The sequence below is a fragment of the Adiantum capillus-veneris genome, chromosome 13 (genome assembly GCF_014529385.1).
Source record: "Adiantum capillus-veneris isolate H3 chromosome 13, ASM1452938v2, whole genome shotgun sequence".
NCBI lineage: Eukaryota > Viridiplantae > Streptophyta > Polypodiopsida > Polypodiales > Pteridaceae > Adiantum > Adiantum capillus-veneris.
Window position 1 is genome coordinate 112,222,986 of NC_140943.1, and position 144,179 is coordinate 112,367,164.

At 43.0% G+C, this 144,179-nt stretch overlaps 2 protein-coding genes across 6 annotated transcripts; one reads left to right on the forward strand and one right to left on the reverse strand.

Annotated features, from left to right (window-relative positions):
• The first annotated feature begins 33,647 nt into the window (after window positions 1-33,647).
• Window positions 33,648-115,761, forward strand: LOC147444665 (uncharacterized). 5 transcript variants are annotated; one of them, XM_086527200.1, is made up of 3 exons: window positions 33,648-33,978; window positions 34,096-34,154; window positions 115,041-115,761. In XM_086527200.1, exons 1-3 carry the CDS (start codon window positions 33,829-33,831, stop codon window positions 115,129-115,131), a joined length of 300 nt encoding a protein of 99 aa, XP_086383326.1. In that variant the 5' UTR covers window positions 33,648-33,828; the 3' UTR covers window positions 115,132-115,761. The 5 variants fall into 5 exon arrangements, 4 of the variants coding, with proteins under 4 accessions (XP_086383326.1, XP_086383327.1, XP_086383325.1 ...); XM_086527201.1 differs by lacking the exon at window positions 115,041-115,761 and adding an exon at window positions 111,182-111,311; XM_086527199.1 differs by lacking the exon at window positions 115,041-115,761 and adding an exon at window positions 54,205-54,474.
• LOC147444666 (uncharacterized) lies at window positions 108,974-111,633 on the reverse strand. The gene is made up of 3 exons (XM_086527197.1): window positions 111,445-111,633; window positions 111,174-111,358; window positions 108,974-109,266 (listed from the first exon to the last, which is right to left on the reverse strand). Exons 1-3 carry the CDS (start codon window positions 111,631-111,633, stop codon window positions 108,993-108,995), a joined length of 648 nt encoding a protein of 215 aa, XP_086383323.1. The 3' UTR covers window positions 108,974-108,992.
• Window positions 115,762-144,179: the final 28,418 nt, after the last annotated feature.

Here is a 144,179-nt window from a genome sequence, read left to right on the forward strand (position 1 = left end):
ACATTATCATTCAATTGGAATCCTTTCCAATTGCTATCATATTTCCATTCAATTGGAGTCCTTTCCAATTGCTACTCTACTATCAAATGCTATACTCTTATTTACCTATCCTCAATTGGAAATCAACAATCATTATATCTATTTTATGGTAATTTCTCTACATTACAAAGTAATGAAGGTCTCACCGCTCGATTACATAATTGATTGTGTTGACTGCATGCACAATTCTTCATCAATGTAACCTAAATATTTGCATGAATTAGCTAAGCATATTCAAGAATTGTCCAACTAAAATGATGGATTGTTCTTGCAAGTATATATAAGTGATTAATCATGAGATTAGTGCATAAATGGATGGTGTGAATGAGTATTGTCTATTAGACCTTACATAAAATTTCTTACCTACCATAAGCATAAATCATTGGAATAGAAGTGTAAGTATAGATGAAATTAACATTCCATCAACCTTATTATCAAATTGATTTTTGCACAATTAGTTTTACACATTTAGAGACAAGATGGCCCCAAAAAGGACCCTTGTTAGCAAGACTCACAATGATGAGGCTGGCACTAGTCGAGAAGCTGATAAAGGAAAAGAATTGCCTTGGAGGATGTGCCACCAAACTCTCTAGGCAATGGTCCTACATTAGACAAGGTCGAAATTAATTTTGTTAAGTATTTGCATTCATTGCATAGACGATAGAGTAGAATAAGGGAAAACAATCTCTATGGATCATAAAACCATCACAAACTACAGCATATGTTTTATATAATTTTCTTTGAAAAGTGAAAGATTGTTTGGAAAGTAATTTGTTTGCTCGTAGAAAAGAAATGTTTGCCTAGTAGAAGAACTCTCGAACCTTCTTCATTAAAAATCCTATACTGATATAGTGAAAACTCCCTTTGATATCCGGGGAGGAGAGCTTAGCGGAGTGAACGCTTAAGCAGAGCATATGGTTGCACACATCTTGCGGGTTGGTGCTCGGAATGCAAGATAGTACTTCCGGGTTGTTGCCCAGATTGCAAGTTAGTCACTGCGGGTTGGTGCCCAGATTGCATGACAATTTAGTTGTATGGGCAACTAAAGACACCGAGAGAAATAAACTCTCGCCAAGAGGAGTGAACTCTTGGGGTTGGGATATTTTAATGAAGAAGGATCGTATGTTGTTTTTCTTCTAGAAGGATTGTCTTGGTACCGATTTGAAATTGGTTGAAGGACTATCTTAATGAACTTGTGATGGAAACCCAAAAAAGGAACCTTGTGTATGAACAATCATGTGGTAGTAATTAGAAAACAAGCATAACAAAGTGTGAGTGTGGGGTGGAAAGTGGGGAGTGGCTCGGGTTGCCAGTCAAGGATGGGTGGTCTCGATTAGTCGAGAAACTCTCCTCTCCCTCTTGTAAAAGAGCGAATTAGAGACTCATTGTGCCAAGAGTCGAGAATTCCAATTGTACGTGCCTCTGAAAGTTATTGGGAAAAAGGCAAATTAGGGTTTCTCTCTCTCGGAAGGTGAGAATTAGGAACGTCATAGTATTGTAACAGTTCACGCTTTCCCTGCGAGACAGGGCTAGGAATCCTTTTTAATGGTTCGGACTCAAGTTACTCGGTGATGAGAGCCTGTCCATTAGAATCTTGTCTATATTAACTATGTTTTCTCAATCGAATAGGGCCTAGCGACCTGTAAGGTGCCCTCCTGTTACCAAAGGTTATGGTATCGGGGAGAGGACCTCACAGCTTTCTTAGATCTGGAGAGGCCTTAGATGTTGTATGTGGGGACCAGCCAGATGGTGTTAAACTAGAAATCCGTGCGTTATCATAATCAGATAGTTTGCTAGCTTCCACCACATTCAAGTTGAATCTAAGCATTGGATAGGGTTTCGGGATGGTGCCTGATGAATGATGACAAATCCATAAACCCGGTTGTAAAGGACTTAACCACTACAGATCTTAGGTATCTGGGATACAGGTAGACATATTATTGGGCACCAAACCGACCTACCAGTCTATGAAAGGTATGCGTAAGCAAATCACAAAAATGTTGATACAGATGCAGAGTGCCAGGGGAGTTCTGGATTTAAGAATCAAAAGCTTATTGGAGATGACTAGCAATCGAGGGTCCAAGACCAGGATGACTCTCAGTGAGCAGGAGAAGCACTTGAAAAGTTTATTTCATCTCGTTCGGATCTCCAAAAAGATGATGCCGTAGCAAGAAAACCAGATGATCATGAATTTTTTGGAGTTTGTTTGTGATTCCTCAACACTTCTCTATGCCATTCCAGCTAAACAAGTAGAGTTACCTCACTTCTTTCCAACACTATATCCACCTCACACTGAGCCAGCAAATCAACAAAGATATATTCACATAGCAGATGGGCTCAGGGTTTGGTATGAGGAAGTTGTAGGAGGCGTTGAAGAATACGATGGCTACTGAGCTTATTGCCAATTTACAAAGTTTCAACTCTTAATAGGGCAATGGAAAGTACAAATTAGAAGAGAACTAGCTTCTATAGCTAGTGGTCAAAGCCTCCAAAATCCCACAAAAAAAAAGCTAATAAGGTCAATTTGTATTTGATGCGAGCCTCGAATAAAATCTCAACCAATCTATGAAAGATATGCGTCAGAAATGGTTGAGATTTTATTCGAGGCTCGCATCAAATGCAGCCAATCATTGCCTCGAGGGTGGATGTACACTGCATCATACTACCATAAGCTGGCAAGGGCCAGGCTGATAAGAGGCAAATGCACCCTGTACGACCCCAATACCAAGACGTGGAATCCATTAACGCCCTATGAGTTGGAAATAAAGACATCATGGAAAGAGAAACTAGAGCAAGAGGCCCTATTCAGGCTGATTCAGAAGGACAATGCGGCTCCAAGTGCTCCTAAACCCTTCAAAGTGCTTCACAAACCTCCCAGAAAGAAGTCACCTGACAAGAAGAAAGTCATATGGATAGATAATGGGTAAAACCACAATGCTACTGAAAATTTGGAATTTATACCAAAATTCAAGAAAGGGGAGGAGAAATGTAGAAGGTGGGACTAATAGAGGTGGTTGTAGCCCTATGGGCGGTTTCATTAACCAATAGAAGGATCTCTTTCTCGGAAAAAAAATGTAGAAGGTGGGAATAGCCCTTAGCAGACAGCTCGCAGGGGTGATTACACCAGAGGCTTCTAGAAGCAGTAATCCAGAGATAGTTACCATGGTAACTGATAGTACATAGTCAATCATACACCAATTGAAGGCTATAAATAGGACCCACTATTCCATTTTGAGTCTCCAACTCTTTCTTCCTGCTTACTCTGAGTTGTAATCCAAAGTCCAATACTTGTATCTTGAGCCATTGGCTAATATATTATGTATCCTCATTCAGTACTAGTTCCTCAATTGTACTCTTATATCATCTGAATAATAAAACTCCAATTCCAGTGTCTTTATAATTCCAGTTTCAGTTTTCTTTTCCATTATTTTGTCACTTTTCCAATCTTGTCTTCCAGTGCACTGAAGTTTGATCTAAAGTCTAAGTCTAAACTGATTAACTCTAACTACCAATCTTGAATAGCTATTTGAACACATTCAGCTCATTCCACACACGAGGGAGTTTTATTCGTTTTTCTGCAAGGCTATGTTGGAGAGAGTAGGGAAAATTTTGTCTTCTTGTCTCATGAAGCTCCATGCAATCCTCAGCTAAGAAAAATATCTCCATGCTCTTCTCAAGGCTCATCATCTTCTCTTTCTCTCCCACACAAGTCTCTATAGTTATGGATGCTCAAGTTTATACATAATTAACTATGCAGGTTACTACTTCTTAATGCTTACACATCTTCTTTCCAACCGGTTTCATCTCTTCAATTTGTGTAGTTAAAAGTGAAATTAGCTAGTTGTACTGATCAGAAGCTCTTCTAAAAGAGAAGAATTTATTAATACAAAGTCCTTTTGGAGGGGTTTTGGCTCCAAAATGTCCGGCACTCAATTGGTGTCAAATTCTTCTTCTCTCTCTTCTCTTCTCTCTCTCTCTCTCTCTCTCTCTCTCGCAGTTTTGGTACATGTATGTGATGTGTGACTGAATCTAAGTTAATGCATGCTTTTCAATTCTCATGCTCAATGTTACACAATTGATTGATTAATCTAGTGAATCTATAAATTTTGCTGCACTTTAATCTCAATTCTCTGACATTGGTATCAAAGCATATCTATGTTATCTCTTTCTTTTTGAAGAAAGGGTGGTTCTAGGATTGAGCATGACGGGTTGAACATTTTAATTAACCATTGTAAGTGAGTATTGAAATCTATTAACCCCTATATTTTGCAACCTGAACACCATGGGAGCTATCATATTAATAGTGGACCTTTACGGGGGTTACTGTTGGTTTTATCACTATTGAGCGTACAGAAAGCTCAAAAGGATTTTGTTAGCTTCAAGGCGGGATATGTTATGACCCTTCTCTCTACCTTGATTAATCAAAAGATTTTAAATCAAAACTTTGTAAGATAAAAGAGATTTTGCTTGATTCACAAAGGGGAATAGTTGCAATTGTTCACACAAAATAGCTATATTTCATTGTTTCACAAAGCACCATCACTATGCCTGAACGCAATCAAGAAGAGGAGAGAGTGATTGACTTCACCGCTTTGGATTTGTACAATGATGTTGCAACTACTGTTGGAATTTGGGCAGTTGAATTTTTTGCGTGCACGTTACAAGAAGCTATGGAAATTCCTACTTTGTAGGCTATAGTCCAAATATAGTTGCAAACAAGGATTCTCCTGTGAAGTCTCATGAAGAGACTTCAAAAAGAGGAAATTCTATCGAGTAGAAGAAGCACTCATCTGTTATATGAGAAGACCTCAATGTGAGGCAAAGGAAAAGAAGAGATACAAAGACACAAGAGAGAAATCTCATGTAACTAAAGAAGATAGTCATGTGTCATCTGATGAAGATATACATCCAATGAGTTGTCAAAGAATTCCCTCAGCACTGCCTCCCTTTTGGGGCAGAAGATCTTCAAGCTCTCTGTTAACCCTCACGGACACCCTATCACCTTCGACGGATGCATATTATTTATTTGATTGAGCCATGGACCAGGTTTGTCGGTCCAATAGGTGTGTAGGTGATCGCCGATGAGAGATGCACCACTTATCTTATTTTTACAGCAGTTTTACAATGATCTGCCACTATGGGCACCCATGTGTGAATGGGCCAAACTCTTATAAAAGGTCCATTTGACCTAAAAATCCTTATTCTCTGAGGTGTAAGCTAAGAAGTACTCTTGCTCCATCTATGTCTCCTTCTCCTCGTGTATGTGTGTGTGTATGCTAGAGATAGAGAGAGAGAGAGAGAGTGTGTGATCGAGCATTGCGACGACATTGGTTGTGGCGAGGCGGTAGAGCGCGGCATCGACGGCAGCTCCTTCTTCTTTGCAGCACAGGAACCTTCACGATGAAAGCATTGAGAGGTGAGTGACACACCATTGTTCTTTGAGCTTGCTAGGACTCTCTAGCTGTGTGTTTGCAGCCTTTCGAGGCTTGCACACATTGCACAAGCAAGTTCCCAGCCTTTGACACGTACGACAAAGCGTACATTTTTGGCACCACTGCTGGGGACAGCCTTGCATTAAGCTTGAGGAGCACTCATCGCTACCTCTGGAAGCTTTTCTTCCATCTGTTTTCTGTTTTTTGTTGAGTTCTTTGAGAACTGCTAAGTGACTGTAAAGGGCAGATAAGTAGGTTTTTGACAGATTCTGTTAGAAACTCTAAGCTCTGTTACTGCTGCATTGTATTGGTTTTTGTTAGTTTTGCAAGATTTGCATTGTGCAGGTGTTAGTAGAGTTGTTAGTGAGTGTAGATGGTGAGAAGTAGAGTAAACAATGAGCAGCAGAGTTGACCGTGTGTGAGTGTGCAATTCTGTCTTAGACAGTTAATTAGCTGTTAATTTGTTGTTAATTAGTTGCAAGGAGGTTAGACAGAGCTCCTAGGAGCTAATGTGTGCATGTGGGATCTCGGCATCCACGCGACCACATTATCCTCAGAAAGAAAAATATATATTTAAAAAGAACGCTCAGGATATTTGAAACTAAAAAGAAATTCGGAAATTAAAATTAAAAAATATTATGCTAAAAGGAAGGGATCAGGATCTTTTTCCAAGCCCAAGCTCAGGCCTTAGTCCTCAGTCTAATGATATACTATTCACACTACCTTATATATAGAGACTAGGATCTCAAGTGGAGGGAGGTCATGTGGGACAAGTTCCTCAAGTCCTCCACCATCCCCTACACACTCACCCTTTGGACTTACTAATTCTAGCCCTCTCCCCACCTAGGAAAAGACTAGTTTTAGGATTCCGAGGGCTGTTTGTAATCGAATCGGAGACTGTAAAGCACGGCCCGTCCCTCTAGCCAAGACGCTTGTTTTGAGATATCATACACCATATTCCATGGCTCGGTTAAAAAAAAAGGGATCAAAAATACCATAAAATTTGGGTTGTAAACACCTAAAAAGCTAGGTGAGCGACCTTCACGGGCACTCACCAACACCTCTAGAGTGTTGATGTCACATGCACTTACGCTTTGGTCATGTGCTAGAGGACAAGCACATTGAGAGTGTCTCTGGTTATGCAGGCACTCATTATTCCTCTACCTTAGTCACTAGGCCCTCAGTGGGAACCCAAGGTAGTACCACTCAGGACCCACATATTGCGTCTAGTGACTCTTCCTCTGACTACGACGTCATGGAGGGTTACCCAATGCCTAATCCTGATAGCTCAAGCCAAGATATGCATACCATGAGCCCACAGTCTAGGCCGAGTGTGCTTAGCCGCTTGAAGGAAACCTTTAGTAGAGCCACTCGCTCCGAACATGGAGCTAATGATGTAAATGAGGGGGTGGGAAAGTAAATTCGCCATTCATGACCAACGTAGACCCAATGCTCCTGGAGAGTGTGCACGTGAATACTCTATTCACTAGACCCCCTGACTCTTCAGAGTTATTCTCCTTCGAGGTTATATTACCTGATGGTAGCTAGGAGTACAAACTACAAACAAAAACTCTAATCGACCTATACACAGGTCACACGTAGTTGGTTAGATGTCCTACAATCCACAACAGGTGCTACTAGTGTAGAGGATTAACAACAAAGAGTTTGTAAGGTCATCCATATGGTTATTGAGCTAGAGAGACAGAACAAGGGGATCCACATGCCTTCAACGGGTCTCATGAGATTCTTGGATACAGGGAAGGCTAAACAACCAACCTTATCGCATAGGAGACTCCCTCAGTAAGTCCGATGGATCCTCCATATGTTGTTTCGTCAGGGGTCTCAGTGCAATCTGAGCCCACAAGTGATAGCTTTACTTTTCCAAGTCTAGCTCATCTTTCCCTTGATGACACCATGGCTACCATGCCTACCCCAATGATGGGCATGCCAAGAAACACGCCATGGACCTCATTTGTTAGTAAAGCACTGCTACACGGTAGCTCAATGCCTGCAACAGTACCTACAAGTGTGTACCAATTGTACACACCTATGGATCCTCGTACTCATGTAGCTCCTACCCCTCCCATTGTTTCAACAACCTATGCTCCACAACCACAACACCCAAGCTCTTATTTCAATGGGACCATACCGGCTAGCATTAGCATGTCACATCCGACATCTGCTATGCCTAGGGCTACACATATGAACTTTGGACCACCACATGGCACAACACTGTATCAAACTTGGAACCCAAGGGTTTCCTATGTGCCAAGCCCAATGCTAATACCTACTCCACATGGAGTCTCTAGAGCGCCTTTGCCCATGTGCCTGCTCACTTAGGTGACTTGGCAACATTTGCTCAAGCTATCGGTCGATCTATTGTTGAGAATATGTGTAACACGCCTGATAGAGAGCCTAGAAGTAAGGCAGTACAAGTATCCAAGCTCACACAAAAATTTAGTGGAGACGAAGATGTGAGAAAGCATATCAAAGTGTTTGAACAAATATGCGATTCTCTAGGAGAACACAATGACCTGCATAAGAGTAATGCTTTAAGCCTACCCTTAAGTGGGAAGGCTGGGGATTGGTATAGAACCCTAAGGGTGGAAGAAAAAACGACTTACCCTACTCTTAGGAGACTGTTCTTGAAAGAATACATACAAGAGGGAGTACTTTGGGGTGTAGCATCTCAGCTATAGAAAGCCCAATGAGAGGAAGGAGAGTCGGTGAGAGACTTTATTAGTCGCTTGAAGCATTTGAATTCTCATTGTAATCCAAATGAGCGCTTCAATAATAACCAATTGCTTGATAGATTCATTAGGAGATAAGGATATCTACAATGGCCTAGTCATTAGAGGTATCACAACTTGGGAAGCAGTCACCACCAATGCGGTCCAATTGGAGGATAATTTAATGATTCAAGGAGAAAGAGTGTCTATTCAGCCTAAATCTACTAGGTCGCAAGCATCGCGGCATCAGTCAATGACCCTAAAGCCTATTGCTAAGGAGCCAAAGATATCTGAGATGACTTTAGCAGGTCTCACCAAGGCCATTCAAGAGATTCTTAGAGACAATCGTGCTCCGCAAAACAATCATATGTATCCAAGAAGGGAGCAACAATGGTGCTCAGAATGCTATGGTCCGCATAGTACCAGTGAATGCCCAAATTTTAGAGTAAAATTCAATGGGGATTGCAATGCATGTGGGAGCTATGGTCATCAAGCTAAGGATAGCATAGTATTTAAGCACGCGATGGCCAATAGACCAACCTTAGCATGGACAGACACAACTCGAGTGCCTGCATTGATTCCGGCCCCACCTCTTGAACAAACGTCACAACACATGGTCCCTAGGGCCCAAAATGTTATTCAAACAACACCCTTACCACCTCCAATGCTAGGACCGCAACCACCACATCCAAGAATCACTTCTGTGAATCAAGTGGGTTGTGAGTCATCTATTGCTTGTTTGGAAGGCTGTGAGGAAGATATAGACCCTAATATTGCCTATGGGATTGATGCACTTGAAGAAAGTCCACAATACTACATGGAGGACTATTGGGGAAAAGGACAAGTCAAACCTATCTATCAAGTAGCTACTCTTACTATAAGAGGCCAAAATATCAATTACACTGCCAAGAGATCACCCCTTCAATGCTATGAGTGTGGAGGTCCACATCGTGTACCCAAGTGTCCTATTAGGCTACAAAAAAATGCTACACTGATGCAAACAAATCAAGCGAGCATGTCTACAATGTCGATACTCATGTGTAATCGATGTGGCATAGATCATTTGATTGCCCAATCTCGGAATAATACAAATGCACCGAAGATCACTCTATTATGCTTGATTGAGATTACCGAGGAGCCATCACAAAGTACACATGTGGTACTAGTAAATGTACTCACACGATCGATGCTCCAAAAACAAAATTATATTCTTGAAGAAAGAGGCACGGCATCAATTGCCCAATCTCAAAAAAAGAAGAAAACACGAAGGAAGAGATCGCAAAAAGCAACAAAGTCAGACCCCACTTCAAACACCAACATAGGGACTAGTGACGACCCCGTATATATGAACAACGCTCAAGAAGATTCTGATTCAGATGAAACCATGGAGACCAAAATGACCACTAGGAAAGATACCAACAAGGAAGATCATCATAAGCCACGATGACCAGGACCCAAGAAGAAGACAGGAACTCGTCCAAACCCTACAGAGGAGATCGAGCAAGTCAAGCAATTAAGGAGTTTGGTAGAAGAGACCTAGAGGGATCTAGAGCAAGCACCTAGGCAGATCCAAATTACAGACACAGTGTTGCCTATGCAACAACAACCTCACAAAGTTCATAGACCCCTAGCCATACCTAGTGTCATCCAAGAAAAAAGTGACTTAAAGTCATGGGAAAGTGGACGTACTCACTTCTTGTTGGAAAGAATGTTTACAGAGGGACTACCTGACCCTATCGAACAAATGGAGATCCCATCTTCCCCACGTCAAGGGACTGAAGCCCAAAACGTGCCATTATGTAATGGAATTTGCCTATTCAATTTGAGAGTAGCAGAACTTAATGAGAGTACTTTCAAGAAATGATTTTGTGAGCATAGCAGGTAGACATAATTGAAGATAGCAACATAATTATAGCAATTAGTTAACTTGGCATGGACAATACTTTGCAAGAGAGAGAATTTAGAGAACATGACAACAGTTGAGGACCGGATTTATGTGGAGCCGGTCCCCCCTCCAATAGGCATTTGTATTATGATTTCTCCCATAAAGAGAGACTTGTTACAATACATTCTTTGTGTTCCTTGTGACCTAGGTGAAGCAATGAAGATGGAAAGCTTCATGCATCACCATCATAGCATAACCTAAACTTGAAGAAAGCTTTAACTATACCAAGCCTCAGTCCCAAGACCTCAAACACCTTCGAAGGTGGAGAGAGCTAGCAGGGAATGAGGGTAGGGAAGAGGAAGAAGAAACATTTCATACGAGAAAGAGCTAGTTCCTCACTTATCATAACTCTTGTGCTAGCATACATAATAGCATAGTAATGAAGAAGAAATAGATGGCAAGCTCAAGCATTGAAGCATGGCTCTTGGATGGATTTGCACTCCATAGCCAAGAGTGTTGGTGTAGGCTCTCAACCTCTACTTGCTTGGAGAAGGAGAGGGAGATCTTGCACTTTGCATAGTACACAATGAGAGTGTTTGTGAGTGTGTGTGGGTGAGTATACCCCCTAAGCACCCCCCTAGCTTGCTTGGGTCGACCCCCCCTTGTAGCTCATGCTTGAAGCTCATTGGACCCCTCCAGGCCTAGCCAATCACAAGCAGGAGCCATTACAAGCAACATGGGTAGCCTTGGGACAAGTGTCCCCCTTTCTCCTTTGAGAGAGAGGACTTGATAAATGCAAAATCAATTAATTAAATCTCCTAAATTATCATTGGACCCCTTGGGTGGCCAACCAATAGGCTTCAGGCACACCATGAGGGCAACATGGGAAGGAACTTGACAAGTGTCCTTGCTGCCTCTTCAAGCTGGGGCTTCCCTTGTGTGTGTGTGTGTGTGTGTGTGTGTGTGTGTGTGTGTGTGTGTGTGTGTGTGTGTGTGTGTGTGTGTGTGTGTGTGTGTGTGTGTGTGTTCTCTCTCATCCCCCCCCCCCCCCTTGTAGGCTCGCCCCCCTCCTTGTAGGGATATTTTTGACTTTGGATGAGCAAGCCCCTTAGTCATCAAGCATGACTAAGCACTTGAAGTAGGGGGTGTTCCCACAAGCATCTCAGGCAAGCTTCTCAAGGCACCTCAAGCACCTTAATCATGCACCAATTCAAGCACCTCAAGCATGGAGCCAGTCAAGCACCTCAAGCATCTTAATCAAGCACCTCAAGCAGGACAAGCACCTCAAGCACGACAAGCACCTCGAGCTTGGGCCGGGTTCCCACCTCAAGCTCAGCCCTAGCTTACCTAAGGTCAAAGGACTTTTACACACATTATTGGAGGTCTTCAATGAAGCTAACCCTAAGGTCTTATGCTCCATTGGTTAGCCTTGCTCTTGATAGACCATCTCCCATTTGGGCCCCTTTACTATTGGCCCGGTGTTGAAATAGATCTATAAGCACATATCTATATCTTAACACTTGTTCCCATTTATTCTCCCACATTAAGAGATCAATTTAATATGAGAAAATCATTTGGGTTGGTTAGATATTAGATGTTATGACACATTAAACATTGCCAAATTGATGGATTTCATGGCTTCAAAAGTCAAAACCACCATCATGTCCAAACTATATGGAGACCCAGAGCCATTCTTAGATCTTCGAGCTTTCCTCAATGGAGAATTGAAAGTTGGACTACCACAATTTGCACAGACAAATGGAGCTAGGGAAATGCCAATAGAGGAGGAATGCTTAGATCCACAACCCAACCTAGATGAGAACTTTGATGTAGAAATACATGTTAACAAGTTGGGACAATACTTTGAGGGCAATGAATCCAATGCGACCATACCAATCACTACCAAGGGATTAAGTGTGAAGGGAATCCTTGATGGTGGCGCTGGGGTTAGCTTGACACAACCCTTATAATATTTTCACTCTAACCATCATCTATCTGTGTGTACAGATATGGCTAGTACGATTGAGTCATCCACTCCTAGCTTGGGTGAGAGGTACCCTCTTTACTTTGCACAAGTGTTTCACATAGTCTACCCGGTGCTTACATGTGAATGGGATTTGGTAGATATGCTAGCATGTGAGAGGAATTTTGAGGAGTTAGAATGGTTGTTATGTCTCTTGACCACGACTGATCCATACTTGCTCTATGGTATGTGGACAAAGAGGATTTTCTCATCTCTCCAGTCAAGAATGAGGATGTGTTGCTTGGAGCACCATGGTGCGATCATATGGCTGTTTCCATCAAATTTCTGGAGAGGTTGGTAGCATTTCAGCACAAGGGTAGAGACATCACTCTGCGAGTCAATGAGAAGGGACACACCATTCCCATTGTATCCCGTCACTCCTTTGACAAATCAATAAAGAGTTCTATTTCTACTTTCATGATAGTTGTCATGGATGTACTTAAAAATAATGTTGTCTCTTCTAATGGGTTCATTAAAAGTAGAAAGTGATCTCCATTCATTTCTAAATGAACATAGTGATCTTTTTATCGATGACATCTCAAGAGAGTTACCTCCTAGAAGGGGGGATGATGATCACTGAATTGAGCTCATACCAAGAAGCTCTCCTCCTAACAAACTTCCTTATCGAGTCTCGCCAGCTCAACAAGAGGAGATTATGTCACAAGTCAATGAACTTGTGCAAAAAGGAATGGTAAGATCTAGCTCTTCACCATTTTTTTCTCATGTCTTATTAATGCACAAAAAGGATGGTACATACAGAATGTGTGTAGACTATTGTGTATTAAACAAGATGACAGTAAAGAACATATTTCTAGTCCCAAGGATTGAGGATTTGTTTGATATGCTACAAGGATCTACCTACTTTAGTAGAATAGACCTTAAAAGTGGCTATCATCAAATACAAATTGTACCAGAAGATATTCACAAGATAGCCTTCTGGACCATTTTTGGCTTGTACGAATATCTTGTCATGCCTTTTGGGTTGACAAATTCTCCCAACCACATTCAATCAAATGATGGAAAGAATTCTTTGTGTACATAGGGCTTACACTGGAGTCTGCGTTGATGATATTATAGTCTACTCTAAGTCCTTAGAAGAACACAAAGAGCATCTCAAAGCAGTGCTTTAAGCATTGCAAGAGAATAAGTTATTCATTAATTGCAAAAAGAGTGAATAATTCTCAAAAGAGATTCAATATTTAGGTCATATTATCTCAAAGGATGGTATCCGTATGGATCCACAAAATCTTGAGGTGATAAATGAAAGGCCTAAACCAAGGAATCTACATGAGCTACAAAGTTTTATTAGAATGTGCTCATACTATAGAAAATTAATTGCAAAATAAATCTTCTATAGGTCATATTATCTCAAAGGATGGTATCCATATGGATCCACAAAAGCTTGAAGTGATAAAATGAAAGGCCTAAACCAAGGAATCTAGATGAGCTACGAAGTTTTATTAGAATGTGCTCATACTATAGAATATTTATTGCAAAATTAGCATGTGCTCATACTATAGAAGATTCCTTGCAAAATTATCGACCATAGCAAGACCATTGCAAGATTTGACCAAGAATAATGTCAAGTATGTATGGAATGAAAAGAAGAAGAAAACCTTCACTATGCTTAAAGAGAGACTCACTTCTTAACCTGTCTTAGTGCTAGCAAACCTCTCAAAGACATTTGAGGTCCATTGTGATGCAAGTGGTGATTGCCTTGGAGTGGTACTACTTCAAGAAGAGCATGCCATAGCATATGAGAGTCGTCGATTGCAATCTAATGAGATGATTGCCTTGATTCTCTAAGATCGATTTGGAGAAATGAGTAAGGAGAGCAGTGCCACTTGGCTTCCCTTGATTAGACAGAGACGCTGGGAAAATCGTTGGTGTACACAAAAAGTGGGAAAAGCAATGGTTAAAAAAAGTGCTTGAAAGGAGCCGCCTAAATATATTGCATGAGAGCATCAGCCTAAATCTAGTGCAGCAAAGCATATAACGCACCCCATCCTGCCTAAATCTATCGCAATGAGAGCATCGGCCTAAATCTAAAGCAGTGAAGCATATAACCCGTCCCTGTCGACTGCGCAAAAAGAGAGAGAGAGAGAGAGAGAGAGAGAGAGAGAGAGAGAGAGAGAGAGAGAGAGAGAGAGAGAGAGAGAGAGAGAGAGAGAGAGAGAGAGAGAGAGAGAGAGAGAGAGAGAGAGAGAGAGAGAGAGGATATGCTCAACAGAAATGCAATCACCTATGCATGCATCTTGAAGGCATGTGGCTCTACCCAAGATGTTGATATGGGCTTAGATATTTGCTCTAATGTTGTTAGCCAAGGGCTGTTGCAAAAACTATCGTGCTTGGCAATGCCTTGCTCCGCACACATCCGTTTTCTCTTGTAACCCCCCCAAGAAAGAAGCAACAATAAAGGCTAGACAAGCAAAATGGAGAGTAAGAGAATGAGTCTTTCTTTTGTGAGCTCACTTTAAACACTGTGCTAAAGGAGAAGGTTTTGTACCAAGGCAGTAGAATTCATGGTGATATTTGAGATAGTGGGTTACTTGAAAAGAATGCATACTTGGAGAAAATGTTGGTTAGTAGGTATGTCAAGTGCGTTGCACTTATCAAGTCTTTGACAAGGTTAATGTGCGGGATGTCATCTTGTGGAACTCACTGACTATTGGATATGCCCAAACAGGGCTAGGAAATTGTGGGATGTTTTCAGCTGGTGCATAGCAAGGGCCTATCTCTAGATGCAATCACCTATGCGTGCATCTTAAAGGCATACGCATTGTGGCTCTACACAAGATGATATAGACACAAAAACTCACAATGATATTGTTAGTCTAAGGCTGCTAAAAAGAGATGTAGTGCCAATTTGTTTTCAACAGATGCAAAGTGAGGGCCTCTCTCCAAATGCAATCACCTACGTATGAATTCATATGGCTCTATGCAAGATGCTATGATACGAAGCGAGGGCCTTTGTCCATATGCATCTTGAAGGCATGTGACTCTACGCAAGATGGTAATATGGGCTTAAAAATTTACTTTGATATTATTAGTGAGGGGTTGTTGCAAAAGAATGTTGTGCTTGGCAATGCCTTGGTCGATATGTATGTCAAATGTGGTGCGCTTTGTAAAGCACAAAAAGTTCTTGAGGACCTTTTGTCCAGAATGTTGTCTCTTGGAGTGGGTTGGTTGCAGGATATGCACAATAGAAGCAGGGCCAGAGAGCTCCAGGCTAATTTCAGTGACAGATGTAAAGTGAGGACTTCTCTCCAGGTGCAATCATATACGCGTGCATCTTGAAGGCATGTGGCTCTATGCAAGATACTGATATGGGCATAAAAATTTGTGCTAATATTGTTAGTCAAGGGCTGTTGAAAAAGGGTATCATGCTTGACAATGCCTTGGTTGACATGTTTGCTAAATGTGGTGCCCTTAAGAGAGCACAAAAAGTAGGGCTAAAAAGCTCCAATCTGTTTTAAGCAGATGCGAAGCGAGGGCCTCTCTCTATATGCAATCACCTACATATGCATCTTGAAAGCATGTGGCTCTACGCAAGATGTTGATGTGGGGCACAAAATTTCACAATTGTATTGTTAGTTAAGGACTATTGAAAAGATGTCGTACTTCGCTCTGCCTCGGTCAATATGTATGCCAAGCACTAATTGCAGGATATGCACAACAAGAGCAGGGAAAAAAGCTCTAGGTTGTTTTTAGCGAATGCAAAGTAAGGCCTCCGTCCAGATTGAATCAACTACGCGTGCATTTTGAAGGCATGTGACTCTATGCAGGATGCCGATATGGGCTTCAAAATTCACTCTGATATGGTTAGTCTTGGGTTGTTGCAAAAAATTGTTGTGCTTCGCAATGCCTTGGTTGATATGTAGGCTAAATCTGGTGTACTTTAGGGAGCGCAGAAAGTGCTTGAGGACATTCCTCTCTATAATGTTGCCTCCTAGAGTGCATTGATTGCACAATATGTGCAGCATGAGCAGGACCAAAAATCTCTAGGCTATTTTTAGCGGATGCAAAGCGATGGCCTCTCTCTTGATGCAATCACATACACATGCATCTTGAAGGCATGTGTTGCTCTACCCAAGATGCTGATAAGTGCATAAAAATTCACATTGATATTGTTAGTCAAGGAATGTTGAAAAAGATGTAATGCTTGGGAATGCCTTGGTTGACATGCTTGCTAAATGTGGTGCACTTTTAAAAATCACTTCTGATATTGTTAGTCTGAGGGTTGTTGCAAAAAATGTCGTGCTTGGCAATGCCTTGGTCGATATGTATGCCAAATGCTGTGCACTTCATAAAGCACAAAAACTGCTTGAGGAGCTTCCTATCCGGAACGTCGTCTCTTGGAGTGTATCAATTGTGGGATATGCACAAGAGGAGCATGGCAAAAATCTTTAGGTTATTTTCAGCCGATGAAAATCAAGGGCCTCTCTCCTCATGCAATCACGTACGCATGCATCTTGAAAGCATGTGGCTCTATGCAAGATGTTGGTATGGGCATAAAAATTCATGCTAATATTGTTATTCATGGGTTGTTGAAAAAGATGTGCTTGACAATGCCTTGATTGACATGTTTGCTATATTTAGAGAGCACCAAAATTTCTCAAAAAGCTTCCCGTTAGGAGCTAGAATGCACTAATTGTAGGATTTTCCCCATAGGGGCAGTTTTCGACATGCGAAACGATGGCCTCTCTCCTGATTGTAGGATTTTCTCCACAAGGGCAATGCCAAAAACCTATAGGCTCTTTTCAACAGATGTGAATCAAGGGCTCTTGGAGAAAGATACAGTGCTTGGGATTTTGGAGAAAGATGTGGTGCTTGATCGTGCTTTGATCGATATGTATGCTAGAGGGGCAGTTTGTGTATGTGTATGTGTGTGAGCTTATGAACGGACAATTCGACAGATTCAACCTACCAATGCAGGTAATGGTAGGCATGATAGAAAAAGTAAACGTGACAGTCGACATGTTGGCAAAAGTCGTGAAAGGGATGACGATGACAACACACATACTGGTGGGAAGGTGATGCAACAATGCAAGGGCGGTCTAGCAGCCGATCCATCCAACATTGTGCTTCAATGCAGACAACCAATAGCAAAGGTACACTTATATTTTGTGTGTTGATTAAAGCAATGAATTTATATCATTTTTATTGAAAATATTTCAGATGAAGGTGACAAGGACTTGTTACGCCCAACAAAGGGACACATGGACAATACACCAAGACATGGAAACGTGGAATGATACATGTCTCTATAAAACATCAGTAATGAGTTCTTCCTTGTACAATTATAGTATTTTTACAATAAAAATCCCTCCAACACTAGAGGAGAAGCATAAGTCCCCCTTCAACACTGGAGGGGATAAAAGTGGTGGGGGAAGGGCACGTTCCCTACAATATGTGGAAGCATTACTTACTTGGGGTGCCCTTCATCGTTCAAACGGATCACCAGAGTCTCAATTACTTCATGATACAAACCAAGATTTTCAACAAACAAATGAGGTGGACACATTTTCTTTTGCAATTTCATTTTCACATTGCTCACATTCCTAGCAAGCACAATCAAGTAGTCGATGCACTCTCACGTAGACCTCGATGCAATGTTGTGGCAATAGCCTCTCACAATGATCTACCTCTATGGTAGATGATGCTATCCAACCAGATTTTTGAGATGTTATGTCTACCATAGTACTAAGGAGGACGCAAGAACCATACGTGGTTCAAGATGGCTATCTTCTTTATGGCTCTCGACTATGTGTTACTAAAAGTTTAAGAGATAAGGTCATGTTGCTCCACCATATGTTGGGCATAGAGGGATTCATGCAACAATGAATGCAATTGAAACATATTTATTAATGCCTACAATGAAATAGGACATACAATAATATGTGACTCAATGCATTACTTGCCAAAAGATCAAATATGATTGTGGGAAGCAACCTGGTTTGCTTCAGCCACTCTGAGTTCTTGATTCTCCATGAGAGAGTATTGCTATGGGTTTTATATTTGGCTTACCAAATTCTATCCATGGGAATACAAGGATATGGCCAATAGTAGACATGTTTAACAAGCAAGCTCATTCTATACCTGTCAAAAAGACTATAAGGGCTCCACATATGGCACAATTGTTCATCTCTCAAATATTTAAGTATCGTGGTTTGCCAACAAGTATTGTTTTCGATAAAGATCCCAGAATGACCAGTAAATTTTGGAAGGGACACTTTGATCATCTTAAAACAAAGCTCAATTTCTCTTCAGCCTATCATCCTCAAACGGATGGGCAAAGTGAAATTGTGAACTCCATTGTGATTGATCTACTCAAATGTTACCATATACATGTGGTAGTGATGTGTGTGAACACACTAGGACTGCCGATGTATGTTTTCCCTCTTTAGGAGGTTTTTTCCCCCATGCATTGTATATACCCCCATCACTCTAGGGCTATCTATCTTTCCATTGCACACTAAGTAATATACTCTTTGTTGTGTGCCTTGAGCTTCCTTCATCTTCTCCAAGCTGTGTGCATTTCCCTGCAACCCTAATTTTAACAATTGGTATCAGAGCAGGTCACGTGCTCTCAGGCTTAGTCTCCAGTGTTGCAAGAACACCCCTGCTCGTTTTCTCAGATTTCAACGAGCTTTGGCGAGTGTTAGCAGGTTGACAAAAATTTTGGGAAAGCTCGTAGAGCCAGATCTGCTCAGAATTTCATTTCGGGCTCATTTCGACCTCCGTTTCCACTACAACCAGGTCTGCACATGCAATTTCTTCATTTTGTGCAAAATTCCTATTAGTGCCAATTACTGCATAACAGGTCCCATACAATCTACTGCGGGTTGTGCTATATAGCATGTGCTGGTCTCACTCAGTTTCTCCTTATTTTGGGTAGTCTTCATGTTGGGATATAAAGCCCAATGTGGTCGCTCAGGTAAGTGGGCGGGTGTTCTCAGAATTTCATTGTGAGGTCATCTCGGCCACCGTTCGGCTTCGACAAAGGTCTGCGCAGACCATTTTAGACTACATGGTCTCGGCGGGTGCAGATCCGACTCTGCAAATTTGGGGTTTTCGGCCTACGACTGCAGGTGCTGAGGATATCGACACTCCTAGAGTGTTGATTTGTGGATGTCTACACATCGAAGGACGGCTCACAGTTCTTGGAGGCGTGTCACATACGACACGGGCGCATCTACACACAGACTGTAGGCGACATCCACTAGTTCATCAGGTAGCTTGTGTCTGCTGCTTGATATTCCAGATTTCATCCTGACATTGCAGGTACTTCCACATGGGATGTATTGTCAGAGATGATGTATGTTTGTTGAGGGTTTGCTGGCTGTGAGTCACGCAGCAAACAACCGCCGCAACAGTTACAGCATATAGTGGGAAATTTGTGGATGTATGACTTTGTGGGAAGTCTATGTACTATCAGATTTACTGCAGCCTTTGTTGAGGGTCGAGTGAGGTTTTATTGAGCTGGGGGATTCTCGAATGTTGAGATCCTTTCGGTGATACAGGTCTTGGAGCGATCCCTCGAGCACCCTTAGATAGGCAGTTAGGATGTATTGACTGTGAGTTAGACAGTTGGGATTGCATCTTTGCTTTACTGCCGTTGAGGCATTGTCGCAGTCTATGCTTACAGGACAGTGACAGGACAGTCAGAGACAGTACAGGTGCAGGACAGGTTTACCCGCAGCTTACAGTGTCAGAGAGATAGTGTTTTTTGAGCTGTTTTTTGGTTTGTTTTTTAGTACACCAGAGCCATTTTACAAAGGAGACTCTGCCGAAATTTATGCAGAATCTGAAGCTTTCTTGGTTCATTTGACAGGTTGATATTGGTTCAAAGGTCAGTTTACAGGGGAAACTCTGCCGAATTTTTCCCAGGAAAGTAAACCATTGTGAAGCGTAGCTATGGCTAGATCACAAGACACTGCTCTTTACAATATCAAGAAGCTGGATGGAACCAATTTCCCATTGTGGAAGAAGCAGATTTGGCACGTGTTGGTACAAAAGAAGCAGATAAAACCTATAAATCTCAAGGGGATAAAACCAGAAGATATGGACGAAGATGAATGGAGCGAAATGGATGAATTGGCACTTTCTACCATTATGCTGACTTTGGCAGAAAGCGTTTACTTCAATGTAGCAAACGAGATGTCGGCTTATCAAGCATGGTTAAAGCTGAGTGATCTTTATGAGAAGCAGAGTGCAGCTTCACAGGTATATTGGCTTAAGAAGCTTGTTGACTTGAAGATGAAAGAAGGGACACCTATGTCCAATCATCTGAATGAATTCAACACAATCTACAGTCAGTTGTCAGCTCAAGGTGTCAAGTTTGATGAACCTGTTAGAGCTATGTTCCTATTGATCACATTGCCGAAAAGTTGGGACACTTTTCGCACAGCTTTGAGTAATTCTGCACCTCCAGATGGTTTGAACATAGCAGGTGTAGAAGGAAGTCTGCTTACTGAAGAAACCAATAGAAAGACAATGGACAAAGGCAAAGGAACAGCCTTAGTTGTCAGGGGAAGGACCAAAGAAAAGTACAAAGGTGGAAAGAGGAATCAGTCTCGTAGCAAGTCCCGCAGTGCTAAAGGCAAGAGTGACATAGAATGCTACCATTGTGGCAAGAAGGGTCACATGAAAAGAGACTGCAGAGAATGGAAAGCAGAAAAAGGCAAAGAGAAAGCTGAATACCATGGTGAGAAGAACAAGTCCTCAGTGAAGATTCAAGAAATAAATGTGACAAACACTGTTGCAGAGGATGACAGTCTAGTGTCAGGAGACATCTACTTCTTGAAGAATACGATGGACTCAGCTCTTCTTACAGCATCTGATGGAAATGCACTGAGTGATTGGATTATAGACTCAGGGGCATCACTTCATGTGTCTCCAAACAATGAGTGGTTTACCTCTTATGTGACCACTAAAGATCATGTTCGGCTAGGCAATGGGCAGACATGTGAGATCTTAGCTGTTGGAGATGTTCAATTGAAGTTTCAGAATGGCTCTTCTTTCACGCTGAAGAATGTGAGACATGTTCCGCAATTACAAAGAGCTTGATCAGCACAGGTTTACTTGATGATGCTGGCTACGTCACCACTTTTGGACAGAACATGTGGAAGATATCCAAGGGTTCTATGACAGTAGCACATGGAGTAAAGTCTGGAGGACTTTACATGATTTATGTATCAAATGTCTCTAAAAATGTAATCAATGTAACCGAGCAGCCGAACGTTTCTTTGTGGCATAGCCGGTTAGGACATATGTCCAAGAAGGGAATGGAAATCTTGTCTCGTTCTGGTTATTTGCCTGGCTTTTCATTTAATGATTTTGAATTCTGTGAACATTGTCTGTATGGTAAGCAAACACAGCAGCCACATAAGCATAGAAGCAGTAGAAGAGATACACAATTGGCACTTGTTCATAGTGATTTGTGTGGACCTATGCCTAACCTATCTCTAGGGGGAGCTTCTTACTTTATGACATTTATAGATGATTACTCGAGGAAAGTATGGGTTTACTTTCTCAAGCACAAGGATGAAGCGTTTAGTGTTTTCAAAACGTTTGTGACACTTGTGGAGAATCAGAGTGGCAAGAAGCTTAAATGCTTACGCACTGACAATGGTGGAGAGTATGTTTCAAAGGCCTTTCAGGACTTTTGTGAGTCAAAAGGTATAAAATGTGAACTTACTGCTCCTTACAATCCTCCTCAAAATGGTGTTGCTGAGAGGATGAATAGGACCATACAAGAGAAGGTCAGAAGTATGTTGTCTAATGCACAGCTACCAAATTGGTTTTGGGCTGAAGCTGTATCAACAGCTGTTCATCTTGTAAATAGATCTCCTAGCAAGGTTTTGCAGAAGGATTCAGTGCCAGAGATGGTATGGTCAGGCAAAATGCCCTCATACAAGCATCTCAGAGTCTTTGGCTGTGAGGCATATACTCACGTTCCAAAGGAATTTAGGAACAAACTTGAGCCAAAGAGTAGAAAGTGCATCTTTCTAGGCTATGGTAATTCTGGTGAGATGGGGTACAGACTTTGGGATCCTGAATCTAGAAAGGTTGTCCGCAGCAATGATGTTCACTTTAATGAATCCAAATATCATTCTAAACCAGAGAGGGTTGAGGAGATTAGAAGAGTTGTCTTCCAAGAAGATGGACCTGCATGCAAGACAAAATGTCAGGGCTCAAGAGGAGCAAGGACAGGATATAGTGGAACCACAGGTTGTGGTTGAGCCTGGGCCACCTATTATGCGTAGATCTGGACGTGTCACGCGACCTCCTGATAGGTTTGTTCCATCTATGAACTATGTCATGTTGACTGATTGCAATGAGCCTTCATGTTACAAGGAAGCAGTGCAAATGAAGGACTCCGGGAATTGGCAATTGGCCATGCAGTCAGAGATGACAGCTCTGCATAAAAACAAGACATGGAAGCTAGTTAAATTACCAAAGGGCAAAAAGGCTCTACCTTGTAAATGGGTTTACAGGTATAAGATCACCGCTCATGATAGTCAGCCAAAGTACAAAGCAAGGCTTGTTGCCAAGGGCTTTAAGCAAGAACAAGGCATTGACTTTGATGAAGTCTTCTCTCCGGTGGTCAAGATGACTACATTGAGATGCTTTCTTGCATTGGTTGCCATATTAGATTTGGTGTTGCACCAAATGGATGTCAAGACAGCGTTCTTGCATGGTGATTTAGATGTGGAAATTTACATGCAGCAGCTAGAAGGGTTTGTTGAGAAAGGCAAGGAAGATTGGGTATGCCAGTTGTTAAAGAGTCTTTATGGCTTAAAACAATCACCGAGGGCATGGTACCATAAATTCCACAAGTTTATGCTTTCTCAAGGCTACAAACGTAGTGAGTTCGATCACTGTCTATATACAAAGATGGCTAAGGATGGTAGTTGGCTGATCCTTATTTTGTATGTGGATGACATGTTGATTGCTGGCAAGCACTTGGAAGAAATTTCAGCTTTGAAGTCAAAGATGGCAAAATCGTTTGACATGAAAGACATGGGTGAGGCAAGTCATATACTTGGTATGCGCATTGAGAGAGACAGATCAAAAAAGTTGATTTGGTTATCTCAAACAGAGTATATTGACAAGGTTTTGCAACGTTTCAATATGGAGAAGGGAAAGGCACTGAGTGTTCCATTGCCACTATATGTGAAACTTAGCAAACAAGATTGTCCTGTGTCTGAGGAAGAACAGGCCAAAATGGATAAGATTCCATATGCGTCTGCAGTGGGTAGTTTGATGTATGCAATGATTGCTACTCGCCCAGACATTGCATTTGCAGTGGGAGTAGTAAGTCGATACATGTCAAACCCAGGCAAGAAACATTGGGAGGCAGTGAAAGGAATATTGAGATACCTGAAAGCTACAAAGAGTATGCGTATATGCTATGGGAGTCAGGAGCTAAGTGTAAAGGGTTTTACAAACTCAGATTATGCAGGTGACTTAGACAACCGAAGGTCTACGTCAGGGTATGTCTTTACATTGGCTGGTGGAGCAGTATCATGGCGTTCTAGATTACAAGATTGTGTTACTCAGTCTACTACAGAGGCTGAATATGTTGCAGCATCAGAGGCATGCAAAGAATCAATTTGGCTTAATTGACTAGTAACAGATTTGGGAATCAAAGAAGAGATGCCTGTGTTATATTGTGATAGTCAAAGTGCTATACAATTGGCTCGCAATCCAGTTTATCACTCAAAGACAAAGCATGTGGATGTGAAGTATCATTTCATCAGGGAAATGCTCGAGGATAAGCAACTTCATCTTGTCAAAGTTCACACCACAGAAAATCCTGCTGATATACTTACAAAAGGACTTCCCTCAGAGAGCTTTGCGCATTTTCGCAAGCAGTTAGGTGTAGGGTAGTACATCACTTCTCTACATCTCTTGTATATTAGCTTGTATAGTAGCTTCTCTCACACTTAAAGTACCACATTGGACTTTAAGTGGGAGGTTGTTGGGGTATAAAGCCCAATGTGGTAGCCCAGGTAAGTGGGCGGGCCGCCAGGTATGTACACATATTCTTTTGTAAAAACCTAATAAGAACTCACTATGCTCTACACATTACAGTAGAGCGAGTTCACCATATCGTCGTGCTCTTCTTCTCGCACTCTCTCTCGCGTCGCACTTCCGCTCGTACTCCTTCACTTCACACCATGTGTAGGCATTTTCCATGGTTGACAACAACACAGATGTGTTGAAGATGTTTGCTGCTGAGGACAGATTGGATGGGGACAATTACCCTATGTGGGGATTTCATGATGCAACATGTATGATGTACATCCTGGTACTGTGGATGTAGGCAATGTTGAAGATGCTCCAGGTTTTGCTGCCAGGGTTGCTGCTGTCAGAGCTGTTTTGCCTACGGATGAGCAGGCTTGGGATGTAAGATATACGTAGGATCATGCATTGATTGCATTGTTTGTGAAGTGCACTATCACTCCTCACATCTGTCAGCAAAATCTACAAAATAGGCTTGGGATATTCCAGTAGGTCTTTATGCAAGCCGCAATGAGGCTAAAATTGCTTTGCTGCATAAGAACTAGAATCAAAGATTATGCATGAGGAAGATGAAATGGACACTTTCCTTGTTGATGTCAAGGATGTTAATGAGCAGCTAATTTTTGTAGGAGAAGTCATTTTTGATAGTTCACTTGTGTAGACTGTTCTTGATGCTTTGCCAGATTCTTACCAGACTTTTGCTAGTACTTGGAGACTTATGAGCCAAGGAAATCCTAGAGTTGTCAAGTTTGATGCATTATACACATTGCTGTTCCAAGAGTCACTTTCTAGAAAAAACAAGACTAGGCAGCATGCAATTGAAGAGGCTTTTATTGCAACTCAAAGAAAAGGTGGGAACAATGTAACCTCTTCTTGCGGTTCTGCTATAAGTGGCAAAACTTCTATTCCTAATGCTTCTACTGGTAGCACTTTGTCTAGCAAGTATGGTGATAAGGGCAAAAACAAGATACATTGCCATTATTGTAAAGCTAATGATCACCTGATCAAGCAGTGAAGGCAAAGAAGAAAGAGGCTGGATCCACTACAGGATCCAATACAAGTGCAACAATTGTAGAGTCTTCTGCCAAAGAAGATTGTGATGTTGATGTTGATGCAGAATGGGAATTTAGTATGAAGTGCACTTATGATCCCATTGTCCACGATGCATGTATGTCAATTGCTGCAGATTCACATGTGTGGTATTTTGACAGTGGTGCTACAAAGCACATTACCTCACATCGTGATTTGTTTACCTCTATTGAGTATGTCCCTCATGGGAATACGATGACTTGTGCCAACAATGCCTCTTATCCTGTTCAAGGAGTTGGAAAGATTGTGCTTACTGCTGTGGAATGGCAGTTCTTTCACGTTTGTTGATGTATTGTATGTATCTGCACTTGCTAGACTTGGTATCGTAGTCAAATTTGTAGATGACAGATCTAAAATTCATGATCTCATTTTTGGTGATGAAATTGTTGCATCTGGCCTTTTGTGTCATGGGTTGTATAAGCTCATTTTGTATGAAAAGTGTGGACAAAATTTTGCAAATGCAATTGCAGATTCAAGGGTTGTTTCAGATGCAAAATTGTGGCATGCACGTTTTGGGCATCTGAATTTTTCTAGATTGCTGCGTTTGCAAAAATCTGATATGGTTGCTTCTTTGCCACCTCTTGAAGCACCTGTCGTCAAACATGTTTGTGAAGGTTGTATTTTGGGTAAAATACAGCGTGCTAAGTTTCCAAAGGATGAGTCAGTTCGTGCTACATGCCGATTGCAACTTGTGCATAGTGATGTTTGAGGGCCTATGCAAACTCCGTCCTTGGGAAATTACTTGTACTTCGTGGCTTTCATTGATGACTACTCGAGGCATGCATGGGTATATCCGTTGAAATCTAAGTCTAAACTGTTTATGTGCTTCAAGCAATTTCTTGCTATGGCTGAAAATGTCTCGAAATGTACTATGGGCACCCTCTATTACGATCGAGGGGGGGAGTATATGTCTCATGAATTTAATGCATTTCTAGCTAGTCGTGGGATAAAACACCAATGTATAGTGCCGTATACGCCTCAGCAAAATGGTGTTGCTGAGAGGAAAAACATGTCTCTTATGAAAATGGCACGATGTATGGTCAAGAGTCAAGCTTTACCACCTTCGTTTTGGCTGGAGGCTGTCATGTGTGCCGCTTATGTACTCAACAGGTGTCCTACTAAAGCGTTGTTGTCTATGACTCCATATGAAGCATGGCATTATAGAAAGCCATCTATTGAGCACATGCATGTTTTTGGCTGTTTGGCTTATGGTTTAGTGCCACAAGCGCAGCGCAAAAAATTGGATGATAAGGCTCTGAAATGTATTTTTGTTGGTTATAGTGCTGAAAGCAAAGGTTACAGGTTGTACCATCCACAAACAAAGCATATTTTGGTCTCACGTGATGTTGTGTTTGTGGAAGATTTTGTTTAGCCTTTGCTGTCATGTACTAGAGATAGTAATGTAAGCTCACGTGACATTTATGACGGTTTATTGCCTCTTTTCCGTGGTGACACTTTGAATGTGAATTCAAGTGAGGCAAATGTACAGCCTATGGGGGTTTCTGAAAATGGTATATATCAGCCTATTACTGATGCAGATGTACATGATGTACTTGATGAGGAAAGGTCTGAAAATGAGCAGGCTAGAGGTATGCCAAAATGGTTGGTGCACACTTTGCGTGACAGTAAATTGGATGTACCTTTGTCTAGTCGTACTCATTCAGGTTCTCGCCATGCCTCTTATGCGCACCAGATTGTTATTCTTTGGCTGTGTCTAGCTTATGTGATATAGAGGAACCCCTATCTTTTGATGAAGCACAAAAATTAGAAAATTGCATGGCTGTCATGCAATCAAAATATGATGCACTTATAGAAAATGACACATGGACTTTATGTGATTTGCCTCCTGGCAAAAAGACCATTGGTACAAAGTGGGTTTACAAGTTGAAACGCAAGCCGAATGGTGAGGTTGATTTCCATAAGGCTCGACTTGTTACAAAAGGCTATGCATAGCAGAAAGGCATAGATTATGAAGAAATATTTTCTCCCACTTGTCGTATGACTACTATTCATTTTCTATGTGCATTGGCAGGTCATTTTGGTTGGCATGTACATCAATCCGATATTGTTATTGCTTTCTTGAATGGTGACATTTTTGAGAAAGTCTATGTAACATAGCCTCGTGGTTTTGTCAAGAAAGGACAAGAGGACAAAGTGTGCAGATGTAAGGAGGCTTTGTATGGGTTGAAGCAATCTCCGCATGCTTGGTATGAGAAATTTGATACTCATTTGGCCAAACGAGGCTTTTGTAACAACCCAACAGAAAGCACATTGTATGTCAAGCGTGATGGCGATGTACTTCTCATTGTTGTTCTTTATGTGGTTGATTTGCTTATCATTGGTCCCAATGAGGCACATATTGCTGAATTTAAGGCTGATTTGAATGCTACTTTCAAGATGAAAGATTTGGGTTGCTGCATCATTACTTGGGCATATAGCTTAAGCAGTGTGATGGTGGTATTGCCTTGTGTCAAAAAAGTTACATAGAGACATTGCTATGTAAGTTTGGACTTAAGGATTGCAAACCTATTGCCACTCCCATGGAAACAGGTTTTAAGTTGAGTTTATATGATGCAGGTGATCTTGCTGATGTCACTCTTTACCAAACTATTGATGGCTGCCTCATTTATGTATGCAACACGAGGCTAGATATTCAGTTTGCAGTAGGTCAGCAGATTTATGCATAGACCAGGGTCTAAGCATTGGCAGGCAGTCAAGAGGATTTTTTGCTCCTTGAGTGGCACTTTTCATCTTGGCTTCGGACTAGTTGTTATGACACGTGAGTGTCCACAAGTGGTCTTTGTTTCATGATTGGCAATTCATGTATTTCATGGTTGAGCAAGAAGCAACCACTATGGCCACTTCCAGTTGTGAGGCTAAGTACATGGCAATCTTCACAGCTACGGTTGAGTGTGTATGGCTCAGATGCCTTATGGCTGATTTGGGTGTTGGATAAGACATTGCCAACATCATCTACACTGACAGTCAGAGTGCACAAAGCACATTGAGGTGCATTACCACTATGTCAGGGAGAGGCTCTCAGTAGGAGAGATCAGCTTGACTTATGTGCCAACACAAGACAACCCTTGCGGATCTTTTCACAAAGGCATTGTTTCGTGAGAAGTCCAAAGCTTTTGGCAAAGCTTTAGGCTTGCTCCCCTTTGTGGATTGATCCTGTCCTTAGGGCATGGCACTTCCCTTTACTCTTCGTGCCAGCCCTCGTTCACCGCATGACCCCTAGGGGCGATTTGTTACCATATACATGTGGTCGTGATGTGTGTGAACATACTAGACCACCGGAGCATTTTTTCCCTCTTTAGGAGGTTTTTTCCCTCGTGCATTGTATATACGCCCATCACTCTAGGGCTATCTATCCATTGCACACTAAGTAATATACTCTCTATTGTGTGCCTTGAGCTTCCTTCGTCTTCTCCAAGCTGTGTGCATTTCCCTGCAACCCTAATTCCAACATCAAAGCTTATGTAATAGAAGTAGGCCAATGCAACTAATGGGAGAAGTATCTACCTTTAGTAGAATATTCATACCACAATACTGTGCATTCTTCTACAAGTAAAGAACCCTTTGAGGTAATCGAAGGAAGGTCAAAAGTTCCCCTCATTTTGAAAATGCATGGGAAGATCTTTGCTGCTAATGAGTACATTTGTGACTTACGCAATGCTTTCGCTAAGATCAAAGAAGCTATCTTTATTGCACAACAAAAGCACAAGGCTAGTGCTGACAAGCATAGAAGAACTCTTCCGTTCAAAGAGAATGATTGGGTTCTCTTAAAGTTTCCCAAAGCTCGCTTAAGGCACTACATGCAAAAGTTGGCATGGAAAACTCAAAGAACATAAAAAATACTATGCAAAATTAGCATGCAGGTATTATGGACCATTCCAGATTCTACAATCAATCAATGAAACGGCTTATCAAACTAAGCTAACCTCTCTTTGGAAAATCCATAACGCATTCCATGTAAGTCTACTAAAGGGCTACAAGGGTGATCCACCACAAGAGCGAGTAGTGGAAGATCATCCAAACTTTGAAGGGGTTGAAGAGATATTGCAACCCAAGCATATCATATACATACCATGAAGACAAGGTGCTACACGATGGTAATGTACTACATAAGTATCTCATTAAATTTAAAAACTACCCTTTTGAAGTTGCTAAATGGATGCAAGAGCCACAATTGATGGATAGTATGTCACTTGTAGCAACCTACACTGAATTGCATGCAAAGACCTAATATTTTTACATCAATGTATTCAATGAAAATGCAATGAAGAAAAACATGATACTCAATTTTGAACTTTGTTTTCTCAAGTTCTTCATCAATTTTAAAATGTAGAATATTGCACATTTGCGGCGGCAGAGTTTCTCCCGAGTACCAAGTAGACTTGCAATCTAATGTGGAAAGGTGCTAGTGCTAATAGGGTAGACAAACTTGCAGCAGATTTTCTCCCAAGTGCCAAGTAGATTGGTCATCTACTTTGGAACAATGTTGAATGTGCTAAAAGTGGATCCTAATTAAAAAGCTAATGGACCAAAGATACATCTCTTGAACAGAAGCATAGTCGAGGATGACTATGATTTCAACGGTGGGGTAATGTCACCAAATTTCATTTTTGGTCTGCTTAAATGAATTTATCTAGCTAGAATTGGCCATTCTAGTGAGAGAAAATAAAAATAGTACAAGGGCCAATTATGTACAATGGGCAAAGGAATGTGTTTGTGTGATAGAGACTTCCAAAACTTGAATGCATTCTTTTATAAGTGCCAACGGAATTCAATAAGGCTTCAATTGGGATCTTATGGGACAAAGACGGGATCTTAGCGAGTCCAAAAGAGTCCAAAACGCATCCTAAAAACCTCCAAAAGTGAGAAGGATAACCAAAAGGTGGATATGGGCGCCAAGGTGTTATTATCCACACTTGCCAACCTAAAGCTATGTGGAGATAAGGGATGTGGTCCACAGGGTGAGAGGAGTAGCTCTAAAAATAGAAAACTGCTTTTACAGGACCTAGGGTGAGTATTTTTGGAATAAATAAAAAAATAAGGCGTCTTTGTAAAAGAAGGCATTTCATTTGAGGTGAGATGAACAACTTTGTAGTTTAGAGTTTTTTCATTTGAGGACCGCAAGAGGAAGTTTTCTTCGTCTTTCTGCAAGGCTGCGCTGGAGAGAGCAGGGAAAATTCTGTCTTCTTGTCTCATGAAGCTTCATGAAATCCTCAGCCAAAAATACGCTCTCCATGCTCTTCTCAAGGCTCATCATCTCCTCTCTCTCTCTCTCTCTCTCTCTCTCACACACACACACACACACACACACACACACACACACACACACACACACACACACACACACACACACACACACACACACACACAGGTCTCTATAGCTATAGCTACTCAAGTTTATACATAATTAACTATGAAGGTTACTAGTAACTACTTCTTAATGCTTACATATCTTCTTTTCAACTTGATTCTTACTTAATCCTCGCAGATCCTATCACCTGCGAGGTGTTTAGGGCCTTGGGATTGAGTTCAACGAGGTGTTTTAAGTGAAAAGTCTAATCACAAACTTTGCCAAATTTTAGAGCTTTCATCTCTTCAATTTGTGAAATTAAAAGTGCGAATAGCCAATTGTATTGATCAGAATCTCTTCTGAAAAAGAAGAATTTATTAATACAAAGTCCTTTCAGAGGGGGGGTCGACTGCAAAAAGTTCGGTCCTCAATTGGTGTCGAATTCTTCTCTCTCACTTTCTTGCAGTTTTGGTACATGTATGTGATGTGTGATTGAATCTAAGTTAATGCATGCTTTGCAATTGTCATGCTCGAATATGCTCAATGTTACACAATTGATTGTTTACTCTAGTTAAGCTACAAATTCTGTTGCACTTTAATCCCAATTCTCTGACATCATATTCTCCACCATACCTCTTAACTCGTCCAGATTCAGAGTTATGTTCCCTTCAAAATCGGTGATATCTACCAGAGATTGCTTCATAACATTGTTTGTGGCTTTTAAATTGTCAACACTTGCTTGCTTCTGGCTAAGAGTTGATTCATATTCAATAGTTTTCTTCTTAAGATCTCTTAGCAAATTTTTATTTTGGGTCTTCAGATTGGACTTGATCATGCCCAATTCTTCATAATCCTCTTTTAGCTCTTTGATGGCCTTCTTGTATTTCTCCCCATTTTCTCGTTCTTCTTGAATAAAATTTTGGAAATTGACTTGCCACCACAATGTTGTACATTATAGTACTCACATTACAAGGGCAATTCTTGTTCAGTGCTCTAGCCAACAACATACTGAAGACCTTTTCACATACATCAATAGCATTTTTTTTCAGGCTCAAAGCTTATATAGCCTTATTTGGTAGGGCCAACACTGGGATACCCACTCCTCATGAATTTCTTTTGGTCTTCAACTCTGGGGTTTCCTTCAGAAATGCGTTGATTTCTTCAACAATAGTAACTTTGGGATTCTAGTGATAAGGCAATTTGAATACATGTGTAATCGGAGCAGCAATTAGTTGAATCTCCTTCTTATTGATGATGAAAGTGACCTTTTCTATGTCAACGGCGTCCACCACCACCTACTGTATCACTGCCATATCTATGGGACTCTTGGCTACTTCCATTAAGATAGTCATACCCCAATTGGAGTGTGATTCTTTCTATGCATCTTTGAACATGTACTTGCCAGTAGCTTGGTATGAGATGGAAACTATTTCCTCTTCCACAATGTGCTTTAGATCCTGCTTCAAAGCTTTAAAACCTTTCGTCTTCCCCACGGTAGAAGAGTGAGGTGTATCCTCTGAGGAGAAAGAAGACTTGTGGGAACTAATTGAAGAAGCAAGGCAACAACATATGCTATTTCTTGCACAATTGGTGTAGATAAGAGCTCTTGTGGAGATAGCACTGTGTGTGCAGAGTTGGATGACAAATGGATTAGGGTCACAAATGCATTTCATTTGGTGAATATGCATTAGTTGATCCCTCTCATGATCATCGGCTTATTTCTCAAAGAGATTTAACATTCAATGCACTACCAATTATTGTTGGTTACTTCAAATACTGGCACAATATTTGATCGAGTCTCTAGATTTTTGGAAAGCCTCAACCTATAGTCTCTAGACAAGACCGGTGGGAGGCATCTCTCCAAAGAGACTGGTACCACCATCTACACACAAGGTCAAGTCTCAAGGATCGAAGAGCACCTCTTTAGCCTTTGTTCCCACTAATTGCAAAATCACTTTCACATAGAGCAGAAGAGTGACTCATTTTGGTGTCCCCTCTTCAAGGAGAGCTTCACACAACAATCAAGGCAAACTTTTAAAGTGATCTTAAATCATATTGAAGGAGAGGTATTCCAAAAATCTTGAGTTCAAAGGGCCATCTCTTAACTAGGGGAGCTTACAAATCTTTAGCATAATTGGTCTCATAAACCGCTCTCTCAAAGCTTCTCTCACAATGGTAACCAAAGCTCCAAAGCTATAAAAGGAACATCCATAGAACAACCATCAATGAAACATAATCACTTTTGTATGTGTACTTTGTATCCTTCTTTATGCACCATTTGTGCACCAACAATGTGGAAAATGACTAGTCAACCATGATGTGTAAGACTTAGAAATAGCCACATGTTGTCCATGTATGCCAGCTTTTGTGTTTTTTCTAGCCCTACAAAAGAGCAAACTTTGTACAAACTAGAATGCATTAATCTAGAATCTATTTTGAATCTACACATTCTCTCTCTTTTGATTAAATTGAAGCATCTTATCAAGCTCTCTAATTACATGTATTGGTCATGAATGCTACATTAAATCATCCATCATAAACTCTATCAATTTATATCTATGATTATATTAATTGAATTAAGCTCTAATCTAGGCATAAGAATCTACTTGTTGCTAATAGGGCTAACAAATACACTGCAATGACTTATCATTAGATTCTCAAGCACGAGCTTGACTCTATCTTCAATTTTATGTTGTTGGAGCAATTTAGAGTGTTTCAAGGGTATATATGCTAGATGCACGTTCTTTCGTTGCATTGTATTTGTGTTGGGCTTTGATCTTGATGCAATTAAACTTGTCTCTTCAACATAGAAACTTGGTGTTGTTCAATTTTTTGCTCTGTTATTATAAATCAATTGTTTGTACACTCTGGTATAATGGTATCATGACGCCTCTACCTATGCCATGGAGCTTGTGGGTGGGAAAATAAAGAACCTCTATTGTTTTGTGCATCAAACATCACTATGTATGTCATAATGTCTATATTAGAATTTAGAGAGAGAGAGAGAGAGAGAGAGAGAGAGAGAGAGAGAGAGAGAGAGAGAGAGAGAGAGAGAGAGAGAGAGAGACATGGGGTTTTAAATCACCTAAGAGGCGTAGACTGAATTAAAGATTACAAAAGTGCCACTACCCACTACCAAATCTCTAGCTACAAGTTGCTTGTGCATCCTTGCCCTCTCCACACTAAAAGCACCATCCTAACCCCTCTAGAATGTCAATTGCCCCCGCAAAACCTTCTTCGTCGTCAATTAGCCTAGTGAAAATTAAAATCAAAACTATCCAAATGGCGAATACATGAACTGCAGCTTGAAGTCTTTCTTCACAGTCAAGTGCTTCCGTATGGCAATCCACATGACCTGCACAGACATCATGGCCACAGATGCAGCCGCAAACGCAATCCACAACGTGTTCAACGCGGCTTCAATGCTACTGCAGTGGTTGGCGGTAAGGTCTTGAAAAGCTTTCTTGATGAATGCACATGTCAGTATGCCATAGAGAGCGGGCAGTAGCGTTATCACTTCTTTTGCGGCTGATATTGAGATGATGAATTGGGTGTAATAGGAGTTTGGTATCGGTGTGCTTGACTCAAAGCAATGGCGCACTACATCCTCTGCACATCGGTATTGATCATAATCCTGCATTCATAGAAAACATGTAGTGTATGTTAGCCCACCGCATATATGAATAGTCTAAAGAATCCGTGCATGCACAATTCACACTTCACAAGACTGCACGAGCTTTCGACGGGCAAAACAAGGTCATGCTTGAGGCTGTTTGCAACTGGAAAAGAAGAACATTGCTTTGCCTGCTGGTTCAGATAGCTTGTGAACCAACAAAATCACATAGGGATTGTTCTTTTGCTGTGTCAGGTTGTAATGCTGCAAACAGTTTTGAAAGATAGTAAATGTGTAACCAAAAGAGGGTCTGCCTTTGTTGGGGACAGCCTAGGAAGATGATATATTGGCAATGGATGATAGATTGGTAATAGCCAAAGAAGATGATAGATTGACAACATAGAAATAAACTTTCAACACTTGGATTCTCCTAAATTATATTGAGGCATCCCTCATTCACCCCTCAGACAATGAATCATTTTCTTGCAAAGTGGGCATTTGATAGGATTAGAAATATGAGTGGATCAACACAATGCTTGCCATGGGGATTGTCATATTTGTGTATGCTTCTGAAGGTGATCAGATGTACATTTAAGAGGCCTTCATTCGGATACACATCAACCTCAACTATCTATGTCCCAGTAAAATTACTGGTCAGGGAGTTTAAGGAGAATGAAGAATTGACACTTACTGTCTCAAATGTCGAAAAGTTGCTTTGATTTGCTGAACATTTCCCCTCTAGGTAATCTGGGGGTGGTCCAAAAGGATCACAGAAGTGCTTCAAGGTGATTCCGAAAGAACCATTAGCATATTGCAATTTCATCAGCTCTTCTCTTCCGTTGACCAAATCAATAGCCCCATTCATTTGACTGATCAAGTTTTTTATAGCTGATTTAGCGGTGTTCAGAGCATTGGTCGCTTCAACTGGTCTCAAGCACGGCAACACCTTAGAGAAACTTGAACTCTCTGGACTTCTCTCATAGCTTTTCATAGCTTGACAAGCATCAGTTGCCACACTACATATCACAGAAAGAAGCAACCATTATGCATGATAACAAATAAGCATTTTGTTCTCCTTTTCTTCTGTACCTTTTATCTCTTGTTTGCTTGCATCACATTCGAAAGAATTTTGGGGCAGAGTGTGTGTGCATGCATGTGCATACGTGTGTGTTCATTCTAAACATCTCCTAAAGTCCTGTGAATGTGTTGAACAAAAAAATAGTGGGTACTGAGTTGAAACTTTGGCTTTGACTGTCCTGGATTTAACCACTGATTTGTTAAGCTGATTGTTATGCTTTAGTGGTACTTTGGTTCTATTATACTTATCTTTTGAGATACGGCTTAAACATGTGACACGATCACGAAATCCACCTTTTCTGAGAGATCTACCCTCAAAGGCGACATGCTACTTGAGCATCTCAATGACAAAAGCCCCATCAGTGCATACAAGTGCAAGAAACGCTTTTTCTTTAGTTTACAAAACTGGTGAACCGTGAATTGTTTGGAACCTCTGAACTCTTCTGGAAAGTTTTAATGGCAAAAGATTTATTCGATTATCCAAGCTGCAAGGTATTGTACGATTGCCAGTTTGGCTGACGTTTTGTTAGGTGGAAACTTTTGGGAAAAGCAGCTCAAAATACTTGAAACTTACTTCATGAACCCTATTCAAAATCCATGGCTGCTACTGTGTCTATGCGATACGCCAGGTGAAGGCACACAATTGTTCATTGCTCGATCAATTTTTGAATGGGAAATCGATGATAGTGGTATTAAGCTGAGAACTGTTCACTTGCTCTTTGTGCCACGTGGACATGCTAGATCGACTTCAAAGCCCAAGTAAGAGTAAAAAGCGTAGGGGATCCTAGGGTGGCACCTTTGTGAGCCTTTACACAAGACCTGCGTGTATAGGCAGATCCATTGAGTCAGTTTCCCTCTTGCATAACTGTGTTGCACTATTGATTTGTAAAAGATGCAAGTGGGTGTTTTTGGTACTATTTGTGGGCATCCAGTAGCATCAACGTGTAGCGTAGGGTATGAGGTACGCATATCCTTGGTCTCGTGCGGATTGGGTTAGTCATTCAAGTGATGTGTGATGTGCAAGCAAACTCACAATTTCAGCACACACCTTTGAAGTTTTTCAAAATTGAGTGGTGTCATGACGCTCCGCGTTCACAAGGAGAAATTCAGAGATATCGTCATTTTTTGGACAGGATTGTCACTCAGGTGGATTATTGGCATCTATTACCGACTTGGGTGTCGGCTATTTGGGGAAAATGTCTTGATTGTCGATGATTTGGTTGAAATGCATGTCCAAGATTGTGAATGGCAATGCTTTAATTTATATGAATGCTAAATATTGTGCCAAATGTTGGCTAGCTTCGAGGGTGTTGAGGAGACATGTTGTGTGCAACAATGCTTTGGCCGATATTTATACCAATTGTGGTGCACTTCGGAAAGGACATCAAGCTTTTAAGGATATCGATAAGTATGCCAAAAGGGAGCCATGGTGTCACGTGCCTATCTAACAGTATGTGCATGTGGACAAGCTGTACTTACTTCTAGAGTTTAGGTTAGCTTAGGAAGTGTTATGGCACCTTTGTGAGCGTGTACGCAGGGTGTGCATGTTTAGGCACTTAGAGTAGCTGCATACTCTCTAATTGCACAACCCATTAGCATTAGCATCAATACCCAACACTAAGCATAAGCATTTTTCACCGCATGGAACCATTTTCCCAACTCCGCGTGAACCACCTCTTACAGAGCATTTGTATTAATAAGTGACCCTTGGAATTCCCAAATCGTGGGGTTTTATTGGAGGCTGCCCAACCCAGTCATTAGCACCTATAAATGCAACCCTTCGATCACCAGAGTTAGCCAGAGGCGTAGTAAAGGTGCCTCTCAGTACCAGCAGTACCAGGCACCTGGTGTGCCAACCACATTAGTGTTTTTCTCAGCCTATGCATCAGCGTTTTTCAGCCAGAAACCTCAGCGTTTTTGCATCAGCATTTAGCCCTACCCTCACCGTCGACTCAGCCCCATCGTCAGCAGATCCCCAACGTTTTTGCATTCCGCCATAGCCTCGCCGCACAAGCAATCCTATCAAGCATCGGCGTCGCCGTCACCATTGTCGTTGTCGTCACAACAAGTACAGATTTCAGCCTAAGAACAGCGATTTAGTTTCAACCCTAGCTTTTTTAAATTTCAACCTCTTAGCCTCGTCGTCGTCGTCGCCAAGCATCTCAGCATTTAGAACCATTGTACTAGACTTTGTGTAATCTAAAGCAACTACCTCTCTAGCAATAGAGAGGGGGGCCCTTGGAGGGGGGTTTGGGACCCCATTTGGTGCTCTCTCTCTCTCTCTCTCTCTCTCTCTCTCTCTCTCTCTCTCTACTACTACTACTCGCTCTGGTTCAATGCACAATCTCTCATTAAGTTAAGGGGGGCTCTCTCTCTCCTTCAATAAAAGGAACCTTGAGCACACAGTGATCACTCATCCCGAGCATACACCATCATTGGTATCAGAGCTCTTTGGCAGTGTTCGTTATCATCACTCAAGGAAAGAAGCACAAAGAACCACATAATTGTTTTTTGCTTGTTGTGATCGCATGTAACCCAAGACCACTTGGGCGCGTCGATCCCTAATCTGTGTTTTTGAAGAGTGGTAGGTAACTCAGAAATGAAGGGCTTGTTTAGTCTACCCTCATTCCTCTTTTCCACTCATTGAGAGCGGACCTTGCACTTAGTGGCAGGCCAATCAACATGAGGTGGAGAAAAGCAACCTTGGTATGAGCGCAAGGCCGCAAAGGGATGCACCCGCAGGAAGGAGTTGAGCTTGGGTAAGGGAAAAGCCTTCTTAAACGCAAATTGCAAGCCGTACCAAGTACAAAGAACCCCAAGAACCTAAGTACCCAAGAACCCCAAGTACCGAAGTACCCCAAGAACCCAAGTACCCAAGTACTCAGTGTGTGGTCATCACCAGAAGCGGAATGGATACTTTGCGTGAAGGTGATGAGAGTGGAGTTGGAAGAGAAGAAGTTCCTATATTAGGAGGATGGTTCCCTGATCCTCCCCCATCCCCATCTACGCCACGGATTGCACCAAGCCTGACGGAGACTTTGGTCGAGTCGATGATGGAGATGATGCTACAACAAGAGGCTCAGCGTGCCGCCATGGATAAAAACCGTGAAGAACAAAGGGCAATTATGGAGCTTGAGTGTGAGCAAGCACGCAAAGCTCAACGCATAGCAGCTGAAGAAAGAAGGGCAACTTTGGAGCTCGAGCGTGAGCAAGCACGCAAGGGCTCAATGCATAGCGGCCAAAGAAAAGCGATCGGCTATGGAGTTCGAGTGAGAGGCACAGAGGGACCAACGCATGCAGGAGCTGATCCTAGAGGTACTCTCGAAAGAACGAGCCACTCAAGGAGAGGCCGGTGAGTCATCACGTAGCACAGATAGAGACGACTCCTCCAACAATTCAGTCACTGAGAAGTTGACGTTCAGTAAGTATGATGGTAAGATGAATGCCTCTGTGATTCATTCTTGGTTGCATCAACTTAATGCTTCCTTTGCGACTTACAAGAAAACCAACAGCAATTTCTGACTGCTGCCATGTATCTAGCGGGTGATGCCATTAATTGGTATCAAGCTTGACAGGAGTCACAGTGGGTTGAGCATCTTGAGCATGCGGAGGATGGCGTATCTCTCTCTCAATTGGGGCGACTTCCAAGACAAGCTCAAGGTTCGCTTTATGCCACCGCAGTACCTTGATTGGTTAAAAGAAGATTGACGTGGCCTCAAGCAAAATGACACTCCTCTTATGTCTTTTTCTAACTGTAGTTTGCAGATCGGGCCGTTAGAATCGCTCTAGCATAAGAAATGAAGCACAACAAAGGTAAGCCGAAGGAGTACCCCTCATACCCAACCGAATGGTAAGAACAACGGTAATTCGTCTTCTTCCCAATCTTCTTCTACACCTAGAGCACAAAACTCTCACAGTGATAGTAAAGAAAAGGCTAAAAGATTGACACCTGATGAAAAATCTGCTCAAGGAATAGGAGGAGGTTGGTTAAGTCTTGACGAACGAACTGAATATACAAAGGAAGGAAGATGTTTTGAATGTCACACTAAGGAAGCTCTCTCTTATTCCTTCTCCTAAGCACGACACACATTTTGTGCATGATAGAGATTTGATTGTTCGTAAGGATCATCAAGCCTTCAAGTTGCTCCAGTTTGTACCGAGTACATCTTGGAGTGACCGTCAAGCTAGATGGTTCCAGTCTTGTGAGCAATTATGGTTCCAGTCTTGTGAGCAATTTGGTGGTTTGATTGATTGTGTTCCTAGTAAAGCTAACCCATTTGCAGATACGATGAGTCACGCAGGACCGATCTTGGCTCTTGAGTCAAGGTCCTCAGTACCCATTCAAGAAGTACAGGAAGTATCTTTTGTTCCCATGATTAATCAGTATGCATTGTTTGAGTCTCTCATTCATGATGGCCTCTTGTATTTTTGTCACGGTCTTTATATGTTGTTTTCTCATAGGAATGCCATATTGCACGATGCATATGATTCGCTCACAGATAAGCACAGATGCATGAAGATCACTCTAGAAAAGATAAAGGGTTTGCGTTCAAGCAATTTACAATGTTTCACGATTGTACGTCTTGTTAGTTAGTTTTGCATGTTCATTCCTTGGCAGGACACAATCATATCAAAAGCACTAGCATGTTTGTTTATCAAGCATTGGCATTTCCGTTGTGGTTTGCCACAGATGATAGTTTTAGGTCAAAAAGTTAAGTTTAGATCGCATTTTTGGCATGTACTTGTTGGTGAAAGGTTTAGCATTCTGTCACAATTTTCATGTGCATTCCATCCACAGTCATTTAGGAAACAATCCTTTTTCAGTCACTCGACAAGTAACAGATGTGTCTATGATATTGTGTTTGAAGTGGTTTCAGAGATATTTCCCAAAGGAGATTCTTGAAGAAGGTGAACCCGAGATCGTAGACGAAGTTGAAGACATGGAGCTGAAGTAGATTATTCAACATCGTTTTCGGTACGGCCCAAAGAAGCAAGCACTACAGACCTTCTTGAAGTTCAAGTATCGCGGGACCCATGCAGCACAGTGGCCCGACGAAGAGTTCTTTGTAGACTCCCAAGAGTTGTTGGCGGACTACATGGAAGCCATAGAACTCGGTACGAGTATCTTACCTTGAAAAGAGGGGGATGTCAGGTGCACATCTAACCCTATGTGCATGTGGACAAGCTGTACTTACTTCTAGGGTTTAGGTTAGCCTAGGAAGTGTTCTGGCACCTTTGCGAGCCTATACGCAGGACGTGCATGTCCAGGCACTTGAGAGTAGCTGCATACCCTCTGATTGCACAACCCATTAGCATTAGCATCTACCCAACATCAAGCATAAGCATTTGTCACTGCATGGAACCATTTTCCAAACTGCATGTGAACCACCTCTTATAGAGCAGATTTATTAATAAGTAATCCTTGGAATTCCCAAATCGTGGGGTTTTATTGGAGGCTGCCCAACCCAGTCATTAGCACCTATGAATGCAACCCTTGGGTTACGAGAGTTAGCCAGAGGAGCAGTGAAAGTGCCTCTCAATCAGTGTAACAGGGAACGGGAGGAACATAGCCCAAACGTTCCGAAACAGTGTTCTGGACGAGTCCCGGACCCGAAACGGAGTCAAGAACGGAACGCCGTTCCGGAATGGGGTGTAATCCAAACGGTATTCCGGAACAGGGGGAACATGAGGCGGAACGGTGGAACGGGCAAAAGTAGGCATTTGGGGGCAGATTTGGGGCTGTTTGGGGCACATATCTGGTGCAGTTTGAAAGTAGGTTTGGGGGCAGTTTTTGGGTTATTTAGGAGTTTATTTGGGACTAAGCTGAATGGAGGTAGTTCAAGCCTTACTTTAGTCGACCGTTCCGGCCTCGTTCCCGTTCCGGCCCCCCTCCTCCTCCCCGTTCCCGTTCCCCATTTCCGTTCCAAGTAACTTTGCGAGTCTCAATACCAACAGTACCGAGCACCTGGTGTGCCAACCACATAAGCGTTTTTCTCAACCTATGCATCAGCGTTTTTCTGCCAGCAACCTCAGCGTTTTTGCATCAGCATTTAGCCCTACCCTCGTCGTCGATCTCAGCCCCATCGCAACAGATCCCCAACATTTTTGCATTCAGCTATAGCCTCGCCGCACAAGCAATTCTACCAAGCATTGTCGTCGCCGTCGTCATCGCCTTCGCCATCGTCGTGGTCGTCGTCACAACAAGTACAAATTTCAGCCTAAGAACAACGTTTAGTTTCGACACTCAAGCATCACTTGCGTTTTCAGATTTCAGCTCTTTAGCCTGGTCGTCGTTGTCGCCAAGCATCTCGGCATTTAGAATCATTGTACTAGACTTTGTGCAATCTAAAGCAAATACCTCTCTAGCAATACATGTTAGACTTACACCACTCTGCTGCTTCACAGGTCTAGGGCATACATGTACGGCTAGTATGTCTCCGGGCTGGCCACCCATAGTCTAGGTTGCTCTTGGTCCGGCTGCTTGAGTTTGGGGCCGGTTGTCCACTTTTGTCCGGACGCCCACATATATTTCCATGTGTCATTTTTCTGTTGGGTCGTGGGGATTTTTATGAGGCCTTGCCCTACCTCCCCTCGGGCACCTATTTATAGAGCCAGGGGGGTACCCACTTCCACATCTCTCATCTCACAGAGATCATATCTGATTGTATTGGGTCTTCTGCTCATGGTAGTCATGGGGGGGCTGATTGCCCCCTCTTCACTATCTTTGGCGTTTGTGTCTACTCTCTCTCTCTCTCTCTCTCTCTCTCTCTCTCTCTCTCTCTCTCTCTCTCTCTTCACATACGAGCACTCACATGGTATCAGCAGCTTAGGCTTTCCATGGCCTGGGACAACGCATCTCTGCATCAGGTTCTCCCAAGGGCTGGATCAGCCAGCGTTTTTGCAACTGGAGCCAGATCTGCCAACGTTTTTACATCAGCCAGGCAAGCGCAGAAACGAGAGCCATTTCTGTCGCGGAGGACCTCACCTCAACCTGTGTTTTTTGCAAGAAACATTAGATCTGCTGATTTCCCTGCTAGCGCTACACTTCTGGAACAGTTTCGTCGCCGGAAATGCCCCTCCTCCATTTGCGTTTTTGACCTTCATCTGCGTTTTTGGGTTTTCAGCCCATTTTCGACAGTTTTATTGGTCACTTTGTGTCGTTGACACCTTCCACAAGTTGCTGGGCACGTAGGGTACCCCATCAAGCCTTTATTTTTTCAGCAACCAGAAGGTTTTTGGTGCTAAAAAGTGCAGCAAAAGTGGGCTGCAAATTGACCTCCGTTTTTGCAGCAGGAGGGCAGCGCTCAACTTCTAAATTCTGGATCTCGCCACCACCTACCCGGCTTTGCAACTGGTGCATTGCCGGCAACTATCCTCTCCGTCTTCATCAGATTTCAGCCATTGCCCCATGCTGTTTTCTCTGTTTTCAGCCCTCTGACGGCTGTGCACACAGAGAGTAACCTTCCCTACACCCTCTGCACCGATCCGGCCCCTGCTGAGAGCGTACGAACACGCTGAAAATTGCTGGACAGCAGCGTTTTCATCACCTCGCAGTTGCGTTTTTGGGTGGACAGCAGCCACATGGCTTGTGTTTTTTATAGAGGATGAAGTTACCTTTTGCCAGGTTACCATCTGTTGGTGGTCCATGCGGTCTCTCAGTGACTGCTGCAGTACACGGTATCTTCGACCTCGGCTTGATCATCTACGGGCGTACGATCCATTCATTCCAGCCATCATTCGGCGGTTGCACACTCTAGAGGGGGTGGTGACTTGTGGTTTGCTATGGATACACCTATGCACTCATCAGAGGAGTTCACACGAGATATGGCCATGCTCATGGCATATGGGATTCCGACATTCCTAGAGAAGACACCACCATCTTGGGTGGACAGACACTTATCACTTGACCTCGACAGGTCATATCACTTGCTTACACAGGAGCATCTACATGGACTTAGGGTGAGGATCTTGGATCTCTTCTTGGACAGGTTCATTGCTTGGATCTGCAAACTTGAGTGGGACTTCAGTGCTTTGGACTCTCTTAGAGAGTTTACCGGCGAGATGCGGGAGGTTAGGCATCATTACGCGACTACATCCGGAGTCACCCGGAGCTTGGCTTGGATGGTAGCGTAGTTGCTCTTTTTCCCCTCATCTTGGATGACCCTACCTACTGACAATACACCATCCGGTGGTGGTCCGTGCGGTCTATCGGTGACTGCTGCAGCTTACGGTAGCTTCTATAGTGCATACTATTTAGTCTGGCTTTCCTTGATTCGGAGGACGTTTACGACGTAGATTGCTACATCTGGCCTTCCTGGATTTTACACAGCTTAGCCACCTGGCCACACTTGGTTGGAGGTTCATGCATTGACAGGCTTCGATCATTCTCATGACGGTTCTTGGGCTTCTCCATTTTCTCCAGACGGTTTGACTACAGACACCACAGATCCTATTGGGCAGGACACTTGCAGGTCTATTGGCACTTCTTTTACGACAAGGAGTTGTTTTCACACTCAGTTCGGGACCTTCACGCAGTTTCTTCACACTGCATTAGCGGAGTACAACAGTTTGCTACACTGTTCGTGACGGCACTTTACCATGGAGATCTCTCGGCGGTTCGGACACCCCAGATTGCTGCTACACTCGTGGAGTATTGTCCTTCAGTGGACATCGCAGCAAACATCTTTGTCATTTGCCTCACATCTTCGGCTTCATGCGGTTTGTTCAGCACCCGGTGCTGAGAGGGGGTGTTAGACTCACACCACTCTGCTGCTTCGTAGGTCTAGGGCATACATGTACGGCTAGTATGTCTCCGGGCTGGCCACCCATAGTCTAGGTTGCTCCTGGTCCGGCCGCTCGAGTTTGGGGTCGGCCGTCCACTTTCGTCAGGGTGCTCACATATATTTCCATATATCATTTTTCTGTTGGGTCGTTGGGATTTTTATCAGGCCTTGCCCTACCTCCCCTCGGGCACCTATTTATAATTTTATAGGGCTAGGGGGGTACCGGTACCCACTTCCACATCTCTCATCTCACAGAGATCATATTTGATTGGATTGGGTCTTCTGCTCATGGTAGTCATGGGGGGTTGATCGCCCCCTCTTCACCATCTCTGGCGTTTGTGTCCTCTCTCTCTCTCTCTCTCTCTCTCTCTCTCTCTCTCTCTCTCTCTCTCACGCTTCCGCACACGCACACTCTCACAATACAGAGGGGGGCCCTTGAAGGGGGGGTTCCATCTGTGTCGATCTTCTCTCTCTCTCTCTATTACTCACAACACTCTCTCTCACAATTTTCCATTCTCTTTTGCTTTGGTCCATTGCACAATCTCTCATTAAATCTCTCATTAAGTTAAGGGGGGCTCTCTCTCCCCTTCAATAAAAGGAACCTTGAGCACACACTGATGATCCTTGCCATGAGGCATGTCCATCTCCCTCCAGATCAGTTCTCTTGCTAGGAGGAGATCCCGCCAAAGCCTTGCTCTCTCAAGAGACTAGGGCAGCCCATGTTGAGGGTGTGTCAATAGTCTCATGTGCAAGAGCAGTTGACAATGCCAATATTAGTCGCAATTATGTGTGCCTCGGGTGTATCCATTGAGCATGTCAGTTCTATGTCAGCAGTTCAACGTCGGACCACGCTTGGTCACTTGTATGAGCAGCTTGTTATCGGCATGGAGAGCCTTTCCCATCTCTCTCTCTCTCTCTCTCTCTCTCTCTCTCTCATTCTCAGATGTCCCGTCTCTTTCTACCTTAGTGATCTCTCTTCTCCACAGGTACCTTGTTCGTGTATGTGGCATTGCAGGTGTTCTAGATCGAAGTTGAGGTGTCCATTGGATCACGAGCCGGTTCTTGTCTTCATTGCATCTTCCGTTGCCTCCTTTGACAGAGCATCATGAAAACCTTGCCTTTCGTGAAACGAACACAAATCATCAGCTACTTCAAGGAAAAGCGAGCGTCTCCCCATAAATCTGTCTGACCTCATGTTGAGTCAGATGAAACCGGCCTGTAGCCTTACAAAAGGGCGGTAAACTTTAGCTTGCACTTGTAAATAAACCGTCTAACTTTCCCTACACTGTACGATCCCAATTGAACCTGTAAATTCACAATTGAAATTTGAACCTAAAACTGGAATTCACCACTTCAAAACAATCCACAACTTGGTAGCTAGAGCACTCCCAAGTAGACAATGACACCTTGTAGGCCCCTAAGACTAGCGCCCCTCTCGGTATTTCTTTATTCTATTGCAAATAAACATCCTGAACACTTTCACCAAACTCTCACCAAGCTGGTCAAACCTACAAAGGTCTGTATCTGAATTTCAGCGTGCTGTAGATTCCTGTTTGGTCACTGTCAAGTGCCCAAACCCTTGTATAAACACCCCAAGGCTTCCTTGAGGCTCCCTTGATGTTGTCTTGCTTAGGTGCGAAACCCTAAACCTGCAAATAAACACGACAGGCTGTAATTTTCTGTTTTGATCATTTTGAGCGGAGCAAACACGTCTACTTGTGTCTTAGGAGCTCCCGCACGCAATGGGACAGTTCCCTTGTGGTTTGGACAAGTTTTCATGCGAGAAAACTCTCCGTTTTCAAAATTTGTTGCGATGGAACTGTGCGTACTTGTGAGGGATTAGAAATTAGCTAATACGGTTTTTGTTTAGAAAGCTCTTGCCTTGGCAAACATGCATAAAACCCACAGAACTGTATATGGTCTTTTGAGAAGCCCAACTAATGGGGCATTACCATATGTGCAAAGGGGAGAGAGAGATGCACGAGAGCAAATCATCGCGCTACATGAGACAAGGGAGAAGGCAAGCTTTCCGTTAAAGCTGTATTCACCTGCATGCACTACTCACACACACACACTGTACTCACTTAATGAACTCTAAAACAACCCTCTCAATTTTGGGCACCACCTCTTGGGATGAGAGCTTCTGGATGTGTGTGTTGGCCTGTAGGTTGCTCTCCTACTGCCATGTGTCGAGTTTGTCCCTTCTGGTTTAATTTCCTAGTACCCACCAACTTACAAAGTCCTGCTGAGGGGCTTCAATGACTTTAACTGAGCCTAGCCACTTCTTTACTAGTTAGATTCCAAGGCCGATCGGCCCAACGATCTTTTGGCTGCTTGGCCTTGACTCCTGGGGGTGAAAGTCTCTGCCAATGGCGGTTTCACATTGGCCATGCAATGTCCGGTATTTGTGATTTCAAAAAGAGGGTCCCAAAAATTAAATAAAAATCAACGGAAGAAAACCGACAAGTAAAGTTAGTGTTTGTCACAGTCTTGTGACATCAGCCCTTTTGCCTTTCTCGTTTAGTTGCATCCAATCTTTCTTGAGTCGACCTTGCTAAAAGTTCTGGATTGTTTTGCCTTCCACTGCTTTACCGCCGTCTCAAGATCTTTTGCCTTAATGAACTTTGAATGCTTTGGATCCTTAGTAGCAACAAGAAACTGTTGAATGAGTTGCATGGTTTCTATTTTAGCTATTTCTTCATCATCCGCCTCAGAGGAAACATTCTCTACAAAATCCTTCTCCGCTTCATTGTTGTTCTCCTCTTCACTTTTGTGAGAGGTGGACTCTGAAATCATCATGCTCTGCTACTGTGGGAAGGATCGAATTGTTCGTAGAAGAACAATCGACTGAGCTTTGATGTACACTAAAACCTGTCTGTACATCAAGAACAAATGGTGAATCACAATAGTAGACACTTCCAACTTGAAGAGAGAGAGAGAGAGAGAGAGAGAGAGAGAGAGAGAGAGAGAGAGAGAGAGAGAGAGAGAGAGAGAGAGAGACAAGAGACACGAAGGCGGAGCTCCCTCCATAGAAGCGTTGGCTCCCAAGACGAGCGCCCCTAAAGGGTATTTCTTTTATATTGCAAAAGATGGCCAGTACAAGTTGTTGTCACAAGTGCTCAAGGCCTTCTTGATCTTCACAAGTGCTCAAGCCTTTGTCGTTTTCAAGAAAGCTCAAAGCCTTGATCATCTTCACAAATGCTCAAAGGGAGAAATCGGCAAAAAATTGATGACCCTTACAAATGTCCCCAGGAGGTCTTTATATAGATACTAGCCTAGCCTTTTGGATGATCCTGACCCTTGACTTTTCAATTGTCTGACCTTTAGCTTTTCATTTATCCGACCTTTGGCTTTTTATTTGTCCGACCTTTGGCTTTTTAATTGTTCGACCTTTGGCTTATATCGACTCCCTTGGCTTATAAAACGAAGGGCGCCCCACTTTAGGCTGATTTGTGTTATGCGTCTCACTTTTAGGATTGATTTGTGATACCCTTGGATGTAGTGGATTGATTTTTCTCTGTGACGAACAGTTCCCCACCTTTAGCAACCACCATACTTTCGACTATGGTGGCCGCTTAAGGTTTAAAGAATTTTAGGTGGTTTACTTGGTCGCCTTCGCCAGATGTCTCCCCGTCTTGGTTGGAAATCTTTATCTAAAAAAAGATGCCCTTGCTTGCTGCCCAAACATCTTGAGCTTTAGGTTGCGTCATTGGCCTCCTGTGTGCAGTGTAGAAACTGCTTGGAGGGGTTGTGTCACGTCCACATCTAACCCTATGTGTACGTGGACAAGCTGTTCCTACTTCTGGGGTTTAGGAAGCCTAGGAAGTGTTCTGGCACCTTTGTGAGCCTATGCGCAGACCGTGCATGTCTAGGCACTTATAGTAGCTGCATACCCTCTGTTTGCATACAGTAGGATCATTAGCATGACATTTAGTACCCATCATGAGCATTTTCCAGAGCATAGAACCCTTTTTGCCAAAGTACACATTTTTCACTTATTATCAATAAGTGACTTTTGTTGGAAAAATAAGTAGGGCAATTTGCTCAAGAACTATAAAAGAAAACCAGTGGGCACTCAATAGAAGAAGAAGAAGCAGGGACACAAGGAGGCAGGCACCCAGCAGTCTGCAAGCAGCACCTCAGCAGGAGCCCTAGCATTTTCTCAAGAAGAAGAAGATCAGCGTTTGCAGATTCAGCAAGTTCTGTCAGCGTTTTCAGTTTTCAGCCTTAGCCTCGCGAGAACCCGCTCCCACCCGGTTGCAGATCCTTGCCAGATTCCCCATCTAGTACCAGATCATCCTAGTGTTTTCAGAATTCAACAAATCAGCCAGCGTTTTCAGATTTCAGCCAGACCAGCCAGCGTTTTTGCACTTCAGCCCTAGTGTGGCGAAGCAGTTGTAGATTCAAGCTGCCGTATCGCCACAACAGTAGATCCCCAGTAGAGCACCTAGCGTTTTCAGTTTTCAGCCTTGACACCGTCGTCATCGACACCATCGTCGTCGTCGACATCATCATTGTCATCGAAGTCCCTATCTTAACGACGACACCTTCGTCATCGTCATCGGAGATCCCTATCTTGACGACGACACCTTCGTTGCCATCGTCGCAGATCCCGGACTTCACGACGACACCATTGTCGTCATTGTCATAGTCTCCATCGTCGTTGTCGACATCGTCGATGACATAGTCATCATCAAGTCCACAACATCTAGACCAATGTACTAGATTTGTGCAATCTATAGCATAGACTTCTCACCATAGAGAGGGGGGGCCCTTGGAGGGGGTTTGAGAAGTGTCTGGTGTTGTATTCTTCTCTCTCTCTCTCTCTCTCTCTCAACACTTTCATTCATAGTAGCATTCACTTGGTTTGTGATCATTGCACTTGCACTCTCTTTGTAAGAAGAACGAAGGGCTCTCCCTTTCGTAAGTAAAAGGAACCCTTGAGCACAGTTCGGAGCACTTATCCTGAGCACTATCAACATTCACTTCTGCTGCACCTTACATTGGTATCAGAGCTTTTTGGCAGTGTTCTGTATCACTCAAGGAAAGAATCACAAGAAATTTTTTGCTTGTAGCGATCGAACGTAACCCCCAGTCCACTTGGGCGTGTCGATTCCTAATCGTGTTTTTGAAGAGTGGCAGGTAACCGAAGAAAGAAGGGCTTGTCAAGCCTCCCCTTGTTCCTCTTTTCACTCATTGAGAGCGGACCGTGCATTAGCGGCCGGCCAATCGACGTGAGGTGGAAAAAAGCAACTTTGGTGTGAGCGCAAGGCTGCCAAGGGGTGCGCCCCGCAGGAAAGAGTCGAGCTCGGGTAAGAGAAAAGCCTTCTCAAACATTGATTGCAAGCTAAGAACCCAAGAACCTCAAGAACCGAAGAATCTCAAGAACCCAAGTTCCTCAAGAACTTAAGTACCCAAGATCTCAGTGTATGGTGATCACCCGAAGCGGAATGGATACCTTGCATAAAGATGATGAGAGTGGAGTTGGAGAAGAAGAAGTTCCTACACCAGGAGGATCGTTCCCTGATCCTCCCCCATCCCCATCTACGGTAAGATAGATGATAATGTTATTCATTCTTGGTTTCATCAATTTAATGCTTACTTTGCGACAACTAAGAAAACAGGGAATAGTAAAGTTTTGACGGCAGCCATGTATCTTGCCGATGATGTCATTAATTGGTATCAAGCGTGGCAAGAGGCACAATTGGCCGCACACCTAGAGGAAGCCGAGGAAGGCGTGCCCCTTTCTTTCAATTGGGCCGATTTCCAAGACAAGCTCAAGGCGTGGTTCATGCCACCTCAGTATCTAGTGTGGTTGAAAGAAGATTGGCGCAATCTCAAGCAAAATGGTATGCCAGTTATGTCTTTTGCTAACCATGTTTTGCAACTCGGCACCCAGTTATGCAAATCGGATGAAGAGTGCAAAGAGGCATTTCTTTTCGGGTTGGACGAGTATATCAAGTTCGATGTCAAAGTCCTTGACCCAATATATCTCAACATGGCGGTAGCGATTGCTCTCGCATAGGAGATGAAGCACAATAAAGGTAAGCCTAAGGAGAACAAGTCTTCTCATAGTACCACTCATAATTCTCAGAACCTGCAGAATGGTAAGAACGGTAAGACCAACGGTCATTCTCCTAATCAATCTTCCTCTATTTCTCAAGCACAAAATTCTCACAATGAACCTAAGGGAAAAGGAAAAGCTAAAAGTCAAGAAAACCCAAGTTGATGCCTGATGAAAAATCTGCTCAAGGAATTTTAGGAGCATGGTTAACTCTTGAAGAACGAGCCAAATATGCACGAGACAAAAGATGTTTTGAATGTCACACTAAAGGTCATATGAAAAGAGATTGTCATAAGAAAGCATCCAACGAACCTAAAGAACCCACAGAACTCACGTCCTATGTTAATGCCATAAATGAGAACACTAGTGTGTCCCAAGTTTCTAATGCTCATATAGATGATGAGTCTCTCATGAAGTGTTATGGTCATGTGAATGGTCAACACATTGTGATCTTGTTTGATTCTAGTAGTATGCATGATGTAATTGGTGACGCTCTTGTAGAAAGAGCCCGCTTGGAGGTTAGCCAAACAACTTCTCTCGATGTGTCAGGCTTCGTTCCCGGTATGGACTCTCTCATTACACGAGTGTCGTGATGTGTTATTCACTGTTCAACAAGCTTCCTTCCGTAGAAGATTTGTTGTGTCTCCTCTCTTAGAATGTGATATGATTTTGGGCATTCGATGGTTTCATGAACATAACCCTCTCATTGATTAAGCAGACAATACGATCACTCTAAATGCCAAAAGCGACTCTCCCATAATCATTCGTGGTGAGGAGGGTCTTCATTCTTTACCTCTCATTTCTCATGTGCAAGTGAATCTTGAAAAGAAACATGGGAAGGAGACTCTCTCAGTCCTTTCTTCTCCGAAGCACGAAACACATTTTTTGCATGATAGAGATGTGATTGTTCGCAAGGATGATGATTTGAATGATGATGTTTCTATTGAAGCTAACCTTATTACATATACGATTAGTCACGTAGGACTGATCTTGACTCTCGAGTTGAGGTCCAAAGAACCCACTTAGGAAGTATTGAGTGTTCTCATGATTAGCCAGCATGCATTGTTCGAGTTTCTCATTCGTGACGGTTTCTTGTATTTTCATTCTTTAGCTCTCATTTCTCATGTGCAGGTGAAGCTTGAAAAGAAACATGAGAAGGAGACTCTCTCAGTCCTTTCTTCTCCGAAGCACGAAACACATTTTTTGCATGATAGAGATGTGAATGTTCGCAAGGATGATGATTTGAATGATGATGTTTCTATTGAAGCTAACCTTATTACAGATACGATCAGTCACGTAGGATTGATCTTGACTCTCGAGTCGAGGTCCAAAGAACCCACTTAGGAAGTATTGTGTGTACTCATAATTAGCCAGCACGCATTGTTTGAGTTTCTCATTTGTGACGGTTTCTTGTATTTTCGTCACCATCTTTATTTGTTCCCTTTTCATAGGCATGCCGTATTGTATGATGCACATGATTCGCTCACGGATGAGCACGGATTTATGTGGATCACTCTCGGAAAGAAAAAAAAGTTTGCATTTAAGGAATTCACATTGTTTTTCGAGTGTTCGTTTTGTCTGTCGCTTTTAGTCTCAAAAAGAGCACGAGCAAGATTGTCCATCGAGCATCGGCATTTCCGTTGTGATCACGGTTGATAGGTTTAGGCCGAAAAGTCAAGTTTTCGATCCCACTTTTTGCGTGTGTTTGGTGAACGGTTTGGCACTCCGTCAATTTGTTCATGTGCATTGCATGCACAATTATTAGGGAAAATAGTATTTTTCTAGTTACTCTACATGGAATGGATATGTTAATGATTTTATGGGAAATGGTTCAGGAATTTTCCTCCTCGAAGATTCTTGAAGAAGGTAGACCTGGACGACCCACGCATGAGAGTGGGCCGACGAAGAGTTCTTTGCAGGATTCCAGGAGTTGTTGGCTCACTCCCTTGACGCCTTACAGCTCGGTACCAGTCATAGTTACCAGGAATGGGAAACTGGAACGGGAACGGGGAACGGGAACGCGGAACAAAATGCCATTCCCTGTTACGGGTACTCACGTTTGAAACACGGAACGGGGATTCGGAACGGGAACGGGGAACGGGGAACGGAGACCTGAAAACGGCCATTCCTTGTTGCTATGGTACCAGTACCTCACTTTAAAAAGGAGGGGCCCTGTACGTGCACATCTAACCCTATGTGTACGTGGACAAGCTGTTCCTACTTCTAGGGTTTAAGAAGCCTAGGAAGTGTTTTGGCACCTTTGTGAGCCTGTGTGCAGGCCGTGCATGTCCAGGTACTTGTAGCTGCATACCCTCTGATTGCACACAGTAGGATCATTAGCATGACATTCAGTTACCATCATGAGCATTTTCCAGAGCATAGAACCCTTTTTGCCAAAGTACACATTTTTGACTTATTTATTAATAAGTGACTTTTGTTGGAAAAGTAAGTAGGGCAATTTGCTAAAGAACTATAAAAGAAAACCATTGGGCACTCAGTAGAAGAAGAAGAAGAAGCAGGGACACAAGGAGGCAGACACCCAATAATCACGCAGCACCTTAGCAAGAGCCCTAGCGTTTTCTCAAGAAGAAGAAAATCAGATTCAGCAAGTTCTGCCAGCGTTTTCAGTTTTCAGCCCTTAGCCTCGCGAGAACCCGCTCCCACCGTACCGAATCAGCCTAGCATTTTTTGAATTCAGCAGATCAGCTAGAGTTTTCAGATTTCAGCCAGATCAGCCAGCGTTTTTGCATTTCAGCCCTAGTGTGGCGAAGCAGTTGCAGATTCAGGCTGCCGTACCGCCACAACAACAGGTCCCCAGTAGAGCACCTAGAGTTTTCAGTTTTCAGCCTTGACGCCGTCGTCGTCGACACCATCATTGTCGTCGACATCGTCATCGTCATCAAAGTCCCTATCTTGACGACGACACCTTCGTCATCGTCATCGGAGATCCCTATCTTGACGACGATACCTTCGTCGCCATCGTCGTAGATCTCGGACTTAACGATGACACCATCGTCGTCATCAGCATAGTCTCCATCGTCGTTGACATAGTCATCATCAAGTCCACATCATCTAGACCATTGTACTAGATTTGTGCAATCTATAGCATAGACCTCTCTCGCCATAGAGAGTGGGCCTTTGGAGGGGGGTTTGAGAACCGTCTGGTGTCGTATTCTTCTCTCTCTCTCTCTCTCTTATTCTCAACACTTTCATTCACAGGAGCATTCACTTTGTTTGTGATCATTGCACTTGCACTCTCTTTCTAAGAAGAACGGAAGACTCTCCCTCCCGCAAGTAAAAGGAACCCTTGAGCACAGTTCGGAGAGCACTATCAACATTCCCTTCGGTTGCACCTTACAAGCTCCCTAGTCCTGCTTCAACTAGGCCTACAACGAACCTTGCAAGCATAGGGTCCTACATCAAGTCACGGTGGTTGGTATCCTTGGAGTGGAAGTTTCTCACCTTGGCGGAACTATGGTAAAAACTGTGAGGCAGGTCTTCTTTCTTTGTTCGCTTTTTGTTTTGTTTTCTTTCAGCTTGCAATTCTTGCCCTGCTATATGTATGTGTATGAGCATGTGTGAGTTGGGTGTGTGTGTAGAGTTGGTTTTGCATGCTTTGTTTTCTTCATACTCGATCAACCGACTTTGGGGTGAGTGAGTGCGTGTTGGTGTGTTTGGGTGGCGTAGGTGTGAGTGAAGTTTGTTTTAGAGTACTTTTCTTTTGTTGGATTTCCTTGGTTTCTTATTTGTTGTAATCTTCCCCCGAGTTCTTGCCTTCTTTGATTCCTTGTTTTCTTCGCATTGGTTTCGTTTGTTGCCTTGCCGCTCTGCTCTCGACTCGCTCTACCGGGTTTCTAAAGCTGTTGTCCAAGACATTGAACAATCATAATTACATTCACATCACTGTCCCCGTCGAGATCTTAGACTTGGACCATGATCATTAGTGTGAAGTGTTGTCTTTGTTTTGTTTGTCTGTAATTGAAGAGTGTCATAGCAATGTTTATTGATGCTAGGCATGGCTTGAGGCTATATCTCTCCCAAAGTTTGATGCAACGTACATCCCTTAAGGCTATCTCTCTCCCAGAGTTTGATGCAACATATCGGTGTGATGGTAACGCTTGTTTTGTTGTAGTGCGCCATGGGCCTTGGAGATCCGGAGTCTGATATTGGAGATTCTTTGGTGGAGTTTTCGGTCTCCTCGTCGAAGTCTGGGTGGCTTGTTTTTGCATTAGCTCTTTGTTGCCTCCTATGTTTCCATTTTGATTTGTATCATTTATCTTTTGTAACTCTGTATCATGGGTGGTTTTTCCCCTATGGTTTGTTGCAATTGTTATATCTCAAGAGTTTTTTCACTTCTAATTTTGTTTATATGTGTCTTCTATGGGCTGATGTAATGCCTACGGGCTTGTAACTTGTTTACGTATTACAAAGTGTCAAGCCCTACTCTAGAGAGAGAGAGAGAGAGAGAGAGAGAGAGAGAGAGAGAGAGAGAGAGAGAGAGAGTACTTTGAAAGTATGAAGCACACTCCAGATAATACCCAAGAAGCACATAATACAATAGTCATTATAGTAAAGGACCTGTGGGGTCACCAAAAGATTATCAATCTTGTGAAGTATAGATATCCATTGAATGAGTTGATTTGATAATAATAAAATCTTACACTCTTAATATGCGGCACCAAACCTTGATAATTGCAACTGCAACAAATCAAAATGTACATTGTTACTCATTCAATAAACATTCCATTTATAATTTTCTTTGAGACTAGCCCAAGATTTATAGCTAAAGCGCTTGGTCTCTATAAGAAAAGTCATGCTTACTAGCATTAAGTTACAATAAATGATGACAGTTCATGGCTTTTATCTTTCTTTTCTTTCAAGTGGTGTGAACTTGAGTACAACTATTGTATTTTATGTTTTTTCCCCGACATACATGAAGCGGCCCACACAAGCGGGTGGGGGGTGCTCGCTTCCTAATATTTGCTATGTTTCATGCTTGAGCAAGGGCCCTATTTACTTCATTGTTTTCTGGTCATAAACCATGATAATTATCTCAAAAATTTAACATAACGACCAAAAAAAAATCAATATATTTGCACCAATGTCTCCAATTGTCTTCAAAACATTCTCTCCCCATGGCGACAAAAGTCATAATGGCTATGCTAAATTCTGTACAAGTCTTCTTCCAAACTATTCTCTCTCAACAAAGAGAAAGTCATATTGGCTGTATAAAACTGTGTGCAAGCTTCCAAACCCATACATCCCCTATCTTTACAAGCCAAGGAACATGATTCCAAGTGTTATGTCCCGATTTGAGGGGAGGGGATTTACTCTATGACACCGTCAAGATGGTTGTCGAGTGTCTAGGTAGACGTAGTGTGAATCCCGCCAATGTGGTCGGTCATTTTTATAAAAGGAGGCCAAGGCCTCATTTGCAGTTATCGACCCCCGTTGGCAAAGTGCCAGTGATTAGCCCACAAGGCTAGTGCGCAAGGTCACCTCGAGGAGGTGAGGCCGGGTGGTATGGGACGCCGGCCTTATAAGTGCATGCCTACGTCCTAGGACGTTGGCCCCAGCAAGGGGGTGCTTCCGGATGATGGTTGTGGCCGGGTGGTTCAACGTGTGTCCGGTAGTCCTAGTAGTTGGGAGATCCTCCATCCAGTTCATTTCATGGTATCAGAGCCGGCTTGGCTGCAGGAAGGACCATGTGCACACCTTGGGTTGGTTTAAGTCAGATAACCTTAATTTCATATAATTTTCAATGAGATGTCATTTATTTATCTATTGTTCTTCTCAGGAGCAGGTATGCAGGGGTGAAAATTGCATGTCTTGTTCTCTGCTGTAAATCAGAAAATTCAGAAATTTAGTCAAATTTTCTTGTTTTTATTCAATAAAACCGAGAGTTTGATTATTTTTCGTCTGATTTTTGATGAAGAACTTCCTAACTTGCTGATTTATAAGCAAATTCAGCATATTCTACTTTTACTTTATTGAATTCTTTGAAGTTACTACACATTGTCCCAGTTATTAACCTCTCTGTGCTTTTTTGTGCAAAGCAGGACGATAGAGAAAGAGAGAAAAAAAGAGGAAGAGAGAAAGAGAGAGAGAGAGAGAATGGTCTCTTTGTTGTTAAAGGGGGAACATGTCGGTGCAGAGCACACCCACACCGGGTGTGCAACTCCTCGTAGAGTCCAGTGTGGACTCTTGCGTAGAAAGTTTGAGGGAGAATGCTGCCACTCTGGAATCCAACTTGGGCTGCCTACGTAGGAGAGAGAGTCCGATGGTCATTGTTGGGAAATTGCACGAGAAGACCTCTCTCTCTCTGTGCATGTCTCATTTGGAGGAGGACTTGCCTTCACAAAGTTTCTATGCACGTGATTTCACCACCTTTTTTTGTCCGACACACCAGAGGGCCCACAGGGGGAGGTGCTTATCCCTTCCAAATATTAGCCATGTTACATGGTCAGCGGGCAAGGGCCGCATACCATCGGGCAAGAGCCACACATAGGCATCATTATGGCCACCTAATTGATGCACCACGTGCTGGGAACCACAGAGAGAACTCGTAGCAACCAGCTAGGAACCTCCTCCACGGGTGACCCACCCCAGGAGGAGGATGCACTCGAGTGTCCAATGGCAAGAGCCCTAGCAATGTGAACACCAGGTGAGCACATGCGATTTCTTCACCTTGCATAAAGTATCCCTTTTAATGTGGCCATGACACTTCTTTTAAGTGACATATGAAACCTGTAGTTTATTAAAAAACTACTTACAGAGAGTCCAAGTTCACAGAAAAATTGACTCTCTCAGAGCACTCTCACCTCTTCCACACCCCCTCTCTCCCATCTACTCGCCTTCACAAGCTCCCGCCGTCACCTGCACACCTCTGAACGCTCCCATCAACTTTTCACGGAGGAGGAGTGCAAAAAGGGCTTGTTTTTGCGTGAAAATTCGAGTTTCAATAGAGTTTTATCATGGATTCCTCCAGCTCATGTGCACAACGTGAAAGACACGACAGATAACACCCATATTTCGTTCACACATATTCTATATACATGGATTGCGAGTACTTTTCAGAGCCTTCATGAACACAAATCTGCTCTTGAAAATACAAATGTTCAGATGAAGATTCGTATGTGCTCTCTCGAAGGAGCCATGCAAGGATTTAACGCTCATGTGGTCACTCTCGAAAATACGGCTCAGTCGACGACTTTGCGCATTTTTGAGAACGACACCCATCTTCAACAATTACAGATGCAAGTTCCTACTTCTGGCCATTTGCAAAGTGGCCCCACTATAATGATTCCATATAAGATTACTAATTTTTCATGGGAAGAGAAGGATTGTACGGAATTAGTTGTAAATAATTGGCTTCATTGATGGACTACATACTTTGATTTCAATGAAGAGCACGATAAACAAAGGATTTAGACGATTCCTCTCTATTTGCGCAATAAGGCACTTACCTGGTGGTGTGATATGACAGAGAAGCCTACGGCTTGGGTTGATTTTTGCGTTCAGTTCAAGGTTTTGCATTCAGTTCAAGAAGGGTTTCACAAAAATGGATCCTCTGAAAGCTTATGCTAAGTTATAGTCTTTCGATGAAAACTTTGTCTGTTGATAATGCACAATGGCTTTTAGGAGGCACTCACCTTCTGCAAGGTGGACTCTACATATGTTATGAATATGTATCTTTTGGGTCTACATGAAGATTATCGATGGGCCTTGATTAAAGATAAACCCCTGATTGATGTCGAGGATGTTGTGGCTAAGGTAGAACATTTCATTTGATAAATAGAATGAATAATGAGAAAAAAAGAAATTTCGATCACCAATCCGGTGAGGTTACTTTGAGGCAGCGGCCCTGATTCCACCGAAAGCCAAAGTCGACGTCGAGACCTTCTTTCAACACCATCTCTCGTGGTGCTCAAGAGAAGAAGAAAGCCAGGAATGCTATCATTGCTGATGTAGTGAAGAAGGGAGCTTGTTTTAAATGTGACCAAACAGGCCATCAGATTAAAGACTGTCCCAAGAAGAAGACCAAGAAATTGCAAGGATGCCCATCGATTGATATTAACGAGATCTCTGATAGCTCTAATTTTTTTCAAGTTAAAATCCATCAATAAGTGCATAGTTCATGCACTAATTGTCACAAACTGCTGAAGTGTCAAGCCACTAAAGAACAGAGCCAACCTACAGATCCCGGCCGAGGGGCCTAAACCCTAAGAAGCAGAACAAGAAGAAGTCCTACCAACTTATGGGACCCTGTCCGATGGGGGCCAGGTGACCTAAAGGCATTAAAATTAAAGCAGGGCCAACACACACACACAAAGCGTAGAAGGTGATGAAGTGGCAATTGTACGGATAACCCTCAAAACGTGTTGACATGCTGACGTGGCACGGATTTCCGCTTTCTACGCTGACGACGTGGCAGGTGTACGGATTTGCGAAAATTACGTTGGGTTGCCTTTGGGACTAGATGCTTTTGAGTTTGAAGCTTTTCATGTAACTGCTTTTCATGGCCAAGTGTAACCGGCCCGTAGGGCGGTAGGCGTTGGCTTTCACCCGAAATTCTTTACTTTAAACACACACACAGAGCACTTTGCAAAGGAGACCTGTAATGGGAATTAACACTTAATCACACACACGGCTCGGAAGCTAGAATGCTCCGAGCAGACGCCGACAACCTATAGGCCCCAAAATTGGCGCCCCTTTCGGTATTTCTTTATTCTTTAGGAGGGTAAATTACGAGGTAAGGTCCTGGGAATCCTTCACGTGTATCCACCTAGATACCATTTGATTTGGCCAAATTTCGGCAGCATAACAGCCCCAAAACTTGCGCGAAACCAATTCCCCTGCTAGAACTTACTTGCACTGGCGTATACCCTCTGATTCCTGCCCAAAAACAGTAAATTCAGCACGCTGTATTTACTGGTTTTTGCCCTGTTTTCAGCCCCAAACAGTCCCCTTACTGTCCTCTGCCAGTGGGGCACGATTCCCAAGTGTTTTGGCGTCCGTATGGCTGAAAAACAGTCAAATTACAGCGCATACACAGCGCTGATTTTGCACATGTATGGTGAGGTTATGACCCTCACCAGTGCCTGCTTTGGAGTAGCAGTTAGCTACCCTTGTTCCTGCTCAAGGAGGCTCTTGTCTCAGCACGAAAGCATGAACCCACACAGCTGTACATCAGTCAAATGAGGAGCCCTCTTGTGGGGCATCACATAACTGCACGTAGAGAGAGAGCAGTGTGTAGTGTGCAAGGCATCACGCCTAGCACCACACTGTACATGAGAGGGAAAGGAAGCACTCCATAGCTCTTAACCTGTGACAGATTGCATAATGAGGCCTTCCCAGCTTAAAAATTCAGCGCCCATTTTTCTGGAAGAGGCAAGTGCATGAAAATGTGACACTTGGCGCATTTACAAGCATTTTCCCGTTTCGGGTTCGCCGCTTAAAAACATCCCAACCGACGCGTCAGTTGACTTCGCGGCAGAGTTATAAAATGTTCCCCTAGTCATACCGGAGGTAATGACGCGAACACATTTCACGGCCCAAAATAGCAGTTCCCTAAATTTTAGGAGATGCTTCCGTTGGGCTCCCACTGGTCTTCTGACCATCTATCCTCATTGGGACCGCATCCAAAAGTGCAATGTGGCCCAACTGTCGGATACTTTTTGTTGGTAGTCCCACCTTGACTTTACGCCTTAATTGAGTTTACTTCCTAGTATCCACCAACTTGCTAAGTGCGACGGGGGAACCTATATGATCTTGCTCTGAGCCTAGACATCCTCTTACCATACGAATTCCAGTGCCGACCACTTCCCATCTGCGGGTGAATGTACCGTTCACATTGGCCATACAATGTCCGACCGTTTGCTACTTCAAAAGAGGGTCTCAAAACAAATAAAATAAACCCCATTGGAAAGAAACCAACAACCAAGGTTAGCAGTAGCCACATCCTTGTGACATAGTTAATAACTGCCACGTCCTCGTGACATACCCCCCTCTTGAAATCGCAAACGTCCTCGATTGCATACCATAAATACACGCCATTGATGATCTTGTGCTATTAACACTCTTTTATCATCGCATGTATCCGCAAGAAAGGTCGTAACATACATAGATACAAATGACTTAATGAGACCTTCATACTTTTGCCATTTCCATCTATGGCTCTGAATTCATATGTACAATTGATGTACTAGCTCTATCATTACCCCTCCTTTGCACCGTTGGGTTGGGGCATAAGTAGGCTGTAACCCAAAGGCTTCAAGGTAAAGCTGCAATACATTTGGTGACTCTGACAGTTCATGCTCTTCCATCCACTTTGCATCCATAGGCGGATAGTTCTTGAACTTCACCAAATAGCGTCTTGCAACTTGTCCTTTAACTTTTCTGTCCTTATGTGCCAAAACTTGCTCAGGTACCAGGATGTCATCAAGTTCCTCAACTTCTGGCTGATCCTCAACTGGCATATCTTCTGGCACATCACCCACGAGGGGTCTTAGAAGACTCATGTGAAACGCATTATGAATCTTCCATGCATCAGGCAATTTCAGCCTGTAAGCCACATCGCTGATCTTGTCAAGCACTTGAAAAAGCCCATAGTAACGCATGCTGAGCTTAGGAAACAGCCGTTCCTTTCCCTTCATCTTCTTTAACCTTGCCTTTTCGAACCTTAACAGAACCCAATCACCAGGTGATAACAGCAATTCACGACGGTGACAATCAACAGCCTTTTTCTGCTTTACCTGAGTCTTCTCCAAGGCAACTTTAATTTTCTTATACATCTCATCCATGTTCTCAACATATCGATCTGCCTCAAAGATCTTGTCCTTTGTATGCAAAATGGGAGGAACCTTTCTGCCGCCTTCAACAATCTCAAAAGGTGCCTTGCCAGTAGACGAATGCACCGTATTATTGTACGCATACTCAAGCATAGGCAAATACTGTTCCCACTTGCCCTTATTATCTGACACATAGCATTTCAGCAGATCTAAGACAATAGAATTAGCCTCTTCTGACTGTCCATCAGTTTGTGGATGAAACGAAGACGAGAATTTGAGCGTAGTGCCCATGTTCTCAAACAATCCTCTCCAGAACAAAGTGGTCATGCGAGGATCACGATCACTGATAATCGATTGTGGCATACCATGGTACTTAAACACATTGTACATGAACAAGCGTGCCATCTGATAAGATTTTATCTTCTTCCTGACAGGGATAAAATGGGCCTGCTTGTTGAACCTGCAGATAATGGTCCATATACCATCATTCCCTGTTGGCGTCCTTGGAAGATCAAAGATAAAGTCCATAGCAATGCTTTCCCATGGCTTATCCGGAATCGGCAATGGTTGTAATAACCCTGGTGCCTTTTGCCTGTCAAACTTGACCTTTTGGCAAACTATGCATGCTCGCACAAAGGCATCCACATCTCTCCTCAAGGTAGGCCAATAGAAGAACGTCTCTACCGCTTTAACTGTCGCATCAATGCCACGATGCCCTGCATACGGTGGGACATGACTCTCTTCCATGACCTTATGTCGTAGTGGCGTAGTGACACAAAGTCTGCCATGCATCATCATAAAACCATCTTTGAGGAGGTAGTGCTCGTGATGTTGCCCCTCTTGTAACTGTTCAAAGATCCTTGCAAAATCTTCATCAGTAGTATACTGTTCCTTCATGTCATCTAACTCATGGTGATAAGGAATTGACATAGCTGAAATTTGTGGTTTTCTTGATAACGCATCAGCCACAACATTCTTCTTGCCTTCCACATGCATAATCTGGAAGTGGAACATGGAAAGAATGTTTGCCCATCGCATATGCTTTTCGGATAACTTTGACTGTGTCAAGAAGTATCGCAAGGTCTGATGATCTGTTTGGACAACAAAATCAGCATCTAAGAGGTAGTTCTTCCGACTAGAAAGCGCATGAATCACCGCCAAGAGCTCTTTCTCATAGACTTGCATAGTCCTCTCTGGCCCTTGCAAAATTCGGCTTTCATAAGCTACTACCCGTCCATCTTGCATTAGCACTGCTCCGATGCTACTGCCACACGCGTCACACTGGACCACAAATGACTTCCTAAGATCTGGCAAAACAATAACTGGATCTGAAGTCAACTTTTCCTTTAAGAGATTAAAAGTTGAAATCTCTTTTTGGGTCCATTTGAAAGTGACCTCTTTCTTTTGCAATGCGTGAAGAGGCGATGCTATCTCTGCAAAATTTCTGATAAACCTTCTATAGTAGGAACAAAATCCCAAGAAGCTTCTGACATCGTGCACAGTCTTCAAGTCTGGCCATGTCTTGATCGCTTCGACCTTTGCGGGATCCATTCTAACACCATCCTTTGAGACTATGTGGCCCAGAAAGTGGATCTCTTCGAGGAAGAATTCACTTTTCTTAGGATTGACAAGTAACCTGTGACTGCGCAGCTCTTCAAACACAATGGTCAAGTGACGCCTATGCTCCTCTTCATTCTTCGAATACACTATCATGTCATCGAAGAACGTTCCAAGAAACTGTTGATGCGAGCGGAAAATCCGGTCCATCATTCTGTTGAACGTGGCAGGAGCATTTGTTAGCCCAAACGGCATCACTAGAAACTCATAAAGACCAAATGTCGTTCTAAACGCAGTCTTGTGCACATCCTCTGGCCTTATACGAATCTGATGGTACCCACTCTTAAGGTCTATCCTGTTGAAAATTGCAGCACCCTCTAAACGACCGAGAATATCATCAATTCTAGGAATAGGGAACCTATTCTTGATGGTATTCTTATTCAACGCACAGTAATCAATACACATGCGCCATGAGCCATCCTTCTTCTGCACTAGGAGCACTGGGGAGCAAAAGGGTGAAGAACTAGGCTGAATCAGCCCCTTCTCTAATAACTCCTCAACCTGGCCCATAATCTCTTTCTGCTGCGCCGCACTAACCTTGTAGGGAGGTCTATTTGGTGGGCTACACCCTGGCACCAAATCTATCCGATGGTCCTCAGGTCTCTCTGGCGGCAATTGCGACGGTAATGAATGAGAAAAACAGTCACTAAACTTTTGCAAAAATGCTGACCTTTCTTTATCTAACACAGATAAATTTGACTGATCACTATCTGAGACATCACATGCAAAAATCAAGTACACAGAAAGATGATTCTTTATTACAGAAGTGATAGCAGAAGCAGATACAATAGGGACTGGCTCTCCTTTAAGCTTTACATCCAAGATGTGAGTTTTGCCCCTATGCTGTACAATGATCTTTTTGTTGTAGGCATCCAAGACTCCATGCACTCGGAACATCCACGGGATCCCCAACAAGGCGTCACAACCTTCCAACGGCATGATGTAAAGCTCTTCTATGTCCACATACGACTGAATATGCAGACGCAGCTTTCCAATGATGGGAGTAACACACTCTGAGTGGCCAGGACATGCCAACCCTGCCTTTGCTGTGTACCCCATCTCTTCAGCTCTGATGTCGAGCTTCATAGCTAACTCTGGTGAGATAAAGTTGGCTTTGGCACCTGGATCAAAAAAGATGAGTGCCGTCTGATCCCTAACTTTACCCCATGCCCTGCATAACTCACTGGCATCTGTGTTGGGCCTGTCACCCACCATGTCTGGCACTAAACCTGCCGTGGGTTTTGGCTTCTTGCCTTTCTGGTCTTCTTTATCCTCTGAGTCAGCTGGCCTTTTCCTTTGTGGACAATTGATAGAAAAGTGACCAGGCTGCTCGCATATAAAGCATTTGTTCTCAGCCATTAGGACCTTCTTTTCCTCGAGCGACTTGCGCACAAAAGGATTCCTTTTCTGTTTCTTTGCCTGCGCTCCAGAAGTCCCGGCTGAATCCTTGTCTTTGGTGGCCTTTTTTGACCCCTGTGACGCATCAGGAGCCGTCTTCACAAAGGGCTTCTTCGCTGAATTTTTCTTTTGCTGCCCTCCTTTGTCACTGCTCGGAAATCCACTGTCCTCTCCTTTCAACAAGGCAAGACCAGTGTTTGCAACTTCCATAAGCTGAGTAAGGGTAGCCACTCTGTTCTTTGTACAGTAATCGCGAAGCCCTTTAGGCAGCCCACAACAATACTTCTCTATCTGCTCTGTCAATGGCACAAATTTGTAGGAGGTCACTGAGAGTAATGCTTTACAAAACCTCCTATTGTACTCCAGCAAGCTCTTGCACGAAGCTGAAGTAAGCTGGTGCCAATCTGTCAGGACGTTGGCTTCAAATTCATTTGATAGCCAAGCAGATGCAAACATTTGCTTGAAGTAAACCCAAGTGGCGGGTGCCTGTCCTTGCATTAACAATGTCGTCCACCATGTAAGCACATTGTCCTTTATGAAAGTGGCAGCTTTCCTGACCTTCGAGGCCTCTGTAAAATTCCCTCCCGCATAAGCTGTATCAAATTGCCGGAGGAAAGTGAGTGCCTTTGTCTTATCCTCGAAACCACTGAAGGTATTGAACTTTACCGCTGCACCACCTTCTTTGTAAGCCTTCTGCTTCTCTAGTGCCCCCAAGTTGTCATACGGAATGGTCTGCAACATGGGCACTGTACTAGGCATCATCGGCACGCCTTGGCCATTCACATTTTGCGTCAGAGGTGCGATATCTGGCTGCTGTCCAGAAAAACCAGCCATGCCAAAATGACCCTGTGGCACCCCAAATTGGATGTGGTTGCTCTGAAAACCCTGCTGCATGCCGATACTACCATACATGGGGTTTGGCATGATGCCTTGCATACCCCCGAACACTGTTCTTGGCATGTACGGCTGACTTCCAGGCGCATAACCAGCCATACTTTGGAACACTGATCCACCCCCGAAATACCCAGGATGTACCGTGGGTGGTGGAAAAACTGAGTGCATAGCCTGGTATCCAGCTCCCTGTCCATTCAAGACAGCATGCTGGCTCTGAAAGGTGGCGGGCTGAACTGGCATAACCTGTGGAATAGGCGTTCTAGCCACCTGTTCAAGCATGGGAGGAACCTGCTTTGGAGCCCCCGACTCCGCAACATGCGAGTGTTCCCTTCCTCCTGCGCCACATGAAGTACCTGGACTTGAGCATCAACAAGCTCCGTACGCGGCTTAGGTTGCCTATTATGCTGTTGCACTGGTGACACTTGCAAGAATTCCATAAACCTCGGATTTTGCACCAGCTGCGAAAAGACATTCACCGCGGCAACTAACTGAGTCTTGAACGCATCATCCTCAAGTTGCCCTGTCATAAAGCCCTGTACTACTGGAGGGACATTCATGTTGACAGGAGGTATAGACTGACGTGGCCGTGAGCTCTCGCCAATCTCAAAAACCATAGGAATCTCCTGCCTGTCCTTTGAAGAGGAACCCTCTTCCATAATTCCCTTCCCCTTGTCGGCCATAGTGTAATCCCCGCGTTCCTGCACTCTGTGTCTTTATCCCAAAACAATCCAGGCTCACTCTTTAAGGAAAAAGTGATTGATGTCCCGGCAACGGAACCATGTAACCGGCCCGTAGGGCGGTAGGCGTTGGCTTTCACCCGAAATTCTTTACTTTAAACACACACACAGAGCACTTTGCAAAGGAGACCTGTAATGGGAATTAACACTTAATCACACACACGGCTCGGAAGCTAGAAGGCCCCAAAATTGGCGCCCCTTTCGGTATTTCTTTATTCTTTAGGAGGGTAAATTACAAGGTAAGGTCCTGGGAATCCTTCACGTGTATCCACCTAGATACCATTTGATTTGGCCAAATTTCGGCAGCATAACAGCCCCAAAACTTGCGCGAAACCAATTCCCCTGCTAGAACTTACTTGCACTGGCGTATACCCTCTGATTCCTGCCCAAAAACAGTAAATTCAGCACGCTGTATTTACTGGTTTTTGCCCTGTTTTCAGCCCCAAACAGTCCCCTTATTGTCCTCTGCCAGTGGGGCACGATTCCCAAGTGTCCTGGCGTCCGTATGGCTGAAAAACAGTCAAATTACAGCGCATACACATCGCTGATTTTGCACCTGTATGGTGAGGTTATGATCCTCACCAGTGCCTGCTTTGGAGTAGCAGTTAGCTACCCTTGTTCCTGCTCAAGGAGGCTCTTGCCTCACGAAAGCATAAACCCACACAGCTGTACCTCAGTCAAATGAGGAGCCCTCTTGTGGGGCATCACATAACTGCACGTAGGGGAGAGAGAGAGCAGTGTGTAGTGTGCAGGGCATCACTCCTAGCACCACACTGTACATGAGAGGGAAAGGAAGCACTCCATAGCTCTTAACCTGTGTGACAGATTGCATAATGAGGCCTTCCCAGCTTAAAAATTCAGCGCCCATTTTTCTGGAAGAGGCAAGTACATGAAAATGTGACACTTTGCGCATATACAAGCATTTTCCCGTTTCGGGTTCGCCGCTTAAAAATATCCCAACCGACTTAGAGGACTTAGATCGTCCTCTAAGTCCGGTTCATACCTCTCAAGTTATTTATGTTATTTATAATATTCACGATAGTTCTATGATGTATGTTGGCCAAACCTTTCGAACAGCTTTTGTTCGTTTTCAGGAACATGTAAGAGAAGCGAGAAAAGTTCAAAGTAAGAGCACCGTACGTGAAAGTGTGAAACCCTTGTATGCGGCAATAGCAAAACGTGGGTTTGAGTCTTTCCGTTGTTTTCCCATTGAGCACATAGAAGGTAATTTTAGAAACTCTAAAGAGTTCTATAAATCAGCGTGGCCTCGAGAGTTGTTTTGGATGAGAACTTTGCATACTTTTTTCCCTAAAGGTTTCAACTTGGAAGGAAAGTCTTCTTTACGTAAAAATAAGACAATTTACCATAAGAAACCTATGCTTTGGCGAAGGCATCCCAAACCCGAGGTAGTTCTCCCTTCAAGTCAGTTTAAAAGAATCTGGATTCCTAAAGGTTCTCGTTCAGATCCTCCTTCTATCCCTGAAATCAATCCAGTTGTTTTGCACAACACTATTTCTAGTAGAGTACAAGGTCTCCCTAGGGCTTCAATCTCTAGAATTGAGAGTGATGACCCTTCTAACCATAGAATTTTTGCTTATAGAGATTTCAAACGAAGATTGATTTACTTATCTAGAGCCATGGAATTGGGTTCTTTTTCTTATAAAATATTTGAAAGGTATAATATAAGGATCCTATTTAAGCTCTTGTATACCCTTGAGAACTACTCTTATGAAGATTTGGAGCTAAGAGAGTCTCATAGTACTCAACTTCGAGTACTGTTAGGCAAATTTCTGAAGTCCAAATGTCCTAGTCTGAAAAATCCCTTGGTTGGAAAGAAAGATTTGTTGATAACTATCTTTACCTCCCCTGACTTAGACAAGATTGGATTAAACTCTATTTTGAGATCTCAAGAAGCTTTGGATGCTCTCCCTCCTTGTGTGAGAAAGTCATGGAACCATCCTGTCGTAGCTTTCAAATATGTGAAAACTTTAGGACAAAAAGCTTTCAACTATAGTGACATAGGACGTAATCTTAAAAAGCAAGAGAGGCTTGCAATCTCAAGTATTGATTGCCCTTGTAGTAAAACTGCCTTTTCTTCTTACGTAAATGGAGCTTTGGGTCATGTAGTTACTGCCGATTGTTCTATCCTTCCTTCGGATTCTTTGAAAGACCTTTTCTCAAGAGGTACTAAATATAGGCTCCCTTCCTCAAATGACTCTTGCCTTCTCAAAGCCATAGAAAAAGGAATTTCTAGTTTCGTAGTAAAGTTTGAGGAGTCTTTAGGAGTTCAAGGTATTTTTACCCATTGGAAGTGTGTAATCCTCAAGAAAGCTTCTTTGAAATTAGCATCTTGCTCTCGGAACGTTTCTTCAGGAAGGAATAGCTTATCTTCTTCTGATCGTGATACTCTTAGGAAATTTCATCGTGATTTTGTAATCTCTTATGTAGATAAGTGCTCTAATAACTTTGTTATTACGTGCAAAAAGTTCTATTTAGAATGCTTGTTAGGTGAAGTAAATTCTCAGACTTACAGTGATTGTGATCTTTCAATGCAAGAGGTTATCTTGAAACATCAAGACTTTTGTAAGTCTTTTGGTTTTAAGTGCCAGCCTAAATTACCTTTTTTATATACCGTTTGGAAGTTCCACAAGAACCCTATAAAGCCTAGATTTATAGCTGCTTCTTGTAACACCTCTTTGACCGAGGTTTCCAAATGGCTTAGTTATTGTTTCAAAGCCATTTTACCTAGCGTAAATGAATTGTGGAATAATATGCTAAAGGAAGCAGACGTACCTACCGATTCAAGTTGGATTTTAAATGATTCAGTAGGTGTGATTCCTGTTTTAAAGTTTTTGAACTCTTCAAGAAGCCTTAAGGAGAAATCTTCTCCTTTATGTCTCCAAACTTTTGACTTTACAACGCTATACAAGAAGCTAAATTTGGAGGACCTTAAATTTAGAGTCAAGTCTCCTATTTCAAAAGTTTTTGCTTACAAGCTTGAGAAGGATTGGTACAAGGCATTGCTAGTAGAAAAGTCAGCCTTGAACTTTGACTTCTTATGGCTGAAAAATAAGAATGTAGATGTAGACAAAGGAAGAAAGAGATTCACCATGATTGTAGATGACATTGACATCATATCTTGGTTAGATTTTCTTTTGGACAATTTATATATAACCATCGGCGACTCTCTTTTCAAGCAAACAATTGGTATCCCTATGGGTACCAATTGTGCTGTTTTTCTTGCTAATTTCTATCTTTTTACTTATGAGTTTGATTTTATGGAGCGTCTTGTCCTTGCTAACACTTGCCCAATATTTTTGCACAAGTTATGCAATGTAAGACGCTTTGTAGATGATCTTTTTGTCCCTGACGTTCCTTCTTTTCAAGATTTTATGTACTTGAATTCGAGTTCTGTAGGCGGAGGGATTTATCCCAAGGAGTTTTGTGAACTTAACTGTACCACAAATAGTGATCGTTGTGCCTTTTTAGACCTTAAGATTTTTCAAACTCCCTTGGGATTAGAAGTAGATATCTATGATAAGCGCCTTGAACCAGAATATGCCAATCTAAAAATCATCCGCATGCCTCACATTTCTCTTTTAGCTAAGTATGGTGTCATTTGCTCTCAACTATTTAGATTTTCTCGTCTTTGTTCTAGTAAATCTACTTTTGTTGTTCAATCTTGCCATCTTATTTCTTTACTAGTTGAAAAAGGATACTCATTCAAAAGAATCATGAAAAAAGTTCGTTCATTTTTGTATCGTAGTAAGTTTATTTTTAGTGTTTCTTCCTTTGGAATGTTCAAGATAATCAGTAGTAAATTCAACGAAGTGGGGAGCTAAAAAGCCGACTTATTGTTTGACTTAATAACACCTTATGTTGTTGTTTTGATCTTTAGCGTTTCTAGTATTTTTACTATAGCTTGACAATTGCTAGCCTTTATCATGGCTGAGTATGCCCATCACCTCCGGAGGGTGATAGAAACTCAGCTCGTTGGTTTTGTAGAGTACGTTCAAAGCATGAATGACCTCTATATAAACCTGCACCTACTCTTGGGCACTGACGACGTGAGTAGGGATGTCATAGCTGTTGTCCAAGCTATGCATGATAAAGGTGATAATCTTATTCTTCCTGTTTGGACAAGCAGTGAAGTTGAGATCACATATTGTCAAGTTTGGTTCTTTGCTCTTCGTAGGTTTGTAGTAGTATTCATTTTTCGATTTCATATTTAGCTTATCTGAGGACTTAAGAATGTGTTCCGTTATAGGTTGTTGTGTGAAGTTTGATTTCTAGGATTAAGTTTTTTAAGATGTCTTATCCTTTTTTTGCTTAAAGTTGAGTACTTGTTTTAAGCCAAGTAAGCTGCGTCAACTTATTTTACACATACCTTTTTTGAAACATTTTTAAGTTAATAATGTTTTGTTTTATCTAGTTTTGTTTCGAAGCAATCAAAGTGATTTAGTTAGTTAGTTTGTTTGTTTTTGTTTTTCTTTTCTTTTCGTGTGTCCCTTGCTTTTATAGTTTTATGAGTGCTTTATTTCCTCTTATAATTCGTGAGTTCAGACTATTCTGAACTTATGAAGGTATATCCCAACCGACGCGTCAGTTGACTTCGCGGCAGAGTTATAAAATGTTCCCCTAGTCATACCGGAGGTAATGAAGCGAACACATTTCACGGCCCAAAATAGCAGTTCCCTAAATTTTAGGAGATGCTTCCGTTGGGCTCCCACTGGTCTTCTGACCATCTATCCTCATTGGGAGCGCATCCAAAAGTGCAATGTGGCCCAACTGTCGGATACTTTTTGTTGGTAGTCCCACCTTGACTTTACGCCTTAATTGAGTTTACTTCCTAGTATCCACCAACTTGCTAAGTGCGACGGGGGAACCTATATGATCTTGCTCTGAGCCTAGACATCCTCTTACCATACGAATTCCAGTGCCGACCACTTCCCGTCTGCGGGTGAATGTACCATTCACATTGGCCATACAATGTCCGACCGTTTGCTACTTCAAAAAGAGGGTCTCAAAACAAATAAAATAAACCCCATTGGAAAGAAACCAACAACCAAGGTTAGCAGTAGCCACATCCTTGTGACATGGTTAATAACTGCCACGTCCTCGTGACACCAAGGGCCTTTAAATATATGCCATGGGCGCAGTCTTTGGAACGCTCCTGCGTGGAGGTGCAGAGTCTGGAGTACCGGTGTTGTACTGAGTTCAAGCAATATAAAGAAATACCGAAAGGGGCGCCAAGGTTTGGGACCAGTGATCTCTTGGGGTGGAATTCCGCCACTCCTCGTCTCGTGTGTCGTGCATCTCTTTTAGTTCCGTTGTTATTGAAGTGCTAAAAGTTTGTTCACTCTGTTCTTTTCCGTTGGCACGTGGTGCCCGTCCCGTGATAGTGGTATCAGAGCTTCAGGCGTGTGCTTTTCTGAAAGCATACCGGTCCTACCAAAGAGCAGACAGAGCAAGATGACGCTCATTGGAAATTTTATTTAAAGAATGTGTGTCCCGACCACGGAGCTGTTATCCACTCCCACCCTTACTTCATCGCGCATCGGGCGCGCTCCTGTCTTCATTGCTTTGTCTTACAGGGCATAAGCCATAAAGATCACTTGCAAAGAAGGATCAATGATTTTTTTTTCAAGCCGCTGTTTTTCTTAGAACTAGTGTCATGCAGTGGTGGATGTTTGTAGCTACCAAGCCGCGCACTCCAAGGACTTCGCAAGCTTTCAAGAAAATTTTTGCCCAAAGTTACATGCCTTCAAACATCTTCCTTCAGATTGCAACTTCTGGCTCATACTCATGGCCCGGACCCTTGTGGTTATTTGCAGGGGGAGTATTGAAGGTTTGAAAATTGCTGTTTTACTCATAGCCCGGACCTGGATGGTTATCTAAGAGGGGAGTATTAAGAAGTCTGAGCAGTGGTTACTCCCAGCACCTCCAAACGACGCAGGCTACGGTTTGGGGGCGTTTGGTTGTAAAAGGCCTCTATATCTCCTGGCCCGGACCTTTTTAGGTTATACGGGAGGACTGATGAGGGAGTCGTTGAACAACTCATGGCCCGGACTTGGATGGTTATTTGCAGGGGGAGTGTTCATCGGCTGGCTTTATGTTTTTATGTCTTGTCACATGCATATGTGAGCATTCCTGTTGCATTGTGATGTGTTGGGGATAAAGGCCATTAGGCCAATACAATCACAGGCTAACCGCTCCACTAACTCTAATTTCATTCTTTCCACCTGGGCGAGCGGCCGGACACTGGACGTCCGGGCGGGCAAAAGATGGAGCGCCTTTATCCCAACATGATGTACCAATCACTGAATAATCCTTATTGGATGAGATACTTTTGGGAAACCAGCGACCTAGGGTATCAAGTTACTGCTCCGCTTACGCAACTTTTGAAAGGAGAGATGAAAGGGCCGAAGGCTTCGGGACCTCATCGTAAATGTAATCCTCCTATTGTCTGGAATGAGTGCCTTGATGAGAGCTTTAAGACACTAAAGCATTTGGTAACTATTGCATTAATACTGCATATGGTGGATCCTAGCGAGCCATTTGTAGTTGAAACGGATGCTCGTGATTATGAGCTTGGTGCGGCGCTATACCATGATGGTCATCCTATTGTGTTTGAAAGCAAGAAACTTTCTAACATTGAAATGCATTATTTAACGTATGAAAAAGAGCTTTATCTTGTAGTCCACGCATTGAGGAAGTGGCGGCATTATTTTTATGGCTCTACCTTTGTTACATGGACATATCATCACTCTTTGCGCTGACTGTGATTAGGGTGATCTTAGAGGCCGGAAGGCTAGATGTGTTGAACTTATGCAAGAGTTTGACTTTGAGATTTGCAACAGGAAAGGATCCAACAGTAGTTGTTGACGCACTCAGCTTGATTCTTGAAGTTAATGCTTTCTCTATGGCTGAAATCTCAAAGGATTTCTATCTCTCTCTCTGAGGGCTATGTCATTTTGATAGCCATTTTAACAAGATATGGAACAAGGTCGAAGTAGGGCGTGAATCACATATAGGCTTGGGTGATCCTGAGACCCAAGTGAGTTGTGCTGGAGGAATGAGATAGAGACAATATTCCATTAAAGTCGGACTATTGTTTAGAAATGGAAAAGCTTGCATTACGGAAATCGATGAAGTTCAACAAAGGATTTTGTTTAAGTTGCCATGATGTTCCTAGCGCTGAGCACCAAGCATTCAAAGAACTTCAACATTGGCTAAGCGATGTTTCTATTGGCCAAGGATTCGCTCTTACATAGAGAACTATGTGAAGGGATGCACTCAATGTCAAGTCAACAAGGCAGAGTGCCTAAAGAAAGCTAGCCTGCTACATCCATTGGAAATCCTTGATGCCAAGTGGTGGAGTATTTTATTGTTGGTTTGCCAAATACTAGTCGTGGCAATGATGCCATTTGGGTTGTGGTTGATAGACTCACAAAAATGGCAAAGTTTATACCAATGAAATCGACTACTAAAAGCCATGAGTTGGCAATTTTATTCGTTGATCAGCTTTATGAGCTATATGGTTTGACAGAGGATATCGTCAATGATCGGGATATCAAGTTCATTGGATGATTTTGGTGAAATGTGTTTGCTCACCTTCGAACGAAGTTAGTATGTCGTCCTTTGATCATCTTGAGTCCTATGGACAAACTGAAAGGATGAATCAAACGTTAGAAGACATGTTGAGAGCTTATGTCTCTCACAGGAAACCTGAGTGGGAAAGGTACCTTCCACAATTAGAGTTTGCTTATAATAGTAGCAAGCATTTTGCTACTGGATTTAGCCCATGCATGCTGATGTATGGAATTGAGCTGCAATCCCCTATTGCTATTGGCTTAGAGACAGTAAAAGATCGCCAAGCTCATGATTTCCTGTATGAAGAATAGTGTAAGGACAACCCTTGATCGAGTTACTACTTATGCTAATCAAAGGAGATCTCTAAGGAAATGGGTCAATCTAAAGATACTCAAAGATTCCAATACTATGCGAACTTGAAAGCATTATAAGCTTTCAGCTAGATTTTGTGGTCCATTCTTGATCGCAAAGAAAATTGGTCTAGTTGCCTATAAATTGGCTCTTCCTTCGGATGTTAGTGTACATTTAGTGTTTCATGTCAGTCGTCTTAAAGAAAAACTAGGTGAACCTAACACTGTTGTGTCTATAAGGAAAATGTCTCGGAAGATATCCAAACCGAGTATATTTCTCAAAAACGAGAGGGTGTTTTAGATCACCGTACCCGTCATTCGCGTCGATGTGCTTATGATGAGTACTGCAATTGAATGGAAAGGTCAGTTTGACAATTTTGCTATTTGGAAATCAGTTAGAGCTTTGAAAGCTCAATATCCCCACTTCATTGATGAGGACATCAATGGTTCTCAGCGGGAAAGTATGTTATGTCCCGATCATAGGAGAGGGGATCTAGTGTATGACACCGTCGGGATGGCTGTCTGTCACGTCACGTGCGCACATTAGAGCCACGTGGACTAGCTATTGCTACATTTTAGCATCGGTCTTAGTTAGCTTAGGATCTAGCTTGACACTTTGTGAGCCTCTAGAAGGACGTGCATGTTCAAGCCGGTCATAGTTGCATATCCTCACTTGCACAGTACAATCACTTAAGCATATAGGCGTATGAACAATCGCTAAAGTCATTTATTAGTAAGTGACTTTGACATGACATTTATAAAAAGTAGGTAGGGCAAATTGCGAAAGAACCTATATAAGCAAAGCACCTACAATCTCCTTGTTTTTTTTCAAGGCAACAACCGTTATAGGTTTCATCCCATCGTGGAAATATTGATAGCCACGTTTGAATATGAAAAAACAGCTATAATGAGATGCAGATAACATGGTGGCCTGTGAAGATAATTACATCATCTAAAGAATAAGGATTCGCTCCTGCCTTCAAGGGGCTATCAACCATTTTATCATTCCCAAAATCAGCAGCAATATGCAATGGACTTGCATCACCTGCACTTACGTTGACACTTGCCTTTTTCTGGAAATCGCACACGTAAAAGACCAATGAAATAACGTCCACAAGTACACAATAATATCGTTTTTAAATGCATGTCTAGAAGGTTCTCATAAACTAAGTTTGTACGGACCTTTGTTTTACAAATGTAAGCTCTCACACAAACACAACATAATTATTTCTTGGAAAAAGAAAATCATTTCAAAATATTCACAGATATGATTAAATGCTCAATGAAAGAACCAATGAGGGAGCATAGGAATGCGAGAGGCCATAGTGCAAAGTTCAATCTACATTGATCACTCATAGAAATGGAGTGAGCCATCCAAGTCTCTATGTGCAATGCTCGTGCTTCATTCCTCCCCCGCTATTGGGAAACATCATGACAAAATTCCACTGCCCAATGAATGTAATTTAAGGATCTACCAGAACTCATCCAAGTTGTTCTTGAGACTGCAGAACTCCTCTCTGAACACTGGACTGCATCCGACACACCAAATACACCAACCATCTCTCCAAACCCATCAGAAGATCAATACCTAGTATCCAGAAATACCCTAGCGTTTTCCCTTAGCATCGATCAATGTTTCCATCGCCAGCACCTTCAGTATCAACAGATCAACCCTAGCGTTTTTGCATCAAATTAGCTAGCGCTTTTGCACCAGATCAGCAAGCGTTTTTGCATCAGATCAGCAAGTGTTTTCGCACCAGATCAGCAAGCGTTTAACGTTTTTGCATCAACATCATTATCCAGCGTTTTTGCAGATCATCAGCATGAAGCACTCAATATTCAGCATTTCAGCATTGTAGCAAATAATTAAAGCAAGTACTTGCTCTGGCAACAAAGCAAGGGGGCCCTTGAGGGTGGTTTGGGACCCGACATGCGGTATCGTCTCTCTCTCTCTCTCTCTCTCTCTCTCTCTCTCTCTCTCTGTGCCTCTTTCTTTCATTGTGTTCGGATCTCTCCATTGAAGTAAAGTAACCTCGTGTTTGTGCAAAGTATTAGATTTGAGGTAAATCCTTAAGCCCTTCCACTGCTCGAGTGCCCGAGCGGAGGTAGTGTAAATCTGGTTAGTCGCCGGTCACTTTTATAAATGGAGGCCAAGGACTCATTTGTAGTTATCGACTGGCAAAGTGCCAGTGGTTAGTCCGCGAGGCTAGGAGTACGCCAGGTCACCTCGAGAGGTGATGCCGGGTGGTATGGGACGCTCGGTCTTATAGGTGCACTGATAGGTGCAACGGAATGAATGTTGTTTTTTCTCAAGATTAGTGATCTTTATCGCTCAAGGTTCCTTTTAGTTCTTAGGGAAAGAGAGAGCTTTCCGTCTTGTTGGGAGAGTGCTATGATCACGAATAAAGTGAGTGGATTGTGCGTGCAAGTGAATGAGACTGACAGAAGGAGAGAGAAGAGATACGACACCGAGAGGTTTGTAAAACCCTCCTCCGAAGGCCCCACTCTCGTCGGCGAGAGTGGTCTACTTTGATTGCAGAAAAGAGTACAATGCGAATGCAAAGGACTGATGCTGTGGGACTATGCCGATGACGGCGACGGTGGTGACGACGACGACTTGACGGCTGAAATCTGGGATCTTTTATCTGCTGTTTTCATGGTCTTCTTGGTGGCTGAAAATGACTGTTTTGGCTGCATTTTGATGGCTGAAAATGGCTGGTTTTTGCCTAGGGTCATGCTGCAGGTAAAAACGCTGATGCTTTGTACCTGCTGAGCTGCGTTTTAGGGCAGATCTGCACCTGCTGAAAATGCTGCCAATGATGAGGAACACCTGCTGAAAAACGCTGGTCTAGAAGGCTGAAATCGCTGATGATCTGCCAGCAAAAACGCTGGGATGGGCAGCAAGGTCTAGCGTTAGTGCTTGATGAGAAAACGCTGAAGTGACTTGCTATGACGGGGCTGATCTGCACGTGGTAAAAACGCCAGGCAAGGTTGGTTGTTGGCGATGCTGGATCTAGGGACTGTGGGAGGAAACGCCAGGCATGGGAGGTGGATGGCGATGGGTCATAAGGGGGGGTACTGCTTAGAAGTTGCCTGTTGAGCGGGAAGCTCCTGCTGCCTCTTCTGCCAGAAAGTGCTAACTTGGGTTTGCTTATATATTAACTTAGCAAAATTGCCCTACCTACTTTTGTAGGAAAGTCACTTAAAAATAATAAGTGAAAATCCCAATAAATAGGAAAATAGGCTAAATGCACTGGAAAATTCCCCTAACTGATGCGAATGGATTCTGATGGGATTTTCGATGATCATGCTGTGTGCAACCGGAGGATATGCATCTATGCTAAGTGACTGGGCATGCACGGTCTACGAATAGACTCACAAAAGTGCCAGATCACTGCTATTCTAAACTGATCGGACTGACTGAACCTTGCTGTGGTGTAGCTTGTCCACGGACACATAGGGTTGGGATGTGTCACGTGACATTCCCTCCTTTTCAAAGGGAGGTACTGGTACCGAATTGTATGGCGTCGAGGGAGATCGCCAACATCGTGCGGAATCCTGGAAGGGACTCTTCGCCGGCCCACTCTGATGTGTGGGTCGCGCGGTACTTGGACTTCATAAAGGTCTGCAAAGCCTTCTTCTTTGGGCCGCGCCGAAAGCGACACAAAGTCTTCAGAATCTCCTTTCTTGCTTCAACTTCGTCTAGAGTCCTGCTTCTTTCGTCTTCAAGAATCTCCATAGCTGAAAATTCCTGAAACCATCTCCAACACAAAACCGTGAACATACCCATTCCATGTAAAGTGAAGGAAAAAAATATTGTCTTCTCTAAAGACTGTGTATGCAATGTAGATGAACATAGAGACGGAGTGACCACCCGTTCATCAAACACATGTAACCAATGCGGTTGAATCTTTTCTGTTTGATCGAAATCAATCAACTGTGGCAAATCACAATGGAAATGCCATGCTTGGTGCGCATACTATCATGTGCTCTTTCGGAAATTGTGTCATGCCAAGGAAGAGACATGGAATGTGACTTCCTGACATACAAACTTTTCAACTTCTCACGAAAAATCCGCATACATTCGTGCTCATCCATGAGAGAAACATGCTCAACATGCAATATGTCATGCCTAGGAAAAGGGATCACATAACGATGCTGACTAAAATACTGGAAACCTTCACGAATGAAACACTCGAACAATGTGTGCGTATCAATCATGCGAACACACAATACTTCCTGTGATAGTTCTTTGGACCAAGGCTCGAGAGGCAAGATCGGTGCTTCGGGATCTATCGAATCTTCTTGTGGGGGATCTGTGGACCTTGACTCGAAAGCCCAGATCGGATCTTCGTGATTGATCGAATCTACAAGGTTAGCTTCGCTAGGAAAAGCATTCACTAACACATCATCCTTGTGAACAATCACATCATCTTCATGCAACTCATCATGCTTGTGAGAAATCACATCTTGATCATGCAAATCATCATGCTTGTGAGAAATCACATCTTGATCATGCAAATCATCATGCTTGTCATTGTCATCCAAATCATCATGCTTATCATTGTGCTTCAAATCATCATGCAAATCATTATCATTCAAATCACCATGCTTATCATAATCATGCAAATCCTGTGTGTCATGCTTTGGAGAAGAAGAGACTGATAGAGTCTCCTTTCCCCGATCTTGTTGCATCTGTGCCTGCATTCAAGAAAAGAGTCGCAACATCTCTTGCCTTATTGCTTTGTTCTCGCGATCAAACTTGGCTTGCATTTCTTTGTTCTCTCGATCAAATTCTGCTTCTCTTGCTTTGGCTTCCAAGCGTGCTTGCTCGCTCTCACGCGCTATGGCTGCCATTCTTTCTTGGTACTTACGCTCGATGGCTCCCATGTCTTCTTCGTAGGCTTTTCTTTCTGCTTCTCTTTCTTGGTCCAACTACTCCATAGGAGTTAGTGCAATCTTTGTCGTAGATGGTGAAGGGTCGGAAAAACCTCCTGGTGGGGAAAATTCTTCTTCGCCTCTCTCATGCTCATCACTTCCAAGCGAAGTATCCATTCCGCTTCGAGTGATGACCATTCTTCAATCGTGGGTTCTGGGGTCTTGGGTTCTTAAGTCCGCGAGGAACTTGGGTTCTGAAGTTCACGAGGAACTGGGGTTCTTGGGAGTCTTGAGTTCTTGAGGTCCTTGATTCGTGAGAATCTTGGGTTCTTGAGGTCCTTGATTCGTGAGAATCTTGGGTTCTTGAGGTCCTTGATTCGTGAGAATCTTGGGTTCTTGAGGTTCTTGAGGGTTTCTTTTGCTTGCAAATCGCGTTGGAGAAGGATCTTCTCTTCACCCGAGTTCTACCCTTTTCTGCAGGCGCACCCCTTGGCGGCCTTGCGCTCACACGAAGGTTGCTTTTTTCCCACCTCACGTCGATTGGCCGGCCGCTAAGTGCACGGTCTGCTCTCAATGAGTGAAAAGAGACACAAGGGGAGGCTGGACAAGCCCTTCTTTCTTGGGATTCCTGTCACTCTTCAACAAAACACGATTAGGAATCGCCATGCCCAAGTAAACTTGTGTTCGTGCGATCGCAACAAGCAAAAAAAATTCTTGTGGTTCTTGTGGTTCTTTCCTTGAGTAATGCAGAACACTTCCAAAGCTCTGATACCAATGTTAGGTGCGGCGGAATGAATGTTGTTTTTGCTCAAGATTAGTGATCTTTATCGCTCAAGGTTCCTTTTAGTTCTTAGGGAAAGAGAGAGCTTTCCGTCTTGTTGGGAGAGTGCTATGATCACGAACAAAGTGAGTGGATTGTGTGTGCAAGTGAATGAGACTGAGAGAAGGAGAGAGAAGAGATACGACACCGAGAGGTTTGTAAAACCCTCCTCCGAAGGCCCCACTCTCGTCGGCGAGAGTGGTCTACTTTGATTGCACAAAAGAGTACAATGCGAATGCAAAGGACTGATGCTGTGGGACTATGCCGATGACGGCGACGGTGGTGACGACGACGACTTGACGGCTGAAATCTGGGATCTTTTATCTGCTGTTTTCATGGTCTTCTTGGTGGCTGAAAATGACTGTTTTGGCTGCATTTTGATGGCTGAAAATGGCTGGTTTTTGCCTAGGGTCATGCTGTAGGTAAAAACGCTGATGCTTTGTACCTGCTGAGCTGCGTTTTAGGGCAGATCTGCACCTGCTGAAAACGCTGCCAATGATGAGGAACACCTGCTGAAAAACGCTGGTCTAGAAGGCTGAAATCGCTGATGATCTGCCAGCAAAAACGCTGGGATGGGCAGCAAGGTCTAGCGTTAGTGCTTGATGAGAAAACGCTGAAGTGACTTGCTATGACGGGGCTGATCTGCACGTGGTAAAAACGCCAGGCAAGGTTGGTTGTTGGCGATGCTGGATCTAGGGATTGTGGGAGGAAACGCCAGGCATGGGAGGTGGATGGCGATGGGTCATAAGGGGGGGTACTGCTGAGAAGTTGCCTGTTGAGCGGGAAGCTCCTGCTGCCTCTTCTGCCAGAAAGTGCTAACTTGGGTTTGCTTATATATTAACTTAGCAAAATTGCCCTACCTACTTTTGTAGGAAAGTCACTTAAAAATAATAAGTGAAAATCCCAATAAATAGGAAAATAGGCTAAATGCACTGGAAAATTCCCCTAACTGATGCGAATGGATTCTGATGGGATTTCCGATGATCATGCTGTGTGCAACCGGAGGATATGCATCTATGCTAAGTGACTGGGCATGCACGGTCTACGAATAGACTCACAAAAGTGCCAGATCACTGCTATTCTAAACTGATCGGACTGACTGAACCTTGCTGTGGTGTAGCTTGTCCACGGACACATAGGGTTGGGATGTGTCAGGTGACATGCACACCTACGTGTTCGGACGCTCACCCCCACAACAAGGGGGTGTTACCGGATGGTCGCTGTGGTCGGGTGGTTCGTCCGACGTGTGTCCATAGACAGTCTGAGTAGTTGGGAGTTCCTCCAACTAGTTCGTTTCATTGAGCATTGGCCCAAGAGTTTGACTTCCCTTTCGATACTTCTTTTAATATTAAATAATCCACAAAGTACAACTACCAGGGAGGCAGACGTGCAACCACACACCGATCTGCCATAGTGTCACCAAAGTATCACTCATAAAGGCCCCAAGCGCAAAAGCAACCCAAAAGCTTGTCTTGCTAAAAACTTGTTCCTAAAAGTATATCTTGCTAAAATCTGACGCTAAAAGCATGCCATGTCACCATAGTTCAGATGGACGTCAACGCGTAATTTTGAACGGGATTTTTCGGATCGTATAGACTGGCCATGTCATTATTTTGTGCTAGTTCTGCTGGTTCTCCTCTTCTGTTCGGGTACAATCTAGACACGCCATCATTTTGTGACATACCATATTCCTCCTCCCTAAGAGAAGTGTAATTACCCTCAATTACGCCTGCAAAACAAACAGTGGGCAATAAAATACCTTAGTAGCTACATGCATTTGACGACTCAAACCATGCACTGACACAAAGACACAAGTCACTGAACAATCATAATCACATTGACATCACTACCCTTGTTGAGATGTTAAACATGAACCGTGATCATTATGACTTATTTAGCCATCACGTCCAGACTGCAATGATCTCTCACGAATGCCTTTGATGCTCTAAATCTCGCCACTCCGGATTCATATCACTCCTCAAATTCCATGTAGACATGCCAATGTCCATCCCACAAGACAATTTCACAAAACATGTATCCAGATTCCACACAAATCCTAACTCACACAGCATTTCGGGTCAACATTCACAGAGTTTGCACGGAACACTCAGATGCAAACAATAAACGAGTCATCACATCTAATCTGGAACTAATGCTCCACATAGATCACTATCTAGTCATCTCATCATTTCGGAACTTTTCATGCACTGAGATTAGTATCTAGTCTTCTCATCTAGATAGAACTCTTGATGCACTAGGATCACATTGACAAATGACATTTACATCTTTGTCCACCACAAGACATCAAACATAAACTGTGAATTCAATGAATCGTTTAGCCATCACATCCGGATCTCATTGATCTCTAGCTTTATCGAGATGCATTAAATTAGTCATATCAATCATTAGTATCACCATCGATGATGATTAGAGACAAAATGCTGCATATATTTTGTTTCTCGTACTCAAACAAACACACGTCTGCAAGAGAACATCAATCAATCAGCTAATAAGGAACTCCAACCATAATCCCAAATATTATTATCAACTTTTTATGTACATTGGATGAGTCTATTCTCTTCTGGGCAATCTGTGACAAAGGAGTGGAGTGGCTCTCTTGCGCAACACGAATTGCACCAAATTCAACCTGCTGATTCGACATGCACTTCTGGAATAGTCAGAGCTAGATCAAAAGCCTCCAGGTAAAGCTCTAATATTTGAGGAGTATCTGCCAGGTCCTCTGTAAGAAACTGCTGACGTGTCAAAGCCTAAAGAATGGAGCCAACTTACAGATGTGGCCGAGGGGCCTAAACCCTAATTTTTGCTAGAAACCCTAACTGTTGAAACTTTAATTCTGAAAACCCTAACCCTAAAACCTGCAAACCCTAATTCTGGAAACCCTAACCCTAAAATTGCAACAACGTGGCTGGTTTCCAAAAATTGCGCTGGCATGATGACGTGGCAGGCTGTACGGATTTCCATGATTTACGCTAGCAGCTTTTGGCATTGCTTTTTGGACCAGAAGCTTTTGAGTTTGAAAGCTTTTCATGTAAACTGCTTTTCAGGCCAAGGGCCTTTAAATATGAGGCTAGGGCTCATTCTCTGGCATGCTTCTTGGAGAAGGTGCAGAGTCTGGAGTACCGGCTTGTACTTTGATGATGCAATATAAAGAATTACTGAAAGGGGCGCCAAGGTTTGGGGCCAATACTCTCTGGGGTGGAATTCCGCCACTCCGTGTCGCGTGTCGTCTCTCTCTCTCTCTCTCTCTCTCTCTCACTGTTCAGTCTGTTCTTTTCTATTGGCACGTGGTGCCCGCCTTGTGACAGTGGTATCAGAGCATCAGGCGTGTGCTTTTCTGAAAGCACACCGGTCCCACAAAAGAGCAGACAGAGCTTTATTTGAGGATATCTTCGCCCTCCAAGCCGGACCTGGATGGTTATGCGGGAGGAGTATTATGCAGTCTGAGCAGTGGTTACTCTCAGCATCTCCAAACGACGCAGGCTGCGGTCTGGGGAGCGTTTGGTTGTAAAAGGCCTCTATATCTCCCGGCCCGGACCTTTTTAGGTTATGCGGGAGGAGTGATGAGGGAGTCGTTGAATATCTCCCGGTCCGGACCTTGTTAGGTTATGCGGGAGGAGTGTTCATCGGTAGCTTTATGTTTCTATGTCTTGTAACATGCATATGTGAGCATTTGTGTTGCATTGTGATGTGCCAACCACTGAATATTCCTAATTGGATGAGATTGCCTAGGTATGTAATTTTAGTGCATCAAGACACCCGTGGAAGATCAATATGGTCTGGGTGTGATGGCTAATTTTACTACGCCGGAATATCAAGAGTTCCGATCTGGAGAAAGGAGAAGCTAACTCCTTGATCTAAACAGCCGAAAGGAGAAGCTAACTCCTTGATCAAAAGAGCAGAAAGGAGAAGCTAACTCCTTAATAAAAAGAGCAAACTGATTGTCCCTCGGAATGTCCCTCGGAATGACCCTCGGAAATTTTTGAGCTAACTTGAGTTGTTTTGCAGATATGTTGTAATCGAGGACGATTACTCTCTTTCAAGAAGGGGAGATGTAAGAAACTGCTGACGTGTCAAAGCCTAAAGAATGGAGCCAACTTACAGATGTGGCCGAGGGGCCTAAACCCTAATTTCTGCCAGAAACCCTAATTCTGAAAACCCTAACCCTAAAACCTGCAAACCCTAATCCTAAAACCTGCAAACCCTAATTCTGGAAACCCTAACCCTAAAATTGCAACAGCGTGGCTGGTTTCCAAAAATTGCGTTGGCATGATGACGTGGCAGGTTGTACGGATTTCCATGATTTACGTTGGCAGCTTTTGGCATTGCTTTTTGGACCAGAAGCTTTTGAGTTTGAAAGCTTTTCATGTAAACTGCTTTTTAGGCCAAGGGCCTTTAAATATGAGGCTAGGGCTCATTCTCTGGCATGCTTCCTGGAGAAGGTGCAGAGTCTGGAGTACCGGCTTGTACTTTGATGATGCAATATAAAGAAATACCGAAGGGGCGCCAAGGTTTGGGGCCAATACTCTCTGGGGTGGAATTCCGCCACTCCATGTCGCGTGTCGTCTCTCTCTCTCTCTCAGTTCAGTTGTTATTGAAGTGCTAAAAGTCTGTTTAGTCTGTCTTTTCTATTGGCACGTGGTGCCCCCTTGTGACATCCTCCTCCTGCATCCACTTTGCATCAAAGAGCTGGATAATTCTTGAACTTAACGAAATACCTGTGGACCAGCTTACCCTTCACTTTCCTTGTGCGCTTGGACCTAATCTGGTATTAGAATCCCTTCAGTTCGTCTACTTCTGGTTGCTCCTCTAGCTCCTACTCCTCTAGCATCTCAACGTAGAAAGGTCTCAATTGACTCACATGAAAAGCATTGTAAATCTTTCATTTTGGCAACTTTAATGTAAAGGACACATGTCACAAACAGGTGATGTGGCATGATAGGGTTGCAAACCGGACATTCACACACACCCTCCCTTGGTCATGGACAGCCCCTGAAATGATCTGAAATGCTGACGTGGCTGGTTGTACGGCAGCCCCGAAAATTGCGGGAAACTTGCCACGTGGCAGCTGTACGGACGCCCGCAAATCGTGGCGCAATTTGTGGCAGTTTGGCGCCAACTTTTGGCTGCTTTATTTGGCTACGCAAGGAGAGAGAGAGAGAGAGAGAGAGAGAGAGAGAGAGAGAGAGAGAGAGAGAGAGAGAGAGAGAGAGAGAGAGCTTTAATTTTTTTAAGGCTTGCTTTATTTTACCAAGTATGGCTTGAGAGAGAGAAACCTCTTTTGCTTTACTTCCTGAAGAGCTTTTGATTTTCAGCTTTTGGGCTCTGCTTTTAGCATCCCTTGTAAACTCTTTAAATTAGTAGTTGGGCTCTCACTTCTTAGAGCATCTGGACGCAGAGTCTGAGAGTGAGTCCCGGCTACTCGCTTGTACTTTGAATTGCGGATTAATACAAAAAGAAATGCCGAAAGGGGCGCCAGTCTTTGGGGCCAATATCTCTAGGCACGGAACTCCGTCGGGCCAGTGTCGAATCAATTGTGAAATGTGAACTGTTTTGAAGTGATTATTTGTGGTGTCGCGGTAGATTCTCGACTTGGAATGTCCAAGTCTGTTATAGTGGTATTAGAGCACGGACGAATTCTCTTCTACGGGAAATCCGATCCTTTTCACGCGACACTTACGGCTTCAAGCAAAGATTAGTCGACTTCCTCTGCATCCGGAGATGCGGGAAGAGATCACAATGAAGATTCACGCGAGGAGTACGGCCTGCCTCGGCCTACTCAGGCGGAGCTCGAAGAGATGGAGCGTCGAAAGACCCGAGCCAGACTGCTTTCGATGAGGTGGATGCATAGTGGCGGCGGACCACAGAGCCACCCCTCAAACCGGCCCTGAAGAAACCTCCTACTCCGAGGATGCACACAGAGCAAGAATTAGAAGAGGTGGTTGATGCACGAATTGCTCAGCTTTTTGACGCACAGAACAAAGCTAAAAAGCACGACAAAAAGCAGAAGAAAGGTAGTGACTTCCCGGGTTATTTGGGTCGTCAGTCTACTTATGAATCGGCTGGAAAGCAGAAGAAGCGTGTTCGCTTTGAAGGAGTACCCAGTTCTTCTTCTTCCTCTTCTTCTGAGAGTTCTTCTAGCTCCTCTGATTCGAGCGAAGAAAATAAAAAAGGCAAAAAGTGAAGCAAAAAGCAAAGCTTCGGAAAGGGAAAGAAAAAGGCAAAGAAGCTTAAATCTCACCCCGTGGTTGATAGTTCTACAGAGGACTCATCTTCAGATAGTTCGGACTCTGACAACAGTAGCTTTTATGCAAAGAAGAAGAATTTTTGGAAGACAAAAGCAAGAAAGTCAGAGAGTTTAAGGAAGGTGGACAGTCAATTAAATTTGACACCTTTTCTAGTTATAGAGATGCTTCGAAGGCTTTGTCTTTTATAAAGCAGTTTGACATAGCTTTCTTAGGAGGGCGCTAAAGATTTGGAGAGCTGCCTCTTACTTTAAGGGAAATGCTCGAGCTTGGTGGTCCACACTTCTATTAAGCAAGACAGTTAAATGGCTGAAATTCAAAAGGCTTTTTATTTCTTCTTGACTTACTTAAGAGTATGAATGCGACATACGTACTGCTTGGAACCATCTTCGGATGACCAAGAAATATACAGTAGACGATTATTGCGAGAGATTCTGGAGCTCTTTTCTACCCGCCTCTTCATTCAAGAAGATCTCGTTCAAGGAACAAATTGAGCGGTTTACCTTGGGTCTTCCTATAAAGATCCGAGATCATTGCTTGGAACAAAAGTCAGCTTCCATTCGGGAGTTGATGAGTCATGCGAAACGGGGTTTTGCCATTCACTCGGGAAGTTTGACCTACCCCACAAGTGAGATCATGATGCAAAGGGCCCAATAGACTTCGACAAATGAAAGTAGAAAGAGGAAGAGCAATCCAGAAAAGAAAGAAAAGGATGCACGACCCAAACTTACTCCTCAACAGAGGGCTCGCTACATAAAGGAGGGGAAGTGCTTTGGATGCGGGGAAACTGGGCATATCTCCGCGAAGTGCACTGAAAAGGCACAGAAAGGACAGAACGACAAGGACGACGAAAGGCCTAAGAGTTCGAGAGCAGCTGAGGACCGTGGAAGAAAAGGCAAGATGAAAACAGGACTGGTTCCAGATTGCGTGGGTACTGATCCCAACACGATGGACGGGAGTACAAAACTTTGCCGAGCTTGGGGCAAAGTGAAAGACCAAGAAGCCCTGATCTTCTTTGATGGAGGAGCCAAGGCCAACTTCATTTCACCGGAATTGGCGGCGCGGCTCGAGATCACTCCCGATCGGATGGGACCACTAGCGGAGGCAGTTCTAGCGGCACCCGGCAGGGACGTAGCCATTACACCTGTCATTGGCAAACTTCGGTTGCATTGTCAGGGATATTTGGGGCATAAGGACTTTTACATAATGCCTTTGGAAGGTTGTGATGTTCTCTTGGGAATTTCCTGGTACCACAAGAACAACGCCATGGTCGACTATTGGGCGAGGAAAGCGACTTTGACCACAGAGAAGGGTAGAACCATTGTACTCGATGTAAAACTTAAGGGCGAGTCCGTCCTATTGTATCGGCTTCGGCCATTTCAAAATTAATGAAATCCAGTATGTTTGTTTACTCGATCTTTTTGAAAGAGTTAAGTGATGAGGATAGACAAATATGTCTGAACTTGATAAAGAACGCCAAGATTTTCTCCACGCTCATGCTGATTGCTTCTCAGAGGGCCTGCCAGGCGAGTTACCACCCGCTCGTCCTGAAGATCATACCATTGATCTGATACCTGGAAGCACACCATCGAACCGGCCACCTTACTGTGTGAGCCGAGCCCAGAACGAAGAGATTATGAACCAAGTGAAAGACCTCTTGGAAAAGGGTCTTGTCCAGCCTACAACTTACGTACTGCTCTCCAGTGTTGTTGGTTTTGAAGAAAGATGGATCTTGGAGAATGTGCATCCATTATAGAGCTCTCAACAAAATCACCATCAAGAACAGATTTCCGATTCCTAGAATCGATGATATACTTGACCAACTTCAGGGATCCTCGTGCTTTAGCAGGATCAACTTGAAAAGTGGATATCATCAGATCTGAATTGCGCCGGGAGACGTCTACAAGACAGCCTTTCGGACGACTTTTGGGTTATTTGAGTTTTTGGTGATGCCTTTTGGCTTAACCAATGCTCCTGCGACATTTAACCGGATGATGGACGGGATTTTTTGAGAGTATAGACTATTTGTTGGCACTTTCTTTGTCGACATGTTTTCTCCAAGGATGAGGCAGAACATATAGAGAACATCTACTTCAAGTCTTTTAGGCATTACGAGATCACAAGTTAGTGAGTAATGCGAAGAAAAGTGAATTTTTCCTACCAGAGATACACTTTTTGGGACACATTGTGTCAGTAGAGCAGGAGTGCAGACGGATCTAGCCAAGATAGAGACTATCCGTGATTGGCCCGATTTGAAGAATGTCCATGAAGTTAGAAGCTTCTTGGGATTGTGCTCGTACTACAGGCGGTTCATTGGAAAGTTTGCAGAGGTTGCTTCCCCTTTGCATATCTTGACACAGAAAGGAGTCCCTTTCTCGTGGGGACCCACATATGTGACTGCCTTTCAGACATTGAAAGAGAAATTGACTACGGGACCAGTTTTGACTTTGTCGGACTTGCAGAAGTCATTTGAAGTATATTGTGATGCTTGTGGTCGTAGTCTGGGTGCGGTCTTAATGTAAGAAGGCCATGTCAATGCTTATGAGAACCAATTGTTCTCAAGGCCCGAATTGACAGCACAGATTTATGAGAAAGAGCTTTTGGCGGTTATCCATGCTCTTCCTCAGTGGCGGCACTACCTACTCAGAGCGGATTTTACCGTCTTTACAGACCATCAGAGTTTACGCTCCTACTTGTCACAGAAGCAGCTATTGGAAAAGCAGATGTGGTGGGCGAACATCTTGTCACAGTTTCACTTCCAGATTGTCCATGTGCAAGGACAAAAGAATTTGGTGGCAGATGCTTTGTCTCGGAAGCCGTTGGTTCTGGCTATTTCCGCGATACATCATAGGAGCTTCGAGGATATGGTTGATCAGTATGCCGCAGATATAGATTTTACAGACATTTTCGCACGGATACGGGATGGGGAGCCAGTAGCGGGATATTCCGTTTGGGATGGCTACTTGATGAGGAAAACCATGTTGTGCGTTACATAGCCGTTGAGGGAAAAGGTTATGACCGAATGCCACTGTCCACCTTTTACGGGTCACCGCGGCATTACTACCACCTTGAAAGGGGTAGAGAGATACTTCTTTTGGCCGAGACTCAAGAAGGATGTGGACGAGTTTGTGCGCAGTTGCTTGATATGCTAGAAGGTCAAGTTTGACAGGTATAAAGCACAGGGATTGTTATAGCCTTTGCCCATACCCACCCGCCCCTGGGAAAGTATTGCAATGGATTTCATTTTTGATCTCCCGAGAACACAGAGTGGTCACGATGGTATCTGGACTGTTATTGAAAGATTTAGCAAGCAGGCTCATTTCATTCCAGTGAAGAAAACAGTCAAGCCGGATCACTTAGCGAGACTGTTTTTGGATTTTTAGATTACATGGTATGCTTGAGACGATTGTCTCCTACAGGGACCCCAGATTCACGAGTTTGTTTTGGAAGGCAATTTGGGAGAACATTGGCACGCGGTTGCAGTTCTCGTCATCTTTCCACCCGCAGATTGATGGGCAATCCGAGATTACTAATTTAGCTCGTTTAGATTTATTGAAGTCTTACATCTCAGATCAGAAGACTCAATGGGAAAAGTATCTATCTTTGGTGGAATTTGCCTACAACAACACGATACACTCTTCGACGGGGAAGGCGCCATTTGAGATTATTGTAGGTGTTGCGAAGGTTCCACCCTTCCTAAGCACAAAAGATAAGATCTTTGAAGCCGATGAGTACACGCGCGACTTGGACATGGCTTTTGCCAAGGTCCGCGAGGCTTTGTAGAAATCTCATGAAAGACAGAAAAAGGCAGCGGATCGCCAGCGTCGTGATTTGAAATTGAAGGAGAATGATTGGGTGCTCTTACGTTTTGAGAAGGTACACTTGAGAAAGAAAAAGGGAATGAGAGGCATTTTCCAAAGCTTAATATGAGATACTACGGACCTTTCCAGGTCTCTGAAAAGATCAATGATGTCTCCTTCCGACTGAAGCTGCCTGATGTGTGCCCGAAGATGGGGAGCCTGATGAGCAACCCGAAGTGGAAGAAAACGAGAAGATCCTTGTTCCTGGATAGATTTTGGCACATAAGGACAGAAAAAATAAGGGTAAAGTGAGAAGGCGGTTCTTGGCTAAATTCAAGAACTATCCTGCATTTGATGCGAAGTGGATGGAGGAGGAGGACCTAGCAGATACTCCTCAGATTGTGAACCTTTACCTTGAAGCTTTTGGTTTAGCATAGTCTACTCCAAATGGAACCCCGAATTCAGCTTGGCCGGAGATCTGGTGCAGTGGGTTTGCACAAGAGGGGAGTTACTCCGCTCCTTTGTCAACAGATGCCTCGATTTTTTGAATACTAGAGTCACTGATGTCTCTTTGAGCTTCAGGGGTACTGAGAGCTGACAATATTCTGCTATATGACTTTATGAAATGGAATTCCGGAAAAATATGAAACTGATTTGTTTAAGTGCAGGAATTGATAGACGAAATAATTGCAGCATTTTGGTCTGAATGATATCGATAGACATGGTTGCAATAGGGATTAGTCAATCGGGCATCTATGAGGTCTTGAGTGGATCTAGATGCGATTGCTAATTGCATTGCCGATAAATCATGGTCTGAGATTCGAATGAATGTTGAATGTGATGTCCTGTGATGTCAAGTGATGTCGTGTGATGTGACTTTCGATTGGTACTTTTGCTAGATGTGTGTTCCTAGTGTGTCTGTACTAACAATCAGTGTCTGCTAAGATAGTTTATGGCTTCTCTCTATTTTGCAGGCGTAATCGAGGGCGATTACAATGCTTTCAAGAGGGGGGTATGTCACAAATAGGTGACGTGGCATGATAGGGTTGCAGACCGAACATTCACACACACCCTCCCTTGGTCATGGCAGCCCCGGAAATGATCTGAAATGCTGACGCGGCTGGTTGTACGGCAGCCCCGGAAATTGCGGAAAACTTGCACGTGGCAGCTGTACGGACGCCCGCAAATCGCGGCGGTTTGGCGCCAACTTTTGGCTGCTTTATTTGGCTATGCAAGGAGAGAGAGAGAGAGAGAGAGAGAGAGAGAGAGAGAGAGAGAGAGAGAGAGAGAGAGAGAGAGAGAGAGAGCTTTAATTTTTTTAAAGCTTGCTTTATTTTGCCAAGTATGGCTTGAGAGAGAGAAACCTTTTTTGCTTTACTTCCTGAAGAGCTTTTGATTTTCAGCTTTTGGGCTCTGCTTTTAGCATCCCTTGTAAACTCTTTAAATTAGTAGTTGGGCTCTCACTTCTCAGAGCATCTAGACACAAAGTCTGAGAGTGAGTCCCGGCTACTCGCTTGTACTTTGAATTGCAAATTAATACAAAAAGAAATACCGAAAGGGGCTCCAGTCTTTGGGGCCAATATCTCTAGGCAAGGAACTCCGCCGGGCCAGTGTCGAATCAATTGTGAACTGTGAACTGTTTTGAAGTGATTATTTGTGGTGTCGCGGTAGATTCTTGACTTAGAGTGTCCAAGTCTGTTACAACACATTGTTTATCTTTTTAGAAATCTAAAGGGCCCAAAGTATCTCGTACTTAGCTTTGGAAAAAGCCTCTCCTTACCCTTCTTCTTTCTAAGAAGCACCCAATCACCTTCAATTGCAAGTCGCGTTGATGCTTGTTTGCTGCTCTCCTGTGCCCTACTTGAGACTTTTGCAAAGCCTCGTTTACCATAGCACAAGAAGTGACAAGCCTCCAAATCATGTACAAAATGATATGCCTGAAAAACTGTGTCCTCGGTGCACAAAATTGGTGGAAGCCTTCTGCCACCCTCGACAATCTCAAATGGTGTCTTCCCTATTGAAGTGTGAACAATGTTGTTATAAGCAAACTCCACCAATGGTAAATACTTCTCTCAATGAGACTTATTTTCAAAAATATGCACTTCAACAAGTCTAAAACCACTGAATTGGTTATCTTTGACTGCTCATCCGTTTGTGAATGAAAGGAAGGCGAGTGCCCACATTCTCACACATTGCTCTCCTAAACAAACTAGTTAATCGAGGGTCTCTATCTAAGGTGTGCGAGACAAACAGCTTTGCCAAATGATCGGCCTTCATTGTCTTCTTCATTGGTACAAAATGTGTTAAATCTATCCACAATCCAATACCATCTTGCCCACTTTGAGTCTTGGGAACATAAAAAAAATGAAGTTCATTTCTATATTCTCCCATGGTCGATATGGAATCGGTAAAGGTTGTAGGAGTCCTTTCACTTTGTGCGTGTCATACTTCACTTTTTGGCATACCAAACTAAGGACGCACAAACTCATCCACATCCTTCTTGAGCTGTGGCCAATAAAAGTATCTTTCAACACCGTTCGTTGTCGGCCTCTATGCGCCTGCGCCCAACAAAAGGAGGATTGTTACACTGCGTCAACTCCTTTTTCCACAAACCACATGTCACACACAACATGGTCTTTCGCATAAAAAACCCTTCTTTGAGAGAGTACCCTGAAACTGTCTCCCCACTTTGTACCCTGTTGAAGATCTCACTAAAATGCGGGTCTTTAGCATACTGCTTCTTCATCGCATCAAAATCTCGATGACGCAGCGATATAGCAACGGATATCTATAGCTTGCGAGACCACATCTGCCACTACATTCTTCTTTTCCTTTAGATATACAATCTGGAAATGAAATTGCGACAAAATCTCATATGCTTCTTTGAAAGCTTGTTCAAGGAGAAGTATCGTAAACTTTGATGATCCATGTACACAATAAAATCTTCCCCAAGCAAGTAATGTCTCCATTGAGTCAAAGCATGAATAACTGCTAAGAGCTCGTTTTTGTCACGAAGAACCCTTGTGCACTACGTTTTCAGCTGGTTTTTTGAAAGAGCAGTGTTGCTGATTTTTAGCATGAAGCTGGATGAGATTTGGGATGCGTTGTGAAGATTTAAGGTGATTTGCAGATTTTCAGCCGGCCGGTTGGAGACTTTTCTTGGACGACTGTCCAGCTAGGGCCTTTGAGCCACCTCTGAATTTGAACCTCCGTAACTGGTCCTCCTGATCCAACATCATGAAAAGCAGTCCTCCCATGTCCAATCATTGGTCCTTCCCGAAGTAATCAAGACTGAATAGAAAACACTATAATTGGGAGTCAAATGTGTTATCAATATTGTAGCCATATCTTCGAAGAGATCAACTTTCTTACGTGAAGATTCACCTGTTGTACTCCTGCATCTTCTCAATGTGATCCTTCATGGAGTTGGATTGCCGAGGGTCCATAATTTGCAAGTGTACCTTCAAGTGAGCTCTCTTCATAGGCATCATCCTATTGTAAACTTGCTTCAAGTGGTTCAAGATAGCTCGAGCATTAATCATACTCCGAACATGTCTAAGTGCCTACCTGGAAGAAAGCGACTTGTCTGTAAAAGCCTTTGGTCGCTCAATCTCGTCACGCACCATCACAATAAGGTCATAGGTCCCAAATACTGCCTCCATGAGCACTTTCCAGCCCTGTTTGTAGGAGCCTTTGACTGCTCAATCTCGTCTTGCACCTTCAAGATAAGGTTGTAGGTCCCCAATACTGCCTCCATGAGCACCTTCGATCCGTCCCGGTAATTGGTGGCATCCAGCTTTTGATACTATGGAAACAATGGCAACACCCAAATCTTCCTCTCAAGTAACTCCTCGCTATGAGTAGACTTTTGCAAACACTCCAAAGGATCATCCACTCTATCTACGTAGACTTCCCCTTCAACATCTCCATCATGAGAACTATCCAACTCTTCTTCATCGGTGTCATCGACAAGACACTTGAAGGTCGCAAAGGATCCTCTGTAGACAATAGAGACTGGGTATCAAGGTTGCAAGCAACCTCCCAAGTAACTCTTGCAACTCCTCGCTATGAGTAGACTTTTGCAAACGCTTCAAAGCATCATCCACTCTATCTATGTGGACTTCTCCTTCAACATCCCCATCATGAGAACTCTGCGCAACATTCTTCTTCTTTGGTGCCATCAACAAGACACTTCAAGGTCGCAAAGAATCCTCTGCAGACAGTACAGATTGGGTATCAAGGTTGCAAGCAACCTCAAAAGTAACTTCTGCAATTCCTCTCTATGAGTAGAATTTTCCAAACGCTCCAAAGCATCATCCACTCTATCTACGTAGACTGCTCCAAAGGAACCTGACGAGGCAAAGGGGAAGGTGCTGTCCATGCCGGAAAACACAGCAAAGGCGTCTGTAATGCTGCTGTAAACGGAGCATTGAGCCATCCTCAGAGTGTCGGGGGACACCAGGTGCTGAAGGTTGGGGCACGAGGACGGGTGGGGCACAAACTCCCGGCTGAAAATCAGGGAAAACAGTCCCGAATCTGAATGTGGAAGATCCATGAGTCGGTGCGAGCAGCAATGGAAGAAAATCTCGTGTGGCCGAGGAGGGAAAACTCCGGCCGGAAGAGGACTCCAATGGGCAGCACAAAGCCTGAAAACGCAGGTGTAAGGACTCCCTCTGTTGGCAAAGAAAAACGCTGGCTGCACAGGCAGAAAAAGGCAGGCCAGCCAAAAACGCTAGGTAGCCAGAGGGGTGTAGGAGGAGGTGCTAGGAGGTGGAGGAGGATGGAGATGGAGAGAGAGCGGAAAATGCTTCTGGCTGCCCAAAAACGCTGGGAAAAACGCAGGTAGCAGCTGAGGTTTTCTTCGCGATGGAACTCTCCGAAAGGTCCTCCTTGCTGATAGCGATGGCAGATCTGCATCCTGGTGCTCTGATCATAGTTACCCAGAACGCGGAACGGGAACGGCAACGGGATCCCCGCGGAACGGGGGAACGGCTAGGGGTCTGGAACGGGAACGTCGCGGAACGGGAGGTATAAAAAACACCCAAATAGTGCAATTTTTAGCTCCTTGTGTTTAAATACAAGGAGTATTAGAGTGCTTTGACTCTAATACTCACAAAAAACTCGTTTTGAAGACCATTCAACCTTGCTATGACTAGATGATGAGAGAGAGAGAGAGAGAGAGGGAGAGATTTGAGAGAGTGGGAGGGAGAGGAAGAGAGCTTGAAGGCTTGAAGCCTTGAGCCTTGAGAGAGTGAGTCTTGAGAGGGAGAGATCTTGAGAGTGAGAGGGAGAGAGCTTGAGCCTTGAGGATTAACTTGTGAAGAGAAAGGGGGAGGGGGGTGCATTTTATGAGTCCTTGAGGCCTTGCACACTTTCAAAAGAAGCCCAAACATTTACTTCAATTTTTTCAATTTTTACCAAATTTGTTTGTAGCCGTTGGCTGTTCCAAGGGCATTCCGGAATGGTCCGGGGGCGTTTCGGAACGTTCCGGAACGGCCGTTCCGGTTTGCATTGGCCACCCGGAACGTCAGACATTCCGGGACGTTCCGGAACGTTCGGGAAGGGAACTGCCCCCCGGAACGCCGGAACGGGGGCTAGGGGGCGTTCCCCGGTAACTATGGCTCTGATACCATGTCAGAGTGTGCAGTGGAAGCTGAGAGAGAAATAGACAATGGCACGAGAGAGAGAGAGAGAGAGAGAGAGAGAGAGAGAGAGAGAGAGAGAGAGAGAGAGAGAGAGAGAGAGAGAGAGAGAGAGAGATGGTGGTCAAATAACTCCAGATGGCTACATGATGATGATACAAGACAATGAGGGTGCCCCCCCTCCTATATATAGGAGAATAGGGGCTGGTCGGGCAATAATCCTCAATATAGATTAATGACCTAAAAATATGACCCTCCAATATGAATGGGGGAATTAGTGACCAAAACAGGTCTAAAGTGGGAAATGTGCCTAAGTGTGCCTGAGATCCCTGTCCAGCAGGTGTACGGGTGGCCAATCCACAACCAAGGGCCAGTGCACGTGATGTGTGTGAGGAGCCTATAGACAGTGTGCGAAGCATCTGGAGATGAAGAAAATCTAACATTTTTCAGTCTAGTCAAGTTCAGTTATTCGCAGATTTTGTTCTTGTGTTGTTGTTGATTTCTCGCTTGGAGTGTCCAAACCTGTAGCAGTGTATGAGAGCTCAAGTGATTCTTCTTCTATGGAGGATCCGATCCTTTCTGCAACACACGGGTTCTTGTGGAGAATGTGAAGAGGCAACACCCCTTTGGTTTTTTAGTCTGTGGGTAGATGAAGAAAAGCAAAATCTTAGTAGAGGAACAGAGAAAACCAATGGAGATTCCAACGGGAGTAAGGAGTCCAGAGATTTTGGCAAATTTCTGGCAGGGAATCTCGAGAGAGCGGAGTATAGACGTCAATTGCAGGTTGACACGTGCATATTAACCAAGTACTCCAAGGACTTGAAATATGTGAATCACTTGAAGGACTACCCGCTTGACGAGATTCACTCTAGATGGCGAGAGGCCATCCACTCTCCTCCCAAGTCGGTAATGAAGTAGAAAGCAAAGGCGAGTGCAGAAAAGCAGAAACCATATTCGCAAAAAGAGTCTGATGAAGATCTTGAAAAGAAGAAAAACCAATTGATGAAAAGCCTAAAGCACTCTCGAAAGAAGAGCAGATCAACAAATTTTCTCGGTTATTTGGGTTGGAAATTGACTTTTAAGGTTGGCTCGAAGATCCAAGGAGCGCGTTCATTTCATGGGATGACCTAAATTTTTCTTCATCTTTAGAGAATTTCACTAGTTAGTCTTCTTCTTGTTCGAGTGAGGATGAGAAGAAGTGGAGAAAAAGCAAGAAAAGTACGAAAAGCAGATCCTTGAAAAAGTCTTGAAAGCACGGGAAGCAATCTAGCAGTTCAGAGGAGGAGATCTAGTCCTCTTTTGACAGTTCAGACAGTGAGAAAAAGAGAAAGAAGACCAAGGAGTTCAAGGATGGGGGCAAATAGTCAAGTTTGACCCATTTTTAGGCCATCAGGACACCCATCAAGCCCTTGAATTTCATACAGTAGTTTGACATTGCCTTCTCAGGAGGTCATTTCTTGGAACGCTCCAAGGTACGAAGTGCGGCATATTACTTGAACGGAAACGCATAGACATGGTGGTCTACTCTGTTGTTGCACAGAGAAGCACCTAAGAAGTGGATAAAATTCAAGAGAATTGTCACTTCAGCATGGCTAAAGGAAGAATACGAAGAAGATGTCATCACGGCTTGGCGTTATCTGAGAATGAAGAAAGAAGACACTTTGGATGACTATTGCCAGAGGTTTCAAATACCTTTTTGCAAGTGTCCTCGTTTTGGAGGATCACTTTGAACTTTGAAGGACCAGATCGAGCGGTTTTGTTGCGATCTACCCAAAGAGATACGTCGATTTTGCCTGCAAAGAAGTTGGATTCCATTTAGAGACTTGTGGGACATGCCAAGCAAGGTTTTGGTATGCATGCCGGCTCATTGACCTATCCTACGAACAAGCTAGTGTCCACCTCAACGAGGCAAGAGTCTTCCAAGGAAAAGAAAGAACCAAGGGAACCATATGATAATTCATCAGAGAGTTTTGAAGAAGCAAGGGAATCAAGCGATAATTCATCAGAGAGTTCCAAAGAATCAAGGGAATCAACTGATACTTCATCAGTATTTTCGAAGAAGCAAGGGAATGAGGTAATAGTTCATCAAAGAATTCTGATGCCATTAGACAAGGGAGGCCAACAAGGCTACCAGGAGATCAAAGGGCACAAGAAAAGAACAAAAAGGTAAGCTAGGTCCACTGGATAATTTGGTCAAGGGCACCTTTTGGCTCTCGATGCAAAGTGGAGAACTTTGCAGATTCTCTTCAGTTTTGAGCTGTACCTTGAGGCTTTTGGATTATTAGCAATGAAGTTACTTATGAATCAACAAGTTGAATCTGGTGCGGTGCGGACTACACAAGAGGGTAGCCACTCCACTCCTTTGTCACAGATGGCCTAGATTGAATGAAGTCACTTATTTCTCCTTGATATTCTAGGGATATTGACATGCTGACAATATTTGGCGGAATGACTTTATGTAAGTATGAATATTGAATTGGAAATTTCCTAGATTGAACGCGCTCTTTCATGCGTGTATTGTTAGAGTATTTAATAGAAAGATGAAATGTCTGTAGCATTCTATTTGATGAATGATTTGAACTGAGTGCATCTAGATATTTGTTAGAGATCAGTGAGATGTGGATGTGGTGGCTAAGTGAATGTGATTCTAGTGCATCAAAATTTCTACCAGGATGAGATGATTAGATACTGTTGTGAGTGCATCAAGAGTTCCGCAAGGATGAGATGGCCACACAGGGATCTAGGTGCATCAAGAGTTGTGGACTAGATGAGATGGTTAGATTGAATGATTGAAACACAATCTTCATTGTGAACTCATTGTGCAATTTTGGAAGATGTAACCTCTGTGAATGTACAATCTTGCAAGGATGGTCAAGGGCATGGTTTTCTTGATATGTGAAAAGAACAGATATAAATCTGATAGTAACGAGATTTAGTAGATCAAGCTATCTGTGAAAAAGTCAACATGGTCTGGATACCCTCGAGAGGAATGTGATTGATTAGTAGAAGTGTTGGATTTGTGGAGTCTAGTGCATGGGTACATAGAGTTAGCATCTACTGAAGAAAGTTTCTATCCTTTGGCTGTTTTGCATGCATAATCGAGGGCGATTACAATTCTTTTAGGAGGGAGGAATGTCACGAGCTGGTGACTTGGCATGCCCAACTGGAAGGACTAGTCAAGAGGACAAGGGGTTAGAGTCTAGAGGATCTGTGGATCAAAAGATCTTGGTGAGAGGGCCTAGGGGGGTAAGGCCTAACGACTTGAAGAGCATCGGCCGAGGGGCCTAAATCCTAAAACTCAAAAGCATAAGCTAGCATCACATTTTGGTGATTTGCGTTGACATGTTGAGGTGGCAGGCTGTATGGATTTTTGCGTTTTGCATTGGCTGCAGATCAGGGCTAATTGTGCATGCTTTTGGTGCCAAGTGCTTTTGGGGCTTTGCTTTTGGGTATCCCTAGAGACTGCCCTCTAAGCCAGTCTCTAGGGAGCATCTAAACGCTGAGTCTCAGGAAAGTTGGACCCTAGGGGAGTTATACCTTTCCGAAGCAATAAGAAAGAAATACCAGACGAGACGCTAGTTCTTGAGGCCAGTGCATCTAGGGACGGAACTGTGCCGTTCCGTGTCAACTCTCTCTCTCTCTCTCTCTCTCTCTCTCTCTCTCTCTCTCTCTTCAAGTTATTTCGTGTGGCTATTGATTTCTTGCTTGGAGTGTCCAAACTTGTAACAAGTACACTAGGTGAAATCGGTCCAAAATCAACACCCCAAGGATGATACTTTTGGTATCCGTAAGGAGGTGATATGTCACAAATATGGAGAACAAGGGCATATTCCATAGGAACAAGGGAATCGGGGCCCAAGAACGGGGAGCGGCCGTTTTCGAAATCGGATAGTCTGGAACGAAAGGGAATGGATGGCCAGATGCTTTTATGGTGGGGTCGCAGAGGATGCCGATCAGAATGGCATTCAAAACAGAAGGCTGTCCAGAACGGGACAGGGAACGATCAATATATATATATATTTTTGAAAACACGGGCAGGCCGCAGGTTTTTAGGAAATATAGTAGCACCCTTTGAGGGCCATTTTCACCATGGCTTTTGGGCTCCTTTGAGGACTTTTTTGGAGGCCCTCCCCATAGCTTACAAAAGGAGGGCCTCAAGCTTGTCTTCCTCAACCTTCATTGTGCGAGGCTCAAGCTCCTTCTCTACTCTCATAATTCATTGCCTTGAGGCTTAATTGTTAGCTCTGTGGGACATGTGTAGCTCAAAAAAATTGGAGAAAAATGATTTTTATTTTTGCCATTCTGGGCATTAACCCCCTTGCCTAACTTTTTCCGTCCCGACCCCGACCTCGACCTCGACCTCGACCCTGTTCTCCGTTCCCATTCCCCATACAATGTATATTCGGAGGAGTTGGGCGAAGAAGTTAGATTTGGATTCGAAATCCGGTGAGGCGGCGAGTGTTACAAGGAACGACTAAAAGAGGCCCCTGGAATGTTGGAACATAATGAGGGGGAATGGACATAGTAGGTGGGAGGAACGTACAACCATTGTAGAGTACATGCTGTTATCAGAACGGAACGCTCCGAAACGGGTGGAATGGATGGGGTAGGCTTTGGCTGAACGGATTCCAGTTAACAGCCATTTTTCGGGGAGGATGTGCATGACATGCAGGCGACTACTACTGATTGGAAGTCTACTCAGGTTAGTGGCTCTTAAGAGCTCCATATTTTTTTGTATTGACCCCTTTATAGTCTTTTTATGAATATGCCACCTTTGGGATTGACGTACATTAGACTTTAGTATGCTCTTTTGGGCCTTGGCACTCTAGTCTCTTGAGTCTTATCCTTTCTTGTAGCGCCGTGGTGGGCCTTGTTATCCAAATTTTTGCTGAATGCTATGACTCAAGTTTTGTCTCTTAAGTTCTATTCTTTCTATTGCTAAATGACTATTTTCTTATTTTTTTGAGTAATTTCTATTTATGAAATTGGGATATTTAAATGTGTACACTTAGAACTGTAAAGATTAAGAATTGTAGATTTACTGGGATTGATAAAAGCCATTAGGAATGGACAACTCTGATGTGTCATATAATGGGTGACATTAAGTATCCGAAGGAGTTGTACCGTTAGTTCGGTGGGAGAGATTGGAAAGTGGATATTCGTAATGCGTCACGTGATGGTGATGGGAGCATCGAAAAGGGAATATTTCATTGGTATGCTAGGAAATTTGAACTGGAAAGAGGAATACGTGTATAGATGCAAACACAAGAATAAAGATGGGTTTTGAGAAGCTTTTTCTAAAAAGCGGAATATTTCAATTTCTTTTCGAGAAAAGTAGATGCTTTCCCGCGAGGAATTTGTGTCAGCATTGCATCTGTGCTTGAGAATTGCATCTGGGGACGCCTGGAAAGTGTTGTGTAGCACCCGTTTTCAGCTCACTGAGTTTTATTGAGTTTTTAAATAGGCTCACACATTTTTAAAAGATGAATAGCCGCCCACTTAATAAGTGGGCAACCAATTATATATGTAAAAAAGCAAGGCTTCTTTTAAAAAAAATTCCAGTGCTACCTCTTGGGCTGAAAATAATGTGCTCTCTCTCTCTCTCTCTCTCTCTCTCTATTGCCAACTCTGCCGCCAGCCCTCCCTCCTCTAGCGCTCCCCCTCTGCAACTAACGTTGCCAGCACCGCACCGGCTATTCTTGCCGATCCGAGGTGCCTATAAAACCAGCCAGCATTCTCTCTCTGTCCCCCAGCGTTGCTAGCGTTAGAGTGCTGCCGCCGGGAATCTGCAAGTGCTTGCAGGAAGATACGAGCACGGAGTTCACTTTTCCGCACTTGGAGCGACAAGTACCAATTGTGACTAGGCTCTACGAGTTGTTGTTTTGTGTTTGTGCTTTTGTAGGTCTCAGTCATGCAAGAGGAGCAAGGAGGCCTTGGCGTACGCTCAGGGATTCCGGAAATGGAATCAGGAACGGTCTGCGGAGTTTCATGCTTGTCTGTGTAGACGGAATTGAGAGCTCGTCTCTAGGAATTTCCCCCACGGAAAGAAATTGACCATCAAGTCTGAGATTTAGAATGGAGGGGTTATTCCTGTTCTTGTGCTTGGAAAAAGATTCTCCCTAATAAAGGTTCTCTCTAAGGGGGGGGACCAGCCCCTCTTCTGGTCCCCAATACTGTGTCGATCTTCTCCCTCGTCTCGTTTGGTTGAAAATTTATTTATTTTCAGCTTGTTGATTATTGGTGTGTGCTCCCCTTTGTGACATGGTATTAGAGATCGGATTCTTCTCTTTCTTTGTAAAGGAGGATGATTCCGGGAAGGAACGGGAAGAACCATGACGAGCCACGGAAGAACAAGTACGAGTTCAACTCGCGGAATTGCAGCAGCTTCTCACTCTGCCAGCTGTCCAAAAGGTTTTGGAAGGAATGAAGAAGCCGCAAGGAACAGATGCTGATGGGCGTCAAGAAAATCCTGCCAATGGTAACAACCCATAGGAGGAAAACGTGGAAAGAGTTGCCGAAGCGCACAAGGGATCTCCGTAAAGAACTCTCTCTGCTGAACGAAAGTAAGGATGTCTCTATTTCTTCTCTATCATACTCTCCTAATTATACTACTACTGCCACTTCTCATACAATATCTAAACCTTTTTGAAAGAAGAGAACTCCTACTACTTCCCTACATAATACTAAAGAGAAGCCCAATTTCAAAAAGGACAACCGCAAGCGTCACCACAAGATGTGGGTTTTCAAATCTGGTGACAAGGATGTCAAGTTTGACAATTACATAGGACGGAGAGACATCTTCAAGGCACTGTCTTTTATCAGACTGTTTGAAGTTGCTTTTGCCAACGAGAACTTCACCGAAAAATCCAAGCTGCATCATGTTGGGATATATCTCAAGGAGACGGCAAATAACTGGTGGTTAGCCAAGATTTTGTAAGGTACACAAGCCAGAACGTGGACTCAATTCAAATTTATGATTTCTTCCGCCCGACTTTGAGAAGGACATTCGGAGAGAAATGGGACTAGCTCGCCTAGAAGGAACATGACAAAGTCACGGCTTATGTTGACAAGTATTGGTCGGTTCTTTTGAAAGTTACGCCTTTCATGAAGATCTCTGACGAGGAAAAGATGCGGAAATTTGAAGCAAGACTTCAACCACTGCTACAAAAGAGCATGAAGGTATGCCCCCATGACACCCTTCAGCGAATGATGGTGTCCGGCAATCATTGTCGAGGATCTACATTCCATTGGTATCCCGAAATGGATGGAACATAGCACGTATCGTGCAAGGCAAAGAGCGGTTTCTGATGACCATGGCGACCAAGGCAAAAAGCGTTCCCTTGACGACCGGGATCAACCTAAAAAGTCAGAGGAGGGTAATGGCGAACGGCTCAAGTATCTCAGGCCAAATCAAGTACAAAACTTCAAAGAGCAAGGAAGGTGCTTTTACTGTGGGTGAGAAAGGACACATGAAGATCGACTGCCCTGTTCGGCAGCAACAACAGGAACAAACATCTTTGAAGAAGGAACCCGCTCCACTGAGCTCAAATTCTATTCCTAATGTGCAAGGGAATACGGAAACAAAAAAAGGGAAGCGTCAGCTCCTAAATGGCTAGGATCTGTGAATAACCAGCGGGTATTGATCCTCTATGATCTTGGATCAACGGACAACTTTATCTCATCGGAAACTGCGGAACGCTTGGGCCTCACACCGGCTCAGCTTGGAACTCCGGTCACTTCTGGATCCGCATTTGAGGGGTTGACAACCAATGCAACTCCCGTGCAAGGACAACTCAAGCACCCATCGAGGGATGTGATATCATCTTGGGTATGCCATGGCACTATCATATGCAACCGGTCCGAGAATTTGTGGAAAAGACCCTCGCTTTTGAACATGAGAGCAAGAACCTTAAAATTTTTGTTGGTGCAAGGGACTGGCTATTCCCTATTGTAAGCCATATCTCCATTAAGAAGGAAATAAAGAAGTGGGTCTGCTTACTTGATTTTCGCATGGGAAAAGGATATAACCAATGAGGATTCGCTCTCTAGTTTGGAAATTAAACGTTTTAATTTATTGAAAGGTGCAAGGATTGTTTCACGGACACTCTACCAGACAAGCTACCTCCGGAACGTCCGGAAGATCACCGCATTGATCTCGTACCGGGTAGCTCACCTCCAAACCAACCCCCTTACATGGTAAGTCTCGCTGAGGACGAGGAAATTTTGAAGCAAGTCAACGAGCTTCTGGAAAAAGATCTAGTTCGACCAAGTACTTTGTCCTACTGCTCTCCAATTTTACTGGTGCTGCAGAAGAAAGATGGCATGTTTCGAATGTGCATAGACTATCGATCTCTAAACAAGATCATATCAAGAATCGCTTTCCGATTTCTCAGATTGATGATATTCTCGATAAGTTACAGGGTGCAAGCATCTTTAGTCGCATTGACTTAAAGAGCGGGTATCATCAGATACGCATAGCCCTTGAGGATGTCCATAAGATTGCCTTTCGCACTACCTTTGGCCTTTATGAATTTTTGGTAATGCCTTTCGGCTTGACCAATGCTCTTGCCACATTCAATCGAATAATGGATCGCATTTTCAGCCCACACCGAGCTTTGACAGGAGTGTTCTTTGATGACATACTCGTCTTCTCGAAGACTTAGGAGGAAAATCGATAGCACTTGGACATAGTGTTTTAGGAACTGTGAAAGCATGAGTTGAATGTAAATGCAAAGAAAAACGAGTTCTTTCTCATGGAGATACACTATCTCGGCCATATAGTCTCTCACAACCAAAAGTGAGTATGGATCCTGCCAAGATCCAAGTGGTACAAGATTGGCCAACTCCTACTACGGTACATGATGTACGTAGCCTTTTGGGATTGTGCTCCTATTATCGGAGGTTTATCCGAGGCTTTACTCAAGTAGCACGACCACTCCATGACCTAACAAAGAAGAAGATCCCTTTCAAGTGGGGATCGAGACAACAAGGAACCTTTGACATGCTAAAATATTTATTAAGCCATGGTCCTATTTTGATAGTGCCAGACTTAAGTAAATCATTCGAGGTTCATTGCGATGCTTTAGGAGATTGCATCGACGCATTGTTTAACCAAGAAGCCCATAAAGTGGCTTATGAACGTAGACGGCTAAAGGATGCAAAATTGCATGCCTCAATCTATGAGAAGCAACTTATGGCTGTAATTCACGCCTTGTCTACTTGGAAGCATTATCCTCTAGGGGCTGATTTTGTGATCAAAATTGATCATCAGAGTTTGCGGTATTTTCTCATGCAACCGAAACTATCTGAGAAGCAGATGAGATGGGCCAACTTTTTGTCCATGTTTCACTTCCAGATCCTTATTACGGCTGGGAGTAAGAATGTGGCTGTGGACGCATCGTCTAGACGGCCTAGGGTGAATGCAATTACTTCTATATATCACCAGGAACTGAAATCACTTCCGGATGTCCTAGACTTCTCCAATTGGAGCAAGTTACAGAATAGAGAGAATGAATATCCCTATTCCATTCGGAATGGTTACCTCTACCACCACCAAGCAATTTGCGTGGTGGTGCCATTGAGGAATCATGGATGAAGCACATGCTTCGCCTTATGCGGGTCATCGGGGTATTCTCCCTATGACCTTAGCATTGGAAAAATATTCTTTTTGGCCAAGCTTTAGAGAAGACATCGATCAATATGTTAGGGAATATTTGGTTTGTCAAAAAGTCAAGTACGATTGGCATAAGACTCCTAGGTTACTCCAACCTTTGCCTGTGCTTGATCAACCATGGCTTTGGGGCAATTTTAGGGCCACTTGTGGAGGCTCCCATAGCCTACAAAAGGAGGGCTTTAAGCTTGGCCTTCTCAACCTTCAAGCTCCCTTTCTACTCTCATTGCCTTGGTGGTCTGGTGGAAGTTGGTGGCCTCGGGCCTCTTGACTCTTGAGTCTACACTCTCATTGCCCCAAGTGGCAAGCCTCTCTACTCTCTCAAGCTCCCCCTCTACTCTCTCATAATTCATTCCTCAAGAGTCGAGCCTGCCTCACGTGAATAGCCTCCCTACTCTCTCAAGTACTTCCAGGGCTTGATGTGCCATTTGTTAAAGTTTTGGCATCTCAAGTGAACTGCCCAATGTGGTCCCATTATTATTTTGGCTTTTAGGTATTTATTTTACTTATTTGTCAAAGTTTGGGTAGGGCAATTTACGGAATATATGCAACTCCTTGCCTCCATTGCATTACACAGTCAGTTATTCATTGCCAAGGTTGATTGGTTTGGGAGACTCTCTCTCTCTCTCTCTCTCTCTCTCTCTCTCTCTCTCTCTCTCTCTCTCTCTCTCTCGTGCTCTCTCTCCCTGGTCCCTATGCTTCGCATCGTCGACTTTGACATGGTATCAGAGCCGTGTTGGTGAAGAGCTTTGGTGGAGGAGCACCTGTTGAGAAGAAGTTGAACCCCCTCGTCGCTGGTACCCTTCCCCACCCTCCTGCTACCGGCGTTCTAAAACGCAGCCCTTGGTCGGCGTCGGAGTCCCTCCCCCGCTGCTCCTGCATGCGTTCTAGAACGCAGCCCCTGACAGCCATTGGCGGCGCCATCTTGCTCTCCGACGCCGGGCGTTTCAGAACGTTGCATTTGAAATCGACCCACCCTCCATCCTCTCAGCGACCCCGGAGTGTTTTAACAGGCTGAATACTAGGTGTTTTTGGGAGTGTTGAGTTGCAAAGAGGAGTGATGTGACCAACCTCTCGAAGATTGGAGCAAGGAGCTTGCGGAGCAGCTTGGGAGAAGCAAGGTGAGCAGATTGGAGCTCAAGAGAGGGATAACAGTTTTTGCGGAGCCCACTTCGTGTGGAGCTCTCTGTGCAAAGGAGTGGAACAGCTTGGTGGAATTGTTGCGGCCACCCTTGGAGTGTGAGAAGGCTTCCCAGATTACCAAATCTTGGAACTTCAACATGCCCCCCCCTTGCTCGAGTGCCAACGACAAATTGAAGGACAATAATTACGCTCATTGAAATTTGATGATGCGACTCTGGCTCTCACAGAAAGGCTCACGGGATATTGTCGATGGTTTGGAGCCCCGTCCCACGAGGGATCCTAACAATAGGTACACCTGCCTTCAAGATGACGAATATCTCAAATCGTGTGTCGATTGGGATGCAGCTAATGCGAAGGCAATGTCGGCCATTGCGGAATCTCTTACAAGGGACATTTCTCCAACCATTCAGACTTTGAAGATTGCCAACGATATGTGGTTCAAGCTCGGAATGTTTGATCGAGATTCTATGATGCGAGCAATCACCCTTCTTGGACAATTATTTGCCATCCAGTTTCCACGAGGAAGTTCCATGCAATCATTTCTTATGAAGACTAAAGTTATTCATGATCAACTATCGGCTATGAAAAGTGCAATGACGAGTACTCAGTTAGTTGATTTGGTTCTCACGAAGTCGTCCGAGCATATGAAACGGTGTCTAGGACACTTCGGCTACAAATCACGAAGGACAAGCTGGAATTTGATGATCTCAGCTCTTTTCTCATTGAGGAGGAAGCCATGTTGATAACTCAAGGCAAAATTCAGATTTCTGAGAAAGGTGTGGAAGCACTTGCTGCTTTGGATTCCAAAAAGAAGACCAAGAACTGTTGTTACAATTGTGAAAAGCGTGGTCATTTGTCTAAAAATTGCAGATCCAAAGGCAAAGACAGAGGCTCTACAAAGGACAAAGGTAAAAGCAAGGATCCAAAGGAAAGCAGTGATAGTGACTCAGGGAAGGACAGCAAAGGGGCTGTTGGTGTAGTGGAGTCTACACTGGCAAGGTCTCCCGCCTTCTAGTCACATGGAGATTGGTGCTACCACCAGCTTCAGCCAGAGAGAGGCTTGTGGGTGGCAGAGAGGGGCAAAAAATGCTCCATATAATTAATTTGGGCCCTTGTGTTGGAGTTCAAGTTCGCAGTGTTTGAACTCGTGGGTTGGAGTTCAATGCACATGCATCTGGTAGGGAACCAATCGGACGTATCTAAAACACTATGGATGAGTACACCAATCCACTATTGTTGGTCGGATCATGGACATGTTGTGTTCCACAATTCATTATCTTGGAGTATTATTTTTGGACGCGATGTGTTCATAGTTCACGAATGGGGATTTTTGGACGTAGTGTGGTCTACACTTCAAATTTTTAAAGAAGGGAACCGATGTTCAAGATGGCATTCTTCTAAGGTACAAAGTTGAGGGTAGCAAATCCGAGTTGTGTCCAGCATGGGGGTGTCCATGGTAGCTTCTTCATCGACTTGGTCTCACTTTTTGTCCACTATGAGCTGCAAGAGGGTGTTAAAGTTTGGGCATCTCAAGTGAACTTCTCAATGTGGTTCCATTATTTATTTTACTTATTTGTCAAAGTTTGGGTAGGGCAATTTATTGAGGTTGGTATATATGCAACCCTTTGCCTCCATTGTATTACACATTCAGTTATTCATTGCCAAGGTTTATTGGTTCAAGAGACTCTCTCTCTCTCTCTCTCTCTCTCCTTGGTCTGTACGCTTCCGCATCGTCGACTTTGATACCATTGTGGGCCCACGCCCTCCCTAGTTAGGCTCTAGCCTTCTTTTACCTGCCGATAAAAAAGAGGCCAGGATTAGGGGGATTGGTTGAGTGGACTGCGACTCTGTGGATCACTCAAAAGGGGAGCGTGGCTCTTGAAAGTTGTAAACTTGACTTTGGTCTAGAGTAATACCAGAAGGGGCATCTAGTTGAAGGGCCAATGCTTCTAGGAGTGGAACTGTGCCACTACGTGTGTCTTGTCTACTGTGTTCATTCTCTTTCAAGTTCAAGTCGCGTGCTGATAGACACAAGCAATGGCAAAGTTGCAAACCCTCTGTCCAAGTCTCTCAGCCCATGAATGGCAGTGCGAATGATAAAATACAGTACTGATAGTTGATTTTGTCTTCCACATATTCTCTACCAGTTGTGTTTGGGCTTATTTGATGACCATGGGAGAATGGTTGAAGCAGGATAGCTACTCAGGCCATGCTCTGTGATGACTCCCATTACTAAGATTGGTATCAGATGACATGATCTTTCACTACAGATCTGCTTGTGCGGCCATTGCCGCCTACTATTGCTGCTCTGCCACCAGTAGTTTGGTCACTGGGCAATGAAGCCAAACAAACTTGTATGTCCATGAGGTATGTTAGCCATCACTTTATTGTGATATTATGGATTTACATGTAGTCAGGTGGAATGACAATGTAGTCCTATGAGCTGTTTCGGTGGTTTGACCACTTGTTAGCTTGGAAATCCACGAGTCCTGATTATTCAGAGCTCTTTTTGTGGGTCTTCCTCTCTCGGCTTCCTCCTTTCTCCTTTTACATGTCCCAGGGCGGTCACTTATCAGAAGCTCCCTATACCATGTGCATTCAAGAGATTATTAATAATACATTATACCCCTATGTATGAGAAGCTCCCTATACCACGTGCGTTCAAGAGATTATTAGTAATACCCCTATATACATGTAATATTTACATTGTGCCCCCTCTAATGTATACATAAAAAGTATGGGTGATAGAAAGGTTATACCACTTTCCTCTTTTTATTAGCACACACACACCCACACACACACCCAAGAAGAAGATTGTTATAACTCGTAGCCTATAGGAAACTATCCCGAGAGAGAGAGAGAGAGAGAGAGAGAGAGAGAGAGAGAGAGAGAGAGCCATCACAGAGATCTCTTGGTGTTATTGGCAATATTTTTTGGGCCAAGTTAGAAATGTGGTGTTTAAAGTGGACAAACGTGTAACTTGTAAAAACCCACATAAGAGGTATTTGGAAGATTGTTACACCCACAATTACAAGAAATGAAACATGATACAAGCATTTACCCAGTCCAGTCAAGACGATCATCGGGATCATGGCAGCTGCAAACGTTAGTAATGCCTTCCTGCATAAAATTGAAATTGAAATAGAAAATCAAAGCTCAACAAACTGTTGTATTTTGAAGTGGTTTTACTTGGCACAGACAGCTCTTGTGCAGTCAATGGCAGGAACCAGTGTTATGTATTTGTAAACATTATTGTTCGACTGCTTAAATAATTTGTTGGTATGACGTTTTTCTGTTTATGCAGATGCTTGTATTAGACTTGTGCTTACAATTTATTGAAGATATTGTAAAACTTTTTTTTCCCCTCCTTAAAGTTTGATTGCAAGTCCGTGGCAGATCCATTTAGTCTGTCACATGCACTTTGAATTGTATAGATAACCTCATCACTCATCAGGGGGGATGTTGCACCTTCAATGGTGAACACTGCATGCTCAACCTGGTTTACAACCTGGTTTACTTGAGAAACAATTACATTGGTGGAGTCTTTTATCTCTTTTCCACTTTGATATGTTCCCCAAAATATTACTCCTGAACTTGTGCTGCATAGAGTAAGATCAAGCATTTTACAAGAAAATCTTTATGATTCCCATGCTAGAGCCAATGTGCATTATTTTTCCTCTGTCCAAGGGTATACCACTTTTTAAACACAAACCATTTGTATGTTACTTATGAACATGTTGTCAGAGGCACGACTCCACACATCCAACTATGCATCTTGCAGGGTTTTGTTATGATCAGAGAATTAATTGTAGTTTGTTTCATAAAATTATGCCCTACTCCGTGCCCCTTTACACAAAATCTTGAAGCAATTTGTATTGTTCCCCATGATTTCGTGTCCGGATAGGTCTTTGCTTCTCGATGATCGGGCATTCGCCTGATGCATTCATTTCAATTACACTGTAGGATTTGCAGCTACAGTTCACCATTCATAACTTAACTTAGCGTATCATACCATTATTTAACTTGAATAACCTTCCCTGCAACCATGTTTTTCTCTTGGTTTTACCTACATTAGCATGGCATGTGTGTAAGATTGTCTTTTTTTGGTCATCCTCTTCTTGTATCTTTTTCTGCTCCTCACTCTGTCATGTCAGCCACAATAATGGAATATGAAAGACTTCTCTGGTATCTTGTTATCTTCATTCAATTCTCTGGGTGTTGTATCATCTGTATGGCTTGGCTGTTTAGAGTGGCTTATGGGATCTCTCTACACAGTAATGCTGCTGTATCTGTGCGCATGTGCTTGCTTGGTGAGAGTAAGCAGCAACAGCGTAAGGCAAGGGTAGAAAAGCCTTGGTGGCTCTGTAGACAAGGCTTTTGATGCGAGACACCACAACAGTGGCATTCAAGGAGGAGAAAACCCACACCGTGAGGAGGAAAGAACAAACACCTAAAGAAACCCGAAGAAGAACAAAGAGCAAAAAAGTCCTGCATCGAGAGGGTCAGAGTGAGGGATAGGTGGATGAGAGAGCCTCATCTGCCATGCAGTCCTTTTTTCTCAGACATTCCTCTATCCATGCAGTTACCTGCTCATTTCTTTACCTGAGGTCCTCAAAATATCCTGAGGTGTAGCCTAGAGATGGCCTCATGCAGATTGATCTCTTCTTCACGTCATTCTCTTTGACGCATGGATTGGCTTCATGGTGTCACTGAGCCCCGATGCATAACTCTATATTTGAGAAAGCACATGACCATCCATGGTGGTCTTCCATGATTGTGGAAACACCGTGAAATGAAGTTTGGATTGTTATGGAGGGGCTCATTGAACTCATGAGCTTCGTATTTATTACACAGCAGTTCGAGGGGAGGCTGGTGTGGTTAGAGAAATTATATTGTTGGCACCTGCCCATGGTCTTTATTCTTGAGGATGAGTTGTGTCCTTCGCACCTTACTTGAGGTGTGGAGGCTGAGGAGAGCTGCATCTTTAGTCGATATGTAGCCGAGACTCCTCTTGGAGACACCGGCATCAGGTTTCATTGTTGCTTGAGTCGAGGTACAAATTTTCAGTAGCAGGATGATACTTCAAGTTTGCAGTAGCTAGGATGCTGGATTGATGAGTTTCCTACCTTGCTTTGTGTCAAAAAGGCACTTGACAGATTTATGTAGGCGTCATGCCGATCGAGATTTTCTACATACCGCATTGATGTATCATATTTTTTTACATAAATAGGGCTTTCCCCATGGACCTATTGGGGGTTTTGCCTATAGAGTTCTATATTGCGTTAAGGCAGTTTTGAAAGTTATATGAAGGGTGCTATGCCCCATTTTGAAAGCTATATGAAGGGTGCCATGCCCCATTTGTGTGTGTGTGTGAGAGAGAGAGAGAGAGAGAGAGAGAGAGAGAGAGAGAGAGAGAGAGAGATGCCTACTATGACTTTTCAAAGAGCAAAAATATGTCAGTTTTAATTCTGCTTAAAGAAACAAAAGACTAATAAAGAGAGCCCACATGGCCAGAATGCTGAACTGCACAATGCAGAAGCAATAAAGACCTCGCAAAATGTCGGAATGAGCTGGTAGAACAGATGTCATGCCTGAGTCTTTGTCCCAAGACCACCACAAAGATGTTGCAGTACCGGCCGCCAAGCAAACAAATGCCAAACTGAATGCCCAGATACCGGTAAAAGCGACGGACTGCATGCAAAAAGCATCCATTATTAGTTAGTTGTGAAGACCAAACAAACTTTGGCTTAAAATAGTGTTGAAGTAAGGGAGATTACACTCCAGTAATATCGGTCTTTCATGTTGAATCCTCCCTCGTAAAGTCTGAGTGAGTTTAATGGATCTCTTCTTGGTAGTATTGTAGTAGCTCTTACTGTACCATCCTGTATTGTCTCTGATGATACCTGCCATGGTTTGCCACCATAAAAGCAGGAAGACTTTCTCTTAAACTCAAAAGCAAAGTTCATGCTTGTACATCTACATCATGATTTGGGCTCAGGGCAGACATCCGGCCGACGTAACTGTATTAGGATTTGAAAGGCTCCCTATTCTTTCCAAAGATAGACACTGGGAAGTGGTACCCTTCTCTATGAAAGGGTACAATTTCAGTTTTCCCTTCTAGTGACAAAATAGCACAAAATTTACAAGTCAATTTTTATAACTTGGCGACGTGTTTGGTGAAGAATATAACAAGTGAATGTCTGTTTGGTGAACTAAATTAGGGGAATTTCTATTTACAAGCCTTTGTGTAGATCAAAACAACCTCCCTTATTTTATTCTGGCAATTTCTAAACAAGCCCTTATTATGACTGAAAATTTTGATCTTGATGCGACGAAAACCTCAAGGGCAGATGGGCATAAAATCCTATCGCATTGGGTAACCCTTACACATTCTGTATTATGATAGGGCATTGTCCGTTGTGATTTTTTTGGTGCTACTCTATGATAGATAGAGATTTCCACACAGGATTGTTGTATGTATTGCCACACAGCCTTCTGCATATGCTAAAGCAGTCTCCCTTTGAGGTCTTCTGGAGTTTTTCCCTTCTCTCTCTCTCTCTCTCTCTCTCTCTCTCTCTGTTTACACTGGATTTGAATCTGCATGCATGAACTTGCACCCACTGACATGTGTTTTTCATACAATGCATAACATCATGAGCTTCTGCTCGGGAGGCACCACATACCTAGCTAGGTATGCGGTGCCTCCCTCACAGAAGCTCATGATGTTGAGGTAAGTCACAATGTGGGAATTATTGTGAGAATTTGTCCAAAACTTCTTGTGTATAAGGCATGCTATGTCTGAAGTGCAATGATACAAAATGAAGGCACGTCTGCAGCTTCATGAGGAAATGCAACGTAAGAGGTGTACTAGGGTGTTACCACCAATTGCCGCCTTATTTGTCTGTTCATTGAATCCGAATTTTCGGCTTCCGATGGATGGAGCGCCGATGTAGCCTGCAACAGGGTGAGGGTGACTGCCCATAATCCAGTGCACAACCTCGATGCACCCATTTCAACTCTCTCTCTCTCTCTCTCTCTCTCTCTCTCTCTATGTCAGACAGTGAATTCGCCTGATGTTGTGCGAGCGAACAAAAGCGCGGGGGCGGCCTTTCTGTGGAGAGAGCGCGTGGCGTTCAACGAACTTTCAGCTGAAAAAACAGGATCCACTTCAGGACGCCGTTGTTTCAATTGGGAGAGTATGAATGGCCAAATCACTTCGAATCTCATTAACTTCGAATCTTAATGAGATTCGTTAAGGGCCTTGTCTTGGGAAGGATCTAGAGCCTACGCCATAGAAGGCTCTCTCTCTCTCTCTCTCTCTCTCTCTCTCTCTCTGGTTATGCCATTTCCCTCTTGAATAAAAGGTCTTGAGTTCAACTCTCCTTCTCCTGGGATAAATCTTTAAGGTCTCTTGGGATAGTTTCCTACGACCTTCTTCTTCTCTCTCTCTCTCTCTCTCAGGATAGTTTCCTACGATGATAAAATTATCTTATTATTCTTCTTTCTCTCTCTCTCATGGCTTTTGTCCCATAATGAATTTAATTTTTTAACTTAAGGATTGAGCTTTGAGATTAACCAATCGTCTTTAATTGAGAATTCACAATCTAGTTTTTTTTTTTTGGAGCAAAAATGGGGCTATTGACCATTTGCATTATATAAAAATTGACCATAGGTCCATATACAATAAATAGCTTTTTGGTTGTAAGAGACCTACACCAAAAGCTCTATCCACCTCCAGTGATGGAGCAAAACCAACACGTCCAATGCTAAATAGTCAAACTCCTCATCAAAGTGAGGAGAATCACTCTCTTGTTGACTTCCAATCTTGGGGGATTCACTATGTTGGTTTGTATGGTATCACTTGAGAGTAAGGAATGAGCGTTTTTTTTATTAGGGGTTGTGCCATTATCATGTGCCTAGTCCTAGGTGTATTAGAGGACATGTGATGTGTACTAGGAGAGAGGTTGGCCCTCACATAGATTCCTACAAAGAGGGGTCAACCCTTGATTCTAGGAGCTTGATTTGGAGTGATCTCCAATTCACATGCACTTGTAGTACTCATTTGTTTACCTTCTCTAGCCCTACTTAAAGTTGCTATCATGTAGACCTTTCTCTAGCTCAACAATCAAGTTTACTTTGGTTCCATTTTATCTCTCTTGGTGAATGTTTGGTTAAGTGTGTAGTTAGTTTCTAATCTCTATTATACTTACGTGATGAATTCCACTTTGATCTTCCTACCTTAGCCTTCAAGTGGTATGAGATCTTGAAGAGGATTAGTACCTCTTATGTTAGGGTTATTCTGGGCCTAGCATGGGAATGAGTGCTTAAGACCGAAATGGAGAGTCATATGAATTGGGAAAGTCAATGGACTTGGTATTTAGAAATCCAAGGGACTTGGTAGTTGAAAAGTCATAGGACTTGGGACTTGGATATTTAAAGCACTTTTGTATTTTATACTTGGTAATCGAATAGTGGAGGTTGGTTATGAGTCTTAAATGCATTAATCTCTATCCAATTAGAACTAGGGTGAGTTTTGATTCTTAAATATCTAGCATAATCTTTAAGTGTTATTATGTACATGGGTTAAAGTCCCTTGTGCCACTAATTGCCTTGGGTGCTTAGGCTTTAGATTATGACAAGAATAGGTTGCATTTTGTGTGTCTACATTAGGTTTCAATAAAAATCCTCACCATGTGCACTAATTACTTGCATCAATTTTTCATATTGAGTGTGCTCATACTCAATTATGTCTTTGGAAGTAATTGCAATGGGATAGGTTGAGTAGACTATGGTCTCGGGGCGGTCACTTATTATCAACAACTTCCTATATCGCGTGCATTCAAAAGCTCCCGATATCACCTGCATTCAAAAGGTTATTAATAATACCTCAATATACATACTATATTTACACTACGGGCCAATTTCAAAAAACCTCCATTCTCCTCTAATGTATACAATAAAAGTATAAATTTTGGATAATTAATAATCCTCTTTGGTTAACTCACGTGATATGATATACATTTTGAAAAGTGGTCGCCCTATGATTATGGTATTTTTCTTCGTCTTTGTGTGATTTTCCATCAATTTGTTTGCATAATAAACTTGTCAATCTCAAGTCATTGTTTGTGTGTAATTGCATGATTACACTTCTTTTTTTATATGCTTCAGAGAATGAGCCCTTAACCATTCAATTTGGATTTAATTAAGCCTCCCAATCATATTGCTAATATTAGGTATGTGTGTGTGTGTGTGAATGTGAAGATCTACTTTATTAAAGCATAAAACCTCTTGTTTAAGGCTTTTTCACAACACAAGACCATGAGGGAATCTTGGATAGACTATGCATACTAATATTGGGTGTGTGTGGTCGTAGGCTCAAAGCCCCCACTTTGATTTTGGCAAAATGTGGGTGGACATCAAAGTGGCAAAATGTGGGTGGACTCCAAGTTGGCAGTAAAGTGTAGTTAATTTCAAATTTGGGTTCGCTAAGGCTAGTGTTCTTGCGTGGTAATAAACCTTTTGACTAAAAGAAGGATGCAAGATAAAACTCATTTTGGCTTGTTTCTAGAGATCCGATTCATTGAGTCCTTTCCCATGGAGATGTTTTCTCCAAGTACAAAAACCAATGCTTTCTCTTATGGTGCTTCTCACTTCCTTTTAGTGCTATGCCGCTATTAAGAAGCTGTGGCCACATGTAGCCATATGGTTGATTTCAAAGCATCAAAGTTTCAAAGGGATTTAAGGTATTCATTAAGAGATCCCTCCTCAAGACTCTATACAAGAAATATACAATTTAAATCTTTTTTCAATACACCAATTTAAAATCTATTGGAGTATGGAAGTGTTGGAAGATTCCAATAAGGAACTTAATTTATTTCATCACTCGTGTAATTGTAATTGTAATTTCAAATGATAGTGACATCTCTTCCAAATCTTGTATCTGCTACCCGTAAGTATTTTTGAAGCCGAAAATGTAATTTTTGATACTTTTATGGCAAATCTAGCCTTTGTACCATAAAACCCAAAGCCAGGGTATCAACTTTGTAAGGTATTTTGTACAATCATTTCTTATGAATGGATGAGCGGATAAGGTTTTCTTTATACGTTGTGTGTCATCTCTTCTCTATTGTGTTTTTTAGTTTCTCACACCGCACCACATGGTTATTGCATTGGAATTCCGAGGGCACCATTGTTTTTGTCTCGTCAAGATCTATGTGTAGATACCTACATTATATGCATCGCGCAAAAATTGAGCATCTACATTTACGACCTTTTAGGTGACATTTCTCTATATCTGAGTGTCATTTTGAGATTCCATCGAGTGCATGTAATTCCAAGAACTTAGGAGAACTTAATAGGCACATCTCAAATCCAAAAAGCTGACCTGCATATGGAAGCCATGAGAAAATCACGTTTTTTTTTCCGGCGTCGTATTGTAAGTTTGACAACCCAGTTTTGTTCTATATAGTCTCAGCAAGTTGCCTATGAATTTTGGAGTTAGTCGGAGTTGATTTTCTCAAGGATTTGCATGTGATTAGGTGAGAGGTCTAAAGAATAGAATCAAAGATTCCAGCAGATAGAATGCACATTGAGAGTCAAAGTGGAGTGCGTTGTGTTCATACAAGAGATTGACAACCTCTTGGCATGCCTCCATGCCCTAGTCGAGTCACTTGCTTCAAGGATTAACATTTTGTCTTGGTTTTGTCTCTTTCAGAGATGTGATAGGTGTTGACCCTTGCGGGACCCCAAACATTGGCGTTGTTGCCAGGGAATGAGTACTTAGACTTGAGTGAAACAACCGAGCTCGACATAGTTTCCTTAAGTAGACTCTTCGGTTAAATAGGTTAAGAAAGGAGATCAAGGTTTCTGTGGTCTTTGTTTCGTGTGTGATGGTGGTGAGTTTCTTGCTACAAAAGTGTTAAGCAATTAGGACAAGTGCTTATTTAGGGTTGGAGCTTAGTGCAAGACTTCATCAAAGGGTAGAGTGGTAAAGCTTCAACTAGGCAAGAAAAATGCAAGAAAATGGAAAAAATTTCATACTTTAGTTAGGGAGTTGTAGTTCAGGCATCTTGAGCCTATTTTTGGTCGATTTCTGTTCTTTTAGGAGTTAAGTAAATAAGTCTAATGTAATGGAAATGGACTATGAACATTGAGAATAGCGGAATTAAGAAAACTATAGTGAGCATTTTTATGAGAATACTTTGAGAAAATAGAGGGTGAACTTGATTAGAGGTAGCATCATAAAATTTATACTTAATTAACTTGGCATGAATAATACTTTGCAAGAGAGAGAATTAGAGAACTTGACAACAGTTGAGGACCGGATTTATATGGAGTTGATCCCCCCTCCAAAATGCTTTTGTATTATAGCTTCTCCCATAAAGAGAGACTTGGTCCAAAACGCTTTTGTGTTCCTTGAGACCTTGCAATGCAAATAGAGAGCTTCATTCACCACAATTATGTCCGTAACTTAGCTAAATGAAAGCATTAACTTGTCCCCGGCCTCATTCCCAAGACCTCAAACACCTTTAAAGGTGGAGAGAGCTAGCAGGGAATGAGGGTAGGGAAGAGGATAAAGAAGTATTCTTACAAGAAAGAAATAGTGTCCTCTCATACCATTACTCATAGAGCTTAGCATAGCCTAGTAGCATAGTAATGGAGATGAATAAGATGGCTAGAATACATTGAAGCATGGCTCTTGGTTGGATTTACATTCCATATCCAAGTGTTGGCGTAGGCTCTCAACTTCTCAATCTTGGAGAAGGAGATGGAGTTCTTGCACTTTCACAAAGTGAGAATGAGAGCATGTGAGTGTGTGTGAGTGAGTATACCCCCAAGCACACCCCCAGCTTGCTTTAGTCAAACCCTCCTTGTAGCTCATCCCTAAATTTGATTGGACCCCTGCAAGCCTAGCCAATCACATGCATAGTGCATATCAAGCAACCATGGTAGCATTTGGACAAGTGTCTTCCTTTCCCCTTTGAGAGAGACGGCTTGAAAAAAGCTTTAAACAATTAATTAAATAAACTAAATTCTCATTGGACCCTTTTAGACATCAACCAATAGGATTTAGGCACTACATGAGGGCATCATGTGTCCTTATTACTTCTTGAGTCTTGGGCTTTCCTTGAGTGTGTGTGTGTGTATGTGTGTTCTCTCTCATGCCCTTGGCTTTAGGGATGGCCCCCTCCTTTGTAGGAATTATGTTGAGTTTGTGTTGGACGGATACGCCGCGACGGACGTCGGCACAGCGATAACTCACCTAACATATAATGTCAGCTAAGGAAGAAGCTCGACCCGCAGGCGCGTGGAAGCAAGCATAAGGTGTCAACCTACACTCGACCGACTCCTAACTAATTCCTACAGAGGTCTCTACCAATTGTCTAAGTCACAGCCTTCAAGAGTGCATAAGAGGATACTTCCTACAATGCTTTCTAGAGCCGAACACCCATCAAACAATCTCGAAACACCATAGAACTTGAAGGAGTCCCTACTAATACCAATAGGTCGCTCTGCCTAAGGTCTATGAACCAAAACCCCAACCCAAAACACCCAGTGCAAAATCACGTAGGATGTCTGGCTGAAATTTGCAGGTCTTCGTTTCCAAAATCTAAAGTGCCTAATATGTAGTTCTACTCAATGTGAACGCGTGGATATGCTGCAATGCAAAATCGGACAACGTATGCTCACCAAATCACTAGATGAAGCTCGTAGAAGGAGCTTGCAAAACCGGACCGTACACACGCAATGTAGGTATCGGCGCGTAGCTCTCATCGGGGGCAACACGCTGCACTTCTCTGCACTCGATTCCGACCACCGATGCACACGTAGCATCAAGATGAAGCTCACACTCTCTCGTGCACAGTACGCTCACTCACAGACTTCAAAACTTGTTTTAAAAATGACAAAATGTTTTTTCATTAAGGTCAAAAAGTGGTATATACACCTTACAATTCTCAAACCCTAAAGCTCCAAATCAACCATCTACTCAATCTAACTATCAAAACTGGGATACAATCTGGAAACTTCTGTAAGCCCCAATATTTACAAGGTGAAAATTCAGGTTTCCTCAATAAATGAATAATTACAAAAATGATAATCTTCCGAGTAGTTAGTTTCCGTGGGGTGTGTCCAACTTTTAACACTTCCCCCCTCCTTGCTCATGTCGTTCCCGACATGGCCGCTGAGCTGCTTCTTCATCGTATGGTTTCACACATCTTGATCAGTGATTCGTATCTTGCATGTAGATTCATCATTGTTGGGCCAAAAATATCAGTGTTTATTGTGAAGAAGCCGGTGTAGAACGCTTCTTCAAAGGCCTGGAGGTGATAGGATGGTAGAAACATTATCCTTTGATACAACACATGTATCACCTCCTTGGAAGGTTGACCAGACAGATCATAGGCACATCTGTAAGTATCTTGGAAGAAGAAGATACTGTCTGTCACCTAGCCTGGCTTGAATGTCTCAAATACTGCTAGAAGGGTTTTGTAGATTTTCTTCATCATGATGCATGTAAGGTCAGGTGAGCCAGTGAGCAATTTGATGGCGCCCGTTAGGGTTTTCACCATGTATTGGACACTTATTCTCTCACCTGCCTTCACGCCCGACAGCTTAGGGTAATTCAGCCAAGTGGGTTGGATCCTTTGTAAGATCTCCTGGGCTTTCCACGTCCTGATCCTTGGTAGAGGACAAAAGATGAGGTTGGATCCTTTGTAAGATCTCCTGGGCTTTCCACGTCCTGATCCTTGGTAGAGGACAAAAGATGAGGTTGTCTCTGATGTTTTTCAGTGCCTCTACCAAGTGGATTAGGTATTGTGGGTACTTTGTGAGCCAATCCTTCCTCCATTTGGGCTGAGAGTCAACTATTAGCCTGACCCCTTCTGATTGGGATATGTCTTCGTTGTAGAGTGGCACGGTCGACTCTTCTCTCCTCTTATTGATGGTGGCTGCTTCATATTTCAGCAATGGATATGGGAGAGAGGGTTGAAGCCATTCGTGCCTGAGGTTGCTGGCGTCAATCTTCTGAATGGTCATGGACTTGAAAACCCTCTGCTCCCACTCCAAGGCTTCCTTTGTTGTCTCTCTGATTTCCACCTCTATTGCCTTCCGTAGCTTTTCTTCCTCCTCCTGTGTCAGATCTTGTGGATCTTGAGAGGATCCTTCTAGGATTTACTCTTGCATGGGTGTGTCCACAGGATCTGCCACATTTTCTAAATCTATGCCTTCATTGGCTGCTGGCCTTTTGCCCTCTTGCTCTCCGGCTTGCTGTCCTCTCAGCTCCTCGATCTACTTTAGGAGTTTCTGTTTTTCTGTTTCAGCCTCTTCACCCATATTTACGAGGAGGTCATCAATTCAGCGTTTATCTTCTCCGCCTCCTCGAGCTTTCTTTTGATACCTTCTAATTCTTCTTGCAGGGCTTTTTGTTCTTCTTCCATTCGTGTTTGCATGACAATAGACCCTTCTGCCATCATCAATCTTTGCTTTTTCTCTAGAGTTAGCTCCTTCTGAAGTTCTTGCATTTGTTCTTCATAGAGTTGACTTTCCGTAGTGATGTGAGTCGAGCTAGTAGCTCTGACTCTGGCAGGGGATGCCCGCAGCCTCTGGATGGTTTGGTCTTTTTCTTTGAGCTGGTCCTTGAGCTTAAGGACCTCATCCTGGCTGGCTTCTTGATATATCTCCGCCTTTTCTTTGGCCTTTCTCATGGCTTCGACTTCTTTAGACTCCTTAGCCAGCTGTAGGGTCAGGTTATCCCTTTCCCTCTCGGCATCTATCAGTGATTTGCTGAGTTGCTGACATTCCTCTTCAACTCCTTGCATTCTTTGTGCTGCTGCCTGATTTTCTTCCTCCATTGCCTGGCATCTTTGCAATGCCCTTGCTAGGCTGGCCTGTAGCTCAGCTTCTCTTTCTTTCTGCCTTTGACTTTGTCCTTGCAAAGATTCTACTTCCATCTTTATCTTCACTTCAGTGGCCTTGAGAGTTGCCATCTCACTTTCTGAAGCCATCAACTGCGCTCTTAACCTGGTTAACTTTGTCATCACCTCATCCCAGTCGTTGGAGGGTGGGTGCAGATCCACTTTATCTGTGGCCATTTCTTTTAGTTCTACTAGCCTGATGCTTTGCATTTGTTCCTTAGGCCCTGTGCTTGCCAAGTAAAATGCAATTGTGGCAGCCTCTTCTTTTGTGTATCCTGCAACTAGCACGTCCAGAAATGTGCTGTATTCTTCGTTTGGCTTTGTCTCCTCACTCTTGGGTTTAACCTCTTCCCTTTCCTGGCTTTGTTCTCTCTTGGGCTCCTCTTGGCCTTTGTGTTTGTCTTCTTCCTCTTTATCTTCTTGTGGAGGGCTGTGAGGAGGTGGGCTGGGTTTACGGCCGGCTGGTAGAGATGTAGGCTTTCTCTTTAAATCTCTGTCTGCTTTAGTTTTTCTTTCTCTCTCTTGTCTCTCTTGCTCATCTAGCAGTTTCTGCCGTATTTGCTCCACTTCCTCCTCTGTGAAAGGTACATGGGGGATATTTTCTGATGCGGGATCAAGAATCTCAAAATTTTTGATGTAATCTTCGAATCTATCCCTTTGTACCCTTCGGGATGATCCTGACATTGCTTCTAGAGACGGCTTCCAGAGTTCACTCAAATCACCTTTAAGGGCTCTCTCTGCTCTGAACCTCTCCATCAACCGCTCTAATCTTGCCGTTTTTTGTGACTTTGTCTCTTTCACCGGCACTTGGGCAAACTCTTTCTTTCCTTTCTTTTGCTCTGGCTGCTCCTCTTGAACAGGCTCTAGCCGTCTTTTCAATCTTGTAGCAACCCTTGGTGCTCTTTGTGGCTCGTCTTCTTTGTCTTCTTTTAGCCTCAGCCAGTCATTCTGAGACGGGGGGTCAGACCATCTCCCTTTTGCGTGTAATGCCCCATAAATCACCTTAGTGATTAGTTCTCCTGGCACAATATATGTTGGCTTCTTGTTACCCATTTTTACTAGGTTGTCATGTATATATGCTGCATAATTGATTATCTTTGGGGTGCCCTTCGTCATTGCCCAAGTGAATGTCGTGGCAATTGCACCTGGCGGCATTCTGTACTTTTGTGGCCTCTTTGTACACATGTGGAAGTATTGGTTGTACAAATGACTCATGACTGCCACTCTTGGGTTGGCAATATCTTCAAAAGTGTAGTTTCCTTTCTTTTCATTGTACACCTTGACATCATCCCTTCTTTTAGTTACACTATCCCCCTTGTTGGAGAGGTCTAGTGCATCTGCTACGACTTGCTCAGGGATGATTATTTCTGTTTCAGGCCTGCCTTGTAGATCGGTTACTCTGGCCACTCCGTCTTCTTTGATGGTTGTCACAAACTCCTAGACTCTCTTTATGTCAACCCTTTCCGGCACTGCTTCAAAATAGTTGTGGAGATCAATCTTCTCCAAGTACCCGGCCATCTTGCTTCTTACGAACTCATTGAGTTCTCGCGGCAGCATTGGTAGCTCGATCACATTTCCTTCAGTGTCTTTGAACACTCCTTGGTAGATCTTTAGGTCGTTTGACTTTAGCAGATCTTCTTGGATCCATGTGCTGGTGGGCTTTAGTGTTCCTTCTGGTATGACGAAGGGCTCCACTTCTTCTAGGTAGTCCTTAATGGTCATTCTTTTCTTCTTTGCCGGTGACTTCGCGGTTGCCATAGATCCTGTTGCACTCAGTAGTCTGAAGTTAGCGTTTTTTCCATATTAGCTGAGAAACTGAGTTTTAACTATCCAAATGACTTGAAAACTGAAAATAAAGCGTAAAAGGAACTTGTGAAACTGTGCATGTGCTCATAGTGCAAATCTGGCCAAAATTTTCCATTTAGACATCTTACGCGTAGGATGTCTTTTTCATTGGAATTGGTTGATACTTGTCATGCTGGTAGTGCATGGCTTATGGAACATGGCTATGTGACTGGATATGGTTTTGGGCATCAAAAAGTGTTTTTTTTGGCTGATTCAGGTTTTAGGTCACAAATTGGGTAGAAAGTCCATAACAGGTAGCAATTGATGTCCAAATGGGTTGAAAATTGGTATATGGGCTCATTGCACCATGGTATTGTCTTCCATGATGCCACTCTTTGCATAGAAGGTCCAAATTAAGCTGGAGACATCCTACGCGTAGGATATCTACTTCATCAAAATGACATGAGATTTGTTCTGTGGGTAGTCCTTGGCCTATGGAACATGGCTATGCTCTTGGATTTGGATTTGGACAAGGATTGATGCTTGTAAGAGCCTGTGTAGTGTTTTTGGGCTCAAAAAGTGTATCTTGAAGGTGTGGGGGGTCAAAAATGATTAGAATGGCTTCAAAATTGATATATGAGCTCTTGATGATGGGGTGATTGGATCTGGAATGGACAAACATCCTCTGTAGGCCAAAAATGTCAAATAGACATCCTACGCATAGGATGTCTATTTCACCAATTTTTGCTTCTGACCACACAGATTGGTTGGTGATGTGTTGGTGAATGTGTTGTGCAAGTTTCATGTGATTTGGACAAGATTTGGTAGGTCTATGGCCCATTATTGCCTCTATGTCCTAACTTTGCGTTTTTCCATGCATATGAGGTTAATTTTGGTCCAAATGTGATGAGACTTGGTGGTTAGCATGTAAAGGTCATTCAGAAAATGTGTATGATGAAAAATATTGGGATCTGTGCCCAAAAATTCCCTTGAGACATCCTACGTGTAGGATGTCTCCTGATGATTTTTTCATGGATTGTGCCCCTAGTGCCTGCCCTTAGTCCCCCTGAGTCCCTTTTAAGCCTAATTTCAACAAAAAAGTCAAATGGATAGAAATTAACTCCCTGTGTGGACTTCAGAGCCTCCGAGCCGTTTTCTGGTTTTTGGAGTGCTTTTTGGCGATGAAATTTCTTGATGTTGGTCTCCATAGCTTCCCGATCCCTTGGGGATCCTTGCCGTATGGTTTTTGTCGACTTTGGCTTCACCAGAGCTTCATTTGGCAATTTGTCGCTCTAGAAGCACCCGTGATTGCGTTTACATGTATTCGATGATTTGTGGTGGTCTACCACCATAGGACTTGGTTGTTGATGGTCTCGGAAAGCCGATCGTGAAGTTTGGTGGCAAACGGACATGCGGTTTGGCCGCGAGAGCAATTTGACGATTTGTGTGTCTGATGCCGTTTTTGAAGTTTAGTGCCGCTTCGGGTCACTTTTTGGTCATGTGGATCACATAGACTTGTCGAGCATGTCGAGATGCTCCTACCCATGAAATTTGGTAGCATTTGGTCGCCTTTTAGCCGATTTCCCATTTGGTGGCCTCTTCCGGGATTCTAGGAATTAGGGTTTTTCCCGATGGTTTTCTATTGCCTTTGGACATCCAGGACTGGTCTCCTATGCTAGGGTAAGCTTCCGATGAAGTCTTGTTGCTTTTGGGTTAGCCATTAGGTCGTCGTCTCTACTTGTAGGTCTTTACCGCCCGCTTTGTGTGTGATCCCTACGCTAGTTTTTGCGACATTATTACAAACATGAGCGAAAATCTCAAGGTGGTGAGCCTACCTCTCATGTCTAAAGCTCGTCGGGTAGTCATGTGCGTCGTAGAAGCTGCTGGAAGGTCCGTCCGTTCTAGGTGGCAGAAGCTCTCTCCACAAGGTCAATAGTGAAAATGAGCTAAAAATGAGGTGAAAATTTATTATAATGGAGGTCCTCGAACCACTTTTCATGAAATTTGACATGTGCTCCTATCTTCTTGCGAGATGCGGTTTAGGCTCAAAAATTTCTTGATTTGGACTCCATTTGACCTGTTTACCAGAAATTTGGCTTTTCGGTCAAAACCTGGCCAAAACACGCTTTCCGCTCCAGTCTCATAATTGCACCCCCACTGTACCATAGGTTGTCCTATTGTCACTGATCATCTCCATATTTTTTGTTTTTCATTACGACTGGTTTTCACCTGCTTTTTGTATTTTTGAAGTTTTTCTGCCGAAAATTAGCAAAATTAAAAGGAAAATAGCAAATCAAACCCAAAAAATCCCCAAAAATCATAATGAATCATAAACATCTCCGCAAAACATTATATACACTCACATGCAATTTTTATGGCCGGATTTCTCCGTTTTACCAATATTTTACCCAAAAAATGGCTATTTCTACTTATATACACACACCTAGAGACTTGATTTGGCATTTGGCCCCATATACCTATAGATGCATGCTGTATAAGGGCATATGTACTTGGGTTAGTCCAAAAATTCGCAATCAAACAACAACCCTTAAAATAGTCGAAAATCATGCCCTTTTTTGCTCTTTCTGCTATTGGTTCCGCATTTGAGAATGCCTCCCCCCCTCCTAGCCGGAGTCATCCTGGACGACAAGGTATTGCCTCAGATTATGTGCTGTGCATAGGTTGAAAAATTTGTGCTAATGCTTGGCCGATTAATGTGGCCCTACTTGATGCATACTCTGTCAATGCATTGAAAAATTAATCTTGTGCAAGAGAAGGGAATAAGCAAGATGCTTATTGGCCTTCTCCGTCGAGGTTTCCTGTTTTCTTTGCAAGTAACAAATGTAACTCTACTGCTCTCTGTTTAATTGTCTTTTTTGCAAAAGGCAATCGCTTTGCCGCTTCTGTTGAGATAGCTGTAGTTGTATTTATGGTTAGGATGGGGTTGGCCGGAATGGCCATGGACCGTATTTCCTTTGCTTTCCATTGGTAGCTTGTTTTTGCCGGTTTGTGTAGATGTTTTGGTACTTCCTTGGTTGCCACTGGTTTGTTGCGGATTGGCATCCACATAAGTCGGCTGTCCTTTTTCAAATGTAGTTGTCTAACTTCCGTTGTTGCTTGTACTTAAGGGAGTTCCTTTTGCTTTTGTTTTGGTATCCAAATGCGAGTAACATTTGGGTTATTGCTGAGCATTTTCTTTGGGATCCATATTTGTTTTATGCCCTTGGTGTTTGGTTGAACTATCTGCTTCGGTTGAATTCTTTTTTTGCATTGTTGTATGTCTGCCATGTCATTTCTATCCTTTCGCATCCATACTTGTTTTCCTTGTTTTGGTAACTTAGATCTTTGCACTGCGGTCGGTGACTTCGTATGTAGTTAGCATGGTTGGCTTTTACCTGTCTGTTGGCCTTTGGTATCATGTTGTTCTTTGGTGGCATTCTTTCTTTTGGCTCTTTTTCCAGTGATTGCATTGCTTGCAGCTGATTATTCCGGTATTGCTGAGCAAAGGCTATCACTTGTTGTTCTTTTGCATGCTGAATTTTGACTGCATTTGCATTCCAATCTATCTGCACATTGTACTCTTTTTGCCAAGGTTGTCCCAACATCATTGGGTGTTGTGTGCTTTCATCCTCCACCACATAGAATTTATGTGGGTAAATATATTGATGTACTTGTACATGCAATATAGTCCATCCCAATGTTTTCAACGGGTGTGATGTACTACTTTCCAGCACTTGAGGAGTAGGATGAAGTTGGCATGTGGTTTTGAGCTGTTGGTATAATCCGTAAGAGATCAAATTTGCTTGAGCTCTCGAATCAAGCAATGCCATCGATTCAACTTGATTGCTACCCACTTTGACTGCAATTATTGGCTCCACTGTGTCTTCATTCAACTTCGTCAGTCGAATGGCATTGATTCACACTGGTGTTCCACTTTGTTGTTGTTGTCGCAGAAGTCTTCTTTTTGCAATGCGTTCTTGTGCTTCTGCTTGAGCTTCTTCTCGTACTCTCTGTTTTTCCTTCATTCGTTGTTCTCCTTGATGAATTTTTTGGAGCATATCCTGTGTGAGTGGTAGATGATATTTCTTCAGTCGACATCCACTAATCCAGTTCGGCATTTCTTCACCTGCTAATGTAGCAAGCTTGACAGCTCCGCTTTGTGATAGACCACTAATCACAAAGGGTCCTATCCCTTGCTTTTTAAGTTTCTTGGAATGTTGCTTCAAAGTATAAACAAGTACATAATCACCTGTTTTGAACTCTTTAGTGCGCACATGTTTGTCAAAAAACTCTTTTTGTCTTCTCTTTTTAGCATAGATTGAAGCTACAGCTCTCAAGCGAAGTTCATCTAGCTTTTCAAGATCATCTATTCTTGAAGAGAGTTCATGCCCTGTCCATTCTAAGCGTTTTTCTACTCGTAGAGTTGGAATTAAAAACTCTATGGGTAGTATAGCATTTAGGCCAAACACCATGTTGTACGGTGTTGTTCCTATCGATGTTTTGTAAGCTACCCTGTATGCCCATAGTGTTGAGTGTAGCTGTTGATCCCAATCTGTTCGTGACTCTGACACTATTTTAGTGAGAACCGTGCATAGTGTTTTATTTGTGGCCTCAGCTTGTCCATTTTCTTGTGGATGGTATGGAGTAGATTTCCTATGTATGACCATGAATTCCTCTAGCAGATATTCAATGACTTCATGAAAAAATGTGTCCCACGGTCACTGACAATTTCTATTGGTAACCCGTATCGTACAAACACATTCTCATACAAAAATTGTGTAGTGGTCCGTGCATCTGCTTTTGCGTTGCCTTGGCTTCCACCCATTTTGTGAGATAGTCCGTAGCCACAATGATATATTGGGTATGGGTGCGATATGCAGGGGGTGAGATAGGTCCCACAAAATCAATGCCACATTTTGCAAATGCTCTTGCTCCCATCATAGGCCGAAGTGGTATCTCATCTCTCTTTATCGGCACCTTGGTGCGCTGACATGCTTCACAACGCTTTACAAACTCTTCAGCATCCATATACAATGTAGGCCACCAAATTCCTGCGGTTAAGACAATTTTCGTCTTATCGCCCGAAAAATGGCCTCCACTTATTCTGCTATGTGCATTTTCTAGAATCAACAGGTATTCGCTTTCACTTGCACAAATTCTAAGTTGATTGTCCTTTCCTCGCTTATAGAGTTGGTTCCCTATTAACTGAAAGTCGTGAGCTTCCAGCTCTATAGCCTTTTTCCGTGCTCTTGTGATGTTCTCAGGAAACGTCCTGGTGGTTAAGAAATCAATGATATATTTACTCCATGCAAGTGCAATGTTTACCTGAAACAATGTCGCGTGATCCACTGGTCGTTTGGCACTACATATAGTACAATTGGTAACATAAGAATGTGTGTCCGCATACAAAGTTGGCCAATAAACCCCTAACTATTTCAATCTCTAGTGTGTTTTCACTGTTGAACAATGAAATGCACAATCCTAGACATGTGCTTCTTCAAGGTAGCACTGGAATTCTTTCGGATTTATACATAATCGTAGGATTTGATTCGAGCCTAGATGATACAGCCGTCCCGCTATCAACTGGAAGTTTTTTGTTTGTCGAATTGTTTGTTGTGTGGATCTGTACTCCGTATTATCAAACCTTCTTCCAAAGGAAAGAATGCTAACAATTTCTTGTGACCATTTGGGTACCATTTCAACATTGAAAAGATAAGCATCTGGTATGTCATCATCTACTCCTTCAGGAGCTTCCCCGTTGTGTATCCTTGAAAGATGATCCGCTCGTAGATGAGTTTTACCCTTTTTGACCACCACTGTGAAATCAAACTCTAGTAATATAATAAACCAGCGTACAATTCTCCCTGTATTACATGGTTTATTTACCAGATACAAAAGAGCTTGATGATCTGTAAAGAACACAAATTTGCTTGCGAGCAGATAATGCCAAAATTTCTTTACAGCATAAGTCATTCCTAATCCTTCTTGTCCAGTGGTTGTGTAGTTCTTTTCAACACTGTTTAACTATCGGCTCGCATAACACACTGGAAAATCCATTGTTCCATCTCCAGGTTGAGCTAGAATACTCCCGATTGCATATGCAGAAGCATCAATGTGAACATGGAATATCTTTTCCCAACCCGGTGCTTTAAGTACGGGTCCTGATATAAGGTTTTCCTTCAGCTTTTGGAATGAAGTTTCACACTCCTCGGTCCAATCGAAATTGACTAGCAAACGATACAGAGGTTGTGCGATAACCGCATACATGTATATGAATCTTCGATAATATCCATAGTGTCCCATGAAGGATTGCACTTGTTTCGCATTAGTAGGCTTGGGTAGGTCTACAATGACTTTGACTTTGTCTAGGTCACTGGTTATGCCATTTCTTGAGACAATGTGTCCTAAGATGCGGCCTTGCTTAACCATAAAGATACACTTTTCCGGGTTAAGACAGATTCGATATGTCCTGCATTTTTCAAAGACCTTTTGCAAATGGTCAATATGTTCCTCTCATGGAAGAGAGTGTACACAAAGATCATCCATGTATATTTCTAAGAATATTCTTAGGTATTCTTTGAACGCGTCCGTCATTAACCTTTGGAAGGTAGCTGGGGCATTAGTTAAGCCAAACAGCATAACTCGATACGCATAAATTTTCCATTCTGTGGCAAACGCTGTTTTGTGTTGATCCTCCCTTGCTATTGCCATTTGTTTATATCCTGAAAACCCATCCAGAAAGGAATAAGCCCGTTTCCCGGCCACCCGCTCAAGTACATGTTCTGTGATTGGTAAGGGATAATTATCCCTTATGGTGGTTGCATTTACCTTTTTCAGGTTTACACACACTCGCAGTTTTCCATTCTTTTTGGGAACTACCACAATGGGTGACACCCAATCTGTATGTTCAATCTCATAGATGAATTCAACTTCCATCAGCTTATCAATTTCTTCTTTGATTCGTTTAGAAAATGTGTCATTATATGTATAAGGACGTTGTTTGCTAGGTTTTGCATCCGATTTCAAAGGAATTGTATGTTGGCATATCGCTGGATCAACTCCCTTGAGGTCTTTATAGGACCATGCAAACACATCTTTATACTTCTTGAGAAGTTGTGTTAGCCTTTCTTCTTCTTCAGGCTCTAAATTATTTGCTATATAGACCGGCTGAGGCTTTTCACTGGTTCTGCAAGGTCTATCCTTTTTGCATTTTTTGGCCCATTGTAAGATTCTTGGTTGGTTCTTTCCCTGACTGGTGGTGTCATGATGATTTTTCTGTCCTGGATGGTAAATTTCCCATAGTGTGATGGTACATTTATGTTTTCCTTTTTCGACTCCCCTTTACCATCACTATCTTCTTCAGTAGTCCATATCTCACGTAAAGACCGTTTCAGTTCTTGGTATTTTTGTTTACGCTCCAGTTTGGTCCACTCTTGGTCTTTTGTTGTTTCTTTTTTTGATTTTTTTGATTTTTGTGATTTTGTTTCTGTTTTAGCTTTTCGTTTCTGTTTTATTTCCTCTCGCGTTCTTTTCCTTCGATCTTTTGAGAATCTTCCTGATATTTGATCTTTTACACAATCCTCTGCTTTTACAAGCATCAAATAGTGAGTTTTACCTTTTATCCTGGGCATCAGGTTCTCTCTCGCTTTGTTTCCTACTCGTTTCCTCCTATAGCGTTCCTGGCGTCTAGGGTGTTGATTAGCAAAATCATAAAACTTAATATTCTCTGGTTCCCTTCCATGCTCACTTGAGGTGTCTGAACACTCATTATCTGCATCATCATTTACTTCTTGATGTTCAAAAGAGTTATAAAACTCTTCTTGTCCCGGTGGTTCTATCGTCTCATCTTCTCCTGGTATAATGTTTACCATGTAGTAGGGTAGCACATCATAGCCATCCTTATCGCAAAATTTTGTTGTTGGACTATCTGTAATGGTACAGATATCCAATGTTGCTAGTATGTGTTCCCATTCTAGAGGTTCCAAGGCATCTTTAGGGAAAGGTTTCGGAATATACTCCTTGTCCTCAATTGCTCGCATTCCTCTCTTCTTAAGCTTCCACAATGTGAAGCTCCGCACATCCATAGCTCTTTTTGTTGCCCTAACCATGCTGGGAGTTCCGATCCTGCTACTGTAGCTGAATCAAACTCTTCCACAGGTGTTTGGTTCACATCTTTGTAACTATGGTCTTTCAGGTGTATTTTAGTTGTTGTCTCGCCATGTCTGAGGTATATGTGGTCGTAACCCCAATCTTGGACCATCTTCAATTGTTGCATGAATGGTCTTCCCAAGATGATCTCATAATTGTTCTTTTTGTCGAAATCGAATATCGCAAATGTATGCTCATACTCGATCCCGCACGAAGTGACAATCACTTTTTCTAAGGGTCCCAAAGGCTTCTCCATGAACCCGTCTGCCAATTGCAATTTCATTCCGGTAGCTCTCAAAGCTGGTTTTCCCCATTTTTTTCAGATTTCCTTGGTGGTGATAGCAACTCCCGCTCCACTGTCAAGAATAGCTTTGGAAACTACTCCTTGGGAATTATACTGGTAGCGTGGTGTTTCCATCTTCTCCATCGCAATACTCTCCAACCTTGTTTAATGGTACTGGCCTAGTGTTTAGTTGAGGCCGGTCCAACTCTCTGATCCCTTCCTGTAGCCTCAAGGTGGGGTCTCTCACTCCAAATTTTTCTAGGCATTTACCTAGTGTGGTCCACATGTTTGGTCGTAACTTGAGGAGTTCTGCTAATGTGATTGTGCATGCCACTGGTGTGGACAATAACTCAATCAATCCTTGCAAATCCATCACTTTGTTAGAAGAAAGTCTTTGAGATGGGATTGCTCTCACTTCCGACTTGGCTTCATACTCTCCTAGGTAAGAAGGTAAAGTTCTCAGCGAGTCTGGTTGGCTGTGCCTCGAACTAATTGATCCTTGGTCTCCCCCTTGTGAATGTATCTCAAAGTTCATTTGTGACCTTGCCTCAAATTATTCAATAGGAGGTAAGGTTACATTCTTTTCTTTTCTCGTGCTATTCATGTGGTTACTCATCCTATTAGCCTCATTGGCCTCACGGATTTGCTTCCACAGATCGTCTAGACCGTTACAGTCCTTACCCATTTCTGTCAATGTTTTAGGTTGGAACCCGTCACTTGCCTCATCTGTTGTATTTGGCACTATGATAGGCTCTCCTCTGGACTCATAGGTATTAGTGAGTCTTTCCTTTGTTTCTACTTGTTCCTCTAAAGTTGGTTGGATAGGGGTTGGAGCTGGTGCCTCATGCCAATTTGCAGGTTTACCCAACGGGTCTTCCATCAATGATTGAGCTGTTTTAATCATCCTTTTACACATTTCCAACCTCTGTTTTTCTATTTCCGCATATGGATAAGTCATCCACCTTTGCTCCTGGGTTTGGTTCTTTTTGAGTCTGGCTTCATAAGCCTTTAGAAGCGCATCCAACTGCTCATTTACCTTGTCTGTCAGTATAGATCCTCCTGATCCTGCACTTTTGGGCTCTGCTATTTCCTTGGGTGCTATGGTTGCCGTGGTGTGTAAGCTTAAGCTAGCTGGATCCTCTAACCGCTCTAATCTATCCTTTGTATGTTTCAACTCCTCGGATAGAGTTGTTTGCTCTCGTTCTTTCCTGGCTTTCATGTGCGCTTTTCTAGCTTTCCAAGTGCTTCTCTGATTTTTCGTTTCTGAACTTTGGGCATTGGTTTTTGGCTCTTCAACTATGTGTTCGTTTGTCATTCTATGAGCTTGGGCTCGTGTTACCGCCTGAATAGGTATGATTGTTTCATTTTTTGACCCTCCAATGGAAGGTACTGTTTCTAGCATGTTCAAGGTGGTTTTTGCTCCTTTGCTCGGGTTTTTAGGCAATCGGGAATCAAATGAGTAACTCCACACTCGGTGCAATATGCATTGACTCTAATGATTTCATCATGAGGACATCCTCTTAGCCAATGGTCTCCACCACACTTGTAGCAAGGTCCCTTGGGTTGTTGAGGTGCTCCTTGAGGTCCTCTTTGTTGGTATGCATGTCTCTGTCCGCCCATGCCTCCGTTGGCTATGAACAACAATGTTCGTTCATCTAAGCTATATCTTCCTTCTCCTGCTGCCTGTGCAGCTGTTGGTGGTCCTGTAATTCCTATCATGCTCCATGGTTCTGGTGTCGAGGGTTCATCCGGTGGATAATAGACAGGGTTTGCTGCATATCCATTGGGATCTTCATAATATGCATGCATAGGAACCAAAGACTTATCCTCTGATTCGGTTACGGTTGGTGTATATCTTATACCAACTGGTCGTAATCCTGGTAGGGGTGGTTGTTGCCCCAACACTGGTTGTGGTCTTTCTACACCTACAGGTCCTGGTAGGTTGCCTGCTTGATACCTAGGTATCGGTGGAACTTGAGGAGAAGTTACCTGAGCTTGCGGAGCGTAAGGTCTCTCTCTCACATATCCCTTGTTATAATAACATTCCTCGGTCCCATGGTTTGTCCATTTTTGTTCAATAGCACACCACTTGGGCTATTTAGCCTGGGGTTTTGTGTACAAGTTAATCTTTTTTAGCACTTTATCTACAAGCTGCTCTTGGTTTACAGCTACTTCTCCTTTCGGTGTTGTCTTAGAAGACTTGCTTCCACTTTGTTGTGAAGATGAATCGTCGTCAAGGTCCTTGAACTCCCCCTCTTTGTAGACCGCACAATTGTCCACAAGGTAAAGATCCTCCTTGGTCAACTCATTCAGCGTCGTGCTCCTCTTCATACGTAAGTCTTTCTGGAGATCTGCATTCCTTAGTCCTTGGATAAATATAAGCATAAGTCTGGACTGAGTTGAGAGTTCTTCCACCAGACATAACTTTAGTCTTAGGGCTACTTTTCGTACAGATTCCCCATCTTTCTGTTTGAATTTATGGATTTGTGAGACGGTATTATGAGCTATCCCCCTTTGTGACAATTCCTCGATAAATTCGTCAAACACTTTCTGCATAGACTCAAAGTCTCTACGCTCTACAGAGTCAAACCAAGTGGCCATGTCATCCTCTAGGGTTAGTCCAAACCCTACAAATTGGGTAGGAAAATCTAACACCTCTTCGGCTCTAATTACACGCACAAAGGCTGCTACATGATCTCTTGGGTCTCTGCTTCCTGTGTATTTCTTGTTTACCTATTTTTGCACTTGAGAAGGTCTAATTCTCCGATGGTCTATAAACCTCATCATTGGATCTTCACGTCCTAATTGATATACCTCCTCAGGTCTTCGGTAGTAGGATGGTTCCTCTCCCAATGGTGCTCCTAAGCCATAATTTCTAATAGTTCTTGCCAGAGCTCGTTCATCTCTTCGAATTCGTTCTAAGGGTGGCCCTCCAGGCTCTGTTGACCCTTGAGTCTTTGGCTTCATCTCTCCTTGATACCTTGAATAGAGTGGTGGTTCTTGCAAATCCCTTAGCCCTCGTGCAACTTGATAACCATCTCAGCTTTGGTCTTGTTCTATTGTAGCACTCTGTTGAAGCCATGCCTGCAATGATGGCTGGTTTGCCGGTTGGTTTAGGTTGTTGAATGCCTATGGTCGGGTGGAATGTGAGGTGGCGTCATAATCTTCTGAAAAAGGATTCGTTGACTTGCTTGGGGTGTAGGTGGCTCTTGGCACTTCCTCAGGGGCATATGCTGATGCTCCTGGACCTGTTGCCCTTTCTACCTCCTCTGGGAGAATACGTTGGTATTCTCGCTCGTATCTATCAACAAAAACTATACCCTTCCCCATAGCAGTTTCATAAGAGAATAAGTAAAGAACCTTGTCTTTTCTTAATTCGTTTACGTATGGTTCTTTGCTACGAAAGTAAGCGACTATACCCTCACTCTCATGCTTGTAGATTCCCACGTTCTCATTATAAGTTGGAACCCTGGTTGTTTTCTTATCATACATATGGTGGAGGTTCTTGAGCTTCTGAAACCATTTTCCCTTTTGCCACATTATCTCCATATCTGTTGTAATCTTCAGGGTTACTGACTATTAGATAGTGGTTCCCCTTTTCGTCTCGGAATCTATCTCCATCATCATAGACCCGGATTATCTCCAATCTCTGAGCTGGCCTCTCTTCGATACAAATGCACTTACGTCGTCGATAGTCAGAATAGACTAGGGCTCCCCTCGAGTTTGTTCCCTCTAAGAAGATCATAGTGAGCTTGGAATCATTGAAAGGATTTAGGGAGGTGCTTCCTCCTAGCATTGGTCCGTCATAGGTGAAACCTCCTGGCTGTTGACTACCCATCATGAAGAAAGATTTGTCTGACGAAGTGTCAGTATCACTACCTTCCTCAATAATTAATGCTAGCGGATCTAACCTTGCCTGAGTTACACTCTCCTCGGTGGACACTAAGCTACCTTGGTCACCTGCCACCTTTTGGTCTCTAACAATGTATCTTCCTGATCTTAAATCCATCAAACTTATCAATGCAATTTATCACAAATCCAACCACTCACCCGGCAAAGGATCAGTCTCCGCACAACTTCTTGCTTTGTTGCTGAATATACCTGTACACAAGCGTTTAATTTCGGCAATCGAATCAAAGCATTTATCTGCTAGAGGTTATCTTATTAATGATTGGTATAACTGGAGAGTTAATCTCAACCACTATTGTATTTTATACAATGCTGATGTTTTGGATTAGGTTTGTTATTCTGGAACTGTACTTCCCTCGGATGTTGATCAATTTACGCGGAAAAGTCTGAATTCAGTCTTTGCTCCGTCAAATGGACAAACAAGGTCCAAATTCACTTCTGAAAGAAGTTCTGGAACCCTTAAGCCAAATGGAATCTCACTGTCTAAGCCCAGTCAAATGTTCTCTTTAGTAGGCCCCAATAGACATCCTACGCGTAGGATGTCTCCTGCTTTGTTTTGCCTGGATTTTTGCACTATGGATTCCCCTTTATGTGCTGAGCCCACAACTGTTTTTACTTTTTGATTTGGACACCTATAAGCTGGTCAATGAGTCAGAAATATGTTCCGACAGCCTGTTGCTGATCTTGATCAGTCTAATCAACTCCAATTTGGACCAAAATTGACCTAGAGGCTTGCCTTAGGCTATACAACACCTTGCTATGCTCACAGTCAGTATCTGGCTTCAATTTCTTGCTTTAGACATCCTACGCGTTGGATGTCTTTTTCATTAGAATGGCTTCAAATTCAAAACACAGGCTCTCCTTGAGTTGCTGATCACTTTGGTATGCTCAAAATTTGGTTTGGAGTGCAAAATCACACAATAGACATCCTACGCGTAAGATCTCTATTTGGCTTGTTTGACCCCAGACTTAACCCACAGCTTCCCCTTGGTGTCAACAACCCAGTTTTATGCTTAGATTTTGGTTTGGATTTCAAAAGTCCCCAATTTTAGCTATTCTTGCCTTTTTCAGTCAAAAGTGCTAAAGTTTGCTTTGAACCCATTTTTCTCACCCAAATGAGATGAAACCCCTCTCAGTCACTCAATATATCATGCAAGACATGCTCACGCAGCCATCTTATGGTTTTGGTCTTAAAATAATGTTTTGGCACAATTTGAGTAGGATGTCTGGCAATTTCAGTCTATCTGGCCTTATCCTGTCAAGATATGGTCAAATTTCCACTATCCAGTTGAAATTAGGGTAAATCCCACCTTCTGAACACACTGGTCAACTCAAAATCCCAAAATTTCCACCAGACTAGCCTGTAGACATCCTAAGCGTAGGATGTCTCCAGGCTTGAAATTAACTTTTTTCCTGACAAAAATGCTCCTGATGCTCTGTAGCTCTATCAGAAACACTCACAGTAACTTTTGGACTTCTCTTAGGCTTTAAAACACACTTTTGCGTCTTTTTGCTTCTTTTACAAACTTGTGATGAATTTACCAAGCAAGTATACATGCATGAAGTGCTCTAGATCTTGAATCATGATGTCCTACTTACTCTACTCCTACTTATCATGTGAAATGGTGATAATGGTGTTTTGGTTGCTTTTTGGCCTCTCCGGACTCTCAAGCTTCCCTCTCACCGCTTCTACCACTCCAACTCCTACTCAAGAACTCAACTAATACCTAAAACTATCTGAGTCTACCTAAATCTACCTAAGTTGAAGGATCTAGGCCAGACACACGCTTCCTAGACTCGCTCTAAGACCTAGAGAGTTCTCCACTCCCTGATCCTATCTAAATGTAAAACGAGACTCTTGGCAAGCCAAAAATCCCTATCCTCAAGGATTAGTCTCGGTCACCTACCTAAGGTTTTTGTCCCCGACAGCGGCGCCAATGTTGGACGGATATGCCGCGACGGACGTCAGCACATCGAGAAATCACCTAACATATAATGTCAGCTAAGGAAGAAGCTCGACCTGCAGGCGCGTGGAAGCAAGCATAAGGTGTCAACCTACACTCGACCGACTCCTGACTAATTCCTACAGAGGTCTCTACCAATTGTCTAAGTCACAGCCTTCAAGAGTGCATAAGAGTGCATAAGAGGATACTTCCTACAACGCTTTCTAGAGCCGAACACCCATCAAACAATCTCGAAACACCATATAACTTGAAGGAGTCCCTACTAATACCAATAGGTCGCTCTCCCTAAGATCTATGAACCAAAACCCCAACCCAAAACACCCGGCGCAAAATCACGTAGGATGTCTGGCCGAAATTTGCAGGTCTTCGTTTCCAAAATCTAAAGTGCCTAATGTGTAGTTCTACTCAATGTGAACGTGTGGATATGCTGCAATGCAAAATCGGACAAGGTATGCTCACCAAATCACCAGATGAAGCTCGTAAAAGGAGCTTGCAAAACCGAACCGTACGCGCGCAATGTAGGTATCGGCGCATAGCTCTCATCGGGGGCAACACGCTGCACTTCTCCGCACTCGATTCCGACCACCGGTGCACACGTAGCGTCAAGATGAAGCTCACACACTCTCTCTCGTACACAATACGCTCACTCACAAACTTTAAAAATTGTTTTAAAAATGACAAAAGGTTTTTTCATTAAGGTCAAAAAGTGGTATATATACCTTACAATTCTCAAACCCTAAAGCTCCAAATCAACCATCTACTCAATCTAACTATCAAAACTGGGATACAATCTCAAAACTTCTGTAAGCCCCAATATTTACAAGGTGAAAATTCAGGTTTCCTCAATAAATGAATAATTACAAAAATGATAATCTTCCGAGTAGTTAGTTTCCGTGGGGTTGTTCAGCTTCTAACAGTTTGGAACACCACAAGTCCCTCAAGCACCTTAGGCATGAAGCACCTCAAGCACCTTAGTCAACAAGCACGACAAGCACCTCAAGCTTGGACCGAGTTCTCACCTCAAGCTCAGCCCTAGCTTGCCTAAGGTCCTAGGACTAAGGACTTTTAACACTAACCTTTAGAGGTCTTTAATGAAGCTAACCCTAAGTTTTTCAAGCTCCACTAGATAGGATTGCTCTAATGCATGATGATCAACAACAAGCGGTTGTTAATGCATTTTGGTGCATGAAGTCTCTAGCACATGGTATTTCGGCACAACAAGCGACGCACACTGCTTGATGACTCTCAAAATGGGCAAATCCAAACCACATGCAATGGAAAGAGATCAATAAAGAAGTGACCAAGGATATGATCAAAACAATATGGCCATGTGAGGGCGCAGAGATCAGAAAAGAAAGGCGGAAGGTATCGAAGTGCCTCCACGATGCGATCAAAGAAAATGCTGAGAGGATCTACTTGGAAGTTTATGGCCATCCACCGCACAATGCAGATTGTGTGTTATATTTTACAAAAATGTTATATGTTCACTTTGGTCTCGTGCTGAGATATATCCATAAGCACATGTCTATATTCTAACTCTTGTTATTGTTTATTCTCCCACATTAAATGATCAAGTTTAATATGAAAAAATCATTTGGGTTAGTTAGATATTAGATTTTATGACATCACCTCTCTCTATAAATCATAGTCGTCCTTGACTCTGAGGTAGAGGAGATAAAGACTTAGTCATTAATCTATGTTTCTTAGCGGGGCTTGGAAGACTTAGCTGCCGCAAGAATGTTTGCTCTTGAGTCCATTTTATTCTCCCAAAGTAGAGTGAAAAATTCTTCTTGTTGTTAGAGAGATGTCGTCATCACAAACATGTTTCTAAGCATGCATACTACTTAAATTTGTGCACAATAAGAAGAGAACTAATATTATAAGACAAAAACATTGATAATTTAAAAGAAACATTTACATTTGCTTACTCTAATGTAGCATTGTAAACATTAACAAGGTTCATACTATCCTTAAGTTGTGTTCTTTGCATCCATCTAGTATCTTCAAAAGGATAATTTTTGAATTTAATAAGATATCATCGGATAATCTTACCATGCCAAAGTAGCTTGTCCTCATGTCGAAGGATAGCTTTGGGTTGTAGCACTTCTTATTGATCTTCGATCTCGGGGGGGGGGGGGGGGGGGGGTCTTCACTAATTGGGTTTGTTGGTGGCTCTTGTTTGTAAGGCTTAAGCACATGGAAAGCATTGTGAATGAGCCAATGGTTGGCCAACTTGAGTTGATAGGTCATCTCATTGATTGGTCTTAATATTTGAAAAGGACCATAGTATCTTTTTGCTGATTTAGCATAATACTTTTGGTGGCCCGTAGGATTTTTGCCCATAGTTTACCTTAATCGAGCCTTGAGAAACTTAAGTAAGACCCAATCATTTTCTTTGAATGTTAAGTCCCTTTTGTGCTTGTTAGCAGCATCTTTTTGCCTTCGTTGAGAGATGGATATAGCCTCCTTAATCTTTTGGAAAGATTCTCATAGGTCTCAGCTATACTCATTGGCAACGAAGATCTTTCCATGTACCTTACGCAGCAAGGGACTTTTAGACCTTCCCTCTATGATTTTAAAAGGCGCCTTTCCTGTAGTAGTATGGATAATGTTATTGTATGCATACTCTAAAAGTGGTAGATACTTCTTCCATCGTGAATGTTGATCTACTTTTGTAACATAAACCTTTAGTATATCGACAATCATAAGGTTAGCTATCTCACTTTGGCCATCCGTTTGTGGGTGATAGTCCGGTGATAGTCCGAAGAGAAATTCAACCTTGTACCTAGATTTTCAAAGAGATCTTTTAAAAAATTACTAGTCATTCTAGGGTCTCTATCTGGCACGATGGATGTTGGCAATCCGTGGTGTTTTAAAATCTAAAATATGAAGAGGGTTGCCATTTCATGTGCCTTAATAATCTTTTTGATAGGAATAAAGTGTGCTTGCTTCCTAAACCTTTCGACTATTGTCCATATTCCCGTACTCCCATGGATAGACTTGGATAATCCAAAGCTAAAATCCATGGATATACTCTCCCATAGAGAATTAGGGATTGTAATGTCTAGAGTAATCCAGGTTGCTTTCCTCTATCATACTTGGTCTTTTGGCATACCACACATTTTGAAACATACTCTTGTATGTACACTTTCATGGTGGGCCAATAAAAATATGTCTCTACTCCTCAAAGAGTAGGTTGAATCCCTCTATGCCCCCATAGGGAGGAGCATGGGATTCATACATGTCTTTCTCTTGAAGGGAGTGATTAACACATAGCCTTTTTTCATGGAGAAGATGACCATCCTGCAAGGTGAATGGTTCCTCTTTCTTCTCTAAGGCAAGGGCTGACATTATGTCTTTAAAATCAGGGTCCATAGCGTACTCATCTATCATGGAACATACATCATTGTGAGTTGCTATAGACACCACATTTGCCCTTGGTCGTCGTGATAGTGCATCGGCCACTTGATTATGCTTACCAGCAATATGAGCAATATGAATTGAATTGCGAAAGTACATTTCCCACCTCATTTATTTGTTGGAGAGCTTGGTTTGCGGCATGAAGTACTTGAGACTTTGGTGGTCTGTTCGTAAGATGAATGGAGTCCCCAATAGATAGTCCTTCCAAGTGTCAAGGGCATGTAGGATAGCTAGTAGCTCCTTCTCATAGATTCCCAATACTCTCTCTTCGGAATTGAGTCTTCGACTCTCATATGCAATGGCATGCCCTTCTTGAAGCAAAATTGCTCAAGGGAAATCTCCACAAGCATCACATTGGACCTCAAATGGTTTTGAGAGATCCGGTAGTGTAAGTATGGGTTGAGAAGTAAGCTTTTCAAAAGCACTTTGCTCTGTAGGAGTTCATATGTACATTTTTCTTGGTCAAGTCATGTAGTGGTCTTGCTATTTAGCTATGAAGCGTCTATAGTATGCACACATACCAAGAAATCTTTGTAGCTCATGTAGATTCCTTGGATTAGGCCATCCTTTTATTACCTCAAGCTTGGTTGGATCCATATGGATACCATCTTGAGAGATAATATGACTTAGGTATTGAATCTCTTGGAGGAAAATTCACTCTTCTTTTGGTTAATGAAAATTTTATTCTCCATAGCTTGAAAAACTACCTGGAGGTGTTGCTTATGCTCCTCCAAATATTTGGAGTAGATGATAATTTCATCGAAGAACACTCCAGCGAACTTGCGGTAGGGTCTAAAGATTTTCTCCATTACGCGCGGTTGAATGTGGCTGGAGCATTCGTCAAACCAAAAGGCATGACAAGATATTCATAAAGACCAAACATTCTATGGAACGTGGTCTTTATGATATATTCATTCACTATCCTTATTTGATGATAGCCACTTTTAAGGTCAATCCTACTGAATTAGGTCAAACCTTGTTGCTTATCAAAGAGATCTTCTACCTGTGGTACGGGAAATTTGTTTTTGATAGTGATATGATCTAGTGCTCAATAGTCCACACACATGCGGTGTGTGCCATCTTTCTTTTGCACTAAAAGGACTGGAGAACAAAAGGAAGAGGAGGTAGGCCTCAACATCCCCTTGTTTACCAGCTCATGCACTTGCCTCATAATCTCCTCTTGTTGAGCTTGAGAAACTCTATAGGGAGGTCTATTAGGTGGTGAGCTTCCAGGTAGAAGCTCTATCTTATGGTCATCATCCCCTCATTTGGAGGTAACTCCATAGGATGTCATTGATAAATACATCTTGGAATCCATTCAAAAAATTAGACAAGTCTAACTCTTCTTGATTCCTGTCACTTTGTTTTGTTAAAATATTAGCACCATTTAGAGACTCTTTGAAAAAAATCATGTACAAGGAAACCGAGATTTTCATTGACTTATCAAAATCAGGAGAATTTACAAGTGGTACAGTACGACCGGACTCATTAGCATCTATATACATGCTCTTTTCCCTGTAGGTGAAGTAGATTCTCCTTTCAGGGAACATCATGTTGGTATCCATGCAGTTGAATGGCATGGTGCCCCTAGGATAACATCCTTATGTTGGAGAGGAGAGATGAAAAAGTCGTCTTTGTTGACGTAGCTTTGGACATGAAGCCTCAACTTACCAATCAAGGGAGTAACGGAGGCTTGCTGTCCCTTGAAAGCCCCATCGGTAGTTATTGTATCTTCCATCTGAAAGCTTGTATGCCCATCTTTGTGGTCAACTCCGTTGATATGAAATTGTGAGAAGATCGAGGATGAAATAGGATGAAGGCATTATGCTCCCTCACCTTCCCTAAAGCATACAAAAGGGATGATCATTTGCAATGAAAATCCTCTTTTGGAGCTTCGATTGTGGAAGCTCTAGGAGTTTCATTGCGGGAATTTCTTTGGGGGCAAGAACGATAGCCATGTCCTTGCTCCCCGCACTTAAAGCATTTGTGATCTTTACAAAAAGCCTTTAGCTGTTCAGGAGAGAGTTTGTTTTTACCTTTGTAAACTCCTTTGTCCTTGATCTTGTTGTTGTTGTTGTTGTTAAAATTGCTTTGGGAAGAACTTTGAGTATTGTTCTTCCCCTTTGCATCATTTTGATTTTTGTTTTCCATGGGCTTGGAATTCCTTTTAGCCCCTTGTTGGAAATTAATGCAAAAAGAAACCATAGTGTGGTAGATGACTTGGTGATAGAACCAAGACATTGAGAGTTGACATAATCGGCCTGAACAGTAATCCCACACAAAATTGTTGCTTTTGCTCGGCAAAGTCTGTCTTTTGAAAGACTGTAGCTTTGAGATGTACATCCCAAAACTTTTCTACATATTTGTGGATAGACTCATGGGAAAGTAGCTTCAAGATTCTCCATCAGTAGGCACTTTGTCCTTGGCATCGCTTGCAAGGAATTGCTTCTTTATGGAAACTCGTAGAGTTTTCCATGTCCTTGGGGCTTTGCCATTCCCGCGGAGACTAGCCCACCATTGACGAGAATTTTTTAAAAGTGCATAGCTACATGGCCTAGCTTGGAGGACTCTGTGAAGCCCTCATCTCCAAAGGCCGCATTGAATTGCTGGATGAAGTCCAATAATTTGTGTCCCTTGATCATTAACATTTTTATAGACAAATAGTATCGTGTAAAGATATTTTCATACAAGAAATGTGTCGTGGTGTGTGCGTCATTTTTTTATGTGGCTTTAGCTTCTACCCACTAGGTCAATTAGTTTGTGTCTATCTACTATAAATGTTTCATGAGTTCTATAAGCCAATGGTGGTATGGGACCCACAAAATCTAGACCACACTTGGCAAACGTGTGTGGTCCTATCATGGGTCTCATTGGAATTTCGTCCTTTTTTATTGGAACCTTTGTTCTTTGACACTCATCACCCTGCTTCACAAGTGTTGCATCATCCATAAAGAGTGTAGGCCACCAAATTCCAGCATACGTTATTGCCTTAGCCAGTACATGTAAATAAATTTTATGTAGTATCCGTATTGTTCCGTGAATGATTGAACCTCCTTCACTATTTTTGGATGTGGTATGTCCACAATCACCTTGATCTTGTCCATGTCTTTTTCTTGCCTTGTTCCTTTGTCTGCACCATCACTTTCTTCATAAGAGGAAGAGGATGAAGAAGATGGAGAATAGGGTGACCTCTTTCTTTCCTTTTTCTTCTCTTGTTTTTTACCATCCCTCTTTGAATTATGGTGTGGAGAGGTGTGCGATGGTCTTCTCCGTTTAGGAGGTGATGGAGAGTGTTTTGCCCGCCATCTTCGTGGACCATCTCCACCAAGGTGGCAGGAGACTCACTTATTTCTTGTTCTTTTGGTGGGGGACTCTTGAGTTCTCCTTTGGGAAGGAGATGTGTCATTAAGTAGTATATTTTTGAGCCCTTCGTAGGGATCCTCTTCTTCTTCCCGAATCGGAGAGAGGCCTCTTTTGGAAGTCTCACAAGGAGGCTTCGTAGGTACTCTCTCTTCTTGGTGGGGAGTTTGGAGAATCCCATGAGCACGAAGCTGCCGTTGCACTTCACTTTGGAGGGATGGATTGCCCATGGCTTGTTGAAGCCTAGAAACAAGGTAGTTAACAAGCATAGGGGCATCATTAGCAGCTTGCTCATTAGCAAAATCAAATCTATCAACATTAATTTCAGTCTCTTTACTATTGTCAGCCATTCTAACAACTTTCTAATGAGTACATCAAGAGTGCTTGGATGGAGAGAGCAACAAAAAGCATAACACCTAGTTAGATACGCATGAAAAATACTTCAAAAGAGAGAGAAATTAAGCTATTGACAATAGTTGAGGACCGGATTTACATGGAGCAGGTCCCCCCCTCCAAAAGGCTTTGTATTATAGGTTTCCCCCATCGAGGGAGACATTTTACAATACCATACTTTGTGTTCCAATGAAGATGAAAGCTTCAAGCACCATGCGCACACTTATAAAAACACAACATCAATTCCCTCACGGTCTTAGACCCAAGACCTCACACACCTTCGAAGATAGTGAGAGCTAACGGGGTATGAGAGTAGATTGAGAGGAAGGAGTAGT

Coding starts and splice junctions, on each gene's coding strand:
- LOC147444665 (XM_086527198.1), top strand. CDS start 38,135: ATGGATACTTTGCGTGAAGGTGATGAGAGTGGAGTTGGAAGAGAAGAA.
- LOC147444666 (XM_086527197.1), bottom strand. CDS start 111,633: ATGAACTTTGCTTTTGAGTTTAAGAGAAAGTCTTCCTGCTTTTATGGT. Junction 111,359..111,444: donor AAGACCGATATTACTGGAGT/GTAATCTCCCTT, acceptor TTTTGCATGCAG/TCCGTCGCTTTTACCGGTAT. Junction 109,267..111,173: donor CAGTTCAGCATTCTGGCCAT/GTGGGCTCTCTT, acceptor TACTCTATGCAG/CACAAGTTCAGGAGTAATAT.